Here is a 139,277-nt window from a genome sequence, read left to right on the forward strand (position 1 = left end):
CCGTAGGGGCGCAAACGTTCATACGACCGCATAGGTCGTATTCCGGTGCACGGTGCAAACGACCGATGCGGTCGTATGAATTGGAGGACAGGTTGGAGCGAAAGGTGCAGATTTGACTTCACAATCCGTTAACATCCAACAATACCTGTTGCTATGTAGCAGTATCATAGTGGAAAAGTTGCATTACTAGCAGTCAGAAGCTACTCCTCCTCCTTCTGTTATAGATATTCTAAGGATTTGTGTTTGGCTGTGTTGAGTGTCTTTTTGTAGTGTGCTTTGTTTTCAGTAGTTTTTCATGGGGTGAGGAGCACAGCTGTCATGAAGACGGGAAAAAGCCTTTTACAGTAGACTTGATTTCTCATCTGTTGATACGAAACAAGAGCGATATAACATGTCTGTTTAGCTGTGATTCTTTTCCACAGAGACATGCAGCCGGAATAAAAATAGACATGACTCACCTCAGCTGTCATTCTGTCTCTCCCTGTCCCTGTGTCACCCACGTCACCACCCGCTCCCACACTGGGGCCCAAAGTCGCCTCTCTCCATTAGTTTTCACCTTTTTCTCTCTTTTGAGCATCTATTGGCTCCTCTAATAGCTCCATTGTTATCTCCTAATTGGGTAGTTTTGACGTCACACTCAATTATTTTGGGCACCAGGAATATGGTTTTGGCAGTAGTTCTACCTTCCACCACATGGAGGCAGTGTAGGATTGGCCATCCAGACATGTTGCATCATTACAGTTTATAGCCTCTTAGCTTGTCGCCTCTCAGATTTTACTGGTAAAATGTCATTTACACTTAACAGTTATAAGCACTTAGCTCTTTTATGTTATTTATTCTACATCCTAACTGTGACTACAGCAAATATTTTGCCACCCAACCCACCAAGAAGAGGAAAAAGCATTTCAAATGAATTGAAATTCATTTATTTTTCCTGCTATTTCTGCTTCAATGTTTGATTACTACACTTGACAATGTCCTTGTAGGATTGTTTGCCTACGTTTCGGAACAGTTTAACGACAGCCGACTGATGGCCTTGGAGCTGTGAAACCCAAGCATGGCCACAGAAAGGGATCTAACCTCTGACCCTTGACTGGGATCAGGTGACAGGCGGCGCTAACTTTAGCTGCTAACTTTAGTCCCGTTCAGGTCCGAAGGTAAGTTTAGCTGCTGTGCTTTGGGATGGGAAAACACATTCAAAATCCTTCCAGTGTGTAGCTTATTATTTCGTCTGCAAACTAGCTATATGGGATTTTAAGAAACACATAAACTGCCCCTATAGTAATGACCAAAGTGCTTTTTAAACTATTGGCCATTTCCCTGATATCAGTTCTACAGCTCTTTCTCTCTTTCAGTCCCTCCCCTCTTCCCTGTTAATTCCTCTCTTGCTCAGTTGCACAAATACACACACACACACACACACACACACACACACACACACACACACACACACACACACACACACACACACACACACACACACACAACCCATTTCACCTATTTTTGGAGCCGTTAATCTCCAGCTATTTGGCCCGGTGCTAAACTCTTAATTCTGATGGCTTTTTTACAATGTGATTGAGAGTGCAGGGGAAGTGCTACCTCGTGCATCCTCTCTCCTCCACTGCTGCTCTGCCAGAGAAGATCTTTGCTCTTACCATGTTTCAGTGACGGCAGAGTCGAGCGTTTTGGGTCAAGGGTCAAGGTTTGGGGGCAGGCCAGGCGGTGGACAGCTAATGATTGTTTTCATTCTCGTGGATCAGTCATTTTAATAATATTATTTCAGAAAAAACATTCCTCTGCTGTTTTCAGACGCATGATAAATTGATTTATTTGGCTCAAGAAAGTATTAGTAATGGTAAATCTGTAAAAAAAAGCAACTGGAGTGGTTGTAAACACACATCATGATAGATTTACTGCCCAGCTACACACACACACATACACACACACACACATACACACACACACACACACACACACACACACACACACACACACACACACACACACACACACACACACACCTACCTACATATCAAGGTCACTTGACCTATTTAATTTCAGGACTTCCACCGCCGTGTGGCTCCTTGGATTGCAGTGATTGTTGGTCGGTGGATCCGTCTTGGTGGTCCAGACTGAAATATCTCAAGAGATATCGGACCTTCATGGTTCCTCGACAAGGAACTATAAAAACTTGGTGATCCTCTGACTATTCCTCTAGTGTCACTGTGAGGTTGTAGTTTGCATGAGTGACATGTGTTGACAGCTATTGAATTGATTGTTATGAAGTATATTTGTTTTATTGTCTATATTTTTAAGTGCAAAATAGCAAATGTGAAAAGCATGCTAACAAACTAAACTAATGGTGAACATAGTAAGCATTAAACCTGCTAAACTTTAGATTATCTTTGCCATTGTGAGTGATGTTAGCATTGTATCTAAATATGGTCTCGTACAGCACTAGCATTGATTTACTGCTGTAATCCATTCTCTACATACCGCTTTATCCTCACTAGGGTCGCGGGGGGTGCTGGAGCCTATCCCAGCTGACTCGGGCGAAGGCAGGGGACACCCTGGACAGGTTTTACCGCTGTAATGACAGATTTAATTTTTTAAGTTGTTGTGACGACCTAATAATTATACATCTAGCAATTATGAAGTGACATTTTTGCATCCAACAGATGGATTAAGTCCAGCACTCACTTTCTATTAGCTCTGTGTTTGGTCTCAACCAACTCCTAACAGAAATACCTGTCTCTATAGCTGCTAAATACACTCAACAAAAATATAAACGCAACACTTTTGTTTTTTGCTCCCATTTTTTATGAGATGAACTCAAAGATCTAAAACTTTTTCCACATACACAATATCACTATTTCTCTCAAATATTGTTCACAAATCTGTCTAAATCTGTGATGGTGAGCACTTCTCCTTTGCTGAGATAATCCATCCCACCTCACAGGTGTGCCATATCAAGATGCTGATTAGACACCATGATTAGTGCACAGGTGTGCCTTAGACTGCCCACAATAAAAGGACACTCTGAAAGGTGCAGTTTTGTTTCATTGGGGGGTCCACTCCTCTTCAATGGCTGTTCGAAGTTGCTGGATATTGGCGGGAACTGGTACACACTGTTGTATACGCCGATCCAGAGCATCCCAAACATGCTCAATGGGTGACATGTCCAGTGAGTATGCTGGCCATGCAAGAACTGGGATGTTTTCAGCTTCCAAGAATTGTGTTCAGATCCTTGCAACATGGGGCCGTGCATTATCCTGTCTCATGTAGAACAGTAAATGGTTTCTGTGTATAGTCTCTCCAATTTCAGCCCATTGAAGCATGTAAATCCTCCAGAGAACTCATAGGTGTCTTGGTGGCAGTCACTTGTCTCTTTTTGCACTGTCACTCAATTTCTGAGGTCAGCCTGCTCTAGGCAGATTTATGCATGTGCTTAACAGTACTCCAAGGGATATTCAGGGGCATTTTCTTGTATCCATCTTCTGACTTATGCTTTTTAATAACATTTTCACGAGCTGCTTGGAATATTTTTTTGTCTTGTGTTTTCCTTTGCATAAAGAAATACATTCCCATCATATGATGATGCACACAAGGCAAATTGGTGCATATAAATTCAGTAAAATGCAGGAAAATTAAGTGTTTGATACACAAAATTTCCTAAGGGAGAATGTCCAGACCCTGCATGATCTGTGTTCTCTACAATGCTGAAGTAAAATATTAGTTGCATTTTAGTAATTTGTCAAATTGCAAATAAGTTGTTATATTTGACATCCTATATCAGAAAATGTACATTTATTTTATGTTCGAATTAATAGATAAATAAAACTAAGCCATTATCTATGAGTGCCACTCATTTTGCCAACTTCTGAACTCAAAGCACCACACCCACCTCCCTCTATACCCTCTACTCAATTCACCCCACCCTCCTCTCCAGCCCCCCCAGGCCTGGTCCATAGCAGTGGAGCAGCCCTGCCGATAGGGTTTCACTCTCTGCGGGGCGAAGAGGAGGGCAGGCAGTACAATACAAGCTCCGGGACACAAATCTACCTGGAAATCAAGATTCCTGTTCCTCTGGGACCTGTGTCTTCCTGTGGATACCTGGGTCTTGCAGGTAAGACGCTCGAGAGGCCAAAAATATGTGCTAGGATCGATGAAAACCCGAAGAAATATTTCTCACACGTGTCTGGAATGTTTGTGGATTATCTGGCACTCATGGTCGCATCAGCGCAAGTAGACAGCTTAATATATTGGAGATTTGTAGTCAGCAGATTTTGGCTGCAGGAGGAGCCTCTGTGGCCTGTGGAGACTCTGGAACGGAATGAATTAATGAAAGAGAAAATAAAAAAACTGATGCTAAAAGGTTTATAGCAGAATGGATGATTTCTTATGGAAAAAAATAATTTAAAAAAATCACCTCAGCTGCTCAAGAAAGCCTTTAAATTCATTCTATAGCATGCATGGTGTGAAAATTACATTAAGACGGACACTTTATTGATTAAAAAAGTTAATTTAAAAACCAATTAAACCAAATCTGAATCGGAGTGAGCCGGTTGGTGAACGTCTTCCTACCCTCCGAGCACCTCTTACCTAACGCTGCAGTCTGTGAGGAATGTGGCCCTCTGCAGTGGAGTTTTTAGTTCGAGGGGATGTATGTGTGTATTTGGGAATGTGCTGACTGATGCCCTTCCTCCCCAGCTGTCCCCTCGAGATTTATCTGGAGCTATAACCGGCTGGTCGAGGGGGACAGGAGCGCCTCTTCACTTAGAGAGGCGGTAACAGGACCCAGGCCCCTCGCGCACAGCTCCTGTAGTTGTCATCAGCGCAGCCTCCATCTTGCATTTCCCCGAACATCCAAAAACACCTGTAATCTCCAGTTTTTAATCCACCGGCCACTGACTCACATTAATCACCAGAGAAAAGCTATTTGAGTGCAAATCAGTGTGTGTGTGTGTGAGCGTGTGAGCATGTGTTTGAGTGTTCCGGTGCATTTGTATGTACGTTGGGAGCTGATGACAGTCCTACTCACCAGTGCACTATAGAACATGGGCTCATAAAAATAGCTCACACAGGACCGAATCCCCGGCTAGGAAATGAGCTTCAATTACAGCGGATGAAAAGCAATTACATTAACTGTCTCCCTGTAGACGGGTCCTCCTGCTTTTCCTCTTGTAGTGGGACTCACCTCCAGCTTTACATAATTGCTTTCGACCTGAGCAGTTGACAGCGACATACTGCCAGGCCCCATCTGAGCGGTTAGTCAAGAGAGACTCTAGCTGCCATCGGGAATTACTGTCCTCAAGGGCATGCAGGGGTTGTATACTATGCTTAAAGTGTGTTTAACTTAATTAGGGAACCAGTGAGGTTCTGCTGGATTCTGTCGCATACAAAAATCTCCTGGGAATAAGTTTTTACCTTCTTCTTGAATATTCATGGACGTGTTTCGCACTTTGTTGTGTCACATTTCACTGCCGGTGTGCATCTTGTTGCTAATTCTGTCATGCTCTCTGCCGGACACCTGACAGGTGTTAGTGAAAAGAAACTGTCAATATTAGCTTAAGACTTTCTGTAATAAATTTGCCAATGTATTGAAAGAACACAGTAAAATACGAAGGGGACACAAAAGTGCTCTACTGAAAAAGTAAAATCCAATTGAATAAATCATGGACAAACAATTCAGAATTCATGTTAACAATAAGACATATGGATCTGCTTATTTTGTACCTCACACATATTGTAGTTATCTCTGCCTGCGTGGTTTTGAAACTAAAAATGTCACAGTGGCTTGTATATTTATTGCGGTTATATGCTAAAATATTTGCAAAACTCCTGCAGTGACTACAACAATTTCATATGTGGCATTTTCTCTCTGTTTTCAAATGTGCATTAAGTGATTTTTTTTTTTTTGGAACTTGGGGGCAGCAAACCAACCTACAAACCACAAATACTCCAAAAAAAATCAAAACAAATTTGGACAGAAGCGTGTCTAAGGCAGGATGGCATCATTTGTGTGCTTCCAAAACTGTCATACAATAAGAGTTGATTTGATTTTCAGGCAAAAAACAGGTTTAGTAAAAGATCATAGTTTGCGTTAAAAGATTACTGTACACTGAAGGATCGTAATCACCCACGTGATTATGGTTCGGCTATGATCCTTCACATGAGTTGGAAAAAAGTGCTTGTCAGATGGAAACTTGAAACAAACAGCTGGCTCCGGCATTAAGTCAGATGTTTTGCTGACCCGTCTATCCACCCCAACCCTCTACCTCCACAGACCCTGCAGGAATGTCTCTGCACAAGCTACAGTTCTCTTTACTCCTGTCATAATTACAACAGTCATGAGATAACTTTGTTACTTGAAAATTTGAAGCTTTTTTCTGAAACAAATGATGCTGTCGTTCTTCTACTGAAAACACAACTGCTACTAAACAGCTATACGGAGTTTCTACTACAGCTATTATAGACATATGATGAGTGCATTCATACCAGGCGTGAACTAACCGTGACGTCACCCGTTGGTTTCAACGCTGAGAAAATGAAGCCCGGATTTTGCTACTTCCTGGTCGCCGTTTTGGATTTTTTGGAGCCAGTGACGTAAAAAGCGTCATCAAACAGGCTGGACCGGAGAGCAACTCGGAGCAGGATTGGCTGAGGACTCTCTTATCCCGCCCACATTTTACCACAGAGGCTTCTGTTGCTGTCCATCAAGTATAGCCACGCCCCCTGGCTCCGCCAACTTTAACGATTTATTTAAAATTCAGTATTGATTTATTTTAAGATCGGCCACCTGATCTCTCATTTTGACCATGAAAACTAACGGGAAAAAAATCCTGAGTTGTAGAACATCAGTCTATCAAATTTTATTTTTTCCAAAAATGAATTGGGGTCTATGGAGAAAAAGCTTTTTGGAGCCAACCCTAGCGGACGGCGTGATATTGCAAGTTTTTGACACTTCCGGGTTGGCTTCAATTTTGGAGCCAGATGCTACGTCCACTATATATACAGTCTATGATTCATACCACACTGTTCATACTGTAACATACTATGTACCTGTGCTCTATAAAATGCACTTTACAGCTGCTTTTGCACCTCTAGTTGAATGCTAAAATGTCTTTTGTTGTCTTGGTATTTTTACTCTGTGCATTGTAATCTAATCTAAACACAAAATGTACATATCTTAACCTGGATAAAGTTATCAAACAGTTGCCTATTTACACCTCAAATAGACATTAAGCAATATTCATATTGTCTCGTGTTGTTAGAACCCTAATATGTCTAGGTCCAATAGCCACTCTTCTTTTAACTCTGCTTTTGGTCTCCATCTGGAAACATGCAACTTTGTTGACTGTTTGGTGTTATACAGGTGTTGTATGATGGGTTTAGCAAAGCTTTTCAGCTGAAAACAGTGATGGATGATTAAAAAAATCAATAAGACTAAACCAAACAGCAAAACTACTTATTGCAAAGACGAAACGACGGACTAAGAGAGGTAAAAACATTAAGTCGACCTGAGGCGAACTGGCGATACTTTGGTGTGTTACGCTCAGTCGCATGATCTATTGTTCGTATTAAAATCTTCGCTGGTGCACTTTTAAAGTTTCTAAATGTAAATATATCAAAGCTTTAGTTAAAATATGAATGCTTTTTTGCATCTTGAGCATTTGACCATGTAAGTAGCAGTTTTACATAGATGGAGTTTTCTTAATCAGCTGGTGAAAACTGTAAGAGGCTGATAAAAGATGCATTGTCAACATTTCCAAATATTGTTTTTGGACTGTATCTGTGTGCTTTTCTAAGCTGCATTTTTAGTTTCAATGGCAGAATGGCTAAAAGTGAGTATTATTATTGAAACATCATTTGGACATCATTCAGATGACTCCATCTTATCTATCACTCCTTTTAATTCCATCGAATAGGTCCTACAGTCTCCGATCTCAGAACCTTTTACATTTTATTGTCCCTAAGGTCAGAACAGTAATGGGGAAGAAAGCTTTTAGATTTTCTGCTCCAAGTACGTGGAACACTTTGCAGTCAGAGCTCAAACTCCAAAATTTGGTATCTCTGAATGTTTTTAAGTCTATGATAAACGTCATTACATCCAGGCTTCAGGAATGCAAATGTCCAATTTAACTGAAGTGTCTGACTAATCCTTTGAACTCTTTTAACTAAGTTTTTTCTGTATTTGTAACGTGTTGAAACTTTATGTGCTGCCAGTCTTAGCCAGGTCTCTCTTGTAAAAGAGATCTTGGATCTCAATGGGACAAACCTGGTTAAATAAAGGTTATAATAATAATAATAATAATCATTTGAGGCTGCACAGTGGAGTAAGTGGTTAGCACTTTCGCCTTGCAGCAAGAAGATCCCTGGTTCGAATCCCGGGGTGGGCCTGGGATCTTTCTGCATGGAGTTTGCATGTTCTCCCTGTGCATGCGTGGGTTTTCTCCGGGTACTCCGGCTTCCTCCCACAGTCCAAAAATATGCTGAGGTTAATTGGTTACTCTAAATTGTCCGTAGGTGTCAATGCGAGTGTGAGTGTTCGTCTGTATATGTAGCCCTGAGACAGACTGGCAACCTGTCAGCTGGGATAGGCTCCAGCACCCCCCGCGACCCTACTGAGGATAAAGAGGTGTATAGAGAATGGATGGATGGATAATCATTTGTCTGTTCTGTCTTTTAGCCATGCCTATCTCAACTCCTGCCCCTCCCAACAAGAAGAAGAAGGCCAACAAGATCATCACTGACCTGTCCAACATCAGTCAGAATGGTAAAACACGCACGCACGCACATACTTCAACACACTCGCACAGCATAACAACACCGCACATGAATATGAAACGTTACGCTGGTTCTTCTAATTCCTCAAAGACTCTCTTCTCCCTCCTGTGTGTTCTGATTATCCAGTCCGGTAAATGTCAAATCTTTAGTATCCGTCTGCTATTTGCCCGGTCTACGTGTTTAAATTGAACCGCGTGGGTGTAAATCATTGCACGCGGTTTGTACAATACGACAATTAAATAAGGAGACACACTCGCTTGCACTTAGTCCAAGAAGTAATGCAATATCTAACATGCAAGCGGCATCTCCTGGAGGGATGTGGGCCATTATCAGATGGCAGAGCGGCCACAAATCTGTCACCATTATAGGCAACTCAAAATACCAGATGGTGATTCTGCTCCCACTATGTTTGTTTGAGGCTGTGTGTAAGCAGCAGCTAAATTAGAATCAACACGACTTGTGAAAAATGTGGCAAATATGTCACATCTTGACATTAAACCCTGAAAACGGATTTCAGCTTCCAGAAGTTTATCACTGAGGTGTTGTCATGGGCTGCAATTAGTTTTTCAGTAGCTTTATTTTATAAAATGTGCTTTTTTCCTCTTTGTTTACACTGGCTGCTTATACTAAATACCAATTTCTTCCTTTATTTTCTTCCAAAAATCGCTTTCTGTGCATCAGAGATTTTTACTTACTTACTTATCAGAATTTAATGCAGTTAATTTTTTGCCAAAACCCACCAGTCGGTCCATCTGTTCAAACTCTTGCTGTGCAGCTTAAAATGATTCAAACTCAGAGAACATTATTTCCAAATATAGTGAAGAGCCTGAAGTTTTCAAAGTGCTAGGATGACTTTGGGGAAATGGACAGAAGAAATTGTGAAAAGGCGTAGTCATAGTATTTATTCAGCTGCTGTACTTAAGTATACTTTTACTTTACTTGAATATTTTGATTTACTGCTATACGCAAAACATCTTGTGAGCTATGAAGTTAAAAGCTTCACCACAACTGGCAGCACAGTTAAAATCCTGAGCAGGTTTTCTTGGGTTGCTCTGACCCACAGCATGCAGGAGCTGCAACTCTAAACTTCCTTCAGGTGTGAATGGTTGTCTGTCTGTATGTGTCACCTCTGTGATTGACTGGCAAACTGTCCAAGGTGTCTCCAGCCTTCATCCACTGTCAGATGGGATCAGCTGCAGGCCCCAAGATGCTCTAAAGGACAAAATGGGATAGCTACTGGATAAATGGACTCACAGGGGGCATTTTTCTGCATAATACTTCAACGTATGTATAATTAAATTTAAAAGGGGCAACCGAAGTACAGAGTAATTTTACAGTATCTTACATCATCATTACAGTAAGTGCTTCTACTTAAGTAAAGGAAACTTTAAATTACAGTGATAAAATAATTAGTTTGTGGGTTTAAACAGCTGATATTATATAACTAATTGTAGTCACACAAGGGGCCTGGCTCTAACAACAGTACTGACAGTTTTGCATGGCCTGTCAGCTGATTGTTTGGTCCAGATGGAAACACTGCAACCACAACTGGATGGATTGACATAAAATGTTTTGCAGACACTTATTTGGTTTCTCATAGCATCACCATGGCATTGACATTTGTATTTTTTCTTATCAAAATGTCACAAAAACTGTTGAATATATTGGCATGAAATGTGGTCCAGACTCATGTCCCTGTCTAACTCTAATAACATTTGCGATGCTTTCACTTTCCATCTTGGATCCACATCAGGTCACAATGTTGACTTGTCAAGTACCTTCCAGGTTCAGACCTGCACAGCTAATGAAATTCCCATGAACCTTAGTTGTATCCATTGTTTGAAGCTAATTAGCAAATGTTAGCTTGCTTATATACTGAAATAAGATTACTAAGATAGGAAAATTCAGTGTTTGATATCAAGTTAGCATCGATACTGTAGTTGTATTAACATTCTGACCTTATCATTTTGCTCATATTTCTATATGTAGACAGTCAGATAATGATAAATGATGTACTGTATATATTGAGAAATCAGAAAAAATTCATTTTACATGTTGTTCTCTTTAATAAATATGGAAAATTACAAACCCCACACTTCTATTTCTGTTCACTGTCACTAACTGTATCTAATTCTGAAAATGTGCTTATATAGACTTATTTAAGCTTAATTTAAATGTTTCATCCATGACATATAAAGGAAATATTTATGAAATGACAAAAACCATAGTATTTTTTCACTTCTTTTTTAAAAAATCTTTTCATGTAAAAATTCTTAAAAAATAAAAGGTTATGGTTGTTTACAGTCACAGGTTTTTAATGTTATTTTACATTAGCAATGCTAGTTTATTAATTTTGGTAATACAATTGATACTTTCGTGCATAAAAATAACAACAACAAAAAAACTGAGATCAAAAAATTCTGTAAAATTACTGATTTCTTTACACTCATTAAAGCGTAACAGAGCTGCTAGTATAGTACGGCTGCTTCTGCTTCTTTTAATATGATGCTTTTTGTGTTAACGGTTATTTACCTGTTGCACAATACACCACTTATTAAACCAGCCACAATGCATTCTGGAATCCCTGAGCATAAAATGTGCGATCTGAATGTACTCTAAAGGGTCTCTGCTCATATCTGTCAATGTCTCTTTACATGTGTGCCGTTTACTCTCGTAGTCCTCCTGCAGCTGTCCACATCTGTATCTCTCTGCCAGTTTGTTGTCAGTCAGTGAGTCATTCAGCAGCTAATCCTGCTTATCCCTTATTTTGCCACAGTTAATGCCCACACATCTCTCCATCATCCCTGTGTCACTCTGTCAGTCGGTTTGTCCCGGGCCTCTGTCTGTCTGTGTGTATGCTGTCCGTTTGTCCAACCTTTGCCTCTGTCAGTCTGTCCTTTTTCCTCCCAGTCAGCAGCCAGCTCCAGTTTCACATTCTTCTGAATTAACACTCTAATCAATATCCCCATGGGGGAGTTCGCTCTGCTCAGCAGCCTCAATTATTCTCTCTCTCTCTCTCTCTACACACACACACACACACACACACACACACCTACTTGCAGAAGTCTGATTTACGAGGTACTGCTAACAGCTCTCTGCAGCATTGCAATGCCAACTCCCCGCTTTATAGATGTGTTCGTGCGTGTGTTTTTGCCGCGTGTGTGTGTTCGCCGTGTTATGGCTGAAGTCCAGGTGTTATGAGTGATATCAGAGTGTATGTGGTGGATGAGAGGAGTGTTTTATGAGGAGCTCTGTGGAGCAGTAAAATCCATCAGATCTCTCCATCACTGCAAGAGGCGAGAGCACGAGGCGGCGTGTTATAAGGATTTCCCTCCATAAACAATTCGACCAGAGAACCTGCTGTGACATTCCCCAGCGCCCTTTTCTTCCATATTGCTTTGCCCTAGTAACCCTACAACTCCCCCGGTTTCACATAACCACATCCTCTAATGCCAGACAACAGGTTTTTGCACCGATTTATCACCACAAGTACGATCTTGGAAGCCTGACGATAAAAACATGTCCTTTAACAGGTTTAAACATCCCTCATTCGATATCAGACATGTAGTGGAACGTAAACGGACTTTTTAATTTACCAGATGGGCTCAGTCGAGCACAACTTCTACCTCTGCCAAGGCTGCACAAACCTCTGAATGTGTGAGTTTAATAACAAAAATTGCTTAGAGATTGTGGACAGTGATAAATCATCATGGGAGCTGAGTTTACTTTATTCAAATAGGTCCAGCGGTTCATGAGAAAATAATAAAACCTTGTAAGAAAAAAACACGTTAAAGGAATAGCTTGATATTTTTGGAAATGTGCTTGGTGTCTTTCTTGGCAAGTATTGGATGAAAAGACTAGTACTGCTCCATAAATACACTCAAGCATTATTATTTGAATTAACTTGACTAAATCATAGAGGTTTTCCGTACGACTAAATGGCTTTATTTCAACATTAATTTGTTCTGTTGGGCAAACTTAATTATTTCTGTTGGATCAACTTCATTTACTGCTGTAAAATTAGTTGGACCAACTTCATTTATTTAAGTTAATCCCAACCCTTGGAAATAAGTTAAATTAAGTCTACTGAATTATGTTGACTCAACCCAACCACATTAAGTTTGACCAACAGAATTGCTTAATGCTAAATAAAACTACTTAATCATAGGGAAATACTTTCTATGATTTAGTTAAGTATATCCAAAGAGATTTTTTTTTAATAATACATGCCCAGATGCAGCCAGAACATGGTTAGCTTAGCTTTGCATAAGCGTCCTAGTCCTTTTTTTTTTTTTACATTATTGTACACTTCTATCTGGTATCTGTACACAAAATACACCAGATTACTTTCTGAGCTTTAATCTGTCTGCTAAGCTAAGCTAACCACCTTATATTTAGCATACAGACACGATGGTCTCATCTCACCCTCTGCAAAAGCAAACAATACTATTTCTAAAAATTGTGATTATCTGTGATTATTTTTTGCATCATGCAAACTATTGGACAATCACAGTCAATCAGAAACACACCTCATCAGTGGAAGTAATACAAAATAACAACATGTAGAACTGCATAAAATGCATTTCAAGCCCAGTGTTAATCCTCAAAGGCAAGTCAAGAAATTAGCTTTTTTAAAATAAGCAAAAATATTGCTGCTTTTTTTATATAGTGGACAGTACTCAATAGATGGTGAAACTACAGGCTCAGGATCTCAGCTATTTGGGATATTGCAAAATTTCTTCCTTCATAAATAACTATTCAATGCTTTTAAAATAATCAGAAATACTAAATGTATCTAGATGGATGTTCTTATTACAAACAACCCTGTGGAATTCCTTTTACATTAAAAATCTGTTTAGATGATGCTCTTTTAAGACCTTGACTGAAACGATGTATTTCTCCACTACATGGGCAAATAAGGATGGTTGTAGCTTTCCTCTATTCCACATTAGTCCCTTCATTCGTGCTTTTCCATGTCAGATGATGAGTCAGACACCGAGGGTGCCGAACTCGACCTGGGCACCAAGATCAAGACTCCCAAGGACGTGATGCTGGAGGAGCTCTCCCTGATGACGAACAAGGGGTCCAAGATGTTCAGGATGAGACAGCAGAGAGTGGACAAGTTCATCGTGACCAACGAGAACATGGTGAGAGGGATGAAGAGAAGCTTCATCGCTTGTACAGTGTGTTCATGCGTGTTCTGATCAGATTATATCTTCTGTTTTTTTTTCTTCCAGCAGAACCTGGAGAACCTCCTGATGTGCCCTCCTCCAATTCCACCAAAGCCAGAGATGCCAAAGGAAGAAGGTACGGGCACAAATCCACCTTCCAAGATGTCCTATTCTTTCTGTCTTTTCAGTAAGACGTTGCATTTAATCTTTTATCGTGTCTTTCTCTTTTCATCCACTCCTGTTTCTTTGTGTCTCAGTGGTGGATACAGTGCATGAAGAGGAGGAGAAGCAGAAGAGGAGGAGGGAGTATGTACGCACCTATGTATCACCATGGGAACGGGCCATGAAGGGTAACGAGGAGCTGACATCCACCATGAAGGCCTCCATGCCGGGACCCATCCAGATCCACGTAGAACTGCCTCAGTATAAGAGCTTCAACAGGTACCCACAGACACAAACAACTACCACTACCACTGACTATGTTTCATGTATCTATGTATGTCAATAATGTCAACTGAACGGGTACTTCAATCAATCGTCCAGCCTACAGGGTTGCTCAAAATAATTGCTACTTCTTACCCCTGCTGCAATTCAACCACAACTTTGCGAATGCTATAAGCTTGTTCCTTCATAATCCACGGCCACTGATCTAAACTGAAGTTTTGAGTTGATGTTTGAGTTATTTAAGATATAAAGAACTAAACTCGATGAAAATAAAGGACCCTAAAAAAGCGTCCTTAACTTTGGTTTATGTAGCCACACGTCTCGGATGAATCCAGATGTCTTATTTATCCCATTGAGTTTGCCAAAGTGCAGGATAACAGTTGCTGGACGAGAACATCCAAGAAAACCTTCAAGGAGGTTGGGATTCTAGTCATGTTTAGGATGCCTTTTGTTCCACTTTAGTAAACGCTTTGGTTGTTTCGGATCAGAATGTCACAGGAACCATGTATGATGAGACATTCTAAGATATTCCATTCGCTCAAGAAATCTTCCAAGCAGACTATAGATTCCAACGATGCAGTGATGCTGGTCATACAGCACGAACCCTAAGGACTTTCCTTGAGAAGAATGAGATTCAGATTCTGGAGCATCCATCATTATGTCCTCAGCATCTTTGCACCAAACTTTTAACTTGACTGTTCAGTGCAAAATAACAACAACCTACAAATAAATATGCATCACTTGCATAATACTTTAGTTGAGGAATGGGACAGATTACCACATAACACTCTGGAAACATCAGTTCAGATCATACGATTGATGCGTGTTATTAAGACTGGCTGATATTTGGAGTATTGTATTCTCCTTTAAATGTACGTACGTTTTTGGGATTTCTCAAAATTTGATCAGTTTATCCTTAATTTGCAAGGTGTATATGGTTAAGCCTTCAAAGTAATTGAAATAATAATCAAAAGCATAATCTTGTATCTTTTCTCCCTTCCGCATGGATTGAATGTACTAATAGTCACCAAACGAGAAACTGTAGCACTAGATTTTTCAAAGGGATACCTTCTTCATTATCTATACTAATACCAAACTGTCACAATCGTCAAAAAGCATTGCTGATAGTGAAGAGGCATGAGAAAGTTGGATTTTTCTGTTTTTTAGACGTATTCTCCAAAAATAAAAGGAAGACTTGTACTCTCCAACTAAAGTAACACAACATTTGAAACTCACACCGGCAACTGGCCAGATGTGTGGAGGTGAGAAATGTAGCAGGGTTTGAATCTGCTTCCCAAGATCTCTTCTTTATTAAGCGATTCTTTCTGGTCTTTTTTGCTGGTCTTCCTGAGGAACTGTGGTGTGATCCCAGCTTTCAGATGATATCACATCTTGGCCTTCAGAACAACTAGAAACATTCTTCAAACTAGATGAGTTTGAGCTTCTTGACCCCTTTAATACTTGAAATCCATAAAGCTGCTAGCCTAGCCGCGTTAGACAACCCACGGCAACGAATTTAATTCTCTGCCAGGGTGGGTCTAGTTACCCTCCATAAGGCTCGAGGTTGGATGCTCCTAAAACTGGCCGGACGAATCACCATGAAGTGTAGAGTCAGAAGGCGGGCGTAACTAAGTGACGACAGAGGCGCGACGATTCTGACAGAAACAACCGGAAACAACTAGCCTAGCCGCGCTAGACAACCCACGGCAACGAATTTAATTCTCTGCCAGGGTCGACAACAAAAACGACAACAGTCGTTGAGCTCCATTAGCACCGACTCTGAATAATCTTTCTGTTAACATGTCTGTAATATACTTGAGCTTCACCCATTGACTGTATAAATAAGGCTTCACCGAACTACCGCATCTTCTGATTTCCGGCGCTCTAGGAGCCTATTCGTTGCGCTGATTGGTTGTATACCTACCCAATTGCTGCAGAGTGATTTGATAGACAACCTTTTAGCCCGCCTCCCTCCCTGTCGAGCGTGCCTAGACCCTTGCGTCTTCAGAGCATGGGTCTAGCGCGGCTAGGCTATAAAGCTGCAGGACTCACAAATGACTTTTTTCAGTGGTCCATATTGATGCAGCTCAGACATAATGACCTTCAGGTTCGAGTATTCATCGAGCTCCTGCAACCCTGGACCCAAGACATCTCGTAATACCACTCAGTAGCATATTTCACTAGACCTTTCTTGTCTGGTTCATCTTTGAAACCCCTTAGTTTATAATGTAGGCTTTGTGTTAATAGTCTTGAAGCCTATACTGAGTTCACTTCAGATGTAACTGAGCTCCTGTGTGCTGTGTAGTTTCCTCCACCTCCAGTAAACTGCCTCTGACGCGTAAACTCCATGGTGTGCGCCTTTAATGAAATGAGACTTTATTAGACCAGACATTATTAGCTGTGAGAGCTCAGCCGTCTTTATATGAACATAAAATAGGGCACACAGCGCAGAGAGTTTCACCCGAGAGGGAAACCGAGGAGATGCATGTTGGCGGAGTGTTATATGATGGGAAATATGGCACAGCTGTGATATTTTAACCGATAATACGGGTGGAGAAGCAGTTGTTTCACACTAAATGATGGAACTGTAGCTGCAGCACCGGCCACATCAGCTCGCTGACCCGCTCTCACATCGCTATGACAACCGGCAGTTTGCTGTCTCATCAGCGGTGAAAAGCATTTCCATGGCTTTGCTCTGACTTCACATACTGTACTGCATCCCTGACATTTAGAAATGTGCTGCTACTTTTGCCACTGAGACAGCGTTTCTCCACAGATGTCATTATTTTAATCTCATTTGTATCCGTTGTGATACGGATGCTAATAATTATTGTTGTGGACTTCTGTAAGAGCAGCTGTATCCTGATTACTGACAGGTAGATTAAGGGTACAGATATCTAAAAAAGTCTTCCTATATAGAAGCAAAACATACAGAATGATGTCTACTGTATCATTTTCGAGGTGGCATTAACATGAACTTTGAGGATCTAAAAAAAACATCCAGAGATGTTGATTAGTTGTTTTCCATGTCTTTGTGGTAGTTTTATATCTCTATGTGGTGTTTGTTGGAGGTTGTTTGCATCCTTTTGCAGTTTTATGCATGCTATGTGTGACTGTTGTGTATCTCACTGTAGTCATTTAATGTCTTTGTGGTTTGTTTGTGTCTCTATCTGGTAGCTTCCGGTGTTCATTTTGAGTCTGTGGTTGTTTTGCATCTCTTTGCAGTCCTTATGCATTTCATTGTGGTTATTTTGCATCACACTGAAGTCATTTGGTGTTTTTGATGTCATTTTGGGTCTCAGCGGAGTCATTTAGAGTCTTTGAGGTGGATTTGTGTCTCTTTGTGGTTGTATTGCATCTCTTTGCAAATATTTTGTATCCCATTATGGTCATTTTGCATCTTAATGGGGTCATTCAGTATTTTTGAGGTCAATTTGTGTCTCTTTGGGGTTGCTTGTGTCTCTGTTTGAATGCAATCAGTGTCTTTGTGACTGTTTTGCATGTCTATGTGGTAGTTTTTAAATAACTGTGGTCACTTTGTCTGTTTACGCATATTGTTGCAATCCTAATGCATGTCATTGTGATTATCTTGTATCTCATTGTAGTCATTTAGTGTCTTTCATGTCAAATTGTCTCCCTTAGTGAACATTTAGTGTCTCTTTGTGGCTGTTCAATGACTCTTTTGTAGATGTTTATGTCTCTTTGTGGCTGTTCAATGACTCTTTTGTAGATGTTCATGTCTCTTTGTGGCTGTTCAATGACTCTTTTGTAGATGTTTATGTCTCTTTGTGGCTGTTCAATGACTCTTTTGTAGATGTTTATGTCTCTTTGTGGCTGTTCAATGACTCTTTTGTAGATGTTTATGTCTCTTTGTGGCTGTTCAATGACTCTTTTGTAGATGTTTATGTCTCTTTGTGGCTGTTCAATGGCTCTTTTGTAGATGTTTATGTCTCTTTGTGGCTGTTCAATGGCTCTTTTGTAGATGTTTATGTCTTTTTGTGGCTGTTCAATGGCTCTTTGTAGATGTTTATGTCTTTTTGTGGCTGTTCAATGACTCTTTGTAGATGTTTATGTCTTTTTGTGGCTGTTCAATGACTCTTTTATAGATGCTTGTGTCTCTGTACTTGTCATAGATTGACTTCCTGTCTGGCACAGTTGCCCCCTACCTTGATGCCCCCTCACCCCACCTCTCCTGGGCCAAACAGGACGTTGGTGTTTTTTCTTACGACCTCTCCTCAGCTTCCCTCCTCTTTCTTCCCCAGGACGGCGCTGCCATTCGGCGGCCAAGAAAAGGCGGTCAAGATGCTGACCTTCGAGCTCCCAGAGATCAGTGTGGTGGAGGAGCCGGAGCCTCTGCCCACCCAGCAGGCCGACATCCGCTCACGCCCCTCGTTCAACCGCACGCCCATTGGCTGGGTCTGCAGTGAGGACAACTCGCACATCCACATGGACCTGGACAACATCCCCTTTGACGGAGAGACAGACGACCTGTGAACACGCATGCAGAAGGAAGCATGTTTACAGAACATGTAGCCTGAAACACATCAACAACATGAAGACATGCACTGGAACTCATATGAAAAACACACCTTCACATGAGTGTAAATGTGAGTGTGACAGATCAATATTTACACCATGCACACTGATGACATTAGCGCAGTTAGAACTGCTGAGGCGTCCCTGAACTCACATTAAAATGTACTTTAATTGCATGTAAACACAATGAACTAAAATAATTTAAAAATGACTTTATGAAAAAGGAAAAACTATCTCCTCTGGTCTCCAGTGTACTTTCTTACATCCCCAGCTATGAGTCTTACTATGATTTGGCATACTGTGAGATAATGTGAGACCTGTGTGAATAGAAATAGATAAGCACTCTGCACTCTTAGAACAATGTATTTATGCAATAAACTTCCCCTTTACAGAATGTTGGATGGCTTCTCTTTCTGCATGTGCCAGTCCTGGAGGATTCTGACTGAAAGGGATGGTCTAATTTAAGAAAAATGTGTCACTTTTTTGACAAAATAATTAAAACTCTACGTACTTATCATGTTTTTGATGCATAAAATTATTAAAAAATGACACCAACTGAGCAATCAAAGCTCTATTATTCTGTCAGAAGACTATTTCTAAGGTTAAAAATGAACTATTACACTCAATATGTAATCCTTTTTCAATTAGACAGTCTAGTTTTAGCAAACTACAAGAGAACCATTGATGAATCTAAAGGGCTTCTATTCATTTTTGCAATCATTTAAGTCTTTTTATGAAACAATAAATGTACTGAACGGTGTTAACTTATCTTTCTTTCAGGGATTTAAACTGACATTGATCAGACACAAGAAGAAACTTTGACATTATCGAAGACTTTTCTGTTTTCCACAGTGATCCATCAAGTAACGTAATGCGTCTCTAGTTTTTTTTCCGATTTAAGGCAAAAAAGTACATTAAAATTGTGTTATTTAAAGAATAACTTGCTTATTTACTCTATTCTCAAGACAGAATGAGAAGATTAATACCACTTTCATGTTTGTATACTAAAAAATGAAGTGACCTCGAGCACTTGAACATAAAAAGCAGAAAGAGAGCAACTGGAAGTCTGACCAAAGGTAACCAGATCTACCCCCTGGTACATGCAAAGCTCATATTAACATATTTTGTCATTTACTGTTTAATCTGTACAAAAACCAAAGTGTAAAAACAGCACCGCTACAGTGGGTTATTTTCTGGACTATTTCTCATCACTTTGAACCAACTTTTGGCAGAGTTTTTCCTGCATAAAGGAATTTTTGGCAGCCGTCAAAGAGGTTTCAGTCAGCCCCAATGGAAAACCACCAGGGCCAAAATAAATGAAAGGACTGAGAATAAACAAAGCAATTCAATTCTTTAAATCAGGTTTGCTAATTTGGGTATTATTCACTCAGGCGTAATAGACCGTTTTGTTTATAAACTGGTCAGAAATAACAGGAGAATGCAAAGATTTATGTGAAATAACAGCCACATGGACTCACTGACTTTACTGTACGCCGACTGATGGTGGTTACTGCAGTGCATAGTCACCCCCCAAAGGCCCATTCTGAGCCAGACTTGGGCAAACTGTTTCCCTGTTTCCAGGATTTTTGCAAATGGAAGCTCACCAAGTGCCAGCTGTAGTTTCTTATTTACCATGCAAACACTAAAGCGATATCAGCCTTCTCGTCGGACTCAGGAAGGAAGTGAATAAACACAGAATGTCTAATTACTCCTTTAAATGCCGTCTGTGCTGCTGTTCAGCATTTTTAAAGCCTCTTTAGCTCAAAAGTGCGAAAAACTACACAGAACAAAAATATGAAAGCAGCATACAAATGGTTTTCTTATCTGACTTAGAGGAAAAGTTGAAAAGCTCATTTCTATTGTTCTGGTTGGCTGGAAATATGGATGGAAAGGATTAAATTAAGTTGATAGTGCACACATGAAAACAATGATCAGATAGTGTGATCAGCACAGATACTCCTTTGACCCGTGACTATAAAAGGACACGTTAAAAAGCAGCTTTATTTAAATCGCATGATGCTACGGATGACCAGAGAAATGCGAAACGTGATCATGTCCCCCAAAAATGTGTGTCAACTTCACCGGGGCCTGCAGAAAAAGTTTTTACACCATTTTACAAGCAGCTTTGGGGTAGTTTGAACACTCACGAGTCCACACACTAACTGCTTTATAACCATAGCAGCGTTTATTCCGTCTCCATGCTCACGAAATCGCTCTCACACCAGCCTCTACAGATCTGCAAATCTGCAAATCATTTCCCCATCCTCCTCCTTTAAAAGATCCATATTATACACATTTAACAAGTTAATGTAACCTCACACGTCTCCATAATGTATAATTCAGCTCAAAATCCTCCACAGACTGTAAAATCTACCACCACTGTAATACTCTCGGTTTTAGCTCTCAGTATCGGCAACTGCTGCCTCTCTTACAGGAAAAGAGAAGCACATCTCTGTCCAACATGTCCACAGGCTGCACACTTGTTCAGCTCATTCACAGACACATTCGCTTAGGAAGTAAAGAAACAATGGAATGGTTGTTTGTCATATTTTGTGGGACTGTAGACAAACACAGGAGTCATAATGGCATTCTATAACAATAACAAATGGATTTTGCTGGTTGGTTAAAGTTGAGTTCTTGTTTATAAAGTATTCGGTCAAATGAAAGGGACCGTCTGCGTCATGCTAGCACAGATTGTTCCAGAGTCCAACCAAACTCAAATGCATGCCATTCTGAAATAAACGATTAAATCTGGCCAAGTGTTCCGTCTGAAATTAGCTCTATGCATCGCAGATGTGTTGCACTCTCTTGATTTGCCTATTCTTTCTTGAAATAATGTGCGGACTTGGTAGTTTCATGACATTCGTTCTGTTGTAGAGATGCCATGTGTTAAAAAGAGGGTCATTTGAATCCAGTCTCAAGTCATCGGGTCCTTCTGCTTGACGGTCTCTAGTCGGTTTGGATTTTTTAATCATAAATGATGGATTCTTAAAATGGCACCTGTGAAGTTTTACCTTGATATATCACATACCTTCTGGATCATTAAAACACCAAACAAAATGTCCAGTTTCAGTACATTTCTTGGCACATTGAAATTTGAGGCCACGTTTGATCGACAATATCTCAGGAAGTATTAAAGATAACAGCCTGAGATTTTCCCTTTTTTTCCCTCATCATGCCATTGCTTCAGAATCTGCAATATTATTTTTCAAAATTACATTGACATAGTTGACTTGTGCCTTATCAATGTTTTCTAGTAATGTGTGGTCAAAGATGGGACACTTTATGGTGGCTTTACTTTTTTTTTCATATTTCCACTCACCCATAACCACAGTCTATTTGTTTTACAACTAAAATATTGCAGATTCTGAATCAATAACTTCATGAGAAATAATGGTGAAAATGTCAGGATTTTATCTTTAATATTTTCTGAGATATTGCAGTTGTAATATATTTCAATGCCTGAAATAACATGCTGAAAATGGGTCTACGGGAAATTTTTCTTAAAATTTTATCCCAGGAAAATATTTTTATATATCAGTCCAACATTCCCAGATATCTTTAGTTTATGATAATAACAAAAATTGACAAATCAGAAGTAGCCAGGCATAAATTGCTCTTAAAAAGTCATGATTGCAGATGGAATGACCCAAAGAATTCATAGAGCCTAATAAAATACTTCATGCTGCGTTTGTATTTGTGTTCAGGGGGGAATCGTTTGGGGGGCCAAGCTCTGCCTGTGTCCCTTGAACATTGTTGTGCCGGCCCTGCAGTGACCAAGATGCCAGTCACGATCCAGTAAACAAAGTTCACCTTCAAAGTCACTAAACAATTGCACATGTTCTTGAAAAACCTCATTTCACTGACTTTTTCCCCCTCTCCTGCACACCTCCTCTGCCAAACTAAACGGTGTCCCCACGACCTCTCACCTGCTCCGTGAATAATCCCTGTTAGTGGCTGTAAACTGGCGCTGGCAGGTCTCCACTTACAGAAACCAAACAGATGTCCTCTGCACGCCGCTGCCAGCAGGTTACATTTGAGAGGAACGCAGAAAAAAGACGAGTGAAGGAGAGGGATGTTCGTGCGTAAAGGTTAAGGCCAAAAGCTACGAGATGACATCACCAAACCGGCTTTTTACACACCGTGTCGCCCAGAAGGCGGCGGCATCGGGCCGAACAAACCACTCCTGGTTGAAAAACATAACGTTACGTCACACTCTCGAGCTTGGAGGAGATGGCCAAGATATCGCGAGAGCGGCGACCGCAGCGCTGGATGGCGCTGGTGGGGGCTAGATGCGCCCACGGCTCGCCCTCTCTCCCCGTTAAATCACACGGTAGGGCACGCGATCGGACGGAGACTGGCGGCGACAGCGGCTGGGGTGAGTTACACAAAAACAAAAAACTACAACAACAACAACAAACAACAAACCTGCACGCTACGCAGTGCACGGGACTCCATCGCGGCGGCTGGAGAGACCGTGAGGACGCGCATGTGACCGCACCGGACAGAGTAAGTGTGTGTGTCTTTAGTTTTTTACGCATGTGTGTGTGTGTGTGTGTGTGTGTGCGTGTTAAAGAGGGGCCAGATGTGATCCCTCCAGATGTGACAGTCTCAGAGGATGGCTGTCTTTTTCCTTCTCCATCATCATGACTCTCATCAGCAGCAGCAGGGGCAGGAGCGGAGCTTCTTGTGTCAGTTTTACGATTCCATCAACTGGTCTTTAATTCTCCTTTTACGCAGCTGCTTTAGATCCACTTAAACGTGCAGCAGCGCGTTTTCTCCACGCTCACAGGTGTATCCGTTCAGGTGCATGCCACTACAGCTTCCTTCTTGTCCGGTGCTGCGTGCATGCTTCCCCCTTTTTCACCCCCTCCTCGCCGGTGTTTGGTGGACTGTGCGGACTTGTTGATGGATGGAACCGAGAGACCGCAGCCTTTTTACCGCGGCGGATTCACGCTCGGCTGTCATCGCTCCCGGGGGGCCTCCAGTGATTTAATGTTGCGGTTTCGATCCGCGTGATTGATGACTTTGGCCCGCATCACCGGCAGCCTACAGCACAGTCACATTATAGAGACGGTGACACAGCCTTCTGCTGCGCACAAACACGTGAACGCTGCCCATCCATCCCCCCCCCCCCCATCTCCATTTCTCCCACAGTCGACATCATTAAGCAGGAATACAAAAATGCAGTTTGTTGGGACCTTGCATGGACTTGTGGACCCAACCTTTAACCCTTAACCCCTTAATTAACCTGGCTGAGTTTTATCTCCACATGGGATGATGAAAAGGTGGCTGCGGTGCACACCTTCACCTGAGCTGAAATGTCTCCTTGACATTTAAGTTCTCATCAATTTTACTTTCTTTTAGAGATGAAACACTTTGAAGGCAGCACTTGTAGCCCTCTAAGGTTAATAAAAGCACGTGTATGGATGTCTGAGCCTGTTTGAGTTAAAAAAAACAGCAGCTTTTGCTCATTATTTGGCATGAAATGTTCCTATATATGATGATTTTTACATGTTTGTGACCTCCTACTGTGGCTTTAACAAGGGCCGCGCTTTTGTATTTACAAGAAACAGGAATGTAGAGGAAGATAACTTTGCTAAGTTTTCCCTCAGCCTCAGTGGAGCCCCTGCCAGAAAGGTCTTCTCAGAGCATTATTTAAATACTCAAACCAATCAGTGCGATTTATGGGATGTCGCGTGACGCTATGATGGCAACTTGACACGTGACGTGAACATCCTCAGAGCCGAGGATAAAGATCTCAGGGTTTAACTTTTGGTCTTGGCGTCTGCTTTTAGGTGGCTTTTTCTTGGGCGTTGTTTCTACTGGAATCTTCAGAATCCAAGCGGTCATGTGGCGAAACATTTTTTGTCTATTCCATTCACTAATTGGGCTGAAATCCTCCCAGTGTTCCTCTCTACATGTGTGATCCCTGCTCGTGTCCCCCCCCCCCCCCCCTCCCCCTCCGGGCTTTTACATACTGTTGACATTTGGGTGGAAGTGCTTCTGCCTCAGTGGCTGCTGTTGGGTCCACATGTGCGGGATTATGGGAGGGCTGAGGTATAAGGAGGAGCAGATTAAACGGAGGATGAAGACGGAGGAGAGGGAAGAAAAGGCCTGCTCACGCTGCACGCCTCCTGTGACCTTTACCATCCGTCGGAGTGCTCCTTCTTCCTCGCTTTTCCCCCGTAACCGATCCTCTTTGACATGTGGTTGTTTATTCAGTCTAATATCCCACTTATTGTTCCTCTCATCCTCTTACCCCTTTACTTCCCTCCTCTGTGCTCTTTGTTTCTTCCTCCTTCCAAATTCCCTGCCCCTCTTTTTTTTCTCCCACTAATCTCTTTGCCTCTTCCTTGACTTTCTCATCTTTTGTTTCCCTACTTTCCTTCACTCTTTCCTGATCTCCTACTATCCTTCTCCTGTTTTTCCCCTTTTCTAATCCTTACCTCCCTCTGATCATCCTTTCCTTTCCTTTCCTTTCCTTTCCTTTTCTGTTCTGTCCTTTCTTTTCTTTTCCTTTTCTTTCCTTTATTTTCCTGTCCTTTTGTGTCCTTTCCTTTCCTTTTCTTGTCCTTTTGTTTCCTTTCCTTTTGTCCCCTCTCATTCTTTCCTCTTTCCCATTTCATTTTCTTTTCTGTTATGTCTTTCCCCACCCCCTTTCCCTTCTCTCCCCCTTCTCTTATTCCTTTCCTTTCCTTTCCTGTCCTGTCCTTTCCTGTCCTTTCCTTTCCTATTGTTATTTCTCTTTCTTTCCTTTTGTGTCCTGTCCTTTCTTTTCTTTTCCTTTTCTTTCCTTTCCTTTCCTTTCCTTTCCTTTCCTTTCCTTTCCTTTCCTTTCCGTGTCCTTTTGTTTCCTTTACTTTTCTTTCATTTTCTTTTGTCCCCTGTCATTCTTTCCTCTTTCCCATTTCATTTTCTTTTCTGTTATGTCTTTCCCCACCCCCTTTCCCTTCTCTCCCCCTTCTCTCTTTCCTTTCCTTTCCTTTCCTTTCCTTTCCTTTCCTTTCCTTTCCTTTCCTTTCCTTTCCTTTCCTTTCCTTTCCTTCATCACCCCAAAACCCTGTTTCTCCTCCTCCTCCTCTCCTCTCACTCTCTACTCTGACCTAAACTGTGGAAACCTCACATGATTCCCAGCATGCATGGTAAATAAGGGTGGTTATGTAATAGCCTAAATATTAAGCAAATATTCGCCCCTCTTTATATTTTCCACTAATAGGATCGGCTGTGCACATGTGCCACGGTTATAATGGGTTGCATCTAGGTTAGGGCGTGCACGTGAGCGTGTTTGTGAGCGTGCTTGTGACCGTGCACGCCGTTACGCGCATCCTCTCACATGTAGTATACTTTAATGTTACAGAGTGCGAGCGGGGAAATGACCTTGAAGCTTCCCCCCCAAAAAAAGGGAAAAAAAGAGAGAAGTGATCCCGGTCAGCTCACACATGCAGCTGCACGTGTCGCTACTGTATGTTCTCACACATGCATAGACATCACGTATGTACGTTCTCCATAGATTGTAAATGGAAAAGAGGGGGAGGAAGAGTCGCACAGAGGGGAGGATGAACTCTGGGCTCTCCCTATTGTCAGCCAGGGCTATTTGAAGTTACACATAACCCAGTTACAGGGAAACCACTGTGCGTATGTGAGCACATGCATGTGAAGTTTTTTCGGAAAGCAAAGAGACAGAGATGAATGGGGCAAGGAGTGGAGAGAGTGAATGGAAAATAGAGGTCAGTGGAAGAAAGTGAGAGACGGAGTGAAGTGAATGGGAGGGAGAGAAGAAAGTGCAGCCAAAAGGAGACAGAAAAACTGAGAGGCGCACAGTTTGTGAAAGATCAAGCCTTCTTTTCTTGCACCGGGGGGCGGGGGGGGGGGGGGGGGGGGGGGGGTTATATAAATATAGTTCTAGCCTTTATGTTTCTGTGAGCGGGAGGGAGACAGCGTGAGAGACAGGCTATTGTCATCAGGGACAGTATCAGCTCTTTGTTGGGTTTGCTTGACACTGGCGTCACTGTCACCGAACCCACGCTGAACCCACGGCCGTCAGAGAGAAAGCGACAGTAAATTCAGAATTCCAGAATGGTCTCATTAGCAGCGGTTTTTACTTTCATCCAACGCTGAGGTCAGTTTTTGAATTGCGGAATGCATTCCTCACAGCTGGCGGGAATAAACAGGATCATAAAATGGGAAACAAATGGGTGAATTAGACTAATGAGAAGTGGGCAAGATGCTGATCCTGTGAATTGCTGTTGATGAGGATGAAAACAACACAGCGTGTGACCTTTTTGGTGAGGCCACTGGTTAGAGGTTAGACAAACTCTACGAAGCCAGAAGGAAGCGTAGATGTTTTTTTTTTTTTTTGTACCTCGGACTTGGCACCTTGGTGATGATTAAGGGATATTTTAAATGAAACAGCAGAAGCTTGAAAGTTCATTCTTGTCTGTAGATACAGCAGCTGGCAGAACAGTCTCACCATAAGGTCCATTTAGTAGCTGATTGTTCTGGAGTTTTCAGACATATCACTCAATCTTCCTCTGCAGATGGAGCTTTTCCAGTTCTCATGGAATTGCAGGCGGACAGATTTCCAAGCATTATCTAAGTATTTTGACTGGCTTCCAATTTTGTTGCTTCAAAACTCGACAACTCCACCTTTGGGAGCAGTCTAACGTCAAAATGTACAGCATCTACGTCGATCCATGTGTTATGGCTCTGTTTCCGCAGCATGAGACCTGCAAGTTTCACATCGAGTGACTCACAAATTTCTTTTGTGTTACCCATCAAAAGAGCCACAAAGTCCGGAAAAACGTAGGTGGCAGTGCCATTAAAGCACAGGACTCTCACCCAGGAGGCTTGGCTTCCGTTCTTGTGCTGGACATTTGCTTTGTGATGTGTTCAGTCGCTTTTAGCTTTTGTTTATGCTGCCAAACTACTCTGTTACGTAATCATGGTTTCAGTTAGGGATGAGTGGTATAGCTGAAAAATTAACACAGCAAAATGTCTAATTTGAGCTGATGTTTATGATTATCGATCATTTTAATTTAGCCATTCATTAAGTGATGCAAGTAAATTTCAAAGTTAACACAAGAATGAAACACACCAATTAAATTTACACAAAATAAAGGAGCAATCTTACCTGGAAGCACATTAAGTAACAAATAAAGTAAAACCCAGAGGTGCATAGCAGAAGTTAAGGCTCTGAGTTGCTGGAATGGACTGAATACCTCTGGTCCAGTAACCTGCACTGACCTCCGTGTGCACCCTTAGATCAAGTCCATCAGTTTCTGGTGCAGGCTGCCTGGAGTATGTCACTTACATGATGGTGGTAGACACAGGGTTTTGTAGGTGAGTTAAGACCTCAAAGCTCATCTTACTAAGGCAACCAATGGTTCCCATCATCTACAGCCTGCACCAGGTCTGTGGGTCCAATCGACAGTAAATGGTTGTATTTATATAGTGCTTTTATCCAAAGCGCTTTACATGATGATATGTCACATTTACCCATTCACACACACATTCACATTCACACACTGATGGTGGAAGCTGCCATGCAAGGTGCTAACCACAACCCATCAGGAGCAATTAGTGGTTAGGTGTCATGCTCAGGGACACCTCGACATGAGCTCGACGGGCCAGGGGATCGAACCAGCAACCTTCCAGTTACAAGACGGCCACTCTACCCACTGAGCCATGCCGCCCCCCCGTGCCAAGAAACCTAGAGGGCTGCAGACTAGTGCGCCTCGAGAGACCTGCACTGCCCAACAGGGAGACTGACAGACGGTGAATGAACCAGGGAGGAAGCAATCAATCACCTGAACCTTTTGGTATGTGCTGTCATGGCTACAAAACTACCAGTTTGTCGAACAATTTTCCAATTGCTGTCAATGAATTGTCTACTGCTGGCACCTATTGCGATGGTTTTATTGCCCAGGACTAGTTCTGATGAAAGTAGATCCATGATAATGCTAAACGCAAAGCTCAAGTTATTTTCTACATTGCTATGATGAAGAATAACATCTGAAAAATGTACTCATCTCACAATTTTACAGCTTTTATTGTGAAAATAATACATTTTGTGCTGTGGACCAGTATTTTTTGTAAAACTGGGCTGAATTCGGTCACAGCTCACCAATGGACCATATTTGATCGTTAACAACCAACAAGTATTTCGCTATTTAGACAGTATCCCTGCAACGTTGTGACAACAGTTTGGAATAAGCACTTTCCTGCTTTAGCATGATAATACCCTATTCACAAAGTAAGGTCTAGTTTTCCTAGTTTGGTGTGGAGGAACCAAACCAGGCTGCACAAGCCCGACCTCAGCCCCATCCTTTGAGATGGCTGCGATCCAGGCTTCGTCGGCCAACAGTTGCCGACCTCTCTAAATGCTCTTGTAGCTGAATGGGAGCAAATCCCTGCAGCCAGGTTCCAAAATGTGGAAAGCCTGAAACCAGAAGAATGGCTGTAATAGCGCTATATTAATGCCCAGGGTTTTAGAAATGAGATGGAGCACAATTTACCATGGTTCAGTTTTGAACAGTATAGCATTTCTTCACCCGAGAAGTTGCTCAATAAATCAAGAAAAACTAAATGGGAACATGCAATGTTTTCTTGGCCTTAACTAATTGCCTTTTCATTGTGAAATGCTGAAGAGTTTTACTTTTACAGGTCTTTTAAATCTTTATAAAGCGTGAACAAACTGAAAACATCAGTCTGCAGACTCGTAACTCATAGACATATGCCACCTTGGATAATGAAGTTAGAAGCAGCATCACTTACAGAAAAGGATTGTAAAAGTTTGGAATCCACTATTTTGGACAAATATGTGTGGCCCAGCATTCCCATTCTGACCTATTCAATAATAATAATAACAAACAATGGTTCTTGATTTGAAAAAAAAGCCAATTTATTTGAGTATAAAATAGAGGAAACTTGTTTCTGTTCAGCTTTTCCAAGTTGATACATATTTGGAAGGAAACCCAAGAATTCCAGTTCAAACCACAATGAAATTGCCCCACACTGTAACCACTCTCAAATAAAAGGACCATTATTAAGTTCTGTCCAGAGCACAGATGGAAAGAAACGTTAGAGTTGAAGAAAAAGTGTAAACATCCGGCAACAATAAGGGATTCAGCTTAGATTAGGAGAGAAAAACGACGGAAACGCTTCATCCAAGTGTCATGTGTTGATTTGATGGAGTGGCAGAATGACAGAGGGATGTGCAGGGATGTTTTTCTCAGGATGTTAACATTAATTGCAGCGATGTGGATCAGAGACGTGGCATCACAGTGCATCGGGGATCAGGCAGGCATCGAGCCATCCTTCAGATTCTGTCCTTAGATAAACTCCTGCAAATCTCCTGCATGCCACTTGATGAGCTCAGGAAAAGTTGGGAAATTGGAAGGAGAACGAGAGAAAGAACGAGAAAAGACGAGAGAAGAGGAAAGCGGGATTTTTATGATGAAACGGTAGGATTGTAAACAGGACAAAAAGGAAAAAAACTGAGAAAGTGAAGCAAAGGAAAGGCAGGTTTGAGGGAAGAGCAACATCAACAATGGGATGGTAGCACAACAGGATATTTACAGGACATGTTGTAGGGTTAAAACACCAGTGGCAGTAATAGTTCTAAAAGCAGGACTGACAGCGTGGAACCATAAAAACAGCTGTCTGTCCTCAATGCTCCCAGCTGTGCCCTCGCTGGCTTCTATCGATCCACAAGTAATCATCTGCTGCCACACTGATGCACTCATTCATTCACATACAAACTGAAAAAGACCATTTTCGAAACAAAACCATCCCTTTAAAGTTCCACTCTACTGTATCTGTAACTCTTCTGAAGCCGAATATGTTTTCTCAAGTAAATTTAGAAGCAAATTGAACATTTTCCAACATCATTTTACATCTTATGCTGTATACATTTTCTATGTGGTTATTCCAAAGATTTGCTGAAACCGTTACACACTTGTTCTAACTCAACGAGTGACCAGAAAAGAGAAATTCTGGTAAATTCAGTACTATCTATGTAATCAGTAATAGAGTTTTGTAAGTGTATTTCAGCATAAGATTGGAAATGTTGCTTTGATAAGACCAAAAACAACAATGTCTCTCATGAGTTTCATATCCTATCAGTGCCGGAATCTCATTGTTTATTTTTTTTAACATGGATGGACAACATTAGCATCACTTAGTCAGCCTATTCTGCAAATTAATTCTGCAAATTAACTGCACTTTGGTTGATTAATTGATTCAGTCATGTGAAAGTGTAAAATACTTGAGCTAAATTAACTATTTTAACTAAGTTCAACAAACTGTAAATTAGGTTGAATCCACTAGTCCCATAGATAGTATTACAGACAGACTAGTCTTGCTTAGTCAGACCATTCTACATTGCAGAATGGTCTGACTGCACTTTACTGTCGTTCTGCTACATTTGAGAAAAAAACTCTTTGTATTTCTTTAAACCAATCAATTGGGCGGAACAATAAAGGTTTTGGTGGAACATTTCCATATTGTCAGATAGGAACTGTGATTAAAATGGCTAATTCACAGTAAAAAATGAGATAAATAAAAATAGCAGGACTGCCTTGCTACCTGATCCAAATCCTCAGCAAACCTCGTGTGGATTTCAGTGATACTGGCCAACAAAGATGAGTTTCCCAAAAGATGAAAGTGTCGGTGTGATAGGTTGCTGTGCGGAGGTTTTTGTTGTTATTGTTTCCAGGAATAAACACAAGTTGGGTGGCACTGGCAGACTTATACAATAACAACAAAAACCTCCATGCAGCAGCCTATCATACAAATTTTTTTTAAATTTTGCTGAGGATTTGGATCAAGTCTAAATCTGATGAGTCAGACTACCAGAGCATTAAAACCACTTGATTATTTGGTCAGAATTGCAGTGGTCTAGTGGTGGGTTATAAAAGGCAACAAGTGAAGAGGCACTTCTTGAAGCTGAAGTATGGGGAGCACCAAAAGTGACCAAACATAAGGAGCTCAGTGACTCCGACAAGGGTCAGGTTGTAACAGCTACATGACAGGTTCAGAGCAGCTCCAAAAGCAGGTTATGTGGGGTTGTGCACTGGTTAATATCTATGAAAAATGGTCCAAGACAGACAACAGGTGAACCAGCCACCGGGTCAATGGGTGCCCAAAGCTCACTGATGCGTGTGAGAAGTACAGGCTGGCCTGTGCGGTCTGATCCCACAGAGGAGCTGTTGTACAAATAGCTGAAAACCTTAATCCGTCCTGTGACAGAAAGGTGTCAGAACACACAGAGCCTCACAGCTTGTTGTGTGTGAGACTACTGTGTAGCTGCAGACCAGTCAGTGTCCACGCTGACTCCTGTACGTGAGAGCATGAGTGCAAAACTGGACCACAAAGCGAAGGAAGAAGGTGACCGGGTCTGATGAATCATGTTTTCCTTTACATCACGTGTGTGGGTCATTTACCTGGAGAAACTACAGCAGCAGAATGTACTATGGTTAGAGGGTGAGTCATTGGAGGCAGTGTCATGCTATAGGGGATGCTTTTCTGGGAAATGTTCAGTCTTGCATTCACGTGGACGTAACTGTGTCTCGTACCACCTACCTCACCTTTGCTAACGACCACATGCATCCCTTCTTGACAGCGGTATTCCCTGAAGGCAGTGATTTCTTTCAGGAGGATAATGTTCCCTGCTACAGTGGAAACATTCTTCAGGAAGAGTTTGAGGAACATGACGAAGAGTTCAGGATGTTTCCCTAGAACTCAATCCAATTGAATACTATGAGATGTGATTTAAAAAAAACTATAACGAGCCTGATCCATGTAGGCACCGCCTCCAGCAGACTTAAAGGTTCTGTTGGCTGTCTTGGTGCCTGAACATCTTCAGAGGTCTTGTGACTATTACTCAGTGGATTGGAGCTGTTTTGGCATCACAAGTAGGGCTGACTCAGTAATCACCAAAACAGGAGCGAATTGGTGAATTTGTTAGGCGCTATTTTAAGGGGTGGACTAAAGTGTGTTTGTTTGAATGTTTATGCCAGCAGAATGGTTACTCCATGATTAAGACCCAGTAAACCAGAATCCATGTTCATCATGGTGAGTTTTACTAGCATGTGGACAGCAGTGGAACTCTATATACGGTATTTTAGTCTTCTCATATCTTCAGACTTATCCTTTAATGACAGTGTGTCAACTTTGTGATCCTATTGAGGGTATAGTTTGTGGTGTTGCTGTGCTAAGTGGCATTATATTTAAGGAGGCCTTCTGAATTTTTGCTCTGCCTTTTAAACGTATATGTGAAGAAGGTGGACAGATTATCGCTGGTATAAGACATTTTAATGACACAACACCACAATCTGCATCAAAGAGTCAAGTCAATACATGCGTCACAAATGGACATTTTTCGTTTCCATTTTTCGAGTAACTCAGTATTTTTGAAATTAAAGGTCAAACTAAAGGCATCACTGCATTACAGACTTTTATGAGGTTCGTGCCCGTACCTTTTTAGTGAATTTAGGACCCTTTAAATCAAAAATAAAATGTATAAGCAAATTGTGTGGGTTTGAGTGGTTCCCAAAAGTTTAAAACGTTGGTCCACCAAAATGGCCAAAAACCGTATACGCCATAAGTATTTAACTATGGGAGTAGATGAATAAATCATGAATTTGGTTTTATATGTTCAGATTTTGGGTAGGCTGCTGATAATAGCTTTCTCTGTCACTACAAAATGGGGGCTAATGGAGCTGTGTTTGTGGTGTTCACAGCTTGGAAAAGTGAGTCACATGCAGTCGATAGTTTTCATTGATTATTTCTTAAGCACAAAGTAGATCCATTAGAAACTGTTGACGCAGACGTCTGTGGATTATGCAGCATAGTCAGAAGCTTCTATTAATTCCAGTCACCTTAACTGTGTTGGAAATCTCGGAGATCTCGACACTTGACAGCTGAAGAAGTCGAGAGCACACTTGCTGATTTCCACGACGAGGCCACACAGCCCACACACACTCACACACACTGAGTGTCTGGATGTGCAACCAGCGTCCTCACCTCCACACCACACGTGGAAAATCTGCTGCATGTGTGAACGACGTCTTCGCCGCATCCACAGGTTCCCCGTCTCCTTATGGCTGCCAGTGCAGGGTCAGGGAGTTTGATTGACTTGTGCCTTGACTCAGTCTGGCTTCCAGGAAGTCTCCACCATCAATACACATCATCGTCATCACTCGCCAGCGCCGTGCGGGAGTGCATGCGTGTTTGTGTGCGCCCCCCCCCTCCAACCAGTGCAGCACAGTGTGTGTCTCTCTGTTAAATCACATGGTTCGGCTTTTCCCCCGCGTGCCTGCTGCTTGGCCTATTTCCATGGTAACTAGCCGAAGATGTGGGGACGCACACGGGTATACACACACACACACAGACACACACAGACACACGCACACAGATATACATGGGCCACATAAACAGCGCTTATGCGAGGGTTTGCCAGAGCGATTCTCGGTTGTGTGTGTGGCTGTAGGGTGCAGTCGGAGAGAGGATGTGTGATCGCACACTCCACACAGGCTCAGCGGGAGACTCACACACACACACACACTAACACACACACACATTCACACATACGCACACTGTATGCTGAGACAGAAGCTCAGGATGCTGTGCTGTGGAGGAAAAATGGCACACAGGGCCATGCCAGCCAAATCCCTTTATAAATCCTCTGGCAATTTGGATTTGTTTGTTAACGGATGAACATATACATGATAGATAGATAGATAGATAGATAGATAGATAGATAGATTTGTCAGTAGGACTGTGTGACAAGTGCATGAAGTGACATTGCAACATTGCCGCCTCACAGTTGCATAATGTTTCCTTCCACTTTCGCTCTGATGCATTTCACTCGCCATCCTCGTCACGACATCCCCCCCATCCCCGCCGTACCTCCATCCCACCCCCTCATCGCCCCACCTCATCGCCTCGCCATCCCATGTGGCGATCACCATAGCGACAGCCCACGCCGCTCACCTGCTCGCCGCAGCATCATCCGCGCCCTCTGGCCTCTCGCCAAGCGGGGGTGAAGTGGCGGTGTGCTGTGGCGGTAACGCAGCCCGGCAATCAGGCGAGGGAGCTTTGCCAAAAGTGGGGGAAACTATAGGGGGAGGGAGGGGAGGGGAGGGGAGGGGGCACTGCGGATCTGCTAGCTACTGCCCTGTGGTGTTATGCAACTTCATGTACACACACCCACGCAAAGATATTGTAGGGTGACAAACACACACAGACTGGCTTTTTTTTTTTAAATCATCTCGTTCGCACATTCAGAAGCTGCATAGTAGTTCTTGAACTGGCATAAGCTGCAGATAATGTCCCTAAGTACCGATTATGAAATGACATAACAGATTTCTCTAAGCGTTTCCTGTGTCACATCGCTGATGCAATGTTATCCTCATTGACATTGTTGTGGCTCATGCGATGATTTACATGGAACATTTACATTTAAAGCTGCAGCAGTTGATTCTAGTCCACCAGGGGGCAGCAAATCGTGTAAACAATATGCTACCGTGTCAGCAACTTAAAATGGTATTACGGCTGCTAATATGCGCAAACAGTCGTCTACATAAACAGCCAGCAGGCAAGGAGCAACAGGAATGTTCCTTTAGAGTTGTGTCAAATATTCACTTTGCTTTTTGTTCTGTTTTTGGTCTCTACCAGCTCCTGTGAAAGAATACCTGTCTTTTTACCTGCGAAATGTTCAACTATCTTGACGTAGTTGCTGGCTTTGCTTCCTGTTTCTTGCATTTGATCAGTGGGTAATAGTGTCGGAAACAAAAACAACAAGCTTTAAAGACATGAAGCTGCAGTTTCGCCATTAGTGACGCTTTTACATTGCGTGTACTAATAAATGATTCAGACTGGTTCGATGTAGGTGTGCCTACATGATGCAGTCTTGAGATCCCTCTGCAGAAAGTTTCATCACCAATAATAAGACTCACATGCCTACAGGTGTGAATGGTTGTAAACAAATGGTTTCATAGACCCCATCTGTGACTGTATATTAAACAGAAGCAACAATCTCTAAATTTGCCAGGTACTTCTAATGCAGTATTGAGACCTTTTCTGAGAACGTTTCACCACCATTAGCATCTGAGAGTCTTCAAAATATGCAAGAAGAATAAAAAGAGATGAAGATAGTCCACGATAAAAACACAAGTTTCATGAAACGAACTACAAAGATTGAAGTTTTGCCTCTTTTCTTCCATGTTTCCCAGATGTAGCCCATGTTGCTTTTAGCTTCCCACCTGGCAGTTTCACAACATTTCACACATTGAGGCACATCTTGGGTTGTTAATGGACCATTAGCCATGTGAGCTGGGGGTGACAATACATACCAGAGACTCCCCACCATTCAGTTAGAACTGAAATGGAGTTCAGTTGTCCTCTACTGACGCTCTTTGGATTGTTTACAATGTTTATACTCATGGACTTCACTGTATATCATGCAGAATATAAAGCTAACACTGTTTGTAGGTTTTCTTGGCTTTTAGCACCACTGTTGGACCTGTTGGTATAAACCAGCCAAAGGTTTTTGTTGCTCGTCGTTTCATGTCGGTAATCCTAACAGGTTGGTCTTTGTGTCTTGCAGGCAAAGTGAAAGAAGAGAAGAAAGCATCGAAGGAGTCCCCACATGGGAGCAACAGTGCTGTCTAATCCACTTTTATCTGACAGAATCTGCCAAAGGACGCTTTGGAAACGCTCTCATGTCTTCAGACACAAACTGCTAAATCCGAGGAGCTAAAAACAGAAAAACAAAAAAGCCAACCGCTGGCTGTTCCAAGTGGACAGATTTTAAAGTAAAAACACGGCTGGAGAGGGAGAGGATTGTATGGTTGCCAAATCCCCCTCCGAGACAAACCGCATCTTCTCAATCTACGGCCGCCGCCTCTCTCCTCGTCCTCCTTCCACCTCCTCGTCCTCCTCCGCCCTTCTTTCATTCTCCCTCGTTCTCTCTCATGGGAGTGACATAGAGGCCGTCGCTCGGTCTGCCGCCCCGCCCCTCCTCCGCCTCGCCGTGGGAACAGGGGCGTCCAGGTAGTGATGTCGTGGAAGAGGAACTACTTTGCGTCGGGTGGTGGAGCGGCAGGCGGGGTGCAGGGGCTGGTGACCCCGAGAACCATGACCTCCATCGCACCCAGCAAAGGCCTGAGCAACGAGCCGGGACAGAACAGCTGCTTCCTGAACAGCGCTCTGCAGGTCAGTCGCATCAACACACACGTTCAACGCAATCAGACAGCATTAGGAGACTGACATGTTTTTCATTTCGCTGAGATTTTGTGGACCGTGTAGCGGTCTTGGCTGGTCAAGTTGGTCACCTGATCTCAATCCATCAGCTTGGGTCAGTCGTCTTTTTTTATGTTGGGTGTGTTTACCCAAAGAAATTTTGCAAAAAAGCATAGAAGAAAAGTAACAGACTCTAATTCAAAGGCTTCAAGGTTTTATTGGATGTTTTGTTTACCTATAAAGAATTGAGAATCTGCAGTATTTGGAGACTCTGGAACAATTTTATGGGGCCAGACTTTTTCTGCACTTACTGAAGTCCAGGTTAAAAAAGGCCTTGATAGTGGGGCTGCAGTACAGATCCAGAAGGCACAGTAAGTGCTGTCTGTGAGTCATAAAATACAAAATACAATGACTTTCTGTCACTGTGACTTGTTTGCTTTTCCGCTTACTTTTTCCAGAAACATTAAGACTCAAAAAAGGGTGCAATTTTCACATTGATTTCTTACATGTTTTGTCCAGTTTTGGTAAAATAGTCAAAGTCATTGAACTTTGATGCTTTCTTTTTTTTTATGATTTATGGCTTTATAACTGTGTTGCAGTTCTCATAGAGTTGCAGGACTTTATTTTGAAGTGGAAAATGTGAAAAAAAACCTCCAGAAACTGCTTCAAGTTCAGACTGCTGTGTGTTTTGTGTCTATATCTTACTGATTTGCACTAAATGCACAATGCAAACACACATATTCATGCGCCCACAATTCACAACCCTCCCCCCTCTCTGCCCTTACAGTCCCTCACGCTGCAGTAAATTTCTATCAGAGCGTGACAGGGATGAGCTTAGCACCATATTAACGGACGTTTGCGTGTTTCGACGGGTTTTGGCCGCGCCGGCTGTCTGGCCTCGGCGTGGACGCTCAGTTCTGTGTGTGGAGATGCTCACACACTGCACTGCTGCTGCTGCTGCTGCTGCATCTTCTTTCTCTCTTCAAACACACACAAAGACTCTCTTCCCTCCTCCCAAGACTCCCAGCTGGCACAAACATACCTACACACACATAAATGCCTCTCGACTACTGGCTTGAAAGAGAGAGAGAGAAAAGAGGAAGAAGGGAGGTCGGAATAAGCCGAGGAGAGAGGGAGGGCGACGGGGCAGAAGCTCAGGGAGAGTCGAGCAGAGCGGAGGGGTAGATGCGAAGAGGAAAAGTTGCTGAAGGAGGAGAAGAGAAGAAAGAGGGATGAGGAGTATACAGTATGAGAAGACAGAGGAGAAGACCAGAGGGGACACTGCTGGGAGGAAGAGAGGAACTAAAGAGTCCAGCAAGGTAAGGGGAGAAAAGAAACGGGCGCTCGTGAGGAGAGGGAAAGGGCGATAAGGAGGAAGGCAAGGAGAGATGAGAAGACAAAGTCAAGGACGCGAAGTTGTATTTGTGAAAGAAAGAAAAGCTGCTTGGACAAAGGCACGCAAAGCGGCGTCGAGAGAAGTGGGCCACTTCAAGGACACACATGTGCTCGGACATGCGCACACACAGGGGATGTTTAGCAGGACAGATGAGTGAGGATCAACTGAGGGAGTGTTAAAGAACTGAGCTGCATTTGGCAGTGCAGTACTCTGTGTGTGTGTGTGTGTGTGTGTGTGTGTGTGTGTGTGTGTGTGTGTGTGTGTGTGTGTGTGTGTGTGTGTGTGCTCATATTTGCTTGTGTGTGTCAGCAATAAGGTGTCAAAGTTGAGGTTTAGGACAGACTTGCTAAATTGGCACTAAAGCTGCAGCTAAACATGTTTTTATAGGTTATCTTGTTCATTTGGATTATTAAATGTAGAAATGTGCAAATGTCACACGCTGAATAGTGAAAAATGCTCATCACAGTTTCCAAGGCCTGTGCTAGCATCTTAAAATTGCTTGTTTTTGTGTGGAAAACCCAAGAACAAGCAGAAAATGATTCATATCGTGCACCACAAGCGTCACAAATAAAGCACTTTTCGTGTGATTGCAAACCTAAAATTTCCAGTCAACTATCAATTCAGCAGCAGCTATTTGCTAGCAGGAAGGTTCTGCTCTGCCTACTGTGTAATGCTCTACTACCAGTGCATTGACAGTAAGTGAAATGCTCTCTCCTGCCCCAAAGGGACCCTTGGGCGAGAAAGTTAACCCCCCGCTGCTGCAGTGGAGCTGCTGTGTAGCTTCTTCTTCTTCAGCAGCAGCAGCAGCAGCAGCAGCAGAAGAAGCAGCAGCGGCAGCTTGTTGTGGGTAAATGTGTGTAATTTACGGGAAGAAAAGGTGGTTTGAGGTGAAGAGTATGTACATGCTCAGCAACTTTCCGGTGTGTAAACACAGGTGAAAACAAAATAGCTAAAGGAGGCGCTGGCTGTGATGAAGCAGAAACACATGACTTCACTCACCAGGCAGCAGCGTATGAGTGTGTGTGTGTGTGTGTGTGTTTGCATAAGATTGTGTGTGTGAGGTGCAGCAGTAGAAAAGCGATACCTTGTTCATTTCCACTTGCATTTTGGCACCTGAGAGCAAATTTAAGAGAGTAAACATTCAGTGTTCTCTGCAGGGTTCTGCTCTCAAAAACTAATTGAGAAGTTTAACAGCTGTTTGCATTCATGTGTGTGTGTGTTTTTTTTTATAACAACATCCACTCGTTTCTAAACAGTTACACAGATGAAGTCAAAGGCCATTAGGAATTAAGACATCCTGACGCTGAACCTGACGTTCACAGCACGCTACAAGCTGCATTCTCCCGCAGTCACTTTCTATTATTGAACAAAGCAAACCAGTTTAGCTGTGATTCTGCTTCTTTGCTTTTGCTCCTTTCAGAACATAATTCCTGTAATTCTTCCTATCTTCGGGTCAGCAGACCAACGTGGTTTTAACTCTCCACTCTTTTGCACGGTACCAGCTGGTGGGCGGCACTGCAGTGGAATTAACATTCATTTTCTGGGCAGCGAATGTCGGCATTGATGTGTTCGTTAGAAACACTTACATTAGGGCTTCCAGACTGTGGAGCTTTAAAGTGAGAGAGAGGGAGTCAGGGCCACAGAACTCGCCCGAAGAATATCATCACATTTTGAATTTTTCATAAGTAATCCGGTCATAGTTGTTCCTACAGCTGCAAACAGAAGCTAATAGCGAATTCAGTGCACTTTTAATGGTGCCAATTATGCATTAATATTGATAGTGCAACATGGAAAAAAAAACAAACATTACTCAGCATGTCCTATTAGTCGGGCTCTGTGAGCATAAAAGCGCATTAAATCCAAGCAATTTTAACCCTGCGAACCCCACATAGTGTCTGGGTGTTTTTTTTAAATTTGCTTCTGTCATATTTTTACTCACTTTGGGGTCATTTTTCACTGCAGTATAAAGTCCTGCACCTTTATGGAAACAGAACAGCCGCGAATAGAGGCAGAGGGAACTCAAGAATTCCTTTTGTGCCATAAATCCAAAAAAGAAAGAAGTTAAGGTGGAATTACTTTCCTTATTTAATGTACGAAAATTTAAGAAAATCTGCAATCGACATGTACAATATTTTAGCAAAGGAAGCCAGGTGTTACCAACAGTGGGAAAGAAACAGTGCATGTACGTACTTTGGATATTTTACCACATGCATTTTGAATTTGTTTGCATATTCGTCTCCTAATATCTGGGTGTAAACACTGCCTGCAGTTCAGCCGAGTTCTGCCAAAAACTTCCTAAATTTTTGTCATATGATTATTGCTTACTGCCCAGCTCATCGTGGCTTCATAGTTGGACCCAGGAGAATGTGGTCAATGTGAGTTTATTTTTTGCATTTTTAAAAAATGAGACATGTAGCATAAAGTGATTTTAATAAAATATCCAGATTTTAAACTCATCTCTTCTGATGGAACGGCACATCAAACATGATTACTTCAAGAAAAGTTTAAAATCTGATGGTTGTTTCCGTTGTACTGCTTCCAGCTCTGATAAATTTCAGATTTAGGGGGATTTTTAAAAAAAGATAATTTCATCAGCCTTGCTGGTTGGTTTTGGGTTCTGAGAGTTAAGCTGCAGCGGTTTGGATGGAGTTTGTGGTTTGCAGTTGTTTCAATAATGTCTGAGGGACCAGAACCCAAAGAAAACATACAGTATGGAGTCAGTATGGAGGAAATGAAGCAATAGGAGATGAGAAAACACTGAGTGCTGGGAGAAAAGAGCTGGAATGTCAGGACATTTCAAGGCCTCCTTCAGTCTGACGTGTTACAATAAGAAAACATAGAATCAATAATAATCCTGTGTCGTCACACTACCACGGCTTCATGTTAATCTTATTAGTGGCAGCTGCAGCACGTTACAATGTCAGCTGTGATAAAATCTATAAGCTGACAGATAACAGAAGTCAAAAGTGCAGAAATTTTGAAGCCCTGGCGACAGTGTCATGTGATAAACGAGAGCGATGACTTTACCGCGTGTGGTAATAGGAGACGAGAGCAGGAGGAGCCATGGAGGGCAGGAATCAGCCACCACAGCCTCTAACAGCAGTGAGGCAGCAGCAGCTCAGTTTATCAGGTCAGCTGATGCTAATCTACAGGTAACACCTCCATGTGAAGCTGATATTGTTACATTAATAGCTGCAGCTGTGGCTTTAATTCTCCTAAATGCCTTTTCCATTCATTTGTGTATAAGTTTGTGGTTGTATTTGCGAACACCACTTGGATACCTTTTAATAATATCAGGCACCAGTTTAGTCATAATTTATCTAAACTTTCTCAACCAAAATCCATATATAAATGAATTATTTGACATTTACAACTTCAAAGCATTAAAATGCACTAATTACAAGCCTTTGTAATGCAAAAACACCCCCCAAAAAACAAGTTATAGCTTTAAATGAGGGAGTTTTACAAAGATTAAGATCTGTTTTGCCTGACAGATGCAACTAAAATGCATTATCAATTACATTTTAAGAGAAAGATGGTTTCTACTGGGAAAGTAAAAGCAGCAGGAAATGTTTCCACTTTCAAAGAGCCACAAGTCAGAGGGCATTAAGTCCGATTCAGGAATGCCATCGAGGAGGTCAGACATCTATTTTTAAATTAGTTTTTTGCTCTCTGTTTGGTTAGATTTACAGAAACACCACAGTGTGGGTTAAATATCAGCCTTTTTACGACATGTTGGAAGCCTCTCCTCCATGTTCAAGGTTGCCAGGCGATAAGTGTCACCTGATCTTGTATACGATTAGTCGGCTGAAAATACGTGACAGCTGGAAAGCAATACAGTGAATCAACGCACAGATACAGACATTTTCTCGACTGAAGCACCAAGTGCCCGCTCTGTGCTGCAGCCTCCTCATGAAGACGGCGTGCTTTAGTTTGTTACTGACAAGAAATTTGGAGCAAACCTCTTTAATATAGGTCCCAATACAGCTATGTTCATTTGAAACACGTGTGTGATACGTCATAAACAAATGTAATCCAGGAGAAAACACATTTCCCTCAAAATGTAAATGAAAATGCAGTTAAGTTGTCTACAAATGTATTGTTTTAGGGCTGGGCCACATATATAGACACACCATTTAAAACAGGAACAAATACTGAGTGTGTTTTTATTGCAAAATGTTCGTCATCAGAACGTAAGACAACCATTGCCATGTGTCAGCAGAGGTGTTGTGGTGCATATATGCAGGTATATTCACACCTCTGGGCAGGAGGATTTACCCTATACATGTCTAAAAATAGCTACAGATATACTGTAAATTACAGCTGAGGCTACTTGCTGCAGCCAATGCAGTCTTTTTGTGTAATCTGCGTAATCTTTTGTTTACTGACTTTAAAAGCTTTCCTCAATGCGACACAAGTACCAACTCTGAGGAGAAGCGCTGACTTAATGCCTTGAGCTATAGATTATGTTGTGAATTATCCACGCGAGAAAATAGCCCAGAATTTGGTCTGTAGCAGCTGCAAAACGTTAGGGTCGAAATGGGCTAAATTGAGCTTTATTGATGAGAACTCTAGTTGTCCCCATCACCAGGACAGAGGGATATTTGACAAACTCCTGCAAAAAAAGCTGCCGTTTTCACTCGTGCCTCGTCAAAACTGTAAATTAGACAGTAAGTAGCTGCATTACAACTTTGAATCGGTGCCACCTGTGATGTTCAGCCTGTTCTAAACGTTCCCAAAATTTTACACCAATTCTACACCTCATTTTGATCAGAGTTGTCTCGCTGACTGAGGCTGCAGAAAACCTCACTGCAGTGATGTGCAAAAGGAGCGCAAATCCAAATGAACTCAGCACATCATGCTACGTCTTCATTTGCAGCATGATACGAAAAGAAAAGTCACACAATCCAGAGCACGATCCACTCTAATTTCTGGGTATTTGGATACACATTTTTTAACAACTGTACAACGGCCTGCTGGCTCCACATGTGCAGCAAAATGAGCGAAAAACGGGGGGAAAATATTGCAAAAGTAGATTTGATTGCAAACAGAGACATTTGTCATATGGAAATATTTCTGCTACAGAGAGAAGGACCAAAAACAGGTTCTCTGTCAGCTGTTTCTTGCAATTGTTGCTACACGGAGAAACGCAGCTAATTAGTTTGACCATTAGAATGAGCAGCACAAAGCTCCTTATGATGATCTGAATGCTGTATGATCCCGAGCACAAAACGGCTTCAGATGCTGTTTTTTGTGTTGTTTTTGTGGCATGTTTGTGTTCTCATTTATTTGACATTGGCTCTATTGTAAAGATGCTACACAAATACAGTTATTATTTATGTTAAAGTTTCTTTTTCAGCGTCTATATAGATACGCTTCCTTACAAAATCACTCCAATCGTTCCGGCATGAATGGTTCTTTCCAAATGCAGTTATACAAGCAATGTGGAGAAAGTTTATGTATTTTATCATACTGCAACAAAAATACAACAAAAGTAAATATCGTAATGTAGGTTTTTCCTGATATTGTGCAGCCGTTTTAGCAACTTTTGTATAAACAAAGAAATGAAGCAAGCATTTTTTAGAACTTTTTCAAGAAGAAAACACCATAATTTCTGCATTAAATTACATCTGTCCATTATATTACAGTAACACAAAGCCAAACATGACGCTCTTCTGTGTTTTTTAGTTACTTCTGCTGTAGTTTTTTTCTGTAAAACACTTCCGCAGTCTCTCTTTTGTTTCCGAGCCAGGAAGAAAAAAAGTTACAGTTGGAGGTAGAGGGACGCAAATGATCCAAATGTTAGAAGGCTGAAGGAAGACAGAAGGAGACAGAGGGATGTGCTGGGAGGAGGAGGAGGAGGAGGAGGAACAGAGATGGATGGATAGATGGATGATGATGATGATGAAGAGGGATGGGCGTGGGGAGAGTGTTGCCCTCCTTGTGGCTGCTGCAGTGCTGTGCAGGTTCAGCCGATTCATCACGACCAAATAAACTACAGAGAGAGGAGAAGAAACAGAGAGGGGGGGAACGATAGGAGGCTTCCACTGGCGTCAGCATGCAGTCTGTCATCCGCCTTCCTCCCCTTATCACTCTCTGCTTTACGCTCACATACAGTGCAGACCTGTGCTGCTCAGGTTGCCGTACAGGACGGGTTTCATGCGACGTTGTGTGTGTGTGTGTGGTTCTGTGCATGTGCTCTGCAGATCTCAGCAGAGGCCTGAGGGACGTTGTTGTGTCAATATTATCTTTCCTGGTGCTGAATTAATGCACTAAGAGCTCTTTCCTCTCATTATGCAAGCGAGAGAGAAGGGCAAGAAGGGGTTTACCTCACCTCTCCTCTGTTTTTTTTAACTTTGTGTTGCTTCTGTCCCACCATCCTCTCTTTTATTGCTGGAAACATGCAAAGCAGAAACACGCTCGGCTCAGTTTAGCTGCTGGGGGAAAACAATTAGCCGAAAATGGCTGAACGCCACGCGGAGCTGCAGAGTTGGGTGCAACCATTTCAGGAAGTCATTTGATTCTGTCTTGGTCTTTTTTTTCTCTTTAAAACTGCGAGAAACTTCGACTTAGAATCATGTTTTTTTTTCTTTTCCTCCCTCATAAATGAAGCCATTAATTACATCTCTCTCATATGGAAATCAATCAGGACCAATCAAGGCAGCGCCACACAGGAACGGATGAATGTGGCTGAGGTTGCCATGGCGACATGCGAACCACACAGAGTCGAGGTCCCCCGCTGCAGCTGGAGCTGTCTGTCTGAAGTCAAACCAAAAATATGACAGCAGCTTTAAAAATGGAAAGTTTGTTCTGGCAGAGACTAAGCGGAATTCATTCATTTTTCCCACAAACTTTTTTTTTCTTGCCATAATTTTCCTTTAAAATCTCGCCATCATCTCGGACTTGCAGGTTGCTATTTCGAGCTGCTGCGCACCTGCGCTAATAACATACCAGAGAGGATGCTGTGTTACTATGGCAACCGGCAAGCATGAGCTGTCATGTCACCAAAATTAGCTGCACCATAACTACACACCAAAGATGGTGGGTCTGTTTTTTATTGCTTATTTGTATTTAAAACATGGTAAAACTATAAAAAATAAACATGGAGCAATGCGGATCTGGTCTAAAATATAATAATACTATAATATAGTCATATTCTTAGTTATTTATCCAGAAAGATCTGATTAAAACAGTAGCTTCATGTAAAAGGCACGACTTCCAAGCTAAAAAGAAATAATGAATACAGTGAAAATCAAGTTAAAGCAATATTTTAAACCCTTGAAGACATTATGCAAATCTGCCAGGACATATTCTCACATTTTTGCATACTGTAGTGCAGTTTTTTTTTACTTTTTTAAATTTGCTTTACATCAATATAACCCTTATACGCTGCATTTTAATAATATGTATTGACTTGTGTCTTAACTACTACAATAAATTGCTTAAAAGTGCAATAGACCTAAAAAAAAAAAGAAAATAGTTTGTCTTTTTCTCACAAGTATTTCAAAATACAGACCCTGTATCCCTCAAATTTGTTAAAACGTTGCACAACATCCTGTGGTCTCGCTTACAAAGATTTTTGCTATGTGCGCTTCACTGTGTACTTTTTACAAAGCCGTCACTGCAACGAAAAAGCGCTCTGAGGCACAGCGAATGTATGGAATATTAGTCTAACTCCCCAGATTTTATGTGCAAAAAGAATGATCGATCGATCTGATCTGGTTTCAAATCTACCGCCGATCAAAAATGAAAATGCAATCGTAGAACATCTATAGGGTTAATGATACACAGGTTATTTGAGTTGTAGAATTAAAGAAATGTAAAAAAAAAACCTTCTCAGCAAAAGAACAAATAAAGGGAGAATATTAACAAGAGCGAGCAAGGCTTCAGGACATTGAAGGAAAAACAGACCTGTGCTCCAATAAATGTGTTTTGTCTCCCAGGTTTTGTGGCATCTCGACATCTTCCGCAGAAGCTTTCGACAGCTGACCACCCACAAGTGCATGGAGGACTCGTGTATCTTCTGCGCTTTAAAGGTAAAAACGTTTTGCTTTTCTACTGGTGAGCAGCGAACGTTACTCTGCTGTGTTTGGCACTAATTTTGCCGCCTTTTTTGCCGTTATGCACGATGCTCCACCGCTTCTTTCTGCATCTATTTGTTCTTAACACATAAACTTCTGTGTTGAAATGTAAACCAGAGATCAGTTAAATCATATTAGGCACATTTCCTCCTCTGAATTTCAGAACTTTAACTTCGTTACAGCTCAGATGTCATGACATATTATGATTTCACTCATATGACATAAGATACAATGACTTTTTGTCTTTTATTATTTACTTCTTTTTCTGCAGACACATAAAGACCATAATGCACCAGAACATAAGACGTCCTAAGTGCAAATGCAGATGAAATAAGACAAGCTAATAAACACAAACTACACACACAAAGTAAAATGTTATGACAACAAAACAGTTCAGCACACCTTACAGCCCTAATAGTAGCAGTGTTTTATTTCTGCATTTGTTTTTGTGATATTCAGAAGACGTTCCCTCTTATTTCAGGCGTTTGTCGCATTAAAGTTTTTATCTTTGCCTCTGAAGAACAACCCTTGAAGCTTCTGTCTTTGTGTGTGAGTCTAAAGTCTTGTTTGGAAGCACAGAGCTGCTGTATCTGTCATTAAAAACACTGCAGGGGAGATTCTTGCAGCAGGTTATGCAGCACTCTCTGATACTTTTGATCCCTCGGTTGGAAAAAAAAGGATAAAAATGAACCAAAGTGGCTTCTTCAGTTCTGTGCTCCCAACAGTACAGGTAGAATAAACACAGGATGAAGCTTAAGTGATGTGTAGAGGTACCGGAGTGTCATCGATTCTGCTCACATGGGGCAAAAAAATCCCAGTTTTATTTCTTCTTTTTGAAGTATATTGTTTTAGCGATCGCTCATCGTACACTGAAGCTGAAGAAACAGAGATGCTGTTGCATGTAAACGTCGCTTTCATGTTTCTGAATGCCCGACTAACTGCACAGCTGCAAACAGTGACGGAGCAGAAACACAAATAATAGCTGCAGTGAAAGTTTCTGATTTTCACAATGATGAGGAATTATGTTTTTTGTCTTTTAGTAATGAAGTAGTGAAGTTGCATCTATTTGGTAGCAACTGTTTGAGAACCACAATCTGTAACTGCATCAGATTAGAACTTGCTGTTCATGGACAGAATGCAGCCTCATGTCTGAGAGGAGCATGTTTCTGGATTTCCTTTTTAAGATTCTAACTTTTACATTCTATTTTGGTGACTAGCACTGCTTTATAGGGCCTTCATGCACATTTTTTTTCTCATTTTCCTGTTTTTCTTCATGTTACTTCTTCTTCTCCTCCTACTTCTTTCTTCTTCTTCTTCTCCTTCTGCTTCTTCTCCTCCTCCTCTTCCTCCTTCTCTTTCTTCTTCTCTTCCTTCTCCTTCTTCTTCTCCTCCTCCTCCTTCTTCTGCTTCTTCTTCCTTCTCCTCCTACTTTTCTTCTTCTTCTTCTTCTTCTTCTCCTCCTCCTGCTTCTTCTTCTCCTCCTCTTCCTCCTTCTCTTTCTTCTTCTCTTCCTTCTCCTCCTCCTCCTCCTCCTCCTTCTTCTTCTTCTTCCTTTTCTTCTTCTCCTCCTCCTCCTACGTTTTGTGTTGCACATCCTCACATTTCTCTCAATGAAAACATTTCTATTACTTTTTATGACATATAAACCTTTTATTACACTTCCTGCTAATTTGACTTATAACACTGCTTCTTATTTATCTTAAAACAGTTTTTAATACTACAACTAAGAAACACCCCATCAAAGTCCTTAAATGTGAAAACCCACTTGGCAGTAATTTTTAAATTGTATTTATTTACTGTATTTTTTAAATCAGATTTTCTATCACAATAAACTATCAAGTTGCTTCTTCTTTCTGTTCTTTCTAAAATCCCGTGGTGCACTTACTTAATCATTTCATTTGTGACATTTTCTTTGTTGGATACCTGTCGGTAAGCGTAGCTGTGATGAGAGAAAAGCATCAAAACAAGGAAATATTCCAGTCTGTAGAGGAAGGGTTAGTAGTTTCTCAACACCGTGAGTTGTGGAAGTCATGTCACGGTAGAAATACTGAAGGAATCTGATCTCGTGTGGAAACTTTCTCACTGTTCTGAATCACTGAACTCCGTCACGACGAGCCCCTCAGCCGTCACATCTGCTGCTTCTTTGTCTTCAGTGTCTTAAGTAGGAGGAGTCCAGCCAACATGGCGGACATGTTGAAGAGTTCCGCTGCTCTGGTCTCATTTTATTAGTGTTTAGGTTGAGAAACCAGATCATACACGCTTACTTTGTGGTTTCGTACTAGGGCTGGACCCGAATATCCCGAATATCCGAATATTTGTTTGCTACGGCACTATCCGGATATTAATCTTGGTATCCGAATATCAGACGAACGGATCCGAATATTCAGGCCGTCTCCGCCACAAGTCCCCCCTTCCTTGAGACGTTACGGGGCGGAACGAATATTTGTTTTAATAGGGCCCGAATATTCGGAGGCCAGAAACCACTATTCGGGCCAGCCCTATTTTGTACTCCAACTCTGTCAATAATGCATTGGATTTGTCATTACTTTTTATGAATTTTATTTGTTTTCTTGTGGCTGAAGGTTTTCAGTTTGTGCATCTGTCCGTTAAATTTGCCACTCAAGAATAAGCTGATACAAGTTTTGTTTGGTCAAGGCTCACTGTGACCTCAGGAAACATCACAACTCAAGAGTTCATGCTCTAATCGTGACAGAATTTCACACAGATGTCCGGTCGGATAAAATAATGAAGTGATGACAGTTTACATCCTAAAGGTCAGGGGTCAGCTTCACTGTGGTGATGATATTGATGATAATGTTCTGCAAGTACATTTGTCTGGTCTTTATTAAAGGCTGTAACTCAGGAAAAGAAGGAAAGAGTGGAGCCATGTTTCACATCTGGATACTGAACTGAAGACGCGACTCTCAGGTGCCGCTTCAAGACTGTTGGGATTGAATAGAGCTTGTGTGTAACACATCCATATTTTAAAAATTAGCAAAACAACAGCCATGTTTGAATCAACAAATCACAAAAAGTGTTAATTTTAGTTCTATATTTGCCTTCTTTTAATTCTTTTTGTCCATATTTCTCTCTTTAGCGGCGGAAATGTTTACAATTTCAGCATCCGTTACGCACCAACGTCCCTGCAGAGATGATTTAAATTCCCATTCATTCTTAATATTTCCTTTTTTTCTTACACCAAAACATCAAAAATCACAAAAAGTGATAATTCTAATTCTTTAGTTACCCTCTTTTCATTCTTTTTGTCTTTATTTCTTTTTATTTTTTGGAAATTTTGAAATTTGAGCATCTGTTGCAAACCAATTTTAGTTCTATATTTGCCCTCTTTTCATTATTTTTGTCCATATTCCTTTCTTTAGCGGGGGAAGTTTTTGAAATTTGAGCATCTGTTACAAACCAGTTTCCTTGCAGAGATGATTTACATTAATCAAATTCTCGTTCATTCTTAATATTTCCTGTCTTTTCTCACGTCAAATGATCAAAAATCACAAAACGTGGAGCGACAACTCTTAAATTCTGATGCTGCTGTTCCTGACTACCAGCACCTTTATTTTGAAAGCATCCTTGTTTCCCTTTAGGCACTTGAATGCAGCACTTTTGCTTGCAATATCTCATTTTTTTGCTCTTCTTCTTTAGCCATCATTGCTTAGAATGCAACAGAATCTTCTTCACCATAAGTGCTTAGAAACAGAGCATGTAAGAGCTTCATCGGTTGAGTCTGCTGCGTTTTAGCAGCTGCTGATTGAAAGCAACCAAACCGAGGACGCAGGTCTGAACCATCATGAAGCCCTCATCATGAAGGAGCCTCATGCAGCCCTGTTCCAGCCATTTGTTGCATCAGTGATGACAAATATGTGTGTGAGCGAAGGGAAGCGTTGGGTGTGTGTGTGTGTGTGTGTGTGTGTGTGTGTGTGTGTGTGTGTGTGTGTGTGTGTGTGTGTGTGTGTGTGTGTGTGTGTGTGTGTGTGTGTGTGTGTCGATGTGTGTGTTCTACACGCTGCTCTGTCTCCAGCGCTTCTCTGTAATTAATTGGCCGACTGAAAGCGCTGAGGTAGCAGAGCCCACGCTGGGATGCTACACACACACACACACACACATACATACACACAAATCTTACTTGCATGCCGAACACGCCAGGCCGCTACACACATGCACCTTGAGATGCTCACAAATCTTGCTTTCCACGCTAAGATGCTGCTACACACAAGGTTGTCACTCTGTGTGTGTGTGTGTGTGTGTGTGTGTTAGATGCAGGCGCACAAATCAAAGGTATTGTCACCGTGTTAAGCGTTTACATTTCCCTGTCAGTTTTCATTAAGCGTCCTGCCAGCCAGCAGACGTAGCGTTGTTCTTCCAGTCTGTTTGTAGCTCCAGTCCCCACAGCAACGCAGATAAAAGTGTGTGAACAAGCGAGCGGGGCCAAATGAACTTTAACGGTGCGTTAAATTTTCAAGCGCTCCGTTTTAGGGAACCGGGCAGATAAATGATGATTATTGGCTGTTCCTTAAAAAAAAAAAAAATTGCAGGAAATAGGTCCAAATTTGGGGGTTTGTCTGCGGATAAAGACGCTGCCGACGAGTTCAGAGGCTGCCTGTGGCTATCCCTCCAGAAATCACTGCAACACTTTATCTCTCTCAACAGCAAAACACTCTCAGATGCAGATACCTGAACACACACACACACACACACACACACACACACACACACACACACACACACACACACGTAGACACACACAGGAAGAAGAAGTAGAAGAAGAAGAAGCTGCAATGAGCTGGAGAAGAAGAAGAGGAAGGAAGGAAGGAGCAGAAAATGGGAGAAAAGGATGGAGAAAGATGAATGAATGTGGGAGTTGGTGTCGATTGGTCCCGTCTTCACACTCAGACCATGCGCACACACACACACACACACACACACAAACACACACACATTTATACACACACCTCCATCCCTCCCTCTCTCTCTCTTACTCATCCCTCCCTGCTCTCCTCCCCCTCTCCTCCCTCCCTCCCTCCCTCTCTCTGTAGGGTATATTCCCCCTCCATTCTCCTTGGCGCATTGCTGCAGTCAGCACAGCCACCATAACACACACACACACACACACACACACACACTGTACTGCTCTCACTTTCCCTTTTTCCTCGTCTCTCTTTCTCTGTTTCCTTTCTTTCTTTCTTTTTGCTTTCTCTCTCACTCTCTCCTCCCCGTCAGCTCGACTGCATTACCTCTCCCCATCGCCAGCCCCTCGGCCTGTTGTTTTATGGCATGTTCCCTCCACATGATCACAGCCATCTTGGTTCCACAATGTCAAAAGCAGCACCTGACACATCAAGGAACGACACGAGAAAGGCTGAAAAAGGCTCCGTGTTCATGCAGTTTGCTAACTTACTGTGGATTCCGAGTGTTTGGTGGCTCAGGTGGACTCGTGGTTTGGTGTTTGGTCGAGGATGTGAAGTTTACGCTGTGATTTTTGAAAAGTTTGTGCTGTTATTTTGCAGGTCTGTTACCGTTTTTTTTAATATTACAGCTTAAAAAAGAAGTAAAATAATTTTTAAACAGAAAAATAGCTTTTAAAAATGCAGATTTCTACAGTTTTGCAGACAATATCTGGTAAATTCATACAAAAAAAGCATGAATTGGCATATTGACTGTAAAAACAGACCGAAACTGTGCATAATATCCATGTCAAAATATGTGGTTTTTCAAATACAAATTAGTTCTTTCACAAAGTATCACCACAAAATTACATTTTTTTAACTAGATTTGAATTAGGTATATTTTTAAATTTTTTTAAATATGTTTTTTTTTAACAAATATTATTATTTTTAACCATTTTAACCAATTTTTGTGTTTTTTAATGTTACAGTTTTCCCTTTTTTTGTCTTTTTGGCACCCTTGCCAGAATTTCCAGATTTCAGATTAGTTGTTTGTTTGTTTGTTTTCATAGTGTAAACAGTAACAACAAGTCATTTGTATTTGCACGTTGTACATATTTTCTAATATGTATTTCAGCATCTTAAGCTCCATATTTAAATTTGTGTTTTATGTAATTTTATAACATCTTAACCTTAATATATTTAAACCAATAAGGTGAAATTGTAAAATAGTTCTCATCTTTCCATTGGAACAGACTTTTTCTCACTGCCTTTTGTTTAAATTGTTCTATATAAATAACTTAAACTGACACTTCTACAAAATACTTTCATATAAAGCTCCTTTTCTTCGGAAACTGACGTGTTGTCGCAAAGTTTGCTGAGTTAACATTCAGATTTTTTAAGACTCTTCTAATAGTGTGTAGAATGCAATTCCATACCACATTAATAATAATGATGTAAAACTAGTTTGGATGATGAAGCCTGGAATTATTCATCATATCAGATTCTTCAACACTTTCCTGCAGCAAATAAAATAATCTCTGCTCTTGTAATTAATTGAGCTGATGTCACTGAGAACCCTGGCAGGAAGCTGGAAACATGGATCTACCAGTGAAAAACGACTCTTTACCTCAAGTTAACTTATATAAAATGAAGTTTTTTAAAATAGCTTCATGGCTGCTGTTGGTAAGCTGTCCGATGGTTCTGACTGAATCATCTCCTGCACTGAATCTCCCAGTAAAACAGCCAAACTATAAGTCACCTCCCAACAGTCCACAGTCACATAAAAGTTTATATCACTAACATTATGCTGTATGAGTAGACAGTTAACACTTCTGTCAGTGCTGCAGTGTGACGACAGCTCCTTGTTTTTTTCACATTCATCACAAATTTGCAGCATCACTGGATTATGCAGCATTTATTGTTTTGTCATTATTTGTATGTTCCTCTCAGTGATCAATGAGGATTTATGAAGCCGTATTTTCATATTTAGGGCAAGAACTAACAACTTTATTCTGCAATTATTTTCTCAGCTAGCTATTTAATCTGTAAAAATGTCAGAGAAGTCATATTTCTTAAAGCTTTTTGTGTTGTTTTCAGATGTGTTGTTTTGCTAATCTCGCAGCCTAAAAACAATAAAATCACACAACGAACAGAAGAGCAGGAAATCATTTCATTACCGCAAAGCTGCTTAAGATTGCTTTGGATTGGGAAATGACTGAAGCAATTAACTGATTGTCAAAATTGCCGTTTTTCAGCGCCGCTCGTGTTTGTTTTGAGGCCAGACTCCACCCAGAATGTTTCAGGGGTCAGAAGATGACTTTGTTAGCTGTTTGGGCCTTTATGAAGAGACGTGATTGCGGTCAGGCTGAAGTTATGTCGGTTACAGTTGATTTGAAGTTTTCGTGGTGAAAAAATATCCATGTACAATTCCTGCTTCTCCGCTGTCCACCAGACTGGTCATATATTCACTAAAATATGTCTGAATGCTGCATTAAAATGACTTTTTGCAGACATTTAACTGCAGTAACTATATATCTTTGCCATTTTATATGATTTATCACACATTATGGTTTCAAAATTTACCTGAATGAACTCCAGAAAACAGATCCATCAACCCTCTGAACTGCAGACAGTTTATGGCTGTTTTTTTCCCCCCTCTGTTCATTCATTTCATTTAATTTTTCACTATAATGTAAAGTCCTGCACCTCTATGATAAACAGTAGAACAATGACAAAATGAAAACATGTTTTCTGTGCAGTATGACACCCTTTTAATCCCATAAATCCTAAAAAAAAATCAAAAGTTGATAATATTTGATTACTTTTTTTTTACAATAGAAGAAGAAAAAAGTTGTATTCGACACGTCAAACATTATTATACTGAGAAATTAATGATAATTGTAGATAATAACGATGTTTTGCTACTTATGCTTTTAACTGGCTTCCATGCTTTTCGCTCTATATAAACACTAATTGCAGTTCAGCTAAAAAATTTCAGAATTTTTGTCATGTCACTGTTGGTAGCACCTGAGTCACTAATGGTGTTTTGTTTGCATCAAGGAGTGCAGAATTTTTTCTTTTTGGCAGAATTTAGTCAAACAAAACTGTTTATTTTTGGTGAATTTGTAAATGAGGCTTTTAGGGTAAAGTGTTTAACAAAATATCATGATTGATGATTAGTTCAAGGACCATCGGAATGTTCAACTTCCCACAGTTCTCTCTGTTTTTGCACAACTAGGATCCCATAAATGCTGCAATTTTGGCAGTTTTGTAAAGACAACCTGCCTTTCGAACCCAACGTTGGGTTTTGGTGGTTCAGAGGGTTAATCAGTATTTGCTGGGGAAACATCTAGAAAATGGGAATACTTGCTGGTGTCAAAGATGTATTTACATTTCTTCCGAGGCTATTGATTGTGTCTGCCAAGCAAAAAATGGAACCAGTGTGGACACAAACAGATGGCAGATGGGCACTGATGGACTGTGACTGTGCTGGAATATTTTTCGCTTAATACGGTTTATTTTTTCTCGTTCCCCGGGCCTCGGAGCACCTGCTGGTTTGCAGCTCAGCCGTCTAATCAGTGATTGAATTACCGCTGGGATGCCAAAACCAGCAGCGCACCAACCACTGCTCCGAACCACCGAGGCGACTCGTGTTTATTTCTGTTTTGGGCTGTTTTAGCGCTGGTCAGAAATAGTTGTTTCCTTCTCTTTTTTTTCAGCTGAGAATGCTTACCATCAAAAAATTGGGTCATTTTTATCCGTTGGCGATCTGGAGGAAAGTCGTCGAAGCTTTTATCTCTGCCTCGGCCTCTCAGAACTTTGTCTCACTGCCCCTGCATGAACTGAAGGCTGGTTTAAGTTGTTTTTAGACTTCAATCACTGCATTTAAAAGCTCAAATTAACCGGTCAATTCCAAGAATGTAGCGTTTGATTCTACTATTTACTATTTTCTTCTATTACTAATTTTATTTCTGCAACTGCTGCCACTATTTACCGCAACAGTAATGAAAAGAAAGTACAAAAGAGCACAAAACTCCACCAAAGTCTCTACATTTGTCCTTTTGGTAGCTTTATTTAACTGATTAGAAGTGCATCTAGGTCAAAGTGCACATTTTTAGGGGAAAAAATATCTCAAATCTGGATGGTATTTGTGCAGAATTTCCAGTGAAATCTGATCATATGAATCAGTCAGATTACTTGAAGTAACACCTCATATTTTGCTGTTATTATTTCTAAAAATAAGCCAAGGTTACAGCAAATTTAGAGTGTTTGTAGTTTTCCAGGTCCTCTAGTAATTTTGTGCACTGGATGTGTTCCGTATTTTGACGGAGTTTGTCAGTTTCTTTGTTTTGAAATGTCGTAAAACTTCAGGAAAGCATGTGTGTGGTCTGTGTTGATTATTATTCATTTTGTACAGTTTGGGAAAATGGATTTTACTTCATAATACTACACAGTTTAGATGAATGACTCTTAACCTGGGGTGTACAGACTCCTCGGTAAATAAATAGAGAACAAGAAAAGCACTCAGAGAACGCAGGACTCTGCCAAGGCTGTTCACTATGGAGTCACAGGAGTGCCACATCAAAATATAAATGAATAAATAAATAAATAGATGCGGAAATATAAAGAGAAATAAGTAAATAAATAAATGTGGAAATATAAAGAAAATAAATTAATAAATGTGGAAATATAAAGAGAAATAAATAAATAAATAGATAGAAAAAACAGAAAAGGTAAAAGCAAAGACAAAATTTTCCTTTTTTAAATTTATTTATTTCTCTTTATATTTCCACATTTATTTATTTATTTCTCTTTATATTTCCACATTTATTGATTTATTGATTTTTTGATGTGGCACTCCTGTGACTCCATAGTTCACTCCTCAATGTGTGTATTCAGAAATCATGGCAACATAGAATCCAGCTATTTAACACAGATCTGCCCACAAACTAAATAAATAAATCAAAAATCACCTTGCAGTTGTTGTATGAAATTATGTGCATTCAGGATATTTAACTTTTATTTGACAGATTTCCCCTATTTTGCTAAATTGCAGATAATATCCTGTAAAATCACTGAAAAAAGTCTAAAATAACATGATGTGGCCACATTCAGGACACAGTTCAAGTTGATCTTGACTTGACTAACTAATTCAGGCTCTACTTGAGATGATCTATAGACAGAAATAAAACAAAGGCGCAAAAATGACTTCAGTAAATGTTTGTGATCAGTGCTGCTGGACCAGTATGGACGTAAACAGTCTCCGAAACCACTGATCCTCCGAACACTGCCCTCGAAACACACTTCAGTGGCCTAGCTTCCTTCCTGCAACAGTTTGATACGGTTTCTATTTTGCCGCTACAAAGCACTCTCAGAGCTGTTTTTGTCGGAGAAAAGTGCACTACAAATGCCATTTATTATTGATACGGTCTGATATCGAGGTCGGCTGCGCTGCGAGACTCGACCGCCGCGTTTGTTGTCGTCCGGTCGGCTGGTTTGTTGCGCGGCACTTTGCTTCCTGACAGGTTGACAACTCGGTTTCACCGCTTCTGTTTTATGGGTCATTTGACAGAACATCTCCAGGACAGAATGTTTTATTTCCAGTCTGTGAAAACACACTGGGAAACACACTCAGACAATGCAGGAAACTTTAAAAAAAAAAAAAAAAGAAGTGTTTATTTGTAGCAGTGCCATTAAAAATTCATGCGTTTCTATATGTTTGCAGAGTATCTTCGCCCAGTTCCAGTTCAGCAGCGAGCGCGTCCTGCCGTCTGATGCGCTGCGCAGCGCTCTGGCCAAGACCTTCCAAGACGAACAACGCTTCCAGCTGGGCATCATGGACGACGCTGCTGAGTGCTTTGTGAGTCCGCGACGACTACGACACACACACACACACACACACAGACACACAAACAGGAGAGGTGAGGGGATGCCTCGAGGCTGATGCGAGTCTGAGGAACTCCCACGTCTCCACTGCAGTCAGAAAGCTTCAGGGGACGGAGGGATATCGAGCAGAAAGGCTTCAAAGAAATATGCCTTTTTTTGTTGTTGTTGTCTAATGCTCAAGTTTTGCTTTGAGTCTGTGTGTCTGTGAGGCGGCTGTTAGTGCTTGTTGTCAGGAAACCCTTGTGTTTTTTTCCCCCCTCTGTATCCTCAAGAAGACAACTCAATGACCTGTGCAATCAAGATGCTATGTTTATCCAAACACACCTGTAATTTGGCACATTATTCACCCAGGATGCAACACTTTCTGCAGCTAGAACTCACACTCGCTTCCAGTCCTTCATGTGACAACAAGGATTAAATCAGAACGGCAACAGTTTTAAGTGAATTGCTGCTTTTTTTTTGCTGTTTTCACTCATATAAATGTAATATTGAGGGTTGTGGACTATTGCATAGACAATCTTTTTGTGTTGTAATGATTAAGCGACACTGAAGGTAGTGCTAAATTGCAGATCAAGGGTCAATCTCATGTTTTATGTCCCGAATAGGAAGCTAATTCATGATTTTTTTGTGTGCTTTTGCTGCAAAACCCCCCGAAATCTTTATGTAGATAAACTGGCTACATGCTGTGTAGTAGGTTTTTTTTTTTACCTAAAAACAACAGTGATATATTATGTGATTGTATGTTTATTCTTAAGTTTATTGTCATTCAAGCCTGCAAAAAACACAAAGGAACGAAATTTGTAGCTTTCCAGCAGCATATAGAATAAATAGAAAATTTAAGAGGCTAAAAGAGGTTATTTTTAAAAAATGGCCGACTGATCTGGTTCGAGAACATTTAATATTACATTTCCAAGAACAAAAGTGTATTATTTTAGGGTAGAATTCCTTAAAATAGAGCTTTACGTGAAGCAGACACCACCATATTTGCTCTTATCTGAATGATAATAATGCTTTTAGCCACAGTTTTATCTGCTTTATCTCTCTATAATGTCTTTACAGCTTCCTCCCTTTAATCTGTCCTGTTGCTCCCAGCCTCTTTCTCTGCTTCTTTCTTTCCTCCTGCCTTAAAGACCTCCACAGTGTGTGTTTGCGTGTGTTTTATGTGTGTGTGTGTGCCTGCGAGGCGCTGTCTGATCGATTGGCAGTAAATGTGTTCAGTCAGGGAATCCGTCGGCTTCTTATGAAATATAGATGCTGCTCCCACGATCAGATTAACAAGAGCACCAACAGAGAGGAACGCACACACACACACACACACACACACACACATACTGTACGCATGTATGTAACATAAACAGGCATAGCTGAACACACACGCATCACTTGATGTCTTTGCCGTGGTCAGGAGAACCTCCTGATGCGCATTCACTTCCACATCAGCGCCGAGAGTCGAGAGGACATCTGCACCGCCAAGCACTGCATCCCACACCAGAAGTTTGCCATGACTCTGTTCGAACAGGTAGGAGAGCTTAAAGAGATGCGGCACGCTTCACTTTTGGGCGCATTCGTTAAAACAAAAAAAGCTCACGGTGTCCTGCGATGAATCTCACGGTGCTTTTTTTGCCGTTTGCAGTGTGTGTGCAACAGCTGTGGAGCCACATCAGACCCCCTGCCTTTCATTCAGATGGTTCATTACATCTCCACTACATCCCTCTGGTAAGACTGGACACACACCTACACATGCACACACATCACTCTCTCACACACACACACACACACACACACACACACACACACTCTCACACTGCAGTAAATCTGGCTGGGTGGCAGTAAAGGAAGGTACAGCGTGTTCTCTGCTTCCCTGCACGGGTCCCTGCTGAACGCTGAAGCACAATCACACACATGAACGTGCGCTTAACGCGGGAACGCGCACGTGGACGGTCATGCATATGCAAGAGCAGGTGAGCTATTGTCTGTAAAGTCTCCCCTGGATGTTAGGAAACAGGTAAATCTGCACACATATGAAGGGAAGAGTGTGTGTGTGCTGTTACATAAAAAGCCAGTCAATGAAATAAGGAACAGGGGAAGTAATCAATCAGGTGTTTGATTCAGGAGACCCAGGGGGCGACATAAATCTATAAGTGGAACAGTGGGCCGGAAAGACCGAGCGAGAAGGAAATAAGAGGATATAACCCCTCCGTATCCGCCTTTTTGGGAATGAAAAACAGCGGAGGAAATAGAGGCATGAATGGAGGGGGTGAGAGCACAAATAAACACTCTACGTCGAGGTATTTGTGGGGGCATAGAGGTGCCACCAGTCTGTGTTTGTGGCGGTTAGCGCTGCCAAGTTATTTTTACCCCTTTTAGTGGGGTTGTTTGCCGTCTACGTAGCCAAATATGCAAAAGTCAACATGAGTAAGATAATCAGAGGGCAGCGAAAAGGCAAAGCAAATGTGCGGTTCAGGCACAGTTCAGACGGAAATGCTTGTGTTGTTGTTGTTTTGTCTCGTTTTCTGCCTCCTTACTCTCGCATGTGAGGAGCAGAGGGCGAACCGGAGGTCGGAGTACAAAGAGGAGTTCATTCCGGGCCGATGGAAGGAATGTTTCAGTAGGATGAGGGAAAAAAACAATGCTGATGCTTTGCACGTGTAATCCCAAACACAGCAGCGAGCCCGACACTGATTCATTTTGTATTCACGGAGAATAATAACGTATATTTGAGTTTGTCCTTCAGAGGACAATTGTACTTAAAAGGGATGAACGCAGCTTAGTAGCAAAGTGTCATTGCTTTAAGCCTCGCTGAAGGAGATTGTCTCAAAAAAAAGTCAGTTTTGTTCCACAAGTGACGCTTTTTCACATAGTTATGCTAATTATAGCATCTTTAATCACAGGAACAATAATGTTGAAATGCTGTTGTTGCTCCTCATAAAGAAACACTTTTACCTCCGGAATGTCAAAGTTCACCATCAACCAGACAGGATTAGGACGTTTCCGGACAGTTTTTTATTCATTCCTTTCTGCTAATCTAGATTTTCCTTTTTTTTAATTAATTCAGATGAGAAAAAAACCCCGCAGGACACAGCCAGAGTAGATGTTTGCATGACTTAGATGCACTCTGTTTCATTTCTTGCTGAATGTTTGTCGAAAATCTTTCAAATTCTGCAGTCTGTTAATCATCGCAAGCATCGGAAGCTGAAGTTTGAAGCTACGTTTGCGTGCGACATGAGGTTTCTCCCTCTGCTCTGTAAAGCTTTGTGTCTAACTCCCTGTGTTTCTTGTCGTGTGTGCGTTTTCATGCTGCAGTAACCAGGCAGTGAGGATGCTGGAGTGCAGAGAGAAACCAACACCGGACATGTTCGGAGAGCTGCTCCGCAACGCCAGCAACATGGGAGACCTGCGCAACTGCCCCGTGAGAGCCGACACACACTTTGACACAACACACGGGCTCATACCATTCAGTATTCAGCGTGCACTCGTCCCCTTCACTGTTCAGTTTTTCTTCCTCCTAAATATAATCATCAAAACCGAAACCGGGGTGAAAATCAGATTTTGAGAACATAATTTGAACTGTTGCCCCTTTTAGTTTCATCATTTCTTGCTTTTTTTTTCCCCCCCCCTCTGCTTTCCTGGCGGGTCGGTGTTACATAATCGGCAGCTCATTTGCATTTTCTTCCTTTCTTCACTTCCCTCTTCACTTTCTATTACCCCGAGCAGTTTCTCAGTCGTCTCTGCCGACCTCCTTTACAGGCAAGCGTTGATCATCATCTTCTCGCGGGAAGAAAAGCGTCAGTTTGAAACCCGATATGTCGTATTTATTAGTGCGAGCCACAAACATACTGCAGAAAGAGACGAAGAGAAGTGTAGAAGGTTCCTTTGTTCTGCGGCTTTGTGTTGTTTCACTGCCGCATGGGAAAGTGCTGCTGTTCAATAGATCCAGCTTGGCCCCCGCTCACCTTCCCCTCTCTGCCAAAGTGTCCGCACAAAGAGGCTCCTCTCTGGGTTGAGTCGAGCAGCTGCCCCCCTCTCTCTGCCTTATTCTCCGTCCAAACGTCGATGCTGTGTTTTCGGCCCGCGGGAGACGCACAACCCTCCTTCTGTTTATCTTCCATCACTCGCAGCGCTGATCTTTTGTTAATACCACCTTGGGCTTTGCTCAAACAGAGCGATGGTATTTAGATGGGCATGAGGCGGCTGGAAGATATAATAGGTGCCAGATTGAAGATAGGACAGTGTGAAGATGTCTGCTTGGCGCCAAACTTCTGGAGCGCCTGTTTGAAACACCTTCAGATATAAACTAAAGTGAATTTAATTACCCGAAGATGCTGCGGTCGAAGATGTTTTACTGCTTTAATCCCTGAACGTTCACCTCCTGTTTTACTAAAGGATCAAGAAAAAGCTTGAAAGCATTTTGTTCGTCGGACTCTTACGGTGAATTTAGGGTGCAGCATAAAGTGATTTAACAAGCGTGTCTCCTCATAGATTACAGAAAAGGTAAGAAACCATAAATCTGCTGTGTATGCTTTAGATGGAGGCAGGAACTGCTACTGCTGCTGCTCTTTTCGCCGTATTGTTAGCTTAAAATGTTTTACACGATTTGAAGTGGGAGCACGAATAATCTGGACTGATGTCATTCAAAACATGACAGCAGAATTTTCACTTGCCCACTATGTGACCAAGTGAGTGTTAAAACTTTACCTGAAATCCGTTGAAAAAGACTTTTCCCATTAAGCTTCTTTAAGAGGTGAGATTCTTAGATTAGACTCAGTTACAACACACAGTTTGCCCTCTATCAGGTTTAAATGGCATGAAATCTTTTTTAAAAATTCTAAAACCACACCATTTATCAGAGCTACAAACAACTTTCCTGCTGTCTTTGAACTAATCATCTGTTATGTCCCATTCCTTTCAGGGAAACTACCCAAATCTAAGATTATCACTGTGAGATTTTAGCAAAATCTAAATCAACACTTTATCTAACCAGATTCTGTAAAAAACTAAAAATTCTGCACTGTTCCATGCAACTGAGAAGCTATAACTGACTCAGCTGTGACCAACAGTCATGTGGCAAAAAATCTGGGACTTTTCACATGGAAAATCACCAAAAATAGCTGGAAAATTCCAGAACTTTCCGTTGGCTTGTCCACACCTGTCCAGAGTTCCACATAACCCTACACTGGTTTGGGATGAAAAAAATGAGCTCTTAGATTAACTCTCAGAACTCAAAAGTTAACACATGTTTGAATGACATGTTGATCATAAAATAAATTCATCAATCGGTGAATAAATCACCAGAATCAGAGACAGAAAATGCAAAAAAAAACAAAACAGACAATCATTAGGTTGTCAAAATTAACCAAGATCAAGATTAAAATCATGATATTTCATCAAACTCATTTGCACCGGATTCTTAAAAAAACTCCGCAGTGAGAACTGAGAAGCCGTTAACATCAGTCACATGAGAATAGTTTTGGGATTTTTTGGCACAGCTGGGTTGAACTGCAGGCTGTGTTTTCATGTATTTGTATGTAAACACATTTAAAAGGGAAGTCATAAAATTAGAAGTGTGTACTTGTAAAGATGTTTCTCACATTGAGTCAAAGTTTATTTTTTTTCTATTATAGATAATCAAACAAATGCATTTCTTCATGATTTAGGGCTTTATGCTTTATCATACTGCAAGAAATCCATCAAGTCATGGTTGTGCTGTTTCAATAGAGGTGCAGGACTTAATATTGCAGTGAAAAATGAGCCAATAGTGATTTTTAAAAAAAGCCCAGAAGCTGTTTGGGGTTCAGAGAGTTCAAACTTTTGAGGTGATCCAAGCAGAAGTGCAAAACAATCGGCCGTCTTTTAATGTCACAGCTGTTTGAGGCGGAGCTGATCTGAACTTCTTTTCATGCTGTTGGATAGTTTCATATGCTGCAGCGCTTCACGGTCACAAGTCTGCAAAAAAACAAGTTATTCAGGTGGAAGAAAGTAGGACATTTCACTTTCAAATGCAAAAACAACAAACAAGTCGCTCAAAATTGCGCTTGACCCGTGAACGCCTCACAGAATTTGTGAGCAGCGATTATTTGTGAAATGTGACACTGTGACCATGACAACAGCACATGCAGATTTGTTTGGTTAAACCAGCCTGTGGGTTTTATTTTTGTGATTTATTAGTGTAACAAAATATTGTGCATAATTTGTCGTCTCATGTTTTTTCCCTCATTTGACTTCTTTTCTAGCCTTTGTGATAGAAAAAAATGGCTAAAACTAGAATAAAATCCAACTTTCTTCTGTCTTTAGCTTCAGGATTGATCAAAACATGATTATCTTTGTATTTTAGCACCCTGTGACTTATCAGGAAGTATAAGCACCGACATTTTACTGAAGTTGTTTCATTTTGCTGTGAAGAACGCCACAATCAGCAAATCTGCAAAACCTACGGTATCATTTGACCAGCAGCCCTATTATATAACTCACCGAAAAGGTCTGCATCGCCACAGCAGGCGGAGAAAAGAAAAAACAGGAGAAAGGAAGGGGGGAAAAAAAAAAACGTCTTTGCATGTGAAACTGTGAGATGCACCGATCAATGCTGTATTATGAAGCCGAGCGAATCTGTTTGTACAGTCGTTTGATGAATGATGTTGTCAGGCGGCAGTGAGACGGCGCAGAGGGCCGAACCGAGGCTTGTGTGTCCCGTCCATTTGTCCTGAGCAAACAGAGCTGTGTGCTGTTTGGCTGCTGCTCCGCTCGCCGTGTGTTTGTGTCCCTTTTTCTGAGAATTGAGAAGCAGAGACTCTGGCAAAATACCTTCCTGCCATCTCTGGTGCCAGTGCAAGACGGCCCGCCGCCCACAAAGGGAGAGCTCTGTGTGTGTGTGTGTGTGTATGTGTGTGTGTGTGTGTGTGTGTGTGTGTGTGTGTGTGTGTGTGTGTGTGTGTGTGTGTGTGTGTCTGTGTGTCTGTGTGTTGTGTTTGGCAAAGTGTCTGGTTGCCGGGGTGTTCTCAGGCTGTTTCCGAGGCCCGCTCTGCCAGCACTGCGTGTGTGTGTGCGTGCATGTGCGTAGGCTTCCGTGTGTGTGTGTGTGTGTGTGTGTGTGTGTGTGTGTGTGTGTGTGCGCGGCGGCTCTGCGGTGGGTCATGACTCAAAGGAAGGATTCAGAACACACGGTTCTGAACTCAACAGAAGGCCCAAGGGACAAATACAACTCAGCACAGCACTTCTTCCTCTGTCGTTCTCCCTTACCGTCCTTTCATCATCTCTTTTCTTTTCTTTACGTCTCTGCCACTCATTCTCCTACTAACGCTCAGCTGTTCGTGTGTCCGCTAAATAAAGTGGTGCTTTTCAGACTCTGTATAAGCACTTTTTTATACAAATGCAACGCAACACATGGGACTTAATTGATAATAAGAAAGAAAAATGAAAAAAATCAGTGAAAACAACCCCCACATTCAAGTTATCAATGCAGGACTCTAAAAATGAACTGAGAAAACACCATCCTACGTAGCACATGCAATGAGGAAATAGCACGAGATGACAAGAACTACAATTAGATAAAATAAGTTAAATAAATAAATAACATGAAGTAGAATGTCTAGAAAAGAATAGAAGGATAGAAAAAAAGGATTAAAACTGAATTAAAAGTGATAAAAATAGATTGAAATGTGTAAATAGATGAGCAAATAGAGATAAAATTAATTCTTAGAAGAGTAATGAATAAATAAAATCTATCAAATCAAGCAAAAGCCTGACTAAAAAAGCAGGCCTTGAGTTAGCTTTTGAAAAATATTCTGGACGGCAGCTCGCGGCCTCACTGTATGTTTTTGTTCTGGCTTTTAGATTTAACTAAAAAGCCACGACCAAAAACCTTCAGAATTCACGACACGAGCAAATTACATAAATACAAAAACCATTAAGAGCTTTATAAACTAATAGAAGGATCTTAAAGAGACAGGTAACCGGTGCTGAGACTTCAAAATCATTATAGTGTGAGCTCTCCGTCTGGTCTTTACTGACGTGTCTCACAACCGATGATAAATAAAGCCGGTCCCTCCCTTTCCTCGTCACAGAGCAACTGTGGGGAGGTGCTGCGTATCCGCCGGGTGCTGATGAACTCGCCAGAGATCGTGTCCATCGGCCTGGTGTGGGACTCGGACCACTCTGACCTAGCGGAGGACGTCATCCACAGCCTGGGAACCTGCCTGCGACTGGGAGATGTAAGGAAATCACACATTATGCGCATTATACACACATGGCCACGCATTAACTTCTGCGTGCCGACGTGAGCAGCCGAGAACATACAGTGTGCCCGAACTGACATTAATCCACACACGCGTTGCTCTAAATTTGTGTGCAGAGGAGCCGGAGGGGCTGCTCGCTGTCACTGTAAATTTGAGGTTGTAAGAGTAGAAAATGTTATAGAAAAAGGGGCAGGAATGGATCGTTACATTTATGGTGACGATTATGATTCTTAAAGCATCGTTCTTGGGATGACAGTGTCAAGTCATGCAGCGGATTTAGATATTTCAACAAATAGCAGTTGGATTGCTGTGAAATTTCCTACAGACATTCATGATTTAGAGAACAAGACCAATGATTCTGAAGATCCCCTGATATTTTCTGTGTTACCACCAACAGGGCAATTTCCTTTTTACCTTATTTAAAGCTGGAGTGTGGGATTTTCACACTATATACGAATGTCCGTTACATTCAAACCAAATGAGTCCACACAGTGCTGATTATTAGTGGAAGGTACAACGATCAGGCATAACATTATGACCACCTGTCTAACATAAGGAGACCTGGACTTATGTCGGAGTTCCATTCCTATGGTGTGACATGAGTCGATTTTCACCGTAACTCCGCGAAAATGTAAACAAAGCCGTTACGTGCATCACGATATCGATCAGTTTACATATTTGTACAACTACAGTAATGAAAATTGTCATTAGTTCAACCTGAAGCGCATTTTGGTAGGAAAATACCGGCGAAATGTATGCAGAAAGTCTGCCTTGCACTTTGGAGCCACAATGAAGTTAGTGAATGTAGCATAATCCAATGTGGCGGCAAATGTAAACAAAGTCGTCTTATTGTGCTGCATTCATCAGCTCCACTCGCCCTTGATGACATATTCGTCCGCTCCAATCGCCAACTAGTTCCACTGAACCAGTTCCAACCTAATGACAAAACACCATATGTTAAAATAGGACTGGCTCGTAATCAGTTCTGACGTAACGGCAAAACGGCGTAAGTCGAGGACGTCATAAAACGAGGACCTCCTGTATTGTCTTGGTCCCCCTTATGTGGGCAAAAATGTTCTGAACCATTTGTCCTGGACAAGAGGACCACTCAGGGTGTCCTGAGGGTGCGTTGGCAGTGGATCCTTTGGGTGCTCTTGGTTGTGCAATGGAGCTTCTGTGAATCAAACTTGCTCCACTTTATCCTGTTGATGTTTGATCAGAATGGGATCGAGGAAGTTTGGAGGTCAAATCAACATCTAGGTTGGTCATGTTCCCCAAGATGTTCCTGATTGTTTGATGCTTTTGCAACGTGATGGGGTGCATTTTCCTGTGGGGGGAGACCAGTGACGTTTAGGATTGCCATGAAGGAGTGTGCTTGCTGTTGGACGTTTATTTGATTGTCAAAGTCTCATTAACATGGATGCCAAAATCCAAGATTTTCCAGCAGAACACCACATAGTGCCAATGTGTTCCATGTTGTTCATCTCACCTGTCAGTGGTCATAATGCTGTGGCTGATCGGTGTTATGTCTCTGTGGATTGTGCAGTATACAAGAGGTTTAAATCGGGTTTCTGTGGCAAACACCAGTGACTGGTTTGCTAAAGACGGGAGCAATTGTAGTGACAGAAGTGGAATAAGCTACAGCTACTAGAAGTATAAACTTCTAGAAAAGTTCCTGATGCTCTATGTCAAAAAAAGAAACCAGGATTACAAAGGCATATGTCATAAGCCTGGTTTCAACAGTGTTTGTGTAATAACCATCTTTGCCAGAAGGTGGAGACAAATGTTCCACTCTGCAGGTAGAAACATAAAGATTACAGCCCAATAATTGCAAATCTCATATGTGCTCAAAGCTAATTGGAAAATGGTGCTCTTTGTGCATGCAACCATAAGCATACTAACATATCTGAGCACTATCTTGCCTTGGTGCAGCTTGACAGAGTTTCTAGTGCAGCCAGGGTTTCTTGGTCTTGTTTTCATTTAGGTAAGGGCTGTAGTTCATGGAAGAAGGAGCCAAATGCTCAAAGTGAAAGTCTGGTGGTCAGACTGAATTCCACATTTTTTTCAGTTTATTCATTATGTCTGGCAACTGTTGAGTTCGTGTTTGTGGCTGGAGGAAAATGAGTCCCGCAGATATCCATTTCACATAAACTGGTGGAGTATTTCTGAGTGCTTTTTTTTTAAATGTCAACCTTTGATCTGATGCCTTTAATTCTTAGTTTTGATATATTTTGGTCACTTAATGAATGACCAATAAAATCTCTTGTTCTGCTTTTAAGAATAGTCAAAGATTTTGCATTTCCTACATTCCTGTGCTGTGTTCAGAAAAAAAAATGGGTGAGGGTAGATGAAAAGTGGGCTTGTAAATGTAAAATATTCCAGGAATATGTGGGCTGTTCTTCTCATAAATACTTACCAAATTCTATTTGAAGGCAAGGCAGCTTCTTGACTCAGCCAGCCATGTCATTTCCAAGTTTGCCTTCTTAGAAATGCCATCATTTCATTAAAAATGAGAGCAGCTGGAAAATATTCTGGATCCAGAGTGTTAAAATAGTGACTGTAACGGGTTGCTGCATCTTCAGATGATTAGTCCACCTCAAAAATAAAATTCCTTAGTCCCAGACTGAACTGTTCACCTCTGTTCAACTGCTAGCAAACAAGAAACACCAGAAATGTAGCCTCCTGAGCTGAAAGTACAGCATCGTGACACCCAGAATCGTGTTCATATAGTGGTGTATTGTGTGTGTGTACGTACACGGTAGTACACACAATCACAAAATACAAATAGACTGGAAAAATGCCCCTCTTAAAACAAGGGAAAAGAACTTAATTCAAGGAACTTTTACCTTGAAATAAGTGAAAAAAAATCTGCCAACAGAACAAGTGAAAAATGGCTTGGTAAGATTGCTTGAAATAAGATATGATGTTTAGAATACTGAGATCTTAAAATTAGCTGGGAAAACTTATTTTAAGCTGTATTTTACCAGGATTGTCAAGCTTAGGTGTCTTAACCCTCCTGTTGTCCTCATTTGTGGCACCACTAAAAAAAAATTTGCAAAACCTTCAGGAAGAAAAAGGTTTATTTAAAAAAAAATCCACAAATTTGGCAAGAAATAAAAATAAAAAAAATATCAAAATTGTAAATATTTTCAAAAAATGAATAAAAATCTTCCAAAAAAATCCTAAAAATATCTAAAGTGATTACATATATATATATCAGTAAAACTTCTGTTTTCTTTAAGAACATTCAGGAAAAAAAATCAACCGAAATCCAGTGAAATTTGCTGGATTTTGGTTGATTTTTTTCTGTTTAACATTTCTTTTTTTCCATCAAAAATTTTTCAAAAATTTCCCAAAAATGTTGAAAATGTGGACCTCAGGTGTTTCACTGTGAATTTTTTTTCCACGTTTTCAAGATAACACGAGGGTTAAAACAAGACAAATTCAAGATTGTTTGACTTAAGATATTTATGATGCATTGTCTTTAAACAAGTCCCTCCATCTTACTGAAATGTCATTTGTTAAGTGAATTTGTCTTAAATCAAGTGGGATGATAGCCTAGCTGCACTAGACCCTGGCGACCCTTGCGTCTGAAGATGCAAGGGTCTAGGAACTCTCGACAGGGAGGGAGGCGGGCTAAAAGGTTGTCTTTCAAATCACTCTGCAGCAATTTATATAACCAATCAGCGCAACGAATAGGCTGACGTAGTTCCTAGAGCGCCGGAAATCAGAGGATGTTCGGTGAAGCCTTATTTATACAGTCAATGGGTGAAGCTCAAGTATATTACAGACATGTTAACAGAAAGATTATTCAGAGTCGGTGCTAATGGAGCTCAACGACTGTTGTCGTTTTTGTTGTCGACCCTGGCAGAGAATTAAATTCGTTGCCGTGGGTTGTCTAGCGCGGCTAGGCTAGTTGTTTCCAGTTGTTTCTGTCAGAATCATCGCGCCTCTGTCATCACTTAGTTACGCCCGCCTTCTGACTCTACACTTCATGGTGATTTGTCCGGCCAGTTTTAGGAGAATCCAGCCTCGAGGCTTACCGAGGGTAACTAGACCCACCCTGGCAGAGAATTAAATTCGTTGCCGTGGGTTGTCTAACGCAGCTAGGCTAGTGGGATGAGACATTTTGACTAAAAATAAGACAATTAGGCTTGGTAAGATTTTGAGTTTTTTCAGTGTATGTGCATGCTCGGTCTGAAAAACAACAAATTACAGCCACACACGACACCCCGAGTTCCATTTGTTTCAAATAGAGCTCAGGACGTTCGTCATTCATCTGCTGCTGCAGCTTTAACACGCCCCACACACACACACACGCACGCACGCACGCACGCACGCACGCACGCACGCACACGCACGCACGCGCGCGCACGCGCACGCACACGCACACACACACACACACACACACACACACACACACACGTGTCCGACCCCTGGTATTCCGTGTCATAACTGAGTAATGCTGATGCATTTTAATGCCACTGTAACGTCTCCAGCAGCATTCTGAAGTGATATCCATGAATAATGGATCAGCGAATATGAATATGTGTTATAGTGACTCAAGTTTTCTCCCTCTTCCATCTCCCATCTTCAATCTTCTGTCTCCGCCTGCTGCCGTGTCTCTTGTTTTCATCCCGCTCTTGTGGGATGAAACTGGCTGTTAGATACAAATCTGAGGCGTAATCTATTGAATCTTCTGCTTCTGTTTAGCCGTTTAAAGAGAATCCATCTGCCTCCCGTATACCTTCTCTGCTACTTTTTACCTTGTTTTCTGCTTATGCTCGTCTCAGATTAGATAAATGTAGCACCCAAGCAATTAGTCTGTTGCAACAAATAGATTAGTTTCACTGTAAATTCCCTGAAATATTCACTTGTAAATTGAATACTTTTTAAATTTTGGACTAGAAGATGTCACCTTGGGATGTGGAAGCTTTATTTGTCATCTTTACTGTGTTGAACCATTCGTGTGTTTATAGCAGCACTATGCTTAGATTCTACCACATAAATGGCGTGTTTCTGTGCATGTCGAGGTAGCTGCTGTACTTTCTGCAGCAGGTGACCTTACTGAGACATCAATGTGAGATCTGTGCATAATTTCTGCATGAGGAGCTGCAGTGTGGATGCAGCAACTGTACAGTCTGTTTGCACTCCACCGGCAGAGCAAAGTGAGGAGTTTGTGAAGGATTGCTGCATACTCCGTATCCACTAGGTGAGCAAAAAATGAGCCTGTATCCACATTAACTCCTCTGTCTCTACTGCACATCTCTCCCCCTGCATGTCCCCCACCTCCTCCCTTCCTGTCTCCTCCCCCTCCCTCCCCTCTTTTCTCCCTCTCTCTCTCTCTCTCTCTCCCTCTGTAGTTGTTCTACCGTGTGACAGAGGAGAGGGCTCGCCAGGCGGAGCTCTACTTGGTGGGCATGGTGTGCTACTACGGCAAGCACTACTCCACCTTCTTCTTCCAGACCAAGATACGCAAGTGGATGTACTTCGACGACGCCCACGTCAAAGAGGTGAGACACAGTTCGGCGTCGGCATGCGGCAGCATGAGGAAGATGCGCCGCACGGCATCTGCTGCATCTTCACCGGTGCCTGTGAGAGAGCAGCGCCGAGCAGAACAGCGCTGTGTGTTAGTTGAAGTGCTGCACGGTCAGGTCTTTTTGCAGTAGAGGCGGCTTCAGATTGATTATGTGCTTGAGGCTTAATCTCTGTATGAATCTTCGGTCCTGTATATGTGACTCGAGCATGAATTGTGTGGATTCTGTGGACATAATGTGAATCTACATGTCCTTGACTCTTCTATTAGTCACACTTCACACTCTAGGTCATATTAGATTATTGAGCTAATGACAAAGTGTGATAATATGATATCAATAAGGGCACACAGCAGCACAAAGTGTATTTGACCTTCTGCTTTTGGTGGAATATGCGTAATGTTATATCTTAAAACGGATAGATTTACTTTCCCTGTCTGTGTGTCTGTATGTGTGTTAATGTGTGTGTGTGTGTGTGTGTGTGTGTGTGTGTGTGTGTGTGTGTGTGTGTGTGTGTGTGTGTGTGTGTGTGTGTGTGTGTGTGTGTGTGTGTGTGTGTGTGTGTGTGTGTGTGTGTGTTCCCCCACTGCACCTCCAGATCGGCCCAAAGTGGAAGGACGTAGTGTCTCGCTGTATCAAAGGCCACTATCAGCCCCTGCTGCTGCTCTACGCTGACCCCCGTGGGACACCGGTGATACTGCAGGAGAGCCCCAACCCCTGTACCAGCTCCAACCCGCAGCTCGAGCTCCAGCACTGCAGCAGCAGCAGCAAGGCTGGTTACGACAGCGAAGACTCCGGTACAGCAAACATGATACTCTCTGCTACAGATCAGATCAGATCAGATTACTGTGTCTTTATCATCCAGGAGCCGCGCAAGGTTACGGCTTTAAAGCTCTGACCTTCAACCCTGTAATCCAACTTCTGCTTCTGTGTCCTGCAGAGCCTCAACTTATTGTTCCTGCTTTTGACTGTAGGCGCACGCAGCTGCCGGATTACCAAAAAGGTCATCTCTTTGTGTCTTTCAGGTCGGGAGCCATCCATATCCAGCGACACTCGCACCGACTCCTCAACGGACAGCTCGAGTCACCGCGCTTCTCGCGGCCGGTCCCTCCACCAGTCGACCGGCAGCCACCTCTCCAGCGAGTCCCAGACCACGGTGGTCTGCAACTACGACATCGGCACACCGCCGCTCGGGGCCGACGCTGGAGGTAAGACCGCGAGTCCGGAGGCGAAGTTACTCACAAAGTGCCTTGAAATGGTTCGAAACGACGGCAAATACTCAAGTGACTGCGACTCCAGAGAAAGCACTAAACTGTGATACTTGTTGGCGTTACAATTAAGAGCAAACAGAGGTCAGTTTTCAAGTTTCAGTGGAGTTCTGAGCCGCCGTGCTTCATCACTGCCGACTCTTCAGGTTATGTGCCTCGTTAGTGGTTATCCTCGCTGTTTTTTTTCACACTGCTGCCTACATAATTGCTCCCCGTGGGATAAATAAAAATGTTATTGGATTTTGCTCTCCCTTCCGTTGCCCTCCCTTTTCTCCCACGTTCAGAGTCAGCAGTGGAGGGTCCTCCCCGGCCTCCCTCTCCCCCCCTGCAGGAGTACAAGGAGACGGCCGTCTTCCTCCTCTCCTCCCGCAGGCCTCTCACCTCCTCTTCCTCCTCCTCTCGGCCCCTGTCTTCCTCCTCTTCGTCAGGAGTCGGGGGCTGTGAGGGCGGGGCTGGGGGGCCCCACTGGGAGGATGAGAGCACCAGCAGTGAGAGCAAGTCCAGGTACTGCACCAGCGGAACACAGCAGCTCCAAACATCCAACATTTGGAACATGTACACAAGTGCTATGAATTAATAATGAAGATAATTATTTGACCAGCACTTTTCTGCAGTCTTATGCACAGTGTTTAGACTCTCTATCTACTGTAGTCTAAGCTACCTAGCAGCCTGAGGTATTTGGATCATTTACTTTAATGCAAAAATGTCCAATTATCAGTAAAAGCCTTGTACTTAAAATCCTACTTAATTCAGCTACTAAATCTGACCATATCTGTAACGTTCTGCAGTAAAATGACCCCTCTGATTCATTATTTTGTACCTGATGTTATTAGATTTTTAATGCAGGTGATTTTATAACTTCAGCTGGTTAAAGTTGATAGTTTACCTACTTTATATACAGTTTGGCTCCCAGGAGTCACAAGACAAATCTGTGGGAGGGCTGCAGAGATGACTAATGACTGGAGAACGAGAGGCTTTTTTTGGTGAAATATTGGATAATTTAACCTCTTACGAACCGGAACGTGAACCCTTTAGAGCTGTGGAGGGGAGACGTGTCTTTGGTGGAACTGAAAGTGTCCGAAAGTCCAACCAGAAGAAACTTAATTTTTCAGGAGTCACAAGGTTTTAACAGTGTAGTTTATGAGCTCATATACTTTTAATGCAATGTCTTATTCTGAATAGTAACTAGTTATTGCAAGTCAAATAACTGTAGTTTCATCTGAAATACAGTGGAGAAGTGGCACGACTGGATGTGTGTGGAAACTGCATCGTAGTTTATACCTTCAGTAAAATGACAATTTACTTACTCAATTTGTATTTGCACAGAAGTGTCTGGTCGTGCTGCAGGTTATAAATAAAGCTAAAATAAAAGCATAGGAACTGAGAACAGCTAATAACAAACAGGATAATGCGTCATGGAGGCTCAGGTGGTCATTTTATAGTCACATATTCGTTTATTGTCTTATAATAGATGAACACAACCACATTATAAAAGAGTAGTAGTAAAGAATTCACTATCCTTCTACAGTTCAACCTCGCTAGTTTATCACTAGGTTATGATTTTTCTGTCTAATGTTATGTCTGGTTCTGTAGCATCACATCACCACAAGTATGAGTCACCATTGCAGTAAATGGTTAAAACCTCCTGACTGAACTGTACTTCAGCTGTCGTGTTTTTACTTTTTTGAACACTTTCTAAAATTAGTTGCTCTACTTTCTTTAAAGAAGGTTTTACTTACACCTTTTGAGTATTTTTTCAAACACACAGCAGCCCACAGACGCGTCCAGAGTGACATCCTCCTCTCTTCCTCTCCAGTTCTTCTGGAGGCCGCTACAGGCCGACCTGGAGGCCCAGGAGAGAGGCCCTGAACATTGACAGCATCTTCACCCGACAGAAGGGCTCCTCTCTGGGCTACAGCACGCTACCCGGCCCCCCTCTCCCCCCGGAGCCCCAGGACTCTCTCCCCTCGGCGGGACCTGCTCCACCACAGCCGGGGCTGCAAGAGGCGGAAGGGAGGGAGGTCGGGGAGTTGGAGGCGGGGTTTGGGCTGGTCGGGCAGCCCAGGTCTCTGGGCGGCGGCGGGCGGACGATGGGTCCCCCTGCCCCTCCACCTCTGAGAGGGGTGGAGCACCAGCCACGTCTGATCCAGAGGATGGAGAGTGGCTACGAGAGCAGTGAGAGGAACAGCAGCAGCCCCGACAGGTAGGAAACTCACAAATAACCATTACTGTCTCTCGGCCTCGTCGTCCGTCGTTCATCACGTCTCGGTCACTTTTTGTTTTGCTGTTCCGTTTCACTTTGTCAGCATGAAATGTGAACGAGAACAAATGATCCGAAAGCAATGTTTCATAACGGCAAACGTCCGTCTGCGTTCTCAGTGTTTCTTCTCCTCTGTCTCATTTTCATCTTCTTCTTCCCCTGCTTGTCTCTCCGTTTGTTGTCCTTCTTCACAGGGAGGTTGGGCAACAGAAACGGGTGCTGATGTCAGGACCTTCATGGCGTTCGGTGCCCAAGTCAAAGAGCAGCAGTGCCATCCTGCAGGAGCTGCCTTCACCCAGCTGGGGCGGCGGCGGCGGCACCAACACAGGTGTGCACGCGTGAATGCATCCACTGTAGCTTGTGTACGGTTTGATTGATGATTTAATTTTCCAATCTTTTCTTGTTTCCAGGCTCAGGACGCAGTGAGCTGGACGAGCTGCAGGAGGAGGTGGCGAGGAGAGCCCGCCAGCAGGAGCAGCAGAAGAGGAAGGAGGCGGAGCGCGAGGCGGCCATGGGATTCAACCCCAAACCCAGCAAATTCATGGACCTGGACCAGCTCCAACACCAGGGTATGGATGAAACAGGCATGAAAACCAAAACCGGATTGCAGAAGTGGGTAGCGATGGAGAAAATGTGGGAATTTAGATGTTTTTACAGGAGAGCAGCGAGTTAAAGAGCTGAACAGAAAACATATTTTCTCACTTACCTCTAGCAGACTGTAGTTTTGGTTTTATTTGTGCATGTTTGAAGCTTTAACCCTCTGAGATTCAGGCATTTTCAGGGCGATTTTAAGCTCCTGCCACATTTTTATTAACTGTTGGCTCATTTATTCTATAAAATCCTGGAGCTCTATGGAAACAGCACAACCACAGCTAGTTAAAATGTCCTAAATAATTTAAAAAAAACACAAGAAAGTAGATTATCTTCTTATTTGTGATCATTTGTAATACAAAATGTGATAATCTGATATCAGTACCATTACCATTTTTACTCTACAAACTAAATATATTTCTCCACTTACATATTTAATCTGTTTCCATACATACCTGCCTGCATTGTGTAAACACTGCTTGCCTTTCAGTAAATTTTTTTTAGAATTTTTGTCACATGACTGTTGGTTGCAGTTGAATCACCAATAGCTTCATGGTTGTGCCGAGGAATGCTGTTTTTTTTTTTTTTTTTTTTACAGAATCTAAATAGAGCAAATGTCTTATTTTTGGCACATTTTTAAATTCGTCATAAAAAACAAAGTGATTTTGATTTAATTTCCCACACAGAACGATGCATCACAGATGAATAGTTCAAGGACTTTTGGGAAATTGATAATTAACAGATTTTTTCTGTTTTTTTGGCTCTGATAAATGATATTTTGTTTTTGTTTTTTTTTAAGAGAACATGCCACTTTGGATCTCAGAGGGTTAAGGTATCTGTCTCTGAAATGATTGTCTCCGCACTAATACAACAGAATTTTCCAGTGAAAACTGTTCACACATCTTGGCGCATAGTACTATTGATAAATGAGAAAATATGCCATGACTGTAATTTTGTGTGATTTGACCCTTTTAAGAAGAAGGTCAAAAGACAACTGCATTTAAAGCTGCACCGACTTTGTGTTCAGAAAGCAAGTTAACAAAGAACCATCCTCCACTTATTACAAATTTAGATTTCAGTCTCAATTCTAAAGCACAAAACATATGGGAATGTTTGACACTTTGAGGATAATTTATGCTCCAGCGTTTTGTGTTTTCGTGCTGAAGTCCTGCCTGGTGCAGCTTTAAGGTCACATTATCACCTGTTGTGGAGTTTAGCAGTCACAGTGACTTGTGTGTCCGTGCTTCTCGTCTGACCTCGTCTTCGTCCTCGTTCCCATCTGTTGGTCTGTCTCTCCATCTGTCTCTCTCCGTTGGTATTTTTTTTTCTTTGTCAGTTCGTTCAGTGTGTTTTATGTCAGTGTGTTTGCGAGTATGAGTGTGCGTGTATTTAACAGTTCCAGCTGTGTTCAGTGTAGCTGAACAAAAGCAAAGACCAAATCCCCGTCAGATTTGTGTTTTTTTTTTTTTGTTTAACAAACGTGGAAACTCCTGTGAGACGTTTACTGACCAGCATAGTGGGAAATTTGGGCGATTTCTGTTTAAAATCATAGACCTTGTTGAGAGAGTTCACAATGTGTGTCTTTGTTTGACAGAAAAATATGATGTGTGTTTTTTTCAGTTGTTTTTTTTTTTCATTTGGTATTTGTGTGTTTATATCTATCTACATATGAATATAAAATCCCACATATACACTATATACATACATGTACAGCTGATTATCATGTATGTACCTGTGCGTGCAGTGTTTCCTCATGCGAGCGTGAGATTGTGTGTTTCAGAGCTTGAGACCTGAGACTTGAAGTCATGCTTTGACAGGAGCTGCACTAATTATAGAGGCCAAAGTCAGTTTATGTGAAGCCAGTCAGGATTACAACACGATCTGTGACAAGAGTTTTCATCATTTCTTCTGTGGCTCTGGAGGAACCGTGGAAAAATCAAACGACATCCTTTGTGTCATCTAATTTTGGACTAAAGACTTCAAATTTTTAGAACAAACTGAGGACATGGACTTGGAAAGGCTTTTATAAGGATCGATTGCTTCATTAAAAGTGTAGAATTCTGTGTTTTTGGAGCCGAAATCATATGAGGGTCAAAAAAGCTAGCCTAGCAGTACAGCTCTATGGACGATTTTGTTGGTTTGTCAGTCCACCATTTTGATCCTGACTGAAATATCCCAATAGCTTTCCAGTGGATTGACCTTTCATGACCCCCAGAGGATGAACCCTGTTCTCTGTGGTCGCAGTCTAAGCATGTTCACACTCAAAATTAACATTTACCTCAACTTAAAGCTGAGGTAGGTTTTACTAACCTTTCAGCATTTTGTAATTCAAGTGGTTTATGAGGAAACTAGACTTCCTGCACCTTTTCTTGGCTTCGATTTAAAGATCTGACTGGAGATTTCAGCCAAACACAGGGCTTTTCACCCAGATCAGGTGAGGGAGTGCAGAGAGCTACAAAGTCCACAGTGGGAAGCGTTGGACGAGGTGGCTCAAGGGCATGAACAGAAGAGTTTCACTCAGGAGAGCAGGGTTTGAAGCCACGACTGAAAATTGACTCTCAGCTCAACTATTTTTGCACATTTTGAAGCCCATGCTCATCTGATTGGAAGGAAGAGCAGCAGGAATAAGGCTGTAGTTTGAAATTCTGGCCCCTTTTTGCATTTTCCTAGATTTCTGCCTCCTGTACAGCCTCTCAGAGCCCCTAAGATAGCTTGTTTAATCTGCCTAACTTCATTGGTTTTCAGTGCTAAATCACAATGCTCTTGACTTACTTTGGACATACGCACAAAATATTGTTTTATATTTCCAACCAGCACTTGTATAGACACTCACACTATTGAATTACTCATGCTTGGACAATCTCAGCTCCACTGCAAACATCTTTAAATCTAATCAAAAGAATTATCTTCACACGTTGAGTCATTTTAGATAAAAGTGTTGCATCCTGACTTGCCCACTCATGATTGGACTCGGCCTAAATTACTTCAGATTTGACGTAATTGGCTCTAAATACAGCTCCACTGTGTTCCCAAAATATTTCTGTGTGACTGTTTGGGTGTGTGTTTTCATGATTTTTTGGTTCATGCATCCAAAAATTGGATTTCTCTGTTAGAAAATCTGTGTCTGTGTGAGTGAGTTTTGTACAAACTGCAGGTGTGCAGGTTTTCCCCTCCATCTCAGCACCAACTAAATCCATATCAGGGATTATTATGTCATGTCCTGTCTGTCCTACTGTGTGTGCTTTGGTGTGTTCAGCCTCATGTACCTGACACACACACACACACCCCCGTGAGCACACTCAACCTTGATGAAGTGAAAGGACGACTTGTGAACGAACAGATGGCATCACTATCAGTGCGATTATGTAACAGAATTTAGGTTCCCACATCCATATCGATGGATTCAGGCGGACTCCGAACAATCTGCCTCGGTGTTTTTAGAGGACGTTACAGCCAACAACAACAACAGAGCCGCCATCAGCCTCCCCTTTATTCCGCTTCTATCAATCAAAAGTGTGTAAAGTCGCGCCAAGACGGGGGATGGCTGCTCTTTTGTTGTCTCTAATGCATCTTTTTATAACCAACTAACACCATTCAGGGTGCGTTCACAAGGCTACGCACTAAAGAAAGCTTTGTCTGAAGGAAATCTTTTGACTTTTTTCCCCCCCAGTCTAGTGTCTGTGGCTTCATGAACGTAGCCTCAGTTTTGCTCCTCATCTATCTAATGTTGACTTCTTTACTTACTAACTACAGTCCCGGTTTCTATTCATACTGATGCATTGACAATAGAGTTGTGAAGTGGGAAGATACGGTAGAAAATCTTGAGTTTTTTTGTAATGATATCTAAAGTAAACAACACAGGATATTGGTGAAAAGTTAAATATACAGTAAGAGTAGCTTAAGAAAAGAAAAGCCACAAACTCTGACTCAGCAGTGTCTCCAGTGTAGTAATATTAGGGCGCCTGAGTGCATTAAACTGATCAAGGGTTCGTTTTTTCACTGATGACCTTAAACTTTTCATTCGTGAATGCATCAAAATGCAGTCTCATTTCAGGATTCAGTTTGTTCCTGAGGAATCATTCTTTTTCTGCCAGTTTGATACTGAAGGAAAGGTTATGATGCCCAGCAGATCCGTAGCTGTAATTGGAAACAGCATACTGCACCACAGATGCTAAATTCATCTAAAATGAGCCAGATTCTGGACATCAACCGATTGAAAGCGTTTCATCAGGTTTCTACAAAGCACAATAGACAGTTCAGACATTTTAAGCTCGATAATTAGTTGCTTCTCACCAAAAAAATACACCTGAGGAGATGTCTCTAGTGCGTTTGATGTTCACGCTCTTGTATCTTGGCTATATTTTGCACTGATTTAACCAGTTCTTTGAAGTTAGTTGAGGCAGATAGCGGAAAGGACGTCCAAAACTAATCGTCCCACTTTGCAACTCTATATATCCATGTGTAAAATACCGACACATTGACTTCCAGTAGAGGAGCGTAATGCATGCCAGCCCCCTCATAACCATTCCTTCTGCTCTGCTTCTCTTCTTTCTCCTCCTCTCTCACCTGTTCTTTCACCCAACACATTTTGTCCTAATCTGTTCCTGTCATTCTTTCCCTCCTCTTCCACTCTCCCCCCCTTTCTCGCTGCCACTCTGTCGTTATATCTTTTCTGTCTTTTCTCCTTTTTTCTCTCCCGCTCTGTTGTTAACATCCTCAGCTGTGCTCAGACCCCTGCATGAGGCTAACGCTCATAGCGGATTGGCTGTAGCTGCGTGCATGAGGAGCACTGGGGGCCCAATCAAACGCAGGCAGGAACAAGAAATGGAACGGGAGACAGGAAGCACCCGCCCACAGGGGCCTCGCAGGTACCACCACTGTCCCCCTGTGTGTGTCCACAGCGGTGCCTGTCTCAAAACCACCTCCTCCCTTCACCCCCTCCTCCCCCACTTGGTGTGTGTCCTCAGCTCGAGCCGTCCTCAAACCCACCTCAGGACTCCTTGTGTGTGTCCTCTGGGTGCTGGCTGTCTTAAAACGCCTCAGCACCCTCATGTGTGTGTCTTCAGCTCTGGCTGGCCAAACTCCCAGAACCCCCCTGTTTTTTTTTGTAACCTCTCCCTCCCCTCCTAGCACTGCACTCTTCACATCCTGCTGTGCGTGCGTTTGTGTGTCTGGATGTGTATGCGTGTGTGTGTCCTCAAACACACACCCTCGACTATACTCAGTCGCTCCTTATCCCCCTTTGTGTTTGTGTGTTTGTTGCAATGCAGTAAAAAACCTGCTTTGCTGGGCTCCGTGTCGCCATCGAGAATAAAAAGAGAGAGACAGAGTTGCTCTCTGCTTTTCCGTGCTTCACTGCTTCCCTTCATTGTTGTTGTGCTGCTCTTTGTAGCTGTGTGCTGCCAAGGCTTCCCTCTGCTCTTTGTGTGCCGCTGATCCGTCCTTCTGTGTGCTGGAAAGCTGCAGTCCGTCGCTGTGTTTCCGTCCTGTGTGCGGCTGTGCGATTGCAGTCACAGATGCTGCGCTGTGGCTTGTTTTCTTGCTCTTCGCTGCTGTGTTTGTGTGTTACAGTAAGTCCGTCTGTTTCCCCTCTGATGTGTCAGTTTTGTTGTGTGAGGAGGGGAAAGGGAGTTTCAGCGGTGAGGGAAAAGATGGCAAATTTAATATTTAGAACAAGCGAGGCAATGCATTTAGAAGCTCAGATAATGCTCTAATGGCATTTAATATATGAGAAATAATGATTATATAATATTAGCCAGACTTCTGAAGTCATATAACGGCGTCTAAGCACCTCATGCAATTAGGAACCAAAGGCTGACTGATAAGGAGTCATCAGAAAGTGCACTTTCAGGTTGATAACTGTCCTCAGCTTTAAAAAAATGATATAATAATACCTTTCAGAGCTAAAAGGATTAGTCGATTAATTGATTTAGCCATTTGACTGTTTTGACAATGAAAGCTTGCAGGAATTCCCTTGTTCCGGCTTCTTTCTTATGAAATTTGCTGCAGTCCTTTTATGATAGTAACCTGAATATCTTTAGTTTTGGAACTGCTGGGACAAACAAGTTATCCAATGATCAACTTTGGCTTAATGATATTAAGTCATATTCCACTATTTTCTGGCTTATAGTCCACCAAGTGATTCATTGAACAAATAATAAATGAAATGCAGATAATATGGTGATCTGCAATATCAATAAAATAAGATAAAGACAAATAAAAATGAGATGCATAGCAAAAAACATTACATAATATAGACAATATGACTTTGTCGAGAATCTTAGCCTAAAATCTGGTTCATATGGAGCAGATTTTGGATAATATAAGGAGCTTATCTCATAACCATAAGTGTCTCAGCCCTCTGAACCAAAAGCAATTTCTATGCATTTTTGCTCCTCCTTGACTGTGGGCTGCAATAAAAAGACTTGTCTTTACCTCTATGGAAACAGCACAACCATGTATAGAAATAGAAATGCCCTACATGCTAAAAATATTTAAATAATACATTTTTTTTATCAGTTTCTATTCTTGTTTCCTATTATATTGTACAAACACAGCCTGCAGTTCAACCTAGTTCAGCCAAAAACTCTCATTTTTTTTGTCATGTGACTGTTGGTCACAGCTGAGCTACTGATGGCTTGATTGGTCATGCCAAAGATTGCATGATTATTTTATTTTACAGAAGTGATTTTGACTAAATAGCACAATTTTAAGCTTTGATATTGCTGAGGTTTAGCAGCACTGCAGGTCACAAAGGAAAATTCAACTATTCGTGCTGCTTTTACAGTTTCTGGATCTGATAAACGGTCTAATTTTGGTAATTTTGAAAAAGTAATATGCTTTTCAAACCCACTGCCGGGTGCTGGGGTTCAGAGGGTTAAAGATAGTCATTAAAATTCTACTTTAAAATATTCTTTCGTCAGATCTTGTGAGGAGCCTTTGTGCTGCACTGAACCATCTGAACTCATGGCAATTACAAAGACAGAGACCGTGATTGGCTAACTTTGTCATGTTCATATTGATTCAGTCTGTGTTTCATTAGAACTCAGCTTAAACTGGAGTAAAACTCTGGGGAGAAAAATTCTAATAATAAATTGTAAATCCAAACCGTTAGCGGCGGGAGTGAGGGGAAAAGAGGAGGTGGAGGTAAAGCTGAGCGCTCAGCCTCTTTTATTACCTTCCTCCTCTCCTCTATTGATCAACATAAGCCTCTGATTTATAGCTCACTGCTGCAAAGCCTGCTGGGTAATTACTAGGGCTGAAAAGAGACAGGAGAGTTAATGTGGGGGATGGGGGCTGGCACCCACATAGACACATGTGTCCGAGCACAAAAATAGACGCACACAAATTTACAGAGGTGCTGTTCACACATACCAACACACACACACACACTTGGTGCTACACTGATGGAGTGCAGAGCGTGTAACATGTCTCTACAGAGAGGATCCACTAATGTTCAACATACATCATATCCTCCACATATCAGTGTATGTAAATCAATACAGTGATGTAGTGGCCTGGCGAGGCTGTATTACTCTTATATCGCAGGAGCCACATTTATTTCCAGCGCTGATACGCTGTAGCCGGCGCTCGTGGGCACGCAAAGATTGCCGCTTTGAAAATCTGATTAAAGTCAAACGTGCGCTTGTTTGAGGAGCGTTCAGATCAGACAGTTAAGTTTGTGATCCGTCACTCACTGGAGCTGAGCTTGTTGCCTGACTCATAAACAGCATGGCCGTGAAATCCCGTGCACAAAGTGATGCTTGCACAAGGCTGCATCATTGTGTGTCTGCGGCTGTTTGGTTTGAGTGTATCTGCTTGTTTATCCCGGTGTGCTGTTGTGACCTTCCCTCTATGCAGTAACTCACCTGACGTCAGAGCAGCTCTGTCTTTTTTTTGTTTTTTTTTAGTTATATTTTTCTTCTTGTTCCTGCTGCTGCTGCCGGCTGACTGACACCCACCTCCTCTCTTGTGTCCTCCAGTGAACAGCCTGGCCCGGTCCAAGTACTGCTGACGCCCAATCAGGAGGAGGAAGAGGACCAGGCGACGCCCATCCAGGATGCTCCTCTGGGCCAGGACCCGCCCCCTCCTCCGCCCTACCGGCCCCCTCGACCCCCGCTCACCCTCAGCATCGCTCACCCCTGCGCCCCTTCGGAGGCGGCGGCGGAGGATGGAGGCGGGAGGAGAGGAGGAGGCGGGGACGGGCGGGAAGGGACGGGGGTGAGGCTGTGCGAGCTGCTGCAGGCCGGGGGGGTGAGTGTCAGACCCCTGGGGAAGCACTTAGCCATCTCTCTGCCCTCGCTTCCTCTGCGTCTCTGGGATACACACAGCGCCACACACACCTCCTCACACCTCCAACCCACGCACACACGCCCTCCACCTCCCCCTCCGCCCTCCTCTCCTCCCCCGTCCCCCCCTTTGGAAGCTTGCGGTGAGAGGAAGCCTCCCGTCACGCCGCTCTGGCAGCCGCCCCGGCCCCATTCTCCCACCGCCGCCGCCGCCGCCGCCGCCACCGCCACCGCCACCGCTGCTCCTCAGCACTGGCCGAGGTACGGAGCCACGCCCTCAGACGGCGCCACCCGTCATTGGTCCTCTTGGAGTTTGGACCGCCCCGACGCCGTGGTGACGCCTTACGACACGCCCCCAGACCGCTGCGTTCCCATCAGGCCTCCGATGTCCAACAGTCAGAATTACAGCTACAGTTGTCAGTCCTCTCCCGGGCACTACAGCTCCCAGCATGCCCCGGGGCGACACAGCGATCCCTGCTGTGAGCGCGAAGAGGCCGAGCTGTCCGAACTCGACTCCCTTTACCAGGCCAGTCTGCTGGCTGGGAAAACAGGTACGCGCATAAAATCGATTTGGAGAAATGGTTTTTGTTTCTCCAATTCGCTAAACAATCTCACAGTGACACACATGAACGGTTTATAATTTAAATGGATTGGGAAACAGCGTGGCGGACGTGTAACGATTAGCCGCTTAATCAATGAATCAATCGTGCAAATGTTTATCGTCAACAATTTTCGCAGTCAATTTATCATGTAGGTCATTTGTTAAGAAAAAAAAACTGCAGACAATATCTTTGGGCTGCGGAACAGAAAATCTAATTCATTTACAGTTATGAAGTTCGATTACTGCGAGAGGCAAGGTTATAAATGCACAAAGTCACACATTAAAACCGAGTTATTTTGTGCAGAAGCTCGCAGTTAGAAATAAACTAAAAACCTTCCAAAGTCCATATTATGATCGACATACTGAACTCTTAGCAGGTTGTGAGTTTGCTGCTTGTTCATACAGTAAAAGTGGCAAAAATATGCTTAAAACTTTCACTGCTGTGTATATTAAAACCCAAGATGGACCCCATTTAGCTCTGAAAACATCTTGTTAAGCTTAATAGGCGGTGGCATTTTGTCATTAAATGTTAGTGTAAAAGTGGGTTAATTTACTGTAACTAACTGCAAAAGGGTTTACTATAGAGATTAATGTAAGCTGTGTATAGTTAGGGATACAGCACCGAGTAGTTTTTCACATTTTGGGGAATTTTACTCCTTTCTTTTAACCTTTTTAATGCTGATTTTTTAAAACAAACATCAATGTTTTTTTTTCTCTTCTGCCCTTGAAGAGGCCTCTCGGTGCGCAATCTCATTTCTCAACAAACTCTTCAAACTTTTGCACGGTCTTGCCAAACACACAAAGTTTCCAAAGATAAATAGTAAGAAAATGTTTAGAATCTGATGCACAAGACATAGATGAATTTTAATTAGTTGAAATATCATCAAAGTGTCATCTTGGGTGTGATGTATTGCTTTAGTAAAGAGCTGGATCAGATTTGACAAACTATGCTGTCAAATTATGTGGAATTCTGTCTTTCAAGCTACTTAATGGTACGTTTATGACAAATACTGGGATTGTAGTTGTTCGACTCGTCACTCGTTTTGCGGCTGTGCTGTGCTCACGGTCTTTTTGTGTGTTTCCAGGCTGCAGCCCGTCAGAGAGGCTCATATCCAGGGTGGGAGGGCAGGCTCGCTCCAAGACCCCCAACGCAGACATGGAGAGGAGCGTGTACGGGGCCGACTGCACCAGCACCCCCACCTACCTCAACAAGGCAACACCTCCATTGTCTCTCCACACAGAATCCCCTCACGTGTTCGTAGGTCGTCACTTGGATCCATTTGCCACCGTCTGACAGACATTTTCTCCCTCTGCAGCCAATGATGTTGCGGGATCTGCGTTTCGGGGCGGAGCCTGACGATGGGGAGAACCTGAGGCGGATTGGACGCAGCCTGAGCGGCACGGTGGTGACCTCGCGTCGCAGCCGCCTCACTGCAACCCGCAGCTTCGTGAGTGCCATTTCCTGTGCTCTGCTGCCTCCCCGTGGCCGTGCTGTTGAACTGCACCTGCCCGATTGTCCCGCATTTTACGCATTGCTTCTCCCTGTGCTCTTCTTCCCCCCTGCTCTTCGTCTTCCTTTTGTCCTGCTTTTCTGGCTCCGATCTGCTCTCCGACTCTCTCTGCTTCTTCTTCTTCTTTCTGTCCTCTGTCTCTCTCAAAAGGTGAAGCAGGCTGATGTCAGTGCCTCTCCTTGCTTACTTCCTCTCTTCTGAGTCCCTGTTGCTATTCCACCGCTATCATCTCCTCCATCCTCCTCATCACCAACACCTTCATCACCACCTCCCTCCTCCGCTTCACAGGTAAACACTGCGCTGAGCTCCGATGACGTTGCACTAAGTTTTCTGTAAAGGAAAATGCTGCTCATCTGCACTTACTGGACTTCTGACTGGGCTGCTTTGTGTGCCAGATAAGAGTGTTTGGCAGAAAATTATAAATCATATCAGTATAGCAAAGTCTTTTCGATGTTTTTATTAATTTTCTGATGAACATTTAGCTTCTGGCAAACCGGTCTCATCTGGCACAAAAGTAGGCGAAGCTCCAGTTTGCACAAAGCTGTATGCTGGGCGCTGATTTATACGAACAGCTAAGAGCCAACAGTGACTTTCATCCCTCAGCAAATATGTCAAATGTCTTTAAAATTTAATTTGGGATTCCTGAAATTGAAAGTATACATCAAATATATGCATTTCATTCTCAAACCAACGTCACAACCAAATCTTACGGAGGCAACATAACCATACATTTTGAGAAATCCATCTGTAAAGTAGCTTATTGCCCAGACTTTTGGGCGTATTTAACAAAACAGCATTTTTTTGTCAATTAAGTGTGTCCACAAGTCAATTAAGTGTTACCTTTACAGTGGAAAAAAAAATTAAAATTGATTTTCTGTTTTTATTCTGTGCATCTATAGTAAAAACCACAACATTTTCTGCTTTGTAATGCTGTATCTACTGCTATAAACAATATTTTTTAACATATTAATGGTTATTTTTATTGTGTAAGGGTATATCTGCAGCGTAAAAACAGTGAATTCTAAATAAATCCATAAAATAACAGAAAAAGCAATAGCTGCTTTTACTCAGGCCTTGATTAACAATTAAAAAATGTAAAAATTCTGTTAATTTATGTTAAATAAAGAGACATATTTTGCCATTACTATGCAAACAGCAAAGAAGACTTTCACTTTTGTAAGTTAATGAGGTAAAAAAAAGCATTTCTCTAAAATACTGAACTAACCATAGTGTTCCAGTTTGCTCATTTTCTTTTTTTCTTTCTTTTTTTTCCACTTTTTTTTTTTATTGATATTTTAAAACGAGTATATAAAACAAACACTGAACAATAAACATAGAGGCATTGGAGGAGGGTACTAACCATATAAAAGCAAAAAAGTCAATAAAAAAATCCCGGTTACAGTTCTTTACATCTTGTATATCAAAGTCAATGATTGTACAGACTCTTTAAGAATGCAATGTCAGCTTAAACAGTTTGCTCATTTTCATTCTGATACATTCTCTTCTAATATAACAAACAGAAACAAAGACATGACGACAACAGGGATACACACTGATAATACTACAATCAGGAAATATACGTGAACAGAAATGCATCTGTGAACCTTATACAGTTTTTGTTTCAACAAACTGTCATTCAACTGTTGATTTAACTGTTGTTTAGATTTTAAAAAACTGCTTCTTTAAGGTGACAGCTTGATCATAAATGAAGTAGAGACTTGTCTGTTTTGTTTGCGTCATTTAAGGTCTTTTTTTTAATCTCAGAATGTGGCAAATAGTCTGACAAGCACAGGTGTCGTTTCAGGTTTTTACACTCCTTCAATTTCACAGTGTAAAAAATCGCACCTCACAGTGGGTGCTGAGGCTCATGCATTCGTACAAGAGGTTGTCGTACGTGCCACATCCTAATTCTCTCTATTAGATACACTGTTAAATATCTATTATAGGTAATACTGCCTGTGTTTTTCTCAGATAACAATTTAGAACAACTGACTGTCCTACACTTGAATATAACTGCCATGTCAGTTATTGTCAGCTCCTATTTGTTGCCAGCTCCTCAGTGGAAACTTGAAAATGACATTTGCAAAGATGTGATATTGCTGCAAAACAAAAGAATGCAAAGCAGCACACCTAACCTCTAAACCTGTCCGATTTATTTTAAGTCTGTTTAGGTTTAACAAGTTGCGTAGCAAATGTTAGGGATGTCCTGATAAAGTTTATTTTAAGCCCCAAGTCCGATCCGATTTGAGTCATTTAATATTTAGTATCTGCTGATTCAAACCAAAAGCATTTTCTAGACAGCACACACTTCAAGTTTAAGTTTAGAGCATTATGGGGGTTTAGCTAATAAAGGGCCACCATGACAAAGACTTCAGTGATGCTTAATGACCTCCAGCTAAAGTTCAAAACTGGTTGGCATCGACTAGGGCAGCCTTTTTATACAGTGGTATGCAAATGTTTGGGCACCCCTGATAATTTTCAAGATTTTCCTATAAATCAGTTGCTATCAGTTCCTATAAATCCTATATATAAATCACTGGTTCAGATCAGCAATTTCAGTTAAATACACTCAACAAAAATATAAACACAACACTTTTGTTTTTGCTCCCATTTTTTATGAGATGAACTCAAACATCTAAAACTTTTTCCACATACACAATATCACCATTTCTCTCAAATATTGCTCACAAATCTGTCTAAGTCTGTGATAGTGAGCACTTCTCCTTTGCTGAGATAATCCATCCCACCTCACAGGTGTTCCATATCAAGATGCTGATTAGACACCATGATTAGTGCACAGGTGTGCCTTAGACTGCCCACAATAAAAGGACACTCTGAAAGGTGCAGTTTTGTTTTATGGGGGGTCCACTCCTCTTCACATTTCAATTTTTATACATATTTAGCAATAAAAAGTAATTTTATTCATTTAGAATGCTTTTTTTTTCAAATAATAATGCTAAGAAATTGTTAAAAATATTATTGTTGTTATGTGCACAATGACCGGTTCGCACAAAATTGTCTTTGTTGGAGACTGCTGGCCTAAAGGACACATCTGTCCTGCATTGATCTCTGTATTTCTTTAACTGTTCTCAGCCATTCTCTGAAACTTCTGATGCACCTTCTTGCTGATCTGACCTGACCTCCATCCTGTCCTGTCTTTTCCAGGAGCTGTCGGGCGGCGCAGGGAGTTTCTGGCTGTGTCTGACGGGGGTCAAGCTGTCTTCGGACCAGAGTCCCGCTGTGTTTCATTAAAACGTCCCACCGCCTCCACATGGGGGCAGCAGCAGCAGCGCCGGCGTCCCCCCCGACAGCCTCGCCTTGACGGACCTGGAATCGGCTCAGGAGGATCGACTCGACTCCTTATCCTGTTCCTCCTACCCCCCGTCTCAAAACGACATGCACATGCAAACACATGCACGCACACATGCACATCTGCACTGACGTAGAGCCTCCCTCAGCGCCTGCAGCACCCCGCTTAGCCCCTCCTTGCCTTCCTCCCTCTTTCCTCCCTCCTCGACCTACTATTCTGTCTATGCAGTCACTCTGACCCCCAACTACAACCTCAACCTTTTCCCCCCTTTACTTCCCGGGACTGTTTCTCGTCTCCCCCTGGGTTTTTCCGAGGGTTTTTTCCCTGTGCAGTCAGAAAGGTGTCGCTCACCGGCCGGGGTCTCAGCAGACTCCAACTGCCACCCACGGGACCCCTCAGCTCAGGGGGAGACTCTAACCAAGTAGCCACGCCTCTTCCTCTTTCTTCACGGGCATTTCCTGATGGACGCACACGTAGCTGAACTGGGTCTGTTTCCGATGGACAGCCATATATTTTCTCTTTTTCTTTTCGAGTTTTCTTCCTGTGTGTGCGCACAGTAAATCCGCAGAGACTGAACTCTCTAAATAACTAAAAGTCATGTACAGAAAACTCATGTATGAAACCTGTATGTTAATTAATAAGACCTTATGGAATGTTGATAATGATAATTAACGAATATTGATAAACTAAAAGTGGTACTTCCTCATGTCTGCATTTCAAATAGGAGTGGAGTGCACTTCACAAGTGTCTAGCTGGAGTTTCCGCCCCCAAACCGCTCGCCGAACCTAATGACAGCTCTCCCGTTTCTACCGGGAGATTAAACAAGAAAAGCGCTTTCTTTTTTCTCTGCTTCGTTCCTGGTTCTTTTCTTTCTACCTTTCCCCCTCGCTGTCGTTTTTATTCTTTTTTGACTTTCTTTGTTCCGAACAGGAAACGGTAGCACCACAAATAGGCCAGCAGGGGAGGAAAGTCGAGAGCGAGCGAGCGAGCGAGCGAGAGAATGTAGGTCAGAAAAACCCTTCTCTTAGGCTTTATCAATGAAAGCAGATGACTCAAGTGCACTTTGCAAGGTTTTTTTCTCGGCAGAAGTGCACTTTCCGAAGGCTATTAGACTGAGAAGCAGCTGGAGAGAAGTCGATGGCGTTTGTTTTAACTTCAAGGCCTCAGGTGAACTTCAGTGGCACTTATAAATTTCTTTTCTTTTTCTCTCCCTCCCACTGAAACTGGTTTCGAGACCTCAGATGTGAATAGAAAAAAAATGCTCATCTTCAGCCTGAGACAGTGACATGTCTAATATGAATATGCTTTATATGATATATATGTATTAGAGGTATATTTTCAGCCAGTGAGCTATCTTCTTCAGAGATGTCAACCATTCCTCAGTTGTATGAACAGTTATTCTACAGTTCTGACTTAATTGACTCCCCCCCTCTTTATTGAGTAGCATTCTGACATGTGTAGAGTTACATTTATTATATGCTTTATTCTATTAAATATCATATAAATGAACAAAGTCCTTATACAACAAACGGCCAATGTAAAGTTCTTCAAGAATTTACTGATGTTTGATTGATAACTAAACCAAAGGTTGGCACTTAACTCAGAGAGCGTATTTAACAATTTTTATTTTTCATTTAGATTTTGTTGGTTTTTTTGTTTTTGGTTTGTTTGTTTGTTCTTTTTTTGGGTTCTGGATGTGGGAGAATGTAGCCAATTGTAGCGCATGAGTCCGCTATGCAAATCAACCTTCCCTCACAATCCTGTATCAGAGACAGTCAGGAGGCAGACACACCCACCCACGGGCGATCTCATGGACTCTGGCAGAGACTCGGAGACGACGACGACGACGACCAGGTGGACGAGGAGATCTCATGTTTTAATGCTGCTGGCGAACTTTGTTGTTCTGCATCTACTGCTAATGTTTTCAACCAATGGAATGCAAAAAGAGAGCAACAAGGAGGTCCGAGAAAGAGAGCGAATGAATGTAGAGGATGACAGTTGTGTGTTTGCGAGTGAAGTGACGGTCGGAGGAGGAGGGTGGAGTGATGAAGACGGTTTATTTGTGGGTGTGTGTAGACTGTGTGTGTCAGTTCTGGGGTGGTGTTGCTCGGGGAAAGAGGGAACCTGTATTTTTGCAATAAAGTTATTACCAATGCACTCCCACAGGGGGCGTAACCACCGTAACACGTCTGCTGCATCATTTGTTTGCGGAAAACAAAAGAAACCCACCTTTCAAACAAAGGTGCTTCAAAAAGTGTTCAGCCGTACCCGGAAGCAAGCTGCTTAGCTCCGATTTTACGACATAACCGTATACGGTCGTCCCTCGCCATATTGCTGTTCACTTTTCACGGTTGTCTGCGGATGTGTTGTTTGCGGATTTTCAAATTGTGTATATAATTTTGTATCAGGGATTTTTCGCTGTATCGTGGGATTTTGCAATATATAGGGTTTTTTTAGCCTAGCCGCGCTAGACAACTCACGGCAACGAATTTAATTCTCTGCCAGGGTGGGTCTAGTTACCCTCCATAAGGCTCGAGGCTGGATGCTCCTAAAACTGGCCGGACCAATCACCATGAAGTGTAGAGTCAGAAGGCGGGCGTAACTAAGTGATGACAGAGGCGCGACGATTCTGACAGAAACAACCAGCGCACAATAAACAGTTATCTTTCGACTCGGCTTTGACCACAGCCCTTAAAGATTTGAAGCTAAAATTCAACTTGAAAGATAAACAAAGGACGGCACTGAAGTGTTTCATTGAGAAGAAAGACGTATCTGGACTTATGCCGACAGGATACGGCAAATCCTTAATATACCAGTTGGCTCCGCTGGTTGGGAAGCTAATGGGACTTAGCCACAATCCGCCGGCAGCCTATTCGTTGCGCTGATTGGTTGTATACCTACCCAATTGCTGTAGAGTGATTTGAAAGACAACCTTTTAGCCCGCCTCCCTCCCTGTCGAGCGGCCCTAGACCCTTGTGCCTTCAGAACATGGGTCTAGCGCGGCTAGGCTAGGTTTTTTTTGCAGTAAAACAAGTATTTTCTAGCCAAAGAAATGTTAAAACAATACTTAAAATATATTTAAAAATATGACTTCTGATTGCTGCATATAGAATTTAAATGTTGTTAAAATTATGTAGGTTTAAGAGTGTACAAAGTGTTTATAAGATTGTGGGATAGGTTTCTAAAGCCTTAAAATATATATAAGTAATAAATATGAGGTTGCTACTTAGTGGATTTTCGTCTATTGTGGGGGGTTCTAGAAACTTACCCCCAAGATAGACGAAGGACCACTGTACTATAAAGCCATACGTCAATTTTTCAGAAGCTAAATCTTCGAGCTCCATGTTGCTGCTCCAGAACAGTCAATCCGCCCACACAGCACAGGTGGAAGAAGCAGCTAAATGTGGCTTAGAACTGTTGCCTCATTCACCTTTAGTCACTGGACCCGCACCATCTGATTTCTATTGGTTTCCAAAACAGAACTCCCATTTGCACAGTCGCCATTTTCAGATTGATGATAGGTTCGTGAATGCTGTTCAGGAGAATCTGGAGGCTCAAGATGTAACCTTCTTCCACAAAGGGATAGTGAAGCTTAGACATGGATGGACCAAGTGCTTTGGAGTTAAAGGAAACCGTGACAGAGCAATCTTTCTCTTTAGTGAGGCTGAAAACATTTTGAAGTACGCTTGTATAGTCCAGCCCCAAAGAAAACACCCTCACCTTTTTTTTTTTATACCTTGTTCGTACGTCCATATAGTGCTTTTTTCTATTCTAGAGGACACATCATGAGAGAAATAAGCAGTTAGTGTAATGGCTCAGGATTTCCAGAAATGGAAGCTGTATAAACTTTCAGGAAAACAAACCTTAGCAACCAGTCCTGTCAGCTTGTAATGTTGATCTTTCCATATTATTTTTCAGAATCAGCTTAGAGCTCAAGCATGCGTGGCTAAATTACTCCAATACTGCGATGTGCCATTGTGTAGAAAAGTTTTACAGTGTTCGGACAAAGTTGTAGGTGAGCTGGTGTGCTCAAGCTGCAGAGAGGCGAGAATAGATCCGGACAGTTCAGACAAAAGCTACAGAATGACACATTTAATAAAACATGCACTACATTCATCATTATTGATCATTAACGTGTTCAGAACTTTTACACTGGTTAAGGGGATTTAGCTACTTAGAGATCTGCTGAGATTTCAATCTGTAATATTTCACAATAGTTTAATTGTGGATTCTATGTTGTATTATTAGTGTGATGTTTAGTAGTGAAATGGAAAAGTAGTCTGTAGAAACCTTAAGAAATGAATTTAAGTAAATGTAAATACCAGTATCAGCAAACCGATCAGTCAGAAGAACTAAATGTTTACAAATCTTGCAATTTTTTAATAAACTCAATGGAAATAAAGTTATGCAAAGTTGATGACAGTAGAGCTGGAAGTGGTAGAGATGCACAGATGGGTTAACTTAAATAGCTTGAGATAGCGTTCTCATCTGATTCATTCAGTTAAAATGGCACAAACTAAAAAGTAGATGATATATTTTCATTTATTATTTACAAAAAATGTATATTCAATATTATATAGGCTGCTGAATTATTTAAACACCATTATTTTGTGTGTATTCTGGCAACAGAAGACATTATTGTATACATGTAAACCCTGCCAGTGATCTTCCTGCACACATCTGTGGTGCTTTGATCTGATGTTTTTCTTTTTTTTCTTTTTTGGCCTTTCCCTGGAGAACCTAAACCTTTAAATTATTTAGTTCCCCTTCTGTGGGGGAAAAAAAATGCATGTGTTGTTCTGCATGGTGCAGGCTGTGCGAGAAATCAGGATTCTGGTTTTGCAATAAGTTTTTAACACAACAGCAAAGTAAGAAAACCTGCAGAATATGAGACATTCTGGGCAGCTTTGTCCAATAAAATCGGTCAAAAGACAGTGTTCAGCATCAGTTTGGGAATTTATACAAGCTTCATTGTTTTAGACATTGACTTGTGACTAAATATCATCACACAGTATAACCCCTACAACAGACTGTAGCCTGCAGTTTGCTCACCCACCACTAGATGTAAGCAGCGATGCACTCCCCTGCCGCTTACATTCATACTGCTCAGTCAGTCACTCCCACTCATTCACAGAAATATCGACACACTGTTGTCACTCATAAGCAACCCGCAAACACACACTTTGCAGTAACACAGACAGCCTTTTGTTGCCAAAGTTTGTCTTTCAAGTGGAGGAGACAAAAGTTTGATGGAGTTTTTAGTCGAGGAAGACGGGGAGGGTGGGTGGGAGGAAAGAAGGCTGAGGAATCCTTGCAGAGCAGAGCAGAGCAGAGAAAAGGTGGCGAATCAATAGCCATTACCTCTCACATGAACCTCTCCCCACTACACGGAGAGTACATTTAATGGTTCTTTTATGTGTGCGAGTTTCTGTTTTTCTGCTCTCCCACTGGCCTGAATTTGCAGTCGGGATGCTGTTGCTAAGTGCAGTGATTTATTTATTTTTTTTATTGCTCCTCTCCCGCCTCTTCAAGTACTGGACTGGATATATACAGTAATAATGATAAAATGGCACTTGCTAAAATGCAAAGCTCTCAAGCATCCTATTAACTTTGGTTGACGGGCATCACTTCAGCAGATTGGAGGAGATTCCAAAGCCCAGAGCAACAGAGAAAATAATTATAAAGATGCTCTCAGTGCCAGTGTGGCTCAACCTTTGTTGGCAAATTCACAATAAGAGCCTCCGTAATGAACGACATATGAGCCGCAATTTTTAATGTCTGCAGAGGGACAAGAAGGTCAGTGGAGATGTGTGTGAAGCTGCAGGATACACAAAGATGTGCGAATTCGATGTTGCAGAGGCGTCTTTAATGACATTAGAGAGGTTATTTAATTAATTAGATGTTGCTAAGAGAAGAGGATATCTCACAAATGTCATCAGCACTGGGCAAGATCGCCACAGCAGAGCAGAAAAAAATGCATGAGGAGGATTCAAACATGAAAACATGTAGATCTGTTGTGTAGGACTAGATGTTGGTGTCCCTTCTTGCATACATGAGACACCTAAGACTCTGTGGGGTGGTCCAGTGATGGGCGCTTCATCTTCCAGCCTCTCTTTTTCGGATCAGTGAGAAGCTCCGTATATCTCAGCTTCTTGCACTCATAGGTCTCCTCCATCCAGCTCTCCCAGGGCACTGTGAGCTCACTGATGTAAGCGAAGCTGACCATAGCACCAGCTCTGGTTGCAGGTTGGTGGATGTGATCTCAGAGCTTTTGGTCCAGGTCTACCAGAATCCTCCAATCGCAAGCCCCTCTGAACTGCCCAGGATCTGGACAGCCAAGAGGGGCCCATCCAAGAGGACCCTCCCGGACAAATGTTGTTTCTTGCCATCAGGTTGACGTGGGTTGAAGGGTGTTAACACTTATGCGCTGCGTCTCCAGTGCCAGACACTTTATCCCCTGGTTATGCCGCCAGGTGTAACGTCCTTGAGCGAGCTTGGTCTTGCCGCCCACTAAGATGTGTAGCTATGTGCCGTGCATCTTCACCATTAGGCCAGCAAAGTGCAACCTAAATGGTTCAATCTTTAAAATGCACCCCAGTTGACATTCACAGGCTCCTGATTTTTCAGAGAAGAAAGATTTTCAAGTGCCGCTTTGAGTTCTAACCTGGTGGTTGACATTTTTGGTGGGAAAAAAAACCTGTCAGACACAAGTTTCCAGAGTATTTTTAATCCATCTTTGAAGGTGTCTGGAGGGGAGCTATTAAAAAATGACACTCGGTGGAGGTTACTGCTGATAACTTTATTATGAATCAGTTTTAGGACATCTCAGTCTCAGCCTGTCAAGCTGAGCTCCACGTTGTCAGGGTAAAACTTTCATCACCTTCAGCTGCACATTGTCAGCTTCAGCTACAAATTCTTGACTGTCAGCTGGTCTTTATCATCTCCAGGTGTGGCTCGTCAGTCTCAGCTGTCCTAATTCATTTTCAGCTAGACTTCATTTTGAGTGATCACTTCAATACCGACTGTCAAAAACAGGAACCCAGCAATCTGCTTTGTTGTGTCCAGTGTTTTGCTGTTCTCCTCATTTAGACTTTTGCCTGCACAGACTTCACACCTCTATTTCATCTCACTGTTTCCCAGCAAATGAGAGTCACTCATATTGTTGCAGCAGCCAGAGATCGTTGGCACCAGAATGCAAACACGTGTTGGCATTTTGCTGAAAGGGCAGAAGCTGTCATTGTCCATGGCTCAGTCCCAAATCACTCCATCTTTCACTCATTCACTACTTAATAGTTCACTCAGGAGTGAGGAGTAAATTAAAACTCTTGGCTTAATCATGATTTTGTGAGTTCGCTGTCAGCTATTGAGCTGCCAGCGTTTGTTAAACTATCAAGGACACCATATAGTTGACAAATCTACACTCTCAGAAGTCAAACACTCAAATAAAATGACATTGTAGTGCGTTGCATAGCATTAGGATTGCTTTTAGATACAGCTGGCGTTAGTATAAGTACAACTTAAGATGACAGAGGACAGCTGAATCACAGTTCAGACAGATGAAGGCTGAAATGTAATACTACCTGCTCTGACCTACCAGCACACACTGTACACAAGACTGTAAAGAACCTAGTCACATTTACCACTAAGAAAACACGTGAAAGGACACAGACAATGAAGAAACACTGCAGGATTCAGTCAGGAACACTCAGAACAACCAGAACTACAAAGAAGTGATAAAATGCTGTGAAGGGATTTTCTTCAAAGTGCTTGACACAGCAGACACTGAGACAGAAAGTGTCACTTTGAGGTTGCAAACTGTAGCAGAAAACTATCTTTTTTTTTTTGTTAATGGTCCCAAACAAAATAACAGAACTTGTGTGAGCAGCTATTAACACACACAGAAAGGCAGCAGAGAGTAGATGTCTTGATTTTTAAAGGTGAAACATTAATCTTGTTTCCAGTATTTGGCTCTGTGAGGATCCTCCCTCTGTCCTGGAGGGCAGCTGGTTGACATGGGAGGGTCCTCAGCTAATGCGCTTCACCTGGGCCTATAAAAGCTGCCATGTGTTCATTTTGTGGCTGTCTTCCCTCCACCTGACATTAATATTCTTTAGTGTTTGCACCTTTAGCAGCCCTACGGTTGTGTGCACCTTTGACTTCTTCCAGTTTAATTTTAACAGTTTTCGTTTGATTCAAGCTGAACTCTTTTGCGTCCTTTTCACTTTTGTTAAACTACTTCTCCTGCAGAGTCTAATGAAGCATGTACAATAATTTGCAACTCATCAGACCTGTCTGTTCTGATCACAGGCTCGGATTTAATTTGTTTCCCAGTGGATGCTGAGAACACAGTGTTATAAGTTTGAACTGTGCAAAAAACAGATATATCACCAAAGGCTTAATTCCAGTCAGAACTTCTAACCAACAATAGCATCAATGAAAATTTAAAAAAATAAAAACTTTCTTCTGCCAAGCAAGCACAATATTCCAAAGAAAGACACGCTAAATCAGCACATACAAAACACACCGGTTTCCAAAAAGTTGAAATGTGGCAACAATTACCTCTCCAGCAGCCTTGGTGAAGTGAAAAGCAACAAAGCGCTTTTGCAGCATTACTTTTTGACTGTGTGACCTGGAGCCAGTAAAAACCTGTTGACTAAAGATGATGTTTTAGAAAACTGAGCGGTGGCAGCTGGGAGAGAGCTGGTCGACAACCAAAACTCCTCCAGAGCAGACAAAATACAATTCACTGCAGATAACATTATTTCCTGGTGTGAGCTGACCATTTCAAGTTGCAGAACTACAGAATCAGCACCTTTGATTCTGGTATTAAAGACACTAAATTATAGCGATGTACAGAAAGCAATGCATTTACGTTGTAATGAAAAATAGGAATAATAATATAAGAAACAAACATCAGGCAGCAAGTGCTTGTTTATTGCTTAATATATATTATGCAACAAACTGCAGTGTTAAAATATGAAATTTAAAAATTAATACCTTTGTATTGGGTAAAAACTCAGCCCCAATCTAGAGGGACCAAACACCACCTTGCAGCAGAGAACTGCAGCTTCAGACTTGGTACTTAATCTCCTCCCAGCTACTAGATGCTCAACTGCTAATTACCCCAGTGTGTGCTGAAGGTCACGGTCTGAACAACAGAGCCAAGTCATCCGCATAGAGCAGATACGTGACTCTGAATTTTGTTCACAGTTTAGTGGTTGTTGTACCAGATTGTTGGGGTGAAGAAGGAACTGAGCCAGAAGGCAAAGCTCCCAATTTACCAGACCGGTCTGAGTATTGACTGAAAGGATGAGATCGCAGATACAAATGCCTGAAATGAATTTCTTCTGTAGGTGGTGTGAGGAGCCAGATGAGGCGGCTTGGGCATCTGATTAAGGTGCCTTCCTTTTTTGGGCACATATAAAAGGGAAGAGACCCCAGGTTGACACAGAACTTGCAGGAGGAACAGCATCCAGCTTGATAACATCTTAGGATCTACCAGGAGGAACTGTAAAATGCTGCTGTGGAGTGGGACATCTGAAATGGTCTGATTAGCCTGCAGCCATAGGACACGACCCTGGATTAGTGGAAGAAAATGAATTGGTGGATAAATTAAAAAAACAATACTGACTTGCTACCTTAAAAACTTACTGCAGGACAGATTTCTGAGAAATGACACCCAACACCAATAATGCATCCAAAAGCATGATTTTTAAGACATGGCAAAAACCTGTGATGACCTTCAACAATGCTGTAAACCTAAACTCAGTAAAAGATTCAACAAGCATCAAGTCTTCAGCCGTGCCAGGTAGAGGCGCATTCACAGGTGCTTGGAGCTCAGTGCAAAGAATAGTTGTCAAGATATCTCACAAAAAGCCAAAAATGTCAGCCTCTGGTGCCGTAAGAAAGTCAGAGGATCACTTTAGTCAGCAGGGTTTATCCTCTGGAGACCACAAATCTTCGTACAATATTTCGTGGCAATCCACCTAAAAGCTTTTGAGTCATTTCCGCCTGGACTCAAGCGGTGGACCGATCACAACAGGCAGAAATGCCCTTCCCTTGAGCTGAGCTGCTGAGTGGAAACAAATTGTCCGAACAGCGAAAGCCTGTACTTCCTGCAGTCAACTTAAATTTAAAACATCTCATTCATGCTAACGAAAACACAAAACACATGCAGATGGTAGTGATCAGAGAGAAACACAGCTCGACTCCTGATGGTAAACTGTCCAGGAACAGATTCCAGCAGCACAAAAGCAGGATGACAGCAAATGCATTCACCTGTCAAGAACTGGCTAAAAAAACAATTTGAAATGTTCTGTACTGGAGAGATAATGACGATAGGGAGGCTGGAGTCCTGTGGAAGTTAAAAGAAGAACTGCTGATACCAGATCTTAGATAGTGCAAACTCCAGATGGAAGACTCCACAAAACAGAAAATCCCTTTTGAAAATGAATAAGCTACAAGAATCCCAGAAAAAGACTGAGAACACTGATCAAAACATGCTGGTAATACAGGCACAAAATCTCAACCACATCACGCAGAGTGACATGTGTGGTCCTCACACTCAGGCAGCACCTCCATCCATCCAGTCAGGGCTGCTAGAGAGCTTAGTTACTGGAATTTGACCAACTATGGTCAAGATGCAACAACCACAGCTTGAAACTGAAGCCTATAGCGAAATACATTAAAGTGCAAAACCACTGATGGCCGCTAGGGTCTGGCTCCAAAACATCTCTGGCTTCATCAGACTCCCATTAAGAAAACTTCTCTCATACAATACTAAGTCAACCAGGTTTTCCACAATTGTTAAAGTCTTTAGAAACATTCATTCTTTCTGATTATTGTGCTTATGCTTATTTTTAAAACTATTTCCATAATTTATGAGCTACTGGTCTTATGCATACATATTTATTTGGGGATTCGGTAGCTTGGTTGACATGTCTGGTCTGTAGTGATTAACAAGCCATTTGGATGAAGCAGAAGGGTCGTTTGGCGATGAACTTCAGTTGCATGAATAGACTGTCAACCCAGTCTACAAAATTACTTTTGTGTACAACTAAACTGCCTCCTCAGTTATGTTGTGACATCAACGTATTGTCTGACACTTTGCGTTTACTTGTAATGTGTCACAAATACGTTTCTAATCAATGCATCTTTGCCATTTATTTTGTTGCTTCACTGTTGCTCCTTTTCTGCCAACCAATCATTTATGAGATGAAGTGGGACTCAGCCCCCTGGAAACCCTGAAAATGCATGAGAAGCTTCAAACATGTTGTGAAAGGTTCATAATTTAACCCAAACTATATTATTTTTTTAACCCTAACCAAGTGCCTTTGGTGCCTAACCTTAACCAAACTTCTAACAGGAAAAGTGTCGACCAAAGTGTGACGTTGTTCAAAACGTAGCCACATAGTTTTGGTGCCTGAATCTAAGCAGAAAGCAATGACGACAGAAGACGAAACTTAAGTCTGGAACTGACAGTTTCTCGTCCATAATGGGACACAAACTAAAGTTGACTTTGTGGCTTTTTCAAACTGGTAGCCTTTTCCATCAGGTCACTAATGCGAAATTACATTTACTTCTGAACAAAATTACATTCCCCTTAAAATGTAATTAAGAATAGTTTAGTTGTATAGGAACAAACATTGTTTTTGGAGACTGTACATAAGGATGGATGTAACCACCATGTCATTACTCATAGGTTCCCTAAAGAACAGTTTTGAAACTCAATGTGGTGGCTCCATTTCCATAGTGCCTGACTAACTTGTGGCTAATCTAAAAAAGAGCAAAGAGCAGAAGTGGAGCTGATGAGGGCACACCCATAATCCTGCAGGATTTTAATCCATAATACAATTCAGACAGATGAGTTGTATAAAAATCCCCCTTCGTACAGTTGTCCAGGATTGAGAAATTAGCTACAGAGACCAAAATAGTTCTTGTACCAGGCTGTAAACAACATTTTAACATGGAGATCTTTGAGGATTGACTCACTATCGAAGCCAGCTTCAAGTGGCCATTTGAAGAACTGCAGTTTTTGGCATGACTGACTTCATTTTTCAGCCCTGGAAGTGTCCACTTAGTTCATGTGAGTTGCTTTGATTCATTTGTCATATACTGACTAATATTTTGACACAAGTTGTTGTTGAAGTAGTAGGCAATGATGTTCTGCAGACAATTTTGGGATTCATTAGGTCGTTTCCAGTTTTTGGGTCAACGTAGTTATGGCTTGTTCTTCAGTGAATTGTACTTACAGACCCTCAAGGGATTTTTGGTCTGTAGACATTTATTTTCTTAATGGTTTCCAATTTTAATTTCCAGTTTTAAAAGCATTGAATAGAATATGTAGAAAGCATTTTGCCTGTCAGCTTTCATACTGATGACGCTGTACCTTTTAGCCTTGTACTCTTTCCCACCCCCTGTTCCACCCCGCATCCCATGTTTAGAAGGTGATCTCTCCAAACAAAAAGATGGCATTGACCACGAAGCCACTCTCTCGCCTTCAGTTCAGCTCCAGTGCAAACTAATAGTGCTGTCATTGCTTGCTACATTAATCTTTCTATTGATGCTTGAGGCGAAAGTCCATCTCTCCTGTGAATGGATCACTGAATGGATGGCTGGGATGTTCAAATAAATCAGTCGACATGCTTTTGATGAGCTTGACACTGGCGTGCTTTTTCTTGATTTGCATATGAAATTGTCTGGTCATCTATCAACCTACCTACCTGTCTGTGGTTACAGGTAATGAGATTTCTTGTCAGTCTGTGAATTTAATTGAAAACAGTGTTAGTACTGAGAATGAATTCAGGGACAGAAAGGTTGCAGCAGGTGAATAGCTGGCTTGAGAGTTCCAGAGGACGCTGATGGTGGGCAGCTCTGAACATGATGTGTGGGTTGGTGGGTGGCTGATTGAAAGTTTGAAGGATGGCGATGTTGACATCTGACATCGTTAGTTTAAGGTTGGAGCTTGGTTGTGTCAGAGAGAACGATTGGCATTGAGGGGAAACTGAGACACAAAAAGTCAGAGTTCGACACTGGGGAGCAAAAATACAAGCAGAGTTTGGCAAAACTACCAGGTGGAGAAGCAGGTGGCCACGCCCAACCACAGAAACACAATGATACACAGAAAAAAAAACCATCTTCTTTCATTTCTCAGTTTGTTTATCCTTCCTTGATTCCTTTCCTCAATTCTTGTCTTTGCATCTTCAGAAAATGTTGTGAGTAAAAGAGGTGATGAAGGAACACCAGGAGTAAGAAGTGAGGGCCACAGATTTTTAGCAAAATGAGACATCCTTGCCTCAGAGTTGTCCTTTCCAAGTGTTGAAGAAATTTCACTGTTTGTCCTTTGAAGTTTGCTGAAGTGGGATGTTTATAAGAGTATGGGTCTGCAAAGGTGAGACCCAGAACATTTACAGAGTCCACATTTTATAGGGATGGTCAGAGAGTAGGGAGGGACCATACGTAAACAGTAGGGTGAATAGTGGTTAACAGGAGGTAAGACAACAAAGAACAAAAGGTAATTGAATCAAGAAGTCTGTGTAGGCAACAAAAGATGTGACAACAAGATGTAAGGAGGGTCTGACAGACAGTAACAAATAACAAAAGATAAAAGAATTGTGGGTAACCGTGGAAAATGGAATGTAGTGACACTAGAAAGTATCTGTAGCAAAAAATGTGCTATTTTCTTCATCAAAAGCAACATCAGTTCAATCTGGCATATGGCACAGCTGTATCACAGTTTATTGTTTTCTTCTAGCATACTGCTGCAGTTAACCATCTGTCAGATGAACAGTCTTCATGACAGTTTACAGAATAACTTCACGTATAACGCAATTCACACTTCCAACAGAACTACGTCACCTCGTCCTTTGAAGCAAGAAGTTTGTTGCCAACACATCAACAAAGGAGATGCTGTGTTTTTATTGGCCACACAAGCACGCATCATAGTGTGCTGCGTGCAGCGGGCATGTGAGTTTGCCAACCACTGCGCTTTGCAGTGGCAAACCATTGTTGTGCAGCACAGGCCATTTAAATGAATGGGTTTCAGACCGCGGCAGTGCTGGTGTTGCATCATGTGTGAGAGCCCTTTAATGGCCCATTCATACAAGATGTGATGTGCTCTGTGCTGGCCGCTGGGTCTAAGGCACTCTCAGGCAGAGTCGAGAAGCACAGAGCAAAAACACCTCCAGCAGGACTACATCACCTCATCTTTTCAAAAGAGAAGCTACCACTTTCTTGCAAACGCCTCAATGACAGAGAAGCCTCGTTTCTACTCAACGCACACGTCATAGCGTGCAAAGTTTAACATGGTGAAACTGTGGGTGCATGGCCTTGTATGTGCGTTTTACTTGTGAAATAACAAATCATTGTTGTGCAGTGCAAGTCACTGAAATGAGAGCTGATGCAAATGTCCCTTTTCTGTGTCATGGCACGATAAAGCTGAAACAGTCTCACACTGGGTTAGCATTTCTGATCTCTGATTCTCAATACTTTGGAGTCAGACTATGACGAGCTTTAAATGTGATCAATAAAATCTTAAAACCAATTCTAAGGTCCAATTTATCACACTGACATCTTGTTTACAATTGTGACTCAGCGGCTGACTTCAGTATCACGATTAACTTTTTTCATTCGTGTTTTCCTGCTGCTCTTTTCTGTTTGGTGCAGGCTTCCTCAGTAATCTGATTCATTCCTGTATCTCGTCAAACAAATTGTTGGACGTGTGCGTATTTATTTCTGTTAACAGTTGTTTTCCTCGCTGAGAAATAAAAGCTTCAGTTCTCTGCCCTCCTCCGCATTGTCTTGCTTTACGCCCCCTACTTGCTGCTGTGGCGTTGGCATGGTGGTGGTGCTGAGGTGGTGCTTTGCGTCGTGTCTGACGCCCGAGCTTCCTGTCATGGAGAGGATTGCACGTGCTGGAGGCCTCACGTGCGGCTCAGTGGCAGACAGACGCTCACGCTCTCAGTCGGGAGAGTCATCGTGAGCTAAGAATAGCTCACCGGCGGAGGAGGAGAAGAGCTGGAGAAGACTACAGCAGAGAGAAATAGAAACTTTGGGGTATTTTTACCTCACGCGTCCCTCTGCTGCATCCCAGGCGTGACTTCATCTTCTCCCCTGTACAAAACCTTTTCCTTTTTTTTTTCTTCATTAGTCTATTTTTATCTGCGTACACCCACATTGGCATCTAAAATTTCTTTTACAAAACTTGAACTAGAGTTCATATTTTCCTTCAGGCAAACCGTGACTCGATGTTTTAATGAAACTGAATGGGGCCTTTTTTTTCTGAAACACATCACGACTCAGAGTCAGTTAAGAGTTCAACTATCTGGACAAATCTCTGCACTTCCACTCAAAACATTCAGGCATGAATGAGGCAAAGAGCTGCATGTACATCCCTGACAGGCAGCACCGTTACCATAGCAACCATGACTTTTTCCCATTAGCCTGTTGCACATGCACAGACCTGGTCATTCACTCTCTCCCTCATCCATCCATTCATTAATCGCTTTGCTAATTCAATCATTCATTCGCCTTTCAGCCTTAGACTATTTTTCTTTCTCTACTTCATATCTGCAAAGTGTATATATAACTATTCTATACTTTCGAGGTCATTGCACTGGCTTGCACAGAGTGTTCAGAGAATTTAAAAAAGCAGCTTGTATCTTACAGAATGCATAAAATAACCCCAGCAATATCCCAGCGTTGTGAGGCGGTGTTAGAGTCCATTGAAGAGGCTGCTTTATTGTGCTGTTAAGATGCTTCAGCTTTACTGTAAGTCTTCTGAATTAAAATAAATAAGTAGCATAAACTTGCAATAACAAATTTGTAACACTCTATTCCATTGTGGGTACATGTGTTTATTCATATATTTGTCCACTCCACCTGTCTGGGACCATACCTGAAAACTGCTGTATAAATATGTAATGGATGGAAACCATGTTAATGATATAAATTATGTCTTTGTAAGTGAAGTCAAAGCTGCCATTTGGTGAAAGTCCATTTTTATATTGTGTTTTGTCTGTATTTAAAACCTGAAAGTGTAACATAATTGCTGAAATGGGATGCTGTTTGTTGTCATTCTTGCAGCACTTCTCAACAAGATGGCTTCCATCTCTATTAAAGTGAATTTATATCAATAAAAGAATAGTCCCTGGAGATGTAGCCTTTTATTTTCGAGGGGGTCTTTTTCAATCTAGACACAGTTTTATTCAGTCTCGACACAGAAACCAAAGAAATCAATAGTGGTTCCCTCACTGCCTGCTGCATCTGAGGTGAGCTGTTCAGAATGAGTACGTTTGTTTATTGTCTGGAGCTGCTTCTGCTAACTTTTAAAATGTTGAAGCCTTGAACAAAGCACACCACAGGTTCTGTCGCTGGCTGCAAGAGTGAACAAAAGAGCCTTCATGCACTCTCTAGCGTATGAGAAACTGAAGATCCAGGGAATTACTTCTATTTCTAATGGCAAAGTTACCACAACAACAGGAAAAATCCTTAGTGCTAAGCTAATGTGGCTAATGTTGCCATCAGCTTTGACTGGATGTCCGCAGAACTGTAAGATGATTTAAAAAAAAAAAAAAACAGGACTTAGATGTTACCTGTTGTGCTTCAGTGCAACCTAAAGTCAGCCATTGTTTAATATGTTTGTTTCTCTCCTGCTCTTTGTGCTCACATGTTTTATATTTTATTACAGCCAAATTCCCAGTAAAGCACTTCTCATTTACATATTTTTCTGTTTCTGTTGTCACAAGAATGAAATAGTGACTGAAAAGCAAACTGTTAAGGCCAAATAGTAACCAACAGCCACTTCAGAGTCATGCTGTTTTAAAACCACGACATTGTCTTAAAATGACTTAAAAGCAATGACTATGCACTGAATTCAGCTGTATTTCCATGTCAAATAGCAAAGAGAGAAAGTTGTAAGCCATAGAAAATCTTGGTTTTGGTCAAGCATGTCACCTGCCTTTGCTCTGTGCCAGGCGTAAACTAACCGTGACGTCACCCGTTGGTTTCAACGCCGAGAAAATGAAGCCCGGATTTTGCTACTTCCTGGTCGTCGTTTTGGATTTTTTGGAGCCAGTGACATAAAAAGCGTCATCAAACAGGCTGGACCGGAGAGCAACTAGGGACAGGATTGGCTGAGGACTCTCTTATCCTGCCCACGTTTTACTGCAGAGGCTTCTGTTGCTGTCAATCAAGTATAGCCACGCCCTCTGGCTCCGCCAACTTTAATGATTTATTTAAAATTCAGTATTGATTTATTTTAAGATCGGCCACCTGATCTCTCATTTTGACCATGAAAACTAACAGGAAAAAAATCCTGAGCTGTAGAAAATCAGTCTGTCAAATTTTATTTTTTCCAAAAATGAATTGGGGTCTATGGAGAAAAAGCTTTTTGGAGCCAACCCTAGCGGACGGCGTGATATTGCAAGTTTTTGACACTTCCTTGTTGGCTTCAATTCTGGAGCCAGATGCTACGTCCATTATATATACAGTCTATGCTCTGTGCTGTCAATTCAGAGAGAGTCTTCTTCCTGAAGAGGGCGTGGACAGCAGCAGCTCAGCTACATTTAAAGCTAAAGACATGGAAGCAGCCCTAAAATGAAGAGGTACACAGCCAAGATAAAATGAGAAAATAAAATTTGCAATACATTGAGCTAGAAAACTCAAAGACATTCAAGAGATGGAGATCTGTACTAATTTGCTGAAAAGGAACACAATATGGACCTTTAAAGGTGAATATTGAGAAACACCTGCTGATGATAGTTGTACATATGCTTAGTGTAAACCATCTATTAAATGCTTGGTTAGAAATGTTAAATTGGGGGACTGAAGGTATATTGCCGCAATGCTTCTCATATACATGCATTTAAATGAGGTGAACAAACTATTGTGGGCACATTTTCATGTCATAAATTATTAAATCATTCAATTACAACTGAGTCCACACACAGACAAATTACCAGTGTCGTGCATGTAACCAAAAGCCTTCATCTAGAGAATGGAAGGGGCTCATGCTGCATACACATTAGATAGATGGTGGAGAGAAATGACTTGTGAACATTCATGTCAGCAGGCGGAGACAGCTGCATTGACAGCAGAGAGACAGGTTATTATATTTGAAATGATGGTTTCCTACTTGTTCAAGTGCCTGACAGCAGAAACAGAAAACATATGTAGATGAGAACAACTAAACGGTGAACTTGGCTGTTTTTCAGAGCAGTGTATGTGGTTACAGAGAACAGGAGGGGGCTGAGGGTTAATGGACTGGCATTGGCAGTGAGCATCTCCAGCCTCCACACAGACTGCAAAAATATAAAGACAACTTTCTGTTATCTCTAAATTTCTCTGTAATCACATGGTTTGAATGGGGATGTAACCAGTCACACAGGAGTTGTCATTAACCTGTAGTGACTATTGAACCTGTGTTGATTTTGTCAGATAATGAAGAAATAAAATAATGATTTGGTCAGTCTGGTTGTCTGCACTGTTGCTTAGCAGATGCCGGTCGTGCTGCATGGAGGACATTTATATTGTTCAGGTGTTTCTTTGCGGGCAGACTTTCATTCATTTTATGACCTGATGACACCTGAGTCAGCTCATGAAGTTAATGAAATGCATTAGAAAGCTAAAAAACAAAAACAAAACATTTGCACAAGTGGACATTCGAGTCAAGGGTTGACTGTTTTTAACCTAAAAGCTCGGGGATACATCATAAATTCTCAAACAGAGATTTAAGCTTTTCTCGTTGCCGGAAAAATATGGTATTTTATGCAGGGTGGTGTTGTCAAGAACTGCTTCTGCTAACTGGAAAATGTCTTAGCCATGAGCAAAGTAGAACAAATATTGGCTACGAGACTCTTTCTTCACTCTCAGGATCTGAGAAACCGAAGATCTAGTGAATTACTTTTATTATTGATGACAATGCCAACCCAACCAACAACAGGAAAAACCTTAATGCTAAGCTAATGTGGCTAATGCAGTGGTTCTCAAACTTTTTCTGTCAGGCACCTCTACAGAGGACAAAACACTTCCGCACCCACATTCCGAAAATGATCACATTTAATGAACTGTCTTTTTATGAAACATTATGATCATTCTGAAATTTCTCAAAAATAATAAGTACAATTTCAACAACATTCTGCCTCAGTTGATCATTTACACATGTGCATTGCAGCTGACAGATCACAGTGTATCTACAGTACAAAGGCACAAAACATTTAGCCACAGCTAGCTGGAACTGAACAATGCAGTATTTCACTTTGTGATTGAAACAACTTGTCAAGGTATAGAAATTATTTATAATTTACATTTTGCAACTTCACAATCTACAGTTAATTGAGAGTTTTTGCCCGCAGGTCGGATGTGTGAAACTCCTGGTAAAAATAATCGGAGTCGATGAGAGGAGATGGCGACATCATCAAGTACGCGGGTGTTCTAATTGCACCTTAATGATGCGTTCTGATGTTCTTAGGAGCCCATACTTGCCAAGTATGCAAGTGCGGACGTGAGTACAGACTTGTGTACTTGGTATTGAGAAAGCAGTGCAGTTTGAGTATCGTGCCCCACGACAACAGGCTGGCGTTATTACAATAGTTCAGCTAATAGGCCTTTTCCTCCCAGCTGCTCGCACCCTCCGTTATGCCTCATGCCCCACACTTTGAGAAACATTACAATAATGTAACCGTTAGCCTCAATTGGATGTCCAAAAGTCATGAAACTTTAAGACCAATTTAGAAACAAAAAACAAGGACTTGGATGTTGCATGTTGGGCTTCAGAGCAACCTAAATTCAGTCGTCTGTTAGCTTCTCTCCTGCTCTCTGTGCTCACATGCACCACATTCTAATACCATTGAATTCCTGATAAAAAGGTGTGAGAAATGGAGCATTTTAAGCAGAGTCATGTTTATTCAGAGGTTCTTGTATGTCAATTGCATAACATCCAGCAGGTTTTTCAATTTTTCTGGTCAGAAACTTAAGCTGCAGTCCCACCACATTTGGAGAAACAAATAAATTCTCTGCAGTTTTGCAGGCATAGAAAATGTATGTAAGCTGAAGGGAACAACTAATATTAAATGTGCATGACTCTGCTTACACGTCAGCTTTGCCTCCTGTGATGATCTGCCAAATGTCTTTACATCAACAGCCTGCTGCTAGTCCTCACAGTTTAACAGCTGCACATGTTTGTATGTTTGCGAGCACATCCACTAATATAATGTATTCTGTAGCCTTACCCTAACCCAATTCTAAGTTGAACCCTAAAACCAAGTCTTAATCCTCAAACAGCCCTTTGAAGAAGCGTCAGAAAGCGAGAACTGGGGAAAAATGTCCTCACTGGTCTTCTCAGCAATAAACCCTGGTGTTATTTTCTACAAAATAAAAGTCAAATCTCCCCTTCAGGGCTTTTGATGACATTTAATGCAGCAGTCCATCTGTGATTCCAGTGCCACGGTATGTTTTTTTTTCTGCTTCTCGCCCCGCAGCTCCGCTTGCTGACAGAGACAGAGATTGATGAGATTTAATGCACAGTTGGTCTGGAAAAAAAACCACTGGAATAATGGCTGGGAGATATGCGAACAAGCAATAATCACTGCAATTATTATTATCGGAATTGCTGCTTTTGATTTCAGCCCTCAGCCGCACACTCCTCTGTACGTGTGCATGATGGAAGTGTTCCATTCTTCTATTAGGAGCCCCCTGTTGGACATTAACCCTTAATCTGTCACTATAATTCTTGATGTCAAGGCTATTCACTCTCCACAAGCATAATGGGTCTCTTCTTTACTTTTCTTTGTGTCTCTTACTTTTTTCTCTCCTTATTTTCGACCAACCTTTCTTGTTCCATCAAGACCCATTTTCATAGAAAAGACTTGACAGCGATAACTGAGAGGCTACTAATCAATATCTCACCTCTCCGTGGCTTTTCATCTCGTTTCATTCCAGCCATTCATCTCTACATTCACTTGTTCCTTGCAGACACTCTTGGCCTCTTCAGTCATTCTTTCTCTCTGCCTCTCTAACGCTTCTGTGCTTTTACAATCCTCCCTATTTGTCTCCATTTCTGATCCCATGTCCTGTTCCCTTTCAAAAATCCTCTCAGTCTTTTCCTTCTCATATCTCTGCACTTCATCCCTCCGGATCAGATGGCTTTACTGTTCCCTGTCACTCTTGTAGCAACCTCAGCCAGAGGATGCATTGTTAATAATATAATAAAGCCATCGATTGAAATGTTACCTGAAAGGGAAATAAAAGAGATTACTTTTTAATGTCAGGCAAAATGAGCAAACAGGTCAGCGGAGATCCAATTGATTTGTCAGTCAGATGTTCAGGGACAACATTTTTAAGTACAGTAATTATTTCTACAATAACAATAGAGTGAATGGCAGCTACAGTAGAGCTAAAATTAGACAGCCTGCAATGTGACAGGAGCTCCTTTACTTGCAGTTGTGTCTGTGAATTTGCAATCATAAGAGCATGAAAACTGAAGAATTCAAGAAGCCATTCATGTTGAACTGGGAGCTACAGCTCTCCTCAGCAGACTGATGCATCAAAGTGGAGCTTTGGGGGACTGTTGTTTTTTTTGTGTTTTCTCAACTTTTCATTGCAATGTCTACATGTATCTTGATGTTTTAGAAATCCCGGCTTTCCTGGGATCTTTCTGCATGGAGTTTGCATGTTCTTCCTGTGCATGCGTGGTTTTCTCCGGTCTCTCTAGCTTGTTGTCCTCCATTCCAAAAACAGGCTCAGGTTAATTGGTAACTCTAACTCTCCGTTGGTATGAATGTGAGTGTGATTGTTTGTCTCTATATGTAGCCCTGGAATAGACTGGTGACCTGTCCAGGGTGTCCCCTGCCTTCACCCTAAGTCAGCTGGGATAAGCTCCAGCCCCCTCCTCCTCTCTTAATGAGGATTAAGGAGTGTATAGATAATAGATGAATGCATGAATGAATCTTATCCTTTGTCTCAAAACTTGGCACTAGATGTAAAAAAAGTCTTTCAGTACTGACATTTTTGTGTTATTGGCCGCTCATGTCAGACAGCTCTCTCCTCTTCGTCATTGTAACAAGATGATCAATAATAAACCTGTTAGTGGCTTAACATTGTGGCTGTTGTCAGATTTCAGAAGCTATGTCTGAAATGAAACAAAGTCTGCCCATTCTCACTATAAAATAGAGGCCAATTCATGCTTTCTGCACCCACACGCCTGGTTACATGTCGTAAATTTCCTTGTCTATCCAAGCCAGTGAGTCCATGTGCCGCCCAAGTGCGACAATTGCACAAGCACCTGGACAACAATAGGCCCCTAAAACAATGGTTGTCATGAAGACGGGCTGCACGAGCAGGTTCTCCATCATCCACACCTTTATAATCCAGTATTGGAATAGTTTTAAATATAGTAGTAAATGCCAGACCTCAGAGGTGTTTTGATTCCTTTCCATCAATGGTGCCCAAGCACAGTGATGGGCATATCTCAGGAGCAAACACAGTGCTACTACCTGGAAAAAGTGCACACCTACTGCCAGCCTTGCAGAAACATACATGGGAGCCCTGAGTGTTTTTCTGTGTTTGATATGAGTGGAAAATGTAACTGTCTATGCAGCAGAACAGCGTATACCTATTGTAACATGAACAGAACTGCAACATTTATGGCATAGTTAGCATGGTAGCATAGTTAACGCTCTGCTCGCTGTTTTGCTGCCATGCCGCTGCCACATCTCAAAGCTACCCTGCCACTTGCTGCTGCTCACAAAGGATTTTTAAAGGGGCATTTATCAAACCCCAGCATCACCCTGCTCTGCTGTCTCAGAGCTTGTTTTTCCCTTTGGAAGGAGGTTAATGCCACTCCTCACTGCTTGCTATGCTGAGTTTGGGGTTTCTTTGAGGGCAGTAGCGATTGTGCACGTCAAATATCAACATTGTGCATCTTATTTCACTCACTCAGTAATAAATTTAATGTGAGCTGGCGGATTGAACCCAGTTTTATTTCAGTGGCTGAGTAGCATGCTACATGTTACATTTGCATATTTACAGTATGGATCTAGATGATGAATGCCTGTTGTGATAATTTGCCACCACAGTGTTCTCCATCTCTCTCAGGTCACTGCTTATTCATTTGACTTGCTGGTCTCTTGCCATTTTGTATTTTGAAGGACTCTCTTTCTCTCAGAGAAAGCAAATGAGAAGTGACTCTCTCTGGTAGCTCCAGTCTCAATCTGAAATTTATTCTGTGCTCAATAAACACTCTACTTACTGCAATCACACTGAGTTGACAGCAGATGTAAATGGTGTCCTGCAGAATCATCAAACACGAGTGGCATTTCTAAAGCCACTGAGCTGATAAAACCACAGACTTTTTTAGACATTGCAGTAATGCCTTGCGGGCAATTTGGAGCGCTATAACAGTACTATCTGTGTTTGAGTGATTGACACTGTCGGTTTTTTCAGTCCAGCACTTGGTTTCCATTTCCCATTCCTTGAGTGAGATTTATCTCTCCCCCTTAGTGCTTCCATCTTCTGTTCATCTCTGCTGACCAGCTGAATTGCCTCTATCCCTTTTCCCCCTGGCACACTCATAACTGGACGAACAGCAGGGCGTCCTCCAGATTGCAGTGTGTATGGCGCGCATAATGGGCAAATTTTATGAGGACTGAGTTGGCTTAATAGAGTTTGTTTACGTGAGGATGCCAGAGTGGCATCTTGTAAACCAGATATAACAGGCTCAGCGCGATGTATTTACATGGAATCCCTTCACAGTCTCCATATAGATGGATTGCTTTCTCACCAATCTTCCCTGTCTTCCTTTTTGACCTCTTTGCCAAATCCTTTCTTATCTTATGTGTTTTAGTCAGCTCATCAGTTTGATCAAGTCCAGTTAGGAATCTGATTCGAAGAACAAAAAGAAAAGAAGAATTTCAAATTATGAGAAGCTCATAACTACAGGAATGCTAATTAGCTGAGAGTTAGATGAAAATATCAATACAGCTCTCATCTGTCCATTAAATATGAATCTACAGCCAACAGCTGCTTAACTTAGTTTAGCATTAAGACTGGAAAAGCTCACTGATTAACATTTTATATCTTGTTTGTTAACTTTGTCCGTAAAGCAAAGTGTAAAAACAAGGAGATTATATTCTCAGCTACTTTTTTCCCCATTACAGACTCCAGGGAAGTAGCTACATTTTGCCAAGGAGCAGTCTTAATTGTCCGAACTAGATTTCATTTATTTCTTTTGCTTTCTTGTCACTCAGTGTCTGAAGATAATGTTCGGATGTTGCTGTGCACGTCAACTCCCCTCTGCTGAACCATTATGCTTTCCACCCACAATTTCCTACCCCAGAATGCTTCACTTCAAGGGTCAGCCAGGAATAGGAGGGCTTATCTCGCACAGCAAAATCTGTGTAGATTTTAACATGTTATCTCCTTTTTGCCTTTAGCGTCATGAAAGTCAGTTTTTACTTAAGTTTTCATTTGTATCCTAAATTTGAAAGGTGCCTTCTCCTCCTCCTCCTCTCCTCTCTCAAACCTGGTGATTATTATTTTTTCTCTATCTAATTCCATCTCTCACCTAATCTTTTCCTTTCATACTCGTATATACATGGAGAGAAAGAGTCCAACTTGCCGTTTGTCGCTTCTGACATGCCCTCTTTCATCTCATCTGCCAGCTGCATGAAATCATTTCACCCACTGTACCCTTTTAATCTGTTTTTGCCATTTTAATCTAATCTGTTTGGCTTTTTATGAGAGGAATACATTGGGCATGCAGATGCTCTACTCTATCAAATGAAAAACACACAGCCATTATGTATTGATTAAATAATTTTGACTGTAGATTCATCGCCGTCTTTCAAGTCTGTAATTAGAGTTTCCACAAAAGATGCCAACATTCGATAATGCAGTGCAATCGTCTACTCACCTACACGTCTCTGTCAGAGTAGAAATGACTCGGAGAGCAGGTAATCATCTGTGCTGCAACTGCTGTAAAATTCCAAGCACACTGTACACTCTTTAACCAAACCTTCAATTTCCTTTCTTGCTGCAGATACCCTGAGCTCTGCCCATCTTGTTGTGCATGTATGTATTAGTTTCCCCCTGCAGAGTTCAAAGTCAAAGAGTTTTTATCTTCTTGTTAGAATCTGTTCTTCAATTGCAACAGAACATCCTTCACTTTGCATGTGGAATGATTCCAATTGCGCAAACAAATCATCGACAAAAGCACCGACTGTAATTTGCTCTGCAACCATAATTTCTTTGAAATTATGCAAACACAGTTTCCACAGAGGAAGCCATTGTTGTGTTTTTAATCACATTTAAGTGCAATTATTGCTTCTTGCACATCTGGCAAAAGATACAAGACAGTGGATTCTGCAAACCTTTGAGGGCCAGTCTGATCAGTGATGGAGGTTAAAAGGTATAAATTACACACATTTACTCACTGCCACTGAAACATTTTATTACTATCAAATGACTGATGTGTATCTGAAGGAATCAACCTTTCATGAACTGCCTTTCTTGGTTTCGTAGAGATGCCCTTAAGTTGCATTTACTACACAGATGTTTGAACCGTGCTTTTCCAGCCTGTTGGTCAATTAAAGTTAAATCAATCTCATCCATTTTCTTTCACTTAACCAGGGTCAGATCACAGTTGCAGCAGGCTAAGCAGGGGATTCCAGATGTCCTTCTCTCCAGCAGTGTTTTCCAGTTCCTCCTGGGGGATCCCAAGACATTCCCAGGCCAGATGAGATATGTAACTCTTCCAGCGAGTTCAGGATCTATACAAAGCCTCTTCCCAGTTGGACGTGCTTGGAGAACTTCCAAAAGAAGGCATCCAGGTTGCCTTCTTTTGGACATTTTCCAAAAGAAGGCATCCAGGTTATCCAGGATACAACCACCTCAACCATTTCAAAGTAAAAGAACAGCACCTCTACTCCAAGGTTTCTCCAGATGTCAGAGCTCCTAGCTCAGCCTGAGTTTAGCCCAGCCACACTAGGTAGAGACCCATCTCACCTACTTGTATCTGGGATGTCATTCCTTTAGGCACTACCTAGTCACAAGTAAGGCTTGGAACATAGACCAGTTGGTAAATAAATCTTGACCACGATGGTTTGGTGCTGCTTAACTGCTGACACTACACCAATCAGTCTTTCCATCTTACACTATTTTCCTTTCACTTGTAACAACATCCCAAAACTCCTTCTCATGAGACAGCAGCTTTCCCCAATCCAGAGGAAGCAGTCCATCAATTACCAGCAAAGAACCATGGCCTTAGATTTGGAGGCGATGCCTCTCATCTTGACCACTTCACACTCTAGTGCATGCTAAATGTTGCAGCTTGATGAAGGCAACAGAACCACAGCAGAGAAGCAACTTTGTGGTTCCCAAACTGGATATTTTTACCTTGAGACCTTGTCCAGGGTTGGAGATGTTGGGTAATACTTCCTTGTGCAACCAAAGTGAGACCTGACAAAGTCAAACACATTAGATAAAAAAGTTGAGCAAAACGTGAACACTCCCTAAAATAGCAGGGCTGATGAACTGAACTACCAGCATGTATTTAATGGCACTATTTAAAGGAGGATCCTGGTGTTTTCTGCTGTGTAAGTCTTCAAGAGGAGGGCAGGGTTGATGGATTGGTGTACATCGTGTTCTGCTGCATCCCTGTTCTTTTTAATATGCGGTGTTGTCTATCTTAAAGCTGTGCTATAGGCACTATTGTTTTTTCAAATCGTTTGACAAAGCTTCTGTAGTATCTGATCTGAGACATGTATTACTTAATAGGTTAGTAGAATGGAATCTGTTTTGTCTATTGTAGTATCTTACCAGCTACTTGTGGGAAAACATACATTTCCTTTTTGGGTATGTAAGCAGGTGGTCTCTGACCTGAGATGTGTTTTTGCCTGGCAATGTTTATGTTAACGTGGTTTCTGTCTGGGAGATCGTAAAGTGACGTGGGGCCTGTCATTGAAGGGAAGTCATATGTTATGTTAGGTTTCCATACATGGACCTATATCAGTGAGTGCTTTCTGTTATCCTAGAAGAGAAACCCTATGCTACGTTGATTTAGGGGTTCCTGTTTTCCACCAAAGTCCCAGATGTTGAGATCATATCCTTCACCAGAAGGTATAAAAGCGACCTGATTTCTTTGTTCAGGGTGAGATTCCTATCATCAGGCAGACCATGTCTTTATCATTCTGGGAGATGTTCGTATTGGCTGTGAACCTCGACAGGCAAACCATGGGGCCTGTTCAGATGCTGTCTTTTTATAATAAAATCATATTAAAAGCAACAGTGTCACCGGACATGTTATTCAACCTCAGCACATCTAAGAGAAACCACGACACTCATAATAAACACATGGTCCTAGTGGAAACTAGACTTCTGTACCTCCTCTTGGTCTTCAGCATTTGGAAAATGCAGCCTCTGACAGGGAACTTTGACAACTCACAGCTCTTATCAATCAGATCAGGAATGGAAAGAACAACAAGGTCCACAGTGGGAGTAGAATCTGTTGACTGAATGGGTTAAAAACAGGAATTTCAACCAGGAGAGTGGTGTTTGAAGCTGAAAATAAATGTTGACTTTTGGTTTGACTCTGCTGAACATTTGAAGTGCATGTACTGTAAATGTCTGAGCTCGCCTGGTGGGAGGAAAACAGAGGAAAGAGCTGTACTTTCAAATAAGCCATTTTTGCACCTTGAATTATCATGATTATTCCCTGGCCAAACAGTTTTACAGACTATAAAGCCGTTACAATCAATTCTTTCTAAACCCTTGTACATAAAAGTGTTTTCTCTGTAATGAACCCGCAGAAACTGATTTAGAGTTCCCACTTTTGAATCTTTCTTCAGGTTTCAACTCTTCACTTCTCTCTTATAGCATCATTTATGGCTGCATGTGCAGCTATTTGCAGAGACAAAGTATCAACTGGGCTGCAAAAACATTAAAGAATTTAGCAGCTAAAAAGACAAATATTTCCTACAGGAATCGGGGTGGCCAAAGCCATGACTCCAAACAAATGCTAATGCTTCTTCTTATCTGCTAGATGTGTAAATAATCCACTTTCTTGCTGACATATTTGTGTTTATAGCTCATTTTGGTTGCTGCCAAGCGGCCAAAATATCTAATAATGTCAGTTTAAATGTATTCATGCTTTAGGCACAGCAACAGTAAATCAGAAAGTTTGCTTGGAATGCAATAAAACTGCTCAGGTATGAGTACTTGTTGACTGGTGTGGCTGCCAGGAATGGTTCTCCCAGTGTTCTCTGTGTAGGATGAATTCCAGCTATTGTGAAATCGCACAATTGCAGAGCATCTCTGGGAAAGCTTCCAGTAGAACAGCTTTTATTTTATCTCCTTGCAGATGGCTCCAGAAAAGAGCAGCTTTTCTCAGTCTTTCAAGGTGAAGTTGCAGCGTGTGAATTAGTTTAGGTATTTCTGGCTTCGATTAGCATGTGAAGGTTAAAAGGATTCAAAATTGTTAAAACGGAGGCGACAGCAGTGGTGAGGAGAACGCTGAGCTACAAAGCAAAGGTTGATCTTCATTCCAATCCCAATTTATTACTGTATTAAATTGATTTTTTTTTATTACCACCATCATAGTTTTTATATTTTGCATTTCTACATGATGTATCATTAGCATAGCAAGAAATAACAACTAGACTTTATTGTTTTCTTGTAATGAGTAAAGTAAATATTGAATTTATCTGTTGTGTCAAGATATCAAGGTAATTAACTCCTGATATGGAGATAATAGGATTAAATAATAATTACAACTATGGCTCAGCCTCTATGGAACTGTTACAGCTCTATGTTTGTTGACTAATTTCCAACTAACAACCACTCCTCCCGTAAATCTCTCCTCGGGCTGCTTTTCCCAGCACGTCCTCCTTCTTTCCCGTGATGTTTTTCTGTGTTCTGCTCGAGGGCTCCTAGTCAGTGTTGTTGAGGGTCTGTCTTGAGACATTGTTTGTGCAGTTTGAGCTTTTTAGTCACAAGCTTTTGGTGGTGACCACTAGAAAGGGACTGGTTGAGCTCACCAGGAACAGGAAACACTGGAATCAGACTTATCATTAATGTCTGAACAAGCACAAAGAGGACTTTCTTTGTTTTTGCTCATCCTCCTCTTATCACCCATCCACATGTGCACATGCTCTGTCTCAAGGCAATTAACTGGTTATGATAAATAGTACAGGAAACAGACTTTTGACAATTTGTTTAATTTCACAAGCAGAACACTGAGAATCTGGGTGAGATAATGAAAACCACAGATTATGTTGCATTATTGATATACGCACACTATTATGTTATTTAAAAGCTCTATACACTATTATTTCACTATGCAGATAGGTGATAAGTTAAAAAAAATAAAAGAAAATGTGTTTGTAAGGTTCTGAACCATTGCAAGAGCTTTAATGTACTTTGTATTGATTCTACAGGTTTGTGGAACATCATAGTTACAAAACATATTTGGTGTTTTGACATCAGTCTAAAATCACTCAGAGGTGTTCAGGTGAAGAGGTGATTGTACAAGCCGTATAATTCACGTTATTTTCATACTCATCAAACCATTCAGTGAGTCCTTGTGCCCTGATAATTGAGGCGTAGTCATCCTGGATGAGACCACTACCACCATCATAGGAACATTTTATATTTTTTAACATTTATTTTTCAGTGAATAACAATAATTACATTGGAAGAGAAGCTGTAATTATTAAATAACAGCTATGTAGTACAGGCCTGCACAATGGCTCTGTTTTATTGTGATTTTTCCCCCCGCATTGAATGAATCATGTAATTTTTTTAATGTATCAAACCATTCAGTGACACCTCATGCCATACGGTTGGAGGTATCGTCATCTAGGAAGAGATCACTTCAGTTAAGATAGAAATGTTTCATCACAGCACAAAGGTGGTTACTAGACTGTAAGTTACATTTTTTAAATGATTTTAGGGGGATTTTTGGCACATCGTTGTTCTTTTACAGTGTTTAGAAGTGTCGCTTTTTTATCATGTTTTTGTGATTATTTTTCAGACTGTATGACTCATATAATTTTTAAATGCATCAAACCAGTCACTGACTCATGCCCTATGGAAGGAGGAGCTGTCATCCAGGAAGTAACCACTCCAATTTAGAAAGAATTGTTTCTTTATAGGCCAAAGTCATCACTCAGAACAACTTTGTATTGATTCCAGTGACTCTTCCCTCTAACCAAACTATTTGTAGTGGAAGCTAGAACAGAAAGAAAGGCAAAACAGCAGCTAATAAAAACCTACAATACACTATCACATCCTTGTTAACTGATGGCAAGAATAAGCCATACCTTGGTGTAATGGTGTCTTAGATACGCAGACAGAAGGTCAAACTTGGCGTCACAAACCTCAGCCAACCAGACTCCAATATGAGGCAAACAGGAGAGTGTCAAACAAATGCAACTCAGTCACGTGCATGTGAACAAATAAGCTCTTTAAAGACAGCCAAAAACCTTTACCTGTTTACATCACCTTCCTCAGAGTCACAGAGGAGCTACAGGTGCTTTAAATGTCCTCAGTCTCTAGTGGTGTGTTCAACAGCTATCAGGAAAAGTTAAATTTGCCTAAACACAAATATTCCCACTACACATGCTAGAAAAATGTTCCCTACAATGTAATAGAGCTACATAGTCCCCTTACTGTAAGAGTCAAGGGTTCGGGCTTTACATCATCGAGGAGGAAGGATTTATCATGGACATCGATGGAAAACTATATCTGAAGACTGTTTAAATAAGTCAAACTGAGTTTACTGCACATATTAAAACAAACTGAGTTGACCAAGGTACTGCACCTGCTTAAGACAGACAACAGCAGAAACACATGTGCAACAAAGCAACACAAAAACACCACGTTACTTGCAAAATCAATAAATATATATGCATAAAAAACAATAAGCAAGACAAACTGGGCACCATTTTGTAGGAATAATTTTTGAATGAAATAGATACATAAAACAAAAAACGTAAAGATTACCAAGAGCAACTTAAAGCCATTGAAAACGGGCATGTGTTGAGGTTTTGTTTAAAAATGTCAAAAGATGAAGGTTTTTCTGAAGTTTTAGACCCTTGCATGACTTTATATCGACACCATACTACGCTGTATCTGCTCAAAGCACCTAAAGCATCATTAAACTTAAGAGCACAGCTTCACCGAGCATAAATAACCTTAACTTTCCAAAAACTTTCCAAAATCGTGAATGACAAAACAGGAAATAAAGGAGACTGTGTTTCTGTGTCTATTTTGATCTATAAAATTTCGATGGAACGACACTGCTTGCTGTTATTCTTTATGTTACTTTCTTTGTTTCCCCCCAGACTTTGTGCTATCTCGGAGTGTCAATTTCAGCTCACATAGATGCTTCGAAAAACAGCCAAATATACTGTGCCAAGGATAAAATCATTTAAAAACACTCTGTGGAGTCAATAGACGCAACAAGAAGAGGCTCTACGCAAAAGGTTTATTCACCCTGATCTTGGCAAAGGATTTTTGCAGAAAGGCACAGATTCATGAAATATTAAAGCCTTCTTATTATACTTTGGCTCACAGTGTGCTTTAGCATTTTCTTTTCTCAGATAGTTCTGCCTCACTTCTTATCTGTGTGTCCAAACTTTGATCCCTCAATTTATATTGTTTACGATAACACTGCTGTCAAGATTCAGAAATTTTTTGAGCTTCCTGGCTCAGTTACCTTTACTTCAACATCTGAAATCCTTGGATTCTGTCTGAATGTTTTTTTTACAAGTTTGTCAGTGCATGAGTGCAGACAAACGTAAACTTGGCTTCATCAGTAAATACTCAAAAATAGAAACTGTTGGACCAAACCAACTGAATTTCTTCAGTTGGTTTCAAATAACTGAATGAATTTCACCCAAAGTAAGTTATTAAATACCACTGGTTTAAGTTAGATGTACTCAAATGGGTATCCTCATATTTTGGATGAGGAGCCTGTTGTTGGCCAAACGAGACAGTTCAGGTAGGAGGGAGCTGTTTTCATCGTAGTTTTAAATGCAACTGTCAGAGTTTTCAATTTTATGCAAGCAGCAACTGGAAGTCAGTGAAGCAATCTGAACAGCGGGGTGATATGTGCTGTTTTTGGCTGCTTGAAAACCAGACGTGCTGCTGCATTCTGGATCATCTGTAGTGGTTTGACCATGCATGCTGGGAAACCTGCCAGGAAGGAGTTGCAGTAGTCGATGCGTGATAATTCGAGAGCCTGTACCAGGAGTTGTGCTGCTCATCAGACAGGAATGGTCTGATCTTCCTCATGCTGTGCAGGGCAAATCAACACGACCAAGCAACAGAGACTACATGAGCCTTGAAGATTAGTTGGTCATCTGTGGTGACACCCAAAATTCTGGCTGACTTTGTGGGTTTGAGTTGGGTTGTTTCAAGCTGGATGTTGACCTCTTGTTGTATAGAAGGACTGGCTAGGATGACAAAGATTTCAGTGTTGGAGAGGCTGAGTGTTCTGGTTTGTTTAGTTTTTTAATTTGACCTTTATTTTCCCAGGTAAAATATTGAGAACCAGTTCTCATTAGCAAACATGACCGGGCCAAGAGGTGCCAACAGGGACAAATACACCTAAAGACTACAGACACAAATAGACATATAAACCTAACAAAGAACAAAAGTAAACAAGTAAGAAGCATGGGAGCATATGCATGAAATATTCTTAAAATAATCATAACTTTGCTATTTATTTCACTGCTTTTACAGTTGCTCCTTTTCCGGCACCCAATCATATATCAAATGACTTAGGACACATGACTTTGATGACATAGAATATGGAGGAGAAGATAAAAAAAATTTTGTGGAAAAAGGAATATTTTAATCCAAACTGTGATATTTTCCTAAACCTAACCCCTTAATGTTGGAGCCTAAACTTAAAACATGTGTTTACCTTGTAATAATCGCTTCAAAGTGTGAACGAAACGGTGACATTTTACAAAACTGAACCATGTCGTTTTGGCACCTAAACTCAAGCAAACAGTGAGTAAAAGCAGAAGAAAATAGCAAGTAAAAACAAAACTGAAGTCTAAGAATAATGATCCCACATGTGACCTAAATCTTTGTTTCCTAGGTGAAGCTGCCACCTCCATCCTTACACAAACTTTGTGGCTTGTTCAAACTTTACTACAACGTCACAATCTTAACTTTTGAGCTGGAAATACACTTTTTTTAAAACATAAAAGCGACCATCATTGCAGTGATTCATCGCTAAATCGGTTTCAGTTCCACGTTTGCTTTTGTTAACGCACAAACCGTTCCACCTCAGACTTTTCTGCATTTCTTTAATGTTCACACTGGAAATACACATCAGAAATGGTGCATAAAAACACTTAAAGACACTGCAGAGTTTCAAATGCTGTTAAAAAATGAAGACCTACGGGCTAAAATTAGCACCACTTGTAGCCAGACAGTCAGCTATGATGCTAGAAATAACACAGCTGTTGCTCACAGAAGCAAACACAGTAAATATTGTTGCTTTTAACCGCTTCCTCTCGTGTCTCCTTACTTTTCACATAGTAGCTAACTGAGATGCGCTCCTGACTCTGGTGGCATTTTATATTCTGTATTTCCATTTCAGCTGGTTTCAGCAGATTTATGTCTTTAAACAATATTTCCTCTTCAGCGCTGGACTCCTGCTTTTAAATATATCAACTTAACGCAAGAAAAACATCTGTTTTGTCAGTTTGGCAAGATGAAAAAAATGTAAATACTTATCCGAGAGTCAGAATAAGGACCAAGTGACGGCACATCTGACATAACAGAGGCCTTTATAGTGAATGGTTTGTTGTTTTGTTTTGAATAAATTCGTCTAGTTAATCCTAAATGTCATGATTTGCTTTTACAAGCAAAAAAAGGGGGTGGCAACACTTACTTTTTATCTCCCACTTTAAATGCTGTGTGTTTTTTTTTTTTTTTATTGACGGAAACACTAATAAACCCCAGGCAGACCGTGTTAATGAGCAGCATTTCACAGGTGCCTCAGACTTAACACCAAACGAGCTGACGTCACGCGCATAGAAACCATTATCACCCCTCTGTTTTATTATCCTCGCATGTCTACTTTGTCTCTCATTCGTGAAAACACACCTGTTGCTCTTTGAGTGACAAAAACGGGATATTTAAGGATTTTCTTTTTTTATTTACAGCAAATACAAAACATACTCTACAGTAAGTGGTGCTCATGTCCGGTGTCTGTCGCTGAATCAATTTTGCGAGTGTCTGTGTGCTTAAATATGTATATGTAAATATCAATGTCTGTCTCTTTGTGAATACAGAGATGTAGAGGAGTTTAGCTCTGGATTAATGTTCATTCTGATAAAACACAGAGATCCCATTTTGCCATTCTGCTGATAATCCCTGGTCTTCCTAATCCCCTTTGCTGACGAGCTCAGTGATGTCGGTAAACACATTCACGACTCTTCATCACTCTTCTCCCGTCTGTCATGTCTTCCTCACCTCATTCTTATTACCTGTTAGTGAAGCTCGCAACCTGTTCTTGTTGCTCTCTCTCATGCATTACATTTGAAGTGAATAATACAAATCCACATAAATGTTTGACCTTGTTTTTCAGATTATAATGGCACCAGTTTAATTCATCAAAGCAGTTTTATCGGAGTACATGTTCATCTTCATAATGCTGAGTTGGATCTATCCATGCACGTAGTGGTTTGGAAGGAAAATCTCATTGGTTCAGTGGTTTGGACGCTTTCTAACCTAACCTGTTTTGGTTCTGCTTGAACAAAACGCTCGCCTGCTCAGCTCAGTAGCAATGCCGATTTAATATCGAGAACTGGAATGATTTTGTGTTAGCATGGAAAAGCTAAACTGCAATAAAATCCATGTCTTTCACAGTACGAGTCGAGGAAAATGATTTTATAAGCTCCTAGATCAGCAGTCTATAAGAGATGAGCACCTGATCATTTGGAAACCATAGTAACTGTCACGAAACAGAGAAGAACCCAAGCAGCAGGCACGGATGGAAGGGTGAAATAATAATGATTTAATTAAAGAAAACAGACAAAACAAAGACTTACCTTAAACAAAGCAGGAGAGGAGAGAGCAGGAGGGAAACTAAACTGAATTAAACCAACTAAGGGAGGACCAGACGGTCAAGGTAAAACTACTAAAAAAAAAACAGAGTAGAACTAAACAAAGGATGGACCCGAAGGCCGAGATTAAACCAAACATAAAAACTAACTAATATGAGGGGAAGGTGGCTTACTGTTAGTCCGGGTTATGGAGGGCGGAAAGGGCAGAGCAGACAGTGCTGGCGGGGAATGTGGCGATGGCTGGGAAACTGGCAAGATTATCCAGGGGGGGGCGACCGGGTCCGAGGAATGGGACGTGGTGAAGGTAATCCAGGGGGGCAAACAGAGTCCAGAGAGTGATGCACAGACGATGATGAACGGCGAGTAGCAGGGAGAGTTGTGTAGCAGGAGGATCGTTCAATGTTGCAGCGCTGGGCAGTACAAAGAGTCAGGCTTAAATGCCGCACTGATTGTCAATCTGCCCCGGCTGTGTGGTCATGTGGGACAGACTGAAAACAAAGACACTGATTTGCATTCTCGGCTAGCATTACGACAGAAAACCCCACGGCACTATGAGGATCCTCCTTCTACTTCAGTCTGATCTGGTTCTTGCAGCGTGTCGTTGGAGCTAATGTTGGCAAATCTGCAGGTAACGGGTAGATGTCTTGTCAAAACACTAACCAGAGGAGCAAACATGTGTGTCCTTTTCTTTTTTTTTTGTCTCTGATAATTAAATAAAATGAATGTAAGCTGTAACCTCTAGTAAAGACAGTCCATAACCATATGGAATAACATGTATCATGTAAATAATCTCAGCTTTGCAAGTGGTGGAGATATTTTATTGCTTTTATTAAAACATCGGATGTTGCATCCTTTTGGAGATTAAAGTAAAAATCCCCACGCTTGAAAATGTAATTTTGTTCTTCTCTATAATAATATTACAGGCAAAGAGACCTCTTCAGTGTTGACTAATTTCGTCTCCATTTGCTCTCTGTGACTCCAGAAAAGGTAAACAGATGTGAAGAAGCAGTGAAGCGTGACCTCTTGTCAGATACCTGAAAGCACCCACACATTCTTTCAAAGATGACAGAAAACTGAGTACTAATGTCTGTGCAGACTCTCAGCTGAACTTCAGTAGGGAGCAAATTGACTTCTCCTTTAGGTTCTTAATGTTATTAATGGACCATTAGCCATATGAACTGAAATGACTATAAATATCTGAAACCCCCCATCGGCCAATTAGAACTGAAGAAGCCTCTGGGATGAAGGTGAAACATCTTCAAGAACCTAGAAGAGTAGTCCAGTTGCTTTCTACTGAAGCTGCTAAGAAAACGTAGCACATTTATTCGTGTACAAATCTGAGAAGCTTTTCTTTCTAAGCATGTCTATTTTGCTCCACTGCATACCAGAGATAAGTATTGTATTTTCTGCACTGCCTTAATTGATAACTTTAGCAACAATTACTTTCCACTAGAGTATTGAGCACAGTGGGTGGACATGCCATGAAATCTCTGGAGAATTTAGAACTTCCCACAGTGTTTGGGTAAATAAAACCGCCTCCACAGTCTGAGTGTGACTATTTCAACTGCAGCTCTTTTAATGATGAATTACAAAGGTGTGGATGACAGAGAATCTCCTCACACAGTTATCCTATAACAACATAAATCATTAATTAAAGAACAGGGCTAGCTTAGCTAAAGTAGCTGGAAAATTAATGAAACAACACAGAGTTTCTTTTTTGCTAACTGTATTAAATCAAAACACTTGATGTAAATGAAGGAAAACAGCAAATACGATCAATTAAATGAAAAGATTACAAATGAAAAAAGAAAGCAAGTATCTAGTTTATACAATTCAATAACTTTAAATCCTTTAAGTTCACAAACACAATCATGCAGTCGAAATCGTTCAAAATGTCAAGGTTTTCTAAATCTCAAGGAAAAAATGAATAAAGAGCAAGTTTTCTGCAGAGTGTCCCACTTTACCTGGGATACTCAAACCTTACATGGCACCTGGATGTCCACAGAGGGTCTGCTGATGTGAAAAGGTTAGACACAACATCAGTGCAGACTCGTGCTACATAGGTATTTTTCTACTTATGTACAATATTAGTACTTCCCTCAGTATTCCTGTTCATGAAAGAATCTATGCAATACAACTGACATGCAATAAAATTATTTCTATAACGAGTACTTATGTATGTTTTGGCTTTTTAAAAAAAATCAGATCACATTTCCTAGATTTCCTAGATATATTTTGCTGCTGTTGCACTGCTTATCTTATCTTATCTTATCTTATCTTATCTTATCTGTAAAGGAGTTGTAACTGTTCTGCCAGGAGGGCTGTATGTAGACTTTGTAGGCATGTGGAGGACAAATGGAAACAGCACATCTCCAAAAGGAAGAAAAACAAGCAAAAATAGCGAGAGAATTAAAAAAAAAAACTTGCATTAAAATTTTCAGAAGTTGCATTCATCAGTTAGCAGAGCTGCATTGTGCTGCTTTCATGAACAAACTACTCCTTTTTCTCTCTGTTACACTCACATATACAGAGAAGGGGCTTGTCTTTTCAGGCTAAATCGACCAATCGGGACACACCTCCAGTCCAATCATATTTGAAATCCCGCCTACTCAGTGAACCAACAAAAGATCTCCTTTTGAGGCATGCCCCCTTTTTAACTTCCTGAACAAGATGGCCTCCGCAAGGAAGAAACTCAGTTGTTTGGTCTTTGTAGTGTGCATGTGGGTGTGTGTTTGTAGATATAATAGTTTGAACTAGGTCGGGTAAAGTCCTAGTAAGTCTACTGTCTGATCCACACTCCGGAACAGAAGGTGGCGGTAATGCACCAAGAAGCTGGATGCCAACCGCCGTAAAACAAGAAGAAGAAGAAGAAGAAGAAGAAGAAACTCAGGTGAAGACTTCTGTTTACTTTATATTGTTAATTTCTTTTCTACAGGCTGCTTGCTTGAACTAGGCAGGTGGACTTAACTTTAAAAAGTAGTTTTCCTCCAGAGTTTTGATAAACTGCCTGCACAGACAGATTTTACAGTTTATGCTAAATGAACAGTAATTAAATGGAAAACTACTGAAAATCCAATCCAGTTTATTTGTATGATAACAGCCTTTCAAGGTTGGATTTATTATTTAACGACAACATTTGCATGCTCACTTTAATGAGAGTTGATGAACGCATCTTTATTCCAATACATACACTGCAAACAGGCATGCACAGCTTTGAAAATCCTGGATTTCTGCAGGAAAAGTAAAGATCTTACTGTCTAATATTTAGCATATACATTCTCCACCAGCTTAGCATACATCTCCAGTTTACAGATTCTCACAAGGAAAGGAGTAAACAGTGTCAATAAGTGAGTGTTTGGTTCTCTTTGTCAGATTAATAGCACATTGTTATCTTTTACCGATGTTCTTTTTTTAAAAACTCAATTTATTGGAGTTTAAAACCAGCATTTTTCCCAGCTGAGGATGTGAATTATCAGAAGCTTTCATCCAGAAATGGTCTTAATTGGTTGAACTTAGAAAGAAACTGTGCTCTTTTTGTAACGTGGGAGGACATCCAAGTGAACTTTTGCTTTTTTTTCATTGATATAATAATTATTAAAGCACGAGTAATCTGCAGTTAAAAAAAGGTGTTGGTATTGTTTCAGCAGACAGAAGAGTCTAATCAGTGTAGTCTAATCAGCTGCAAGCTCATCAGTGCTGATTATTTTCCTCTTGATTGTATTCAATAAAATGATATTTCCCATTGATTAAGTCTCAATCACGCTGGCAGAATGAAGCCCAATAAATCAGTTTATCCGGGCCGTCTCCTGCTCTGCTTCTCCGCTGATCGATAGCGTCTCACAGCCTGAACTGGTGCCGCTCGTATGAGGAGCCACAGGTTCGTATTTCAGCACCTCGTCGCTGTCTGGCTCGGAGGTTGCTCTCTCGTCTGCAGCGAGGAGGAAAAATTTGGAATGAAGGAAGAAAGCTGGAAAAGACAGAAGTTACTTTACACTTAATCAGATTTACTCACTTTCAAATGACACGCTGTGGAGGCGTCTCCAGCCGGCCTGCTCCACGGCAAACTCTCGTCTGCTCCACTCTCTCTCCAGCAGCCCCATCCATAGCTTCATGTGGTCGGTTCCTGCATCTTCTACAGTAGCTGCTGCCAAAGAGCTCAGAAATGGGTCAAGATCATGTTGCTGCTCCATTTCTTCTTCTTCCACTTCTCCTGATTGTTTAGACGTCATACTTCCACTCACTAGATATACAACACCAGAACGAATACTGCTTGGGTATACCGAGATATAGTACCTTTTTATAGATATATTACCTTTTTTATGTAATTTAATATATATAAAATTTAGAATTTCTGATTTCTGGAATGGAATCTGAAGAAGGTGTCACCTTGCCAGTGAATCTCCTGTTTGACACACAGCTGGTGTTTCTTATTTACTGGACTACTGCTTGTGATATATTAAGAATAGATTTGCATTGACCAGATCTCTGACTTTTGTCCCATTGACTTGAACATTGAAACACTGCCCAATAGTCTGCATTCAATCCCTGACTACTGGAGCTGTATTGCCGTTGTTGTGGCAAGCACATTTGTACTTCTTAATATTTAAGTTTCCTCGCTGACTGTTACAGCTGAACACAGTTTTTTAATGACTTCTCAACATTTCAGCGTTGCGCTACGCTGCACTGGTCTCTACATTCATCTAAGTTTGTGTTTAATGGTGTTGAATAGTAAAAGAACAGGAAACTTTAAAGTGGTTGTTTTTGTTCTGTGTTGTAAATGTAACTGCATGAAGAATTAGGTGGTTGTGTTGTGCAAACCACACTGAAAATATCAGTGATTTGAATCTGTGAGCTTCTCCCTGTATATTCACTTATAGGAAAGGGTTCAACTGAACTGAGAAATTAATTTATTTTAAGCAGGAATGACCCAAAAGATTGGCTCTTTTTAAGGAATTATTGATAATAGACACTACACTTCTTGCAGTATTTGGGGGTAAATCTTGTGCATGATGCTGATTGCGAAGTTTTAAAGTTAGCTGTTACAATCTTGTTCCTCCTTCAAGGAATCTCCGCTAACCGCTCATGTTTAAATACATATGCCTTATTGTTCAGCTGAGTGTCTACTTTCAGCTGCCTCCTCTGTCTGCTCAGCATTGCTTTGTGGTTTATCAGCTGCAAATGACACTAGTACAATGCTGCTCAGAGATAATTTCCCTTTGGCTATACTGCTCCCATTTCTGGAGTGACGTTAGACCGCAGCTGGTATTTCGTAAATGTTTATTCTAAACGACGGCATATTTTGCATTCACATGCAAAAAGAAGTCATTGTGTCTTAAATGAAATCAGTCACAGGCTGCAGAAGGCTGTGGTTCTGTGACATTTATGATCATTTAGGTGTGCAGCATGCACATGTTTTAGCTCATTTAGGAAATCATTTTTAATGTGTCTTAGTATTAATTTGCAACACCCCATATAATAGACTGAGCGATATACTGAGATTAGAAGCATCATTTTCTTCAATTTTTGAGATCAATAAAAGGGTAAATATCATAAGATCTACAAAATGTTACCCAGTGCATTGTGGGATTTGATCACGCTGTATGAGTCATAAAATGTATGTATTCAGGGTTAGATCTTAACTTTTTTCTGCACTAGCCACCCGGGCTAGTAGCTTGCAAAATGCACTAGCCCACAGAATGTTGCACTAGCCCGTTACTTGAAGCCCCCCCCCCCCCCCCGTTGGACGTTATGGGGCGGAACGAATATTCGGATATTAGTCTTTAATAGGGCCCGACTATTCGGAGGTCAGAAACCACTATTCGGGCCAGCCCTACTATGCTCATAACTAACTGACACAGCACTTAGGAGCACCTGTTTCACAATCTGAAAGTCACATGTATTTCAATTCTAAAAAACTAACAGATTTTCAGACTTCTTGAATCTCCATACTCACCAGGTTATGCTCCCTGCGCTCAGAATAACTGGCCATCTGGATAAGCCCATTAAAAGCTATGCTATCTTGCAAATTCACTGCAAATCTCCTCACTCACATTTCAAACAAACTTTTCAAACATGGCTGACATCACCCCACCTTACCGCCCAGCCATCTACCCTAAGTTACAGATTCTGTTAAGCACTTATCATGGTGCAACACAGTTACCTGTGTCAATGAACAATGACATCAACAATACATTACAATAGAAATAGAGTGAACTTAAAAAGTTTTGCACTAGCCAACACGGGCTAGTAGCAGAGATTTTGCACTAGCCCGTGGATATGTGCACTAGCCACGGGCTAGCGGGCTAGTGTTAAGATCTAACTCTGGTATTACTCAGAGTCAAACACTTGTCACACTCAGGAATCATCATTTTAATGCAAGCAGTTAACAAATTTTTCGATTCACTTCATTTCTTGAGTTAACTCAATAATGTGCAGTAACTACAAGAACTATTTCTCTTTGTAATAACACAAATATTGCTCTATTACACTGTAAACCAACATTTTTATTGCTGTTTTCTTTCTTCGAACAATGCAAATTTAAATTTTTGAGCTTCTACTTTTCTACTGATGTTTATATTTTTAGCACATATTTTTCTACTTATATTTAGCTAGATATTTTTTGTACTGCTTATGTTTCTAAGACTTCAAATGGGAGCAACTTCAACAAAAGCAATTTCCAATCAGGGCTTCAATAAAGTAGTTCTGATTTAGAGTAGAAGGTAGTTTTCATGGTTTGGGCATTATTTTGTTTATAAAAGCTGCAATTTCTGTGTTTTATACTAAGCATGTATTTTCGTACGCGGATTTTTGACATTCAGTCAAAATGGTGGATTATAAATATGCTACTGCATAAACCGGAAATGATTTCAGACACAGATACTGGTGACATCTCTGGGTACTTGCTGTGGCTTCCCTTAAAGATGTGATGTTTTTCCCACTTCCCACGATCCCACTCGATGGTTAGCTGCTCTGTGATCTCCTCGGCTGCGTACTCGCCTTTGCTTTCAGCTGAATTGTCGCTTATGTCTTCCTCTGGTACTACAGCATCTCTTTCAGCGTAGGCACTGAGGTAAAAAAAAAGGTGTTTCCTGGCACCATCTCCTACATCTTCTCCAGCAGCTCCATCACCTGGTCCCCATCACCGCTCGTGTTGTTGAGGACATGGTACCTGTTTCCACATTTCTCAATAAGCCAGCGTAGAGGTTTTCCTTCACCTTCAATGTGCTGCTCGATAGTTTTGTCCCTCAACATGTCTCCATATGTGAACAACACGATGATATGCCTCCACACTCGCTGTCCAAGCAGCCTCATGTTGCTCTCCGTGACTCTTCTCTGCTCCTCAGTAAAAGAGCACAGAGACGCTCCTTTTAAACTCTCCAACTTCAAGGAGGAAGGGCTGAACTGTGCTGAGAAAAATTTCCACCATCCAGGAGTGTCCACGATGGCGACCCCTCTTCCAGCCACTTCACCGCTTTGCCTCAAAGCTTTCATCATTCTGTCGCCAGAATAAAACATCTCAGCCCTCAAACTGCTGCTGCCAGTGGTTCTCTTCCCAGAAAACACCCACCATCAGGATCCTCAGGCTGGGTGTTGGCTCTGCATAACAAGACAGGTGTTAGAAAGTTGGTCAGATTAAGATTAAGCACAGAAAAACCCCAAAAGATCCATTTAACCATTAGAACCTCAAAACCGGCCAGTTGCACACATTTGAAAGGCGTGTTTTCTTTAAAAATATCGCCAAAAAGACTAGCTTTATTAAAGCCAGAGATGGTAAAAACACAATTCATCATACAGCTGGAGCTTGAATTTCTGAACATATTAGGATTGACATACGGCTCCATCAGGCAAAAATGCCCAAAAGAAAAGCTTAAAATTCTCATATTTCACTGTAATCACTTTATCCTATATGTCTGATTTAAAAAAAGGTAGTTGCTAGAGGTACGGACCCGTACTTTCCATTTGCCAATCAGATACGCGAGATCTGGTCACGTGACTCCCGGTAGACGCTGGAGGTACGGACCCGTAGCATCGGTACTACAGGTATGGAGCCTAAACCTGACCCTAACACTAACCCTAACCTTAACCTTTGCTTACCTTTCAACAGTTTGCAGTGGTTAGCAGCTTCTTGACTCGCGAGACTCTCGTACGGGTCCGTATCTGTCTGGCAAATGGAAAGTGCCGATACGGGTCCGTATCTGTAGACACTACCTTAAAAAAAAACAAAAAAAACAAACCAGTTTCGCCAGATTAAGTAAAACACCAAAAAAAAAAATTCCTTCTTGGTTCAACAAAGAAACCATAACTGACTCAGTAAGATGACATAAATTCTAAAAATGTTTTACACAGCGCAGAGAGATGACACGAGACTGAGCGGAAAATAAAGCATACTTGAGCAGTGAAATATATGCAGGAAAATGATATACGGAGGAACAAGTTGTTTAAAGATACATTCAGCATGGTGAAATATGTTTCTAGAGCTGCTGTACAGAGCAGCGTGGTTGTAATGACATAAATAGGACGTCCATTTTTTTCCGAACACTGGTAACACCTGTGGGCATTTGGAAAAATGTTGTAGGGTTAGAACCATTAAAAGTGACACTGTGCTTTCTGAATACCTGTGTTTTGAGTTCAGGAGTGTGATGGACCATGGGAAAAAACTGTCTCTCGACCTGTTTGTCCTGCATTTTAAGGTGCAGGTACTGCAAATGCAGCTTAAACTTCACTGAGTGTGGGAACCACTTGCCGACGCACTATCCCAAAAACCTGAGCTGTGTTAACACCTAGACTCTCCGCTAGGCTCATAGGAAGGCATGACTCTTAAAATAAAAACCTCCTCATATCAGAGCTGCTCTGACTGTTCGACAGATTAGAAAGTTTTGCCATTTCCTGGTGTTTGTTGTAACTTTTGAGTCCTCTTCTAACCATCTTTTAGTTTTTTCTACCATTAATAAGATCCTTTTAATGCATGCATATGAATGCAAACAAACTCAGCTGGCCGGTCAGGAGGCCTTTGCTCTTGAGCCTGTAGATGTAGCTCTTCTGCCTTTCTGTCCACTTCTTTCCTCCTCCCCTCCACACTCTGCATCAGCATGCTGTCAGTTTGGTAATAGCCGCTTTTTGCCACCATTGCATCAATCTTCTCAAACAGCTCATTGAACTTCACCTCGTCGTCGGTGCCATCATCACAGAGGCTGTGATATCTTTTACCGCAGGCGACTGGAGCGGCGCCCCTTCTGAATCGATGTAATCTTCGATGGTTTTGTAGACTGGATGGCCTCTGTGGCTGAAAACCACTATGGTGTGATCCCAAACCTTCTCCCCCTAAAAATGCGCCAAGTGCTCCTGTGTTGCCTTCCTGTACGTGTCTTTGAAAGGCAGCTCGGTATAAATTACCAGGATGAAACCGTGCAATGGAGGTGGACACAGAGTGACGCTGAGGATCGCCTCTGTTTTGAAGAGTTCAGGTGTATCACAGAGTCGATATCCTCTCAGCCACCCGGGAGCTTTGACCAACAACACTCTCCTCCCACATACGTCTCCCTTTCCTCTCTCACAGCGGGATGTCGCATCTCGAGGATCAAACGTCTGTCTTCCCAGGATGATGTTTCCGACGAGATATTTCCGCCAGCTTCTTGATCCCACATTCACCGCATTCAGCTCTGGCGGAAACACAGTGAGACATAGATAGTAGCATGAAAAACTGAGCCTGTTGCCTCCCATTCAGAGTTTACTGAAGGACTCACCTCTTCTTGATCTCTTCATGTTTTCTGCAAAGTAAAACCACAAATACGGCTTCTAATAGGTTTCTTCCATGTCGTGTTGTCGACGGAGTTGAGCACAGACACACTGTTGCTTCCTTTAGCTGTTAACATGACCAACTGCATGTTTTTAGAGCTGCAAGACCTGTTCTAAGGCACATACTGATTTTACGCTATGATTTTACAGTAAACCACTCCTTAGTGTGGCCAGTGTCGTTTGTACAAACACACAGCTGACAAACGACAGAAAATGCCTGAATTGAATGTGTGTTTGCTGAATGGCTGAATGGCTTTTCTGAACATATGAATTAGACACCCCAATCTTAAAAACAAAAAATGAGGATATACAGTGTGTTTTCCAAGAATTGTGCTCAGATGCTTGAGGAATCCAATGCAAGGAGAGTCAAAAACACTCGTGAGGCTTGTTTACCGAGACACTTCATGCTTAATTTTTAGCCCATCTGGTTAGAAAGTTAAATAACTCATCTACAACAAAGACTTCCAAACATTTAGACCCCATGACCAGTGTGCGGCTAAAGACACTGACCTCTGTTGGAAACACTGCTGCAGAAAACAGAAGTCGCATGATGCAAACCTCAACAGTTACCAAGGAAAACCATACATCCAATGTACCATGCTCATTCTCTCCAACTAAGACTTATTTTGAAATTACAACCATTTTAATTTTGATTTTGAAGCTTGAAAAGAGATATTATATGGACAGATCAGATAATTCTGTCTATGTCAGCTGCCGTGTCCTAGAAACTCCGACATCATCGGCGGTTTGTCGAGCTGGTTGTTCTGGAGGGAGTCCAGGTCCCAGAGCAGCTTACTAGTGTCAGCCTCTACCTGCTGCCTCTGCCAGCTCCCTTATGCAACCCAATGAATGGGAACACACACACAACCAAGTACAGTTTGGGCTCACTGTTAATATTTTTGTTGTATTGCCTCAGTGAGTGGTGCGTGAGCGAAACACACCGGATGTCTGTACTTTGATATGTGGTACATCTAATACCAGTATGCCAGAAGGAGAGACAAAGGAGCTTGCCAGCATGACCAGTAAGGCCCGAATTATTATTCACTGTAATCCAGTTCCCTGGAGTCAAACGCTGCCCTGCATACTTTGGATTTTAGCGAACGACAATGGTTGCTTTATGGAAATCCTCTGAAACTGGGTTAGAAATGAGCACAATTACACATTAGCATCATTTACTTAAATCAGACCTTAAATAACAAATGCAACAGGAGGTTAAGGTTGGAAAAATACAAGATGTTTTATAAAATGAGATCAATCACACAAGTACACTGTAAAAAAAATAAAAATAAAAATCCTAGTTCAATGGAAAATAACTACTTTTTGGAACAGTGTTTTTGTAATTGTTAAGAAAAGTTTTCAAATTACAGACATTATGTTTAAATTAAAACCAAGCATTATGACAATGATATTAATATTAATTATTAATAATACAAATAAATTACAACTACTAATGATAATAATAATAACAATAATGATTATTATTGTTATTATATTGTTATTCGAATTATTATTTCAAAATTATTATTATTATTATTATTATTATTATTATTATTGGTGGTGGTGGTGATGTTATTTAATATTTGCATCTCATTCCAAGCAAATTTTTTCAGTTTTATTGTAGAATATTTTTTCAGCTTTTTTTTTTTAATTACATGCCAATTCAAGCAAATAATTCTAACAGCAATAATTATCTGTAAATGAATATGTTGCTTTCTATTTAAAGGTTTTGCCAATATGATCAATTTAAATAATAATTATCACGCATTTAATTGTAATATTTCAGGAAAGTAATATAAAATAATTTCAGTATAGAGCTCTGAGGTCTGTCAGTTTGTTGGAGGTGTTAGAATTGTAAAATAAATGTACAAAATTTTTAAAAAATGTCTGTAAATGAATTGTTTTTGCCTTAATTTTGCAAGTTTTGTGTGATAGCCAGACATTTGATTGGTTTGCTTGATTTTTTTTTTCGCATTTTTTTTTAAATGAAATATTTTGACCTTTAAAAGGTCTAAAGAAAACCGTATTACCATGATGATTTGACTGAAACCAACACAAGGGACACAAATAAATAAAAGGGATCAGCTTTTTTTGCCCTGAGCTTGACAAACGTGTTTGACACTTTTCTCCATCGCATGTTGCTAATGAACCATTCGATGCTGAAAGATAGATAGATCATACACTTAGAATGTAGAATAAGGTATAGCTGATGAAGAAATTCAGTACCGTTTTATGTACTTCTAAATGAACACTTGTCGTTTATAAGTCTTTTTTGTTAAATGTAACTAAGTCAGTAGAGGACACAATTTGACCTTGTCTGTCTAAAACATCTTTTACTGAACTAATCTTGTAGCTTGCTAGTCTGGTTGTTATGTTTTATTTTCATGTAATTATGGCTGTGCTGGGCCCACATGTGGTTTCTGGGAAACTTGTGATGCCAACTCCAAAGCCTGACCCTCTAACCCGCAGTCAGGCAGACTTTCTCAATGCCAGTCATCTTACATGTTTTTGCTGTCATGTAATGAAACCTCAGCTGTCACCTGAGGTTGTTGGGTGCTTTAAACACCATCTGACTGCAGTCTTGTGTTTGGCTGTCTTCACTTCCGACCTGCCAGTTCTCAACCCCTCCGAGTGTAAAAAAGAACATTTTGTCCTCTTGAATGAGAACAGAAGTTTTGGTTCAAGGGATCTATTTAGCGGTTCCTATTGAGAGCAAGGAATAGGCGTTCTATTGTTGTTTTCTGGTTTTAAAAAAAGACAAAAAATCAGACATATGAGTCCTATCTTTGACCTACATCTGTTCAAAGCATTGCCTGTATGACCCTCTGTGTCTTTACACTGAAAAGCTATAGAATTAGTGCAGCTGGGTGACTGATTTACCACACAGATTTTAAGGATGTTTGCTTTCACTTTGGGTGCCTCACCATTGCCACAGAGAGAACCTTTTGACTTTGAAATGGTTCCTTATGGATCCCATCAGAAAGGTCCCTTATAGACCCTTTTGGGAGGTTTTGGGTTCCATTTTGAACTCATTATTGTTAGCATTTTTATTATGCTTTCTTTACCTCTAAACACTCTGACAATATTGTACAGTTGTGAGCAAAAATGTATTTGCATTTGTAAAGACCACGTATATCCTTCCAGTCCTAAGTTTCCAATGACTCGTGCAACTTTTAGTTTTCTAAGATGGAGTCACTGAATCACGTGTGTTTTTGTTACAAAAAATAATAATGCCTTTTAATTATTTCAAGGATTTATTATAGGTCTTTGGAAATATGAAAAAAATGCTGGATCAAAAATATACATCCAATAATTCTAATGTTTGGTAAATGTCCCTTGGCCTATTAATTGCTTTTGGTGGCCGTCAACAAGCTTCTGGCAAACTTCTGTTTGTGTCTTTGACCAGTCCTCTTGACAGAATTGGTTCAATTCAGCACAGTCCACAGGTTCTTGATGTGATTTAAGTCAGGACTTTAGGGAGGCCAGTGGAAGACCTCAATTCTAATCTTATTTAGTATTTTTTCCCCATCATTTTTGATGTGTTTTTGGGGTCATTGTCTTGTTGGAACATCCAACTGTGTCCAAGATCCAACCTTCTGGCTGATGCTGTTAGATTTTCCTAAAGAACTTGGAGGTAATCCTCAGTCTTCATTATTCCATTTACGATGTGTAAAGTACCAGTTCCACTGGCAGCAAAGCAACCCAGAGTATAATAATACCACCACCATGCTTGATGGTATGTATAGTCTTTTAGATTTAAGGATCTCTCACTGTAGCCAAATAACTCAATTTTTGTTTCATCTGCTCACAGAACATTCCTCCAGAAGGCCTTTTCTTTGTCTGGGATTGATGGTAAACTTCAGTTGAGCCTTGAGGTGCTGCTTCTAGAGGAGTTCTAGAGAACTCCTCTTGATAGTTTGGATTTTCTTCTTCATGGTGGCAGTAACTCAGTTGTATCATGAACTTTATACTTACAAACAATTGTTGGCTCAGATAATTTTGGGATCTGTAACTGCTTTAAATTGGTTCCAAGTGGCTTTCCTGACTTGTTCAAGACAATGATTTGCTTCTTCAGATCTGTACTGAGCTCTGTAGACTTTCTTATTGTAGCATGTATCAAATAAGCCCTGCTTAAATTTGCTCAAAGGAGTCAGCAGCTGTAGTCAATTACAATCAACCACAAGAAGTTAAGAGGCCATGCCACTAAGAAAATTGACTGAAAATTGATTAACAACTTTTTACATCATCAAAACTGATAAATCAAGTTGCTCTACATATTTTTTTTGATCAAGCAGATTTCATTGTATTTCCAGAAGACCTATAGTAAATGCCAATGCATTGTGCAAGAACCAATATGAGTAATTATTTTTTGCTCACAAGTGTACTTAAACAGCCAAATGAGTCTATAAAGCAGCAAATATGTAATGTTTCAACAGATGCACCAACAAATTAATGCAGCGGCATGAACCTGTAGCAGTGACTCAGCTGAATAGAGGATGGGTTACCCTGGTCATTTTAGCACAGACCAATTACTCCAACAGTCTTTATAGAACTGCACATTCACTATTGTGGAGAGCACTGGAATCTGAATCTGAATGACCCAGTAAAAATAAAATACCTTTTCATGGCAGGAAAAGCACAGGAGAGTGCCACTGTAGGTCTTGTTTTTGCTGGTCTCCCACGGATTCATATCTCACTTTGATGTAAAGGTGAGATACGAAGGAATGTCAGCACATTGTGACATCACTGTTGGGTGGGCACAGGTGCCACAGAGCACAGAGGGCAGTTAAATACTGCTTTATCTTATGAAAAAGGTCTGTCAGGACGGGCTTACCAGCTGGCCTGGGTTTTGCCCTCACCTTTTCATTTATAGACTTTAGATAGTTAAGATGGGGGGAACAAAAACACCCATCTACACATTTATCTCCCTAAAAACACAGAGAGGATGCTGAGGAATGGCGCCTTTGCCTGCGACTACGCCCTCTTAAACTGTGTCGCTAAGTTATGCAGGTCTGCATGTAGGAAGATGGGGCTTCTGTGCAACAGGGGCCTGCCAGTTTAATTGACTCTCATCTGTTTCTGTGCAGCAGAATAGTCAACAGATGGGCAAATCAGAAGGTTTGCATGAAGTGGTGAAGAGGGAGGAACGCTCAGGGCATCGAGCCACTTTCTTTGAGCCAAAATCTGCCTGCTTCTTGACAAGTTGTTCAAACTGAATACTGGGTGTGGGGACGGACGGGTTAAGCGTCTTTGATGCTGCAGTTCAAATGCTGACATCTATTAACAGCAGAGCAGACCACCCTCCACTCTTTGTTTGTATTTTATTAAATTATATCCGTTCTTTTGAACACGGGGGAATGATTATTTGTCG

At 41.5% G+C, this 139,277-nt stretch overlaps 2 protein-coding genes and 1 long non-coding RNA gene across 6 annotated transcripts; 2 read left to right on the forward strand and 1 right to left on the reverse strand.

Annotated features, from left to right (window-relative positions):
- Positions 1 to 3,946: 3,946 nt before the first annotated feature.
- Positions 3,947 to 19,332, forward strand: myoz1b (myozenin 1b). 2 transcript variants are annotated; one of them, XM_022189839.2, is made up of 6 exons: positions 3,947 to 4,126; positions 8,690 to 8,776; positions 13,768 to 13,934; positions 14,028 to 14,094; positions 14,216 to 14,399; positions 18,665 to 19,332. In XM_022189839.2, the coding sequence occupies exons 2-6, from the start codon at positions 8,692 to 8,694 to the stop codon at positions 18,894 to 18,896; spliced, it is 735 nt and encodes a 244-aa protein (XP_022045531.1). In that variant the 5' UTR covers positions 3,947 to 4,126; positions 8,690 to 8,691; the 3' UTR covers positions 18,897 to 19,332. The 2 variants fall into 2 exon arrangements, with proteins under 2 accessions (XP_022045531.1, XP_022045530.1); XM_022189838.2 differs by having other exon boundaries at positions 3,948 to 4,126; positions 14,025 to 14,094.
- A 3,850-nt stretch (positions 19,333 to 23,182) lies between these two features.
- On the forward strand, positions 23,183 to 91,220 carry usp54b (ubiquitin specific peptidase 54b). 3 transcript variants are annotated; one of them, XR_002595530.2, is made up of 21 exons: positions 23,183 to 23,447; positions 36,550 to 37,157; positions 46,524 to 46,616; positions 57,285 to 57,419; positions 58,851 to 58,964; positions 59,079 to 59,161; positions 60,749 to 60,854; positions 65,503 to 65,649; positions 71,037 to 71,186; positions 71,806 to 72,004; positions 72,233 to 72,415; positions 72,760 to 72,979; positions 74,292 to 74,678; positions 74,930 to 75,063; positions 75,146 to 75,304; positions 80,047 to 80,194; positions 83,309 to 84,165; positions 85,301 to 85,428; positions 85,532 to 85,663; positions 85,877 to 86,014; positions 88,892 to 91,220. XR_002595530.2 is itself a non-coding variant. In XM_022189861.2 (20 exons), exons 2-20 carry the CDS (start codon positions 37,002 to 37,004, stop codon positions 88,976 to 88,978), a joined length of 3,618 nt encoding a protein of 1,205 aa, XP_022045553.2. In that variant the 5' UTR covers positions 23,183 to 23,447; positions 36,550 to 37,001; the 3' UTR covers positions 88,979 to 91,220. The 3 variants fall into 3 exon arrangements, 2 of the variants coding, with proteins under 2 accessions (XP_022045553.2, XP_022045554.2); XM_022189861.2 differs by lacking the exon at positions 85,877 to 86,014; XM_022189862.2 differs by lacking the exons at positions 23,183 to 23,447; positions 36,550 to 37,157; positions 85,877 to 86,014 and adding an exon at positions 38,260 to 38,503.
- A 35,959-nt stretch (positions 91,221 to 127,179) lies between these two features.
- LOC127531111 (uncharacterized) lies at positions 127,180 to 128,991 on the reverse strand. The gene is made up of 2 exons (XR_007938000.1): positions 128,127 to 128,991; positions 127,180 to 128,042 (listed from the first exon to the last, which is right to left on the reverse strand). It is a non-coding gene; the product is annotated as an uncharacterized LOC127531111 (long non-coding RNA).
- Between the last annotated feature and the right edge of the window lie 10,286 nt (positions 128,992 to 139,277).

Source organism: Acanthochromis polyacanthus, chromosome 19 (assembly GCF_021347895.1).
Source record: "Acanthochromis polyacanthus isolate Apoly-LR-REF ecotype Palm Island chromosome 19, KAUST_Apoly_ChrSc, whole genome shotgun sequence".
NCBI classification, from domain to species: domain Eukaryota; kingdom Metazoa; phylum Chordata; class Actinopteri; family Pomacentridae; genus Acanthochromis; species Acanthochromis polyacanthus.

Excerpts from the sequence above, each read along its gene's own strand:
- myoz1b (XM_022189838.2), top strand. The coding sequence starts at position 8,692 with ATGCCTATCTCAACTCCTGCCCCTCCCAACAAGAAGAAGAAGGCCAAC. Across the intron at positions 8,777-13,767 it reads GTCCAACATCAGTCAGAATG|ATGATGAGTCAGACACCGAG; the intron begins GTAAAACACGCA and ends TTTCCATGTCAG. Across the intron at positions 14,095-14,215 it reads AGAGATGCCAAAGGAAGAAG|TGGTGGATACAGTGCATGAA; the intron begins GTACGGGCACAA and ends TTTGTGTCTCAG.
- usp54b (XM_022189861.2), top strand. The coding sequence starts at position 37,002 with ATGTCGTGGAAGAGGAACTACTTTGCGTCGGGTGGTGGAGCGGCAGGC. Across the intron at positions 75,064-75,145 it reads CGGCGGCGGCACCAACACAG|GCTCAGGACGCAGTGAGCTG; the intron begins GTGTGCACGCGT and ends TCTTGTTTCCAG. Across the intron at positions 85,429-85,531 it reads CCCCCACCTACCTCAACAAG|CCAATGATGTTGCGGGATCT; the intron begins GCAACACCTCCA and ends CTCCCTCTGCAG.